Below are 121896 nucleotides of genomic sequence, written 5' to 3' on the forward strand. Positions count from 1 at the left end.
CGGTATTGTCACTGCCTTTGATATGGGAGACCCAGGTTGATATTTGCTCGACTGTTTGGGGTTGCATTGTGCTGAGAGCAATGAGCCACAGTAACTTGCAAAAGAAACTTACTCAAGTCAAGAAAAGGATATATATGTATGTAAGGGCCTCTCCTTGCATTCCTTACATGTGGTTGTCTCAGTATTGTGCAGAAGTCTGGACAGTGGGATACGGTGGCAAGAGAGTCTCTCACAAAAAAAATGGCTAAAGATTAGTTCAATCATATAAGATACTGTGGAGAAATGTGTTATGGTCTGACAAGATGACAGTTAAACCATTTGACCTTAATTCTAAACATTATGTTTGGCATAAAACCATTAGAGCATCATCCTATTTGCACCATACAGGCAGTGAAGCATGGTGGAGGTAGGATAATGCATTGGAGATGCTTCTCTTTTGCTGGGCCGTGGGCCGTGGTCAAGATAGATATGGGGGAAACAATAGCTCAAAATACCAAGATATTTTGGCAGAAAAACCTTTCCCTGTGCCGAAAAGTTGAAACCAAAAGGACATTTCACATTCACAAAGTCCTAGTGTAACAGTCAGAATCCAGAACTCAATCCCATCAAAAACCTCTGGAATGACCAAAAACGAGTGGCACACAAGAGATTATGCTACAGTCTGAAGGAACTTGATGTGTGAAGTTAATAAAGACTTATTTGCAAAACACTGATGGTGTAATAAAGGCAAAACTGCTTCCTTAGAGTATTAGCTGTGAGGGGTGTTCTGACTTATGCAATCATGGTGTTGTAGCTGTTTTGTTTACACACACACACACACACACACACACACACACACACACACACACACACACACACACACACACACACACACACACACACACACACACACACACACACACACACACACACACACACACACACACACACACACACACACACACACACACACACACACACACACACACACACACACACACACACACACACACACACACACAATAAGCATATGTACTTTTTATATCCATTGTATCATAATATAGGTTTTTCACATTAATGATATCGATAAAAAGGATTTTTAAATACATTATCGACATTCTGAGGAAGAGTGCTGTACTTCTTCATCCACTGTGTGTAACATCTATTACCGTAAGTTGTGTAATATGTATATCACCATTATCACTTGCATAGTGACAACAGTGTCATCTGAAACACAAACTAGGTATGGATCAAGACAGATACGCTTCCATAAAACAAAAGAATGATTTGTCACTGCTGTCAACAAAGAAGAATGGGTTTCCTTCCTGGAAGAAGGATGACATCTGAAGCGAGCTGGAAACTGTTGTCTAATTACACTTCAAGCTTCAAAAGTTCAAAACAAGTAATGAGTTTTTCAATGATCCCGTTTCATCTTATCTTGAGAATTTATTATTGTGACAATCATAAATACCATGTTCGTGACCCTTCACTGCCTCTGCCAGTCCAATCTGCCATGTGTATACACAAAGTCTGGTGATAAGATGGCCTCACTCAGACTACACTGATGAGTCTGGATAACAAATCCAACATCCAACTGGGTTTGTGGATTATGTGTTTTAAAAGGCAAGCAAATACAGATATTATTGACAGGATGAGCTAAAGAAAATAAATAAGGAACAGCAATACTAAATGGTCAGTTTCATGGTCCAGTCCAGCTTGCTGTGGACTAAATTAGCTAATCACAAAGCAGTTGGTCTCCACTATTACTTTTTGGTTAGATGTAGCAGGTTCTGGATACCAGAGCCCGGGTCAAGCCATATGTTAGACAGCTGACCTACTAAACTTTTTGTAAGAACAGCTCCAGAGCACACTCAGTATGTACTTGTCAACTATTTATTCTCTCCCAAGTGTGAATTGGGAGCCAGGGACACAGGGTTGAGATCGCGTTTTACTGCTGACATAGACCCCATTGGCATTAAAACACCGAGGCGACCAGACCAGGAAACACACAGGTATCTCAGATCCAAGTAGTAGTTCAGTTCAGTTCAGTTCAGATTTATTTCGAGCAATACAACATAACATAAGTGACCTGCGTGCAACAGAAAATTAAACAAATACCTTTAACAGTAGATGTGCAGGTTCAAAATACAAATTAATTCGTTAACACTCGAAAGGCAGTGGGAAGAAGAAAACTTATTTAATCCCACCCCTGTTTCTTATCAACAACTTTACAGATTTTTTAAAGGCTTCCTCCTGTCTCAACATTTAAACTAAAACAATGAACGAAAGACCTATATCTACAGTTCACCTCACCTAAATTTACACACATTGTGGCCATGAAAAGCAGATGCATTTCACAACCACAAAACAATGCGTGCAAATCCAGGAGCAATGTAGGAAAATGTAGGAAAATGTTCCTTGTGTTAATCATTGGTATTAAAGGTAATGTTTCACAATTCTGCTGTCCATTAAGCTACAAAAGACCTAATTGCTTTCGAGGGGTTAAATCAAAGATCACTTTATAAAGTAGCATTCCTATACAGGACTGTCTCAGAAAATTAGAATATTGTGATAAAATTCTTTATTTTCTGTAATGCAATTAAAAAAACAAAAATGTCATACATTCTGGATTCATTACAAATCAACTGAAATATTGCAAGCCTTTTATTATTTTAATATAGCTGATTATGGCTTACAGTTTAAGATTAAGATTCCCAGAATATTCTAATTTTTTGAGATAGGATATTTGAGTTTTCTTAAACTGTAAGCCATGATCAGCAATATTAAAATAATAAAAGGCTTGCAACACTTCAGTTGATTTGTAATGAATCCAGAATGTATGACATTTTTGTTTTTGTAATTACATTACAGAAAATCACAATATTCTAATTTTCTGAGACAGTCCTGTATACATAAATTACACACTTTGTTGAAGGAAAAGTGTAGCAGTAGTAGTAACTTAGTCGACAATCATTACAGTATCAAAACACACACAACTGAATCATCCAGGAGCAAAAACAAACAACAAAAACAATCGGATGTAAGTCATTGCAAATCTCAGCAATTAAGACAAAACATATTCACCTTAATGAATTTATCTGCGTTGTTGTCTTCTGACATCTTCTGCTGCGGTCAGACCCAGTCCGGCACCAGTCTCAGAGGGGAAGAAACAAAACCTTTTTCTTTACCCTGACCTTTTACTAAAGTTTGGGTGGTGGTGCTGGATCAGGTGTTGTTATGCTATGACTACTGGACACCGGTCAAGGCCATCGCAGTAAGGGAACACCGGGGCCAGGCTCCTCCGCGGATCACAGCCTCGTGGTCCCTGCTCTTCCAGTCGCTCAGGCTCACTGGAGCGACCATGTAGAGAGACAAGCTCCGAGCAAGCTGACCAAAAAACCCTAACAGCCCACCACTTTCTGGGGGGAGCAGAAGTGTTTATTTTTAGCCAGCAAAATGCTGCAATTAAAACATCAGCCCTCTGCGTGTCACGGTCTTTGTAAAGCGATTAACGCGATCAAGACAGTGAAGTCAGAGCAGGTGGAGATGAAGCCGCTGTTGACACGGAGCTGTGCAGATGTGAGTCCCGGCGAGCTGCTTTACGGCCAAATAACTCAGTGGCCCAGTCCCAGAACGATGGTACCACGACTACCGACACCTGTAAGGAGTAATAACAGTATCTCGGGAGTTGGAGAGGTTTTACAGACACTGTTTTTCGTTAATGACCAGCCACAACCCCGCATCACTGCACTATTGTGCTAATCCCGCAGCCAGCAGCCAGCTACTCGTCAGCAGCGACGCAGTAGCGGTTCGAGCAGATCGCCTGATCAAAATCCTCAATATGTTTAATAAATTCAGACTTGGCGTGAGGGTACATTTTTTATATGTTTTTAGAAAACGTATTTAGTCAAATTAACATGTATTGGTTTAAACATTTTCGAAATTAAGTCACTATAATTGCTTTTGCCACATACATTTTTAGAAAGGTCAGACTCTGACGACTCCTAAACATCACACGGTTTAGAGGTTTATACTGAAGTCTCAAAGGTTACAGGGTTTAGGGGTTTAATGAACAGCTACTAAAAACTATCAACTAAGGCGTTTTTTGTACAGTCTATGCAATTAACTATCACTACAGTATTCAATACTAAGCCATATTGTTATTATGTTGTGGTGCCCTTTTTATGTGTAATTTAGTATTGTGCATAAATTGTACATATTTATTAAATATCAATTTGAAATCAATGTGGCATGATATAACCCAAACAGGAAGTGAAACATGACCATTTATTATTGGAGAAAAGGTTCTTTAAATAAGCTATTATAATTATTACTTACTTACTTTTTTTTTTCTTTATGTGGTGGAATGCCCACCTGTATTTGTTTCTCTTATCTTTTTTTCTTGTTTTTTTTAATACATGTTCGAAATAAATAAAAACGAACGAACGAAAAGTGATATTCATTAGTTCATTTTGTGAAACGTGCATTCTGGGTCAAGTTTCATGTATCATGGGGGGGAGTTGGTCTACTGTGAGAGCAGAGCTGGTTGTAGAGTCTGACAGCAGAGGAGAGGAATGACCTGCGATACCTTCCTGTAATACTCCTTCAGCGAGCCTTCATATCATTATCATTATTATTGATTGGGATCATTTATGTTACAGTCTCATGTAATGGGTGGGAGACATTGTCTGTGATTGACATTGTCCTCCTGTCCCCACCACCTCTTCAGGATCGAGGATACAGCCCAGGACAGAGTCAGCTTTCTTTACCAGCTTGTTTTGAGTCTCTTCCTCTGTCGGGCCTGATTCTGCTGCTCCAGCAGACCACCTAAAAGAAAAAGGCTGATGCAACCACAGAGTCATAAAAGGTTTTCAGGAGGGCTCCTTGTAGTCCATAGTACCTACTGTAAGTGTTTCCACAGTAGTTGGAGTCGGCTCTGGTCCTTCTCTAATACGGCCTGATTGTTGTCAGTCCAGTCCAGGTTCTTATTAAGGTGAACACCCAGGTACTTGTAAGAGCCCACACACAATGTTTATTCTCTTGATGTGCACTGGTGAGGGAGGGGGGGCCTTGCACTGGTGAAAGTCCACTGCCAGCTCTTTGTTTTTTTAGGCATTAATACGAAGGAGGTTCTGTTGGCACCAGGACACAATTTCTAATTCAGTTCTTGGTGCTCCTTTTCATCTCCATTGTTGATGAGACCAATGGCCAGTGGCTGAGTCATCGGAGAACTTCTGCAGCTGATAGTTTGCTGTGTAGTGTGCAAAGTCAGCTGTGTACAAGGTGAAGAGGAGAGGTACGAGGACAGTCCCCTGAGGTGCTCCCATGCTGCACACCACAATGTCAGACACACAGCCTCTCAACCTCACAAACTGTGGCCTGTTTGTCAGGAAGTCCAAGAGCACCTGGTACTAGTTGGTGGCACACTCCTCCTCGGTCCAGCTTATTCCTCAGGGGTACTGGCTGAACGGTGTTGTAAGCACTGGAGAAGTCATAAAACATAATTCTCACAGTGCTTCCGGGCCTCTCCAGATGAGACAGGGACCTCTGCATGAGGAAGTGACAGCGTCCTAAACCCCGGTGTTCGGCTGGTAGGCGAACTGGAGGCGGTGGACTGATGATCTCACCAGGGGGCGCAGGTGGTGAAGGAATAACCTCTCCAAGGTCTTTGCCAGGTGGGCTGTCAGAGCCACTGGTCGGTAATGGTTGAGGTCGCTGGGTCGAGATCAGAGGTGTCAAGTACTGGTAACAAAGTACAAATACTTCGTTACCTTACTTAAGTAGAAATTTTGGTTATCTATACTTCACTGGAGTAATTATTTTTCAGATGACTTTTTACTTTTACTCCTTACATTTTCACGCAATTATCTGTACTTTTTATTCCTTACATTTAAAAAAAAGCCTCGTTACTCTATTTCATTTCGGCCTTTAAAAATAACTATCCAGTTAAATTGCTCCATCATTGCTAGGGATAGAGTGAATTTGGTTATGGTTGTGGCACAGATGTTCTTGTCCAGTTTTGTTCTTACATCCGTTCCCTCAGATTCCTGCAACTAAACTTGGATGTACATTCCAATAAAGGTTAGGATAAATGATAACATGCCTCTGAAGTTTGACTTTTTGCACCATTACAATACTTATAGGCAACTAGTCATCATATATTCTGCTCTCTGAAACACATGTTAATGCTCAATAGTACACATATGGTTCTTTAATATATTTGCATTATACTAAGATGCATTCATTTTCAATGGCTTTTGTCCTTAATGGCTTTTTTTTCCCTTACATTACTTTTACTTTTATACTTTAAGTAGTTTTGAAACCAGTACTTTTATACTTTTACTTGAGTAAAAACTTGAGTTGATACTTCAACTTCTACAGGAGTATTTTTAAACTCTAGTATCTATACTTCTACCTGAGTAATGAATGTGAATACTTTTGACACCTGTGGTCGAGATGACATGGGCACTGGTACCTAGCAGGATTTCTTGCATAGCCGTGCTCCTTCTGCAACCTGAGGCTCATATTGAACATGTGCTCCAGAATTCTGCTGGGTTTGAGGTGTTCCAGGCATGTCCCACCCGGAGGAGACCCCATGGGAAGACCGAGGACACGCTGGAGAGACCATGTCCCTCAGCTGGCCAGGAATCCCTCCCAGAAGAGCTGGAGGAAGTGTCTGCGGGGAGGGGAGTTGGAACATTTCTGCTTAGACTGCTGCCCATGCGATTCAGTCATGGATCAAGCCCATGAAAATGGATGGATATAATAAATGAATGCACATACGATTCAAAATGTAATCAAAATTGCTGATGGCGAAAGAGCTGAGAAACTGAAAACAGATGTTTGCATTAGAATTATTTGATTAAGTTATATGTTATAATGAATTTGTAAGACCAACACTGTGCTTTTACGTAAATGCTTAGTGGTTAAAACTTGCATTGAGACTCTTCCTGCAGATATTTACTTGCAATTAAGGGCTTTTACATTGTTGTACCAATATTTTCAGACTTTCATCAGGCAAACTTTTATCGAGCTATATAAAGAGGAAAAAAAAGCATTATTATAATATATATTTATATATAATCATAATCAATAATCATCTTTATCATAATTATTATTATCAATTCTTAAGTACACACATGCGCGCACACATATGTATACCTGTATATATTTTTTCCTATGTTGTGCATATACACACAAATCATGTTTTCGCGGGTTAACATCTTATGATCAGAAAATATAAATTGACACATAATGATGACATTAAAAATAACTCATCAGAAACTATTTATAGCTATTTTTGTAATAACATGGGCCTCATGGGAAATGTTAAAATATCAATGCAATGTTCATAATATTATTATATATACGTAATATATACAATTGGCAGTGTGAATGGGTCTTTAAGGTGTTTATTGTGATTACATTTTTAGAGAATAGCAACAAAAATAAAAGAAACAACATAGCACAACATTTTTGATAATGTTTTTCAAATAGCAGTTGCCTTCATATTATGATTATTATTATTGTTAATATTCAATTCAATTTTTAATTCACACTTTATTAGAGACACATCTCGAGAAGAGGTCCATAGTACCATAAATATAAATATAACATACACGATATAAAAGACAACAAAAACCACAATACAGAAGACTTAAAAACAACAGTGACACAAAAAGAAGAAAACAGTGTCAGGCGCAAGGGTAGAGACATGAACGCCAGTGGTTCCACAACATAGATGTGAACCTGACTGAGCTAAGTGCAGGATTCATTAAGCAGCTAATAATGCTATTTAAATAGTTAGATACTCTACATATAAATGTATACATCAAATTCCATAGCACAGCAGCACAGGTTGGTACTCCAACACTAACAAACAGGTGACTGGCACTACAGCTCCTTGGGACTGAAGCAGCCTCATACAGTCATTATAATATAATTGGGATCATTTATGTTGTAATCAGTACTCGAGTTGAGGGGGGATGAGGGGGGGTGGCATCCCCCCTGAAATAAAAACGGTCAATATCATCCCCCCGTAAAACTGCCATCCCCCCTTTCCATCCCTTATGTCATTTCATCAATGAATGTGGTTTTACTGCTATTTCAACATTTAGAGTCATCACCAGAAAAATAACACCAGAAAAATGTGACAATTTTCACCTGTTCTGGGTAAATTTTCACTTGAAATAAGTAGGAAAATCTGCCAGTGGGACAAGATTTATCTTCTTACAAGCAAAAAAATCTTGTTCCACTGGCAGATTTTTCTACTTATTTCAAGTGAAAATCTACTTGAAACAGATGAAAATTGTTGTTTTTGCCAGTGATGAGTCTTGTTTTAAGTGTAATGAGATTTTTTGTACTAAAATGAGACATTTTAACAAGAAATAAGACAAATATTCTTGTTAAGATTTTGAGTTTTTGCAGTGATCCATTTTACTTATCCTGTGAAGGACAGAGGCATATTGATAAGTTAAGAAAAGTGTTTTTTATTTTTGTGTTTTGATGTATTAGATGTAAGCCCAGTGGATATTTAAAGCTTACAGAAGGCTGCATTTAACTGCTGCTATGTCATTCCTGCAGTATTTCTGCAGGTGTTTTGGTCAGTGCTATTATTTGTAATATATCATATTATTTGTAATCAGCACAAATTATCTGTCCCCATATGATAAAATCCACCATCCCCCCTGATTTGATTTTTTTTTTTTACAACTCGAGTACTGGTTGTAATCCTTGGTTGCTAAAAGTGATCAGTGTAACTACTTTGTTTTTACGCCAATGTGTGTATGTCGGCCGGCTACGTGGATGCCAGTAAACAGCCTTTTAAAATTCAGGGACTTCCTGAAAATAGTGCCAACGTGTAGGTGCATTCTTTCAAACGAATGTAAATTCCTGCCTCCCTGCTGTCATCTTAAATTAAAAAATATTCACATTTTTCTATTTATCCCACCGGATCACGTAAGACGGAGTCAACTTTTTTTTTAGTTTAGTTTAGTTTAGTTTATTTCGGTCATGACATCACTAAAAAAAAAAAAAGAATAAAATTTACAACAAAAAAAACGAATAAACTGTTCAAAGAAAACATTAACTTATGAATATTAAGCAGGTAATAATGCTATTTAAAGAGTTAGATACTCTACATATAAATGTATACATCAAATTCCATAGCACAGCAGCACAGGTTGGTACTCCAACACTAACAAACAGATGACTGGCACTACAGCTCCTTGGGACTTTAAGAAGCAGCCTCATACAGTCATTATAATAATATGATTATTAATTGGGATCATTTATGTTGTAATCCTTGGTTGCTAAAAGTGATCAGTGTAACTACTGTGTTTTTACGCCAATGTGTGTAGTGTGTCGGCCGGCTCACGTGGATGCCATTAAACAGCCTTTTAAAATTCAGGGACTTCCTGAAAATAGTGCCAACGTGTAGGTGCATTCTTTCAAACGAATGTAAATTCCTGCCTCCCTGCTGTCATCTTAAATTAAAAAATATTCACGTTTCCCTATTTACCCCACCGGGATCACGTAAGACGGAGAGTCAACTTATGAATATTAAGTAACATTTTACGCTGCTCCAGTCCGCACTTGTCATATCCCTCCGCGGGTTTTTGTCCCTCAGACTGTTTTGGTCTTTTCGCTGTTAGCAACGGAAAGAAGCCGAGCTAGCCGCAAAACCTACTTTCAGATTCATCGACATTTTATTTCGCTACGATTACACAAAAAAAATTGACAAGAAGCAAGAAGCGCACATGTGTATCTCCTACTAGCCGGTGCCGCAGCAGCAGCGTAGTAGTTTAATGAGAACAGTTTCCCGGTAGTGTGAGTTAGCGCTGCTCGGTAGCAGCACGTTGACGTTAGCTCGGAGCTAGCGGACTGTCACACAACCACACCACGCCTCGCTGCCAACACGACGCGCTGCCACACTTGTCATTTTAAGACGCCGTCTTTTATGGGATCGCCATGTCAATGAAGGCCGGTGGAAATCGCAGCAAGCCCGGCGGCGGCGGCAGCAGCGGCGGCAGCGGGGCCGCCGGAGGGAGCGGAGGGAGCGGCGGGGGACGGCCGAGCCTGGGCAGGTCTGTGACAGCACCCATGGGGGGGGGGAGAGGGGGCCAGGAGCATGCAATTCAGCTTAGTCCCGTCTAACTGTGGCGGTTTGGAGAGATGACATCCATGTGAGGCGTGCACAGCCGTGTGTGTGTGTGTGTGTGCGGCCCGCTAGCGGAGCAGCACAGCCGGCCAGGCTGCAGCTGCAGCTGCTGCAGGTTTGAGCGACGCAGAGCCTACGGCGTAGGGTACGCGGCGACGCGCAACGTACCGCGTACCTTACGCCATAGGCTCTGCGTCGGTGTAACGCAGAACCTTAAATCAGCCTTAAACCTCAACCTCAAACATCATAATTCATCTCGCATAGGCTTTCCCTCCCCCTTCCCTCCCCCTTGCACGTGTTTTGAAATGACGGTGCCGACTTATTAGTGTGCTAATATCAATTCCCTATCAACCACAAGTGATTGTGGCTGGTGTTAATTAGCTCACACTTGTAATTCAGTGCACTTGTATTCCGTATTCTGGCAAAACAGCACCTTTTTTTTCCTTGTTTTTATTCGACCCCCCCTGTAGCCGGTGTGCTGCTGCAATGGCATGGATGTGAAGGGAGTCAGTCGGGAGGGTGTGGAGAAGAAAGGGGGAAACAGCGACTGACCGGCTTCAACCTTGCCGTCGCTTCTCCTCTCAAATAGTGCCCTTGAAGCATGACTTTCTTTGCACATGTCGCCCTGAAATAAACCCCGATGCCGTCTGCTAAATAAATAACGCGCCTATTGTGGTTTTTGGTGGCCTTGATTTTGGGGAAGACATCTTTTTTTATGTATCGGTCAGTGGGAGAGTGTGCTACATCCATTGCGGAGGTTTCATCTGTAAAGGCCCCAGTGAAGGTTCAGATAGACCGGGCTGGGCCGGTGGGAGACTCTCACTAATCTGGCATTTTTACTGCGTTCATTTATCATTCCTTGTGTTTCTGTACAGGAATAAATACAGAAATAAATAGTCAGGTTGCAGGTTGTTAAACCCAGTGTGAATGGTTGGCCATATGCCAGCTGCCGGTGCATTTTAGGACATGGTTGTAAAAAAAAAAAAAAAAAATTGTGGGCTGCAAACAAATGTCCTTAAACATTCCCTAAAATTACTGTGGAATTCATAGCGAATTATACCAACTACATTTACATGTAATTTTGTTTTGCATCAATTCACACAAACAAACACCGCAAAAATGTTGGTACTTGAACCTTCTTGATTTCATTTTTGTTGATCAACTTGTTATTAACTAATCCTAGTTGATGATGCTTTGGTCGCATGCACCAACAGATCCAAACGTCAAAATGGAATAGGTGCTGGACATCTGTTAAACAGAGTCTTGACAAAATCACCTGTTCTCTAATGGTGATTTATCTCCTCATTCATTAAAAAAAAAAAAAAAAATCTGTCTGCATTCAAACAAATAGCAGCCAAGAGGTCCAGGCACAGGCATATTTCAATATGTACTTGCTACACCAAGGATCACTCAAAATTGAACATTGCTCTCAGAGGTACACAAAGTCGTCAAACAACAGTGACGGCTTCAAAGTTTGGGTTTTGATTAAAGTAATTATGCCGATGAAACATTTTTTTTTTAGTTCCCCTTTAAAATGTGAAATATCTTTTGGCTTAAGTCTGCAAGGAAGAACTTTTTGTCAGCAATACCATTTTCTTCTTTTCTTTCAGGGGAAGACACAGTGGTAAAGCTCCCGCTGCTGTAAGTTACGTGTTAACTGTCACAAGCCAGTATTGATTTTTTTTTTTAAGCATATTTGATGAGTAGTTGCTTTTATTTATTGCCATGTATCGTAAATACGGTAGTTTGATTTTGAAAATAGTTTTATTCTGTGCAGTAATTTTGATGACTAATAAATTGTTTTCATTCAGAAAACTAGTGTAATTGTTTTCAAAGTTGGAAAGAATGGACAGAGGATGGGCAAAGCCCATTGTTTTGATAACTGTTTGTTGTTTTCATTAATTCTTAAAGAATCATGGTCAGTAGGTGTCACAATTGTGAGATACTTCTCAGCATAATGTTTGTTTCTGCATTGGGGACATTAAAAGTTATTTGCATTTTCTCTCTAGGTCATTTTCAGTGGTGTATATGCAAATATGAGGATGGTCCATGTTTTGACTTCAGTGGTGGTATGTTTACTTTGTACCTTTTCTTATTTTTTAATATTTATTTTTTTATACATGTTCCCTTTTCTAATAGGTTGTGTGAACTTAAAAATGTATGTGAACAGATGAAGCATTGGTTAAAAAACTCCTTGGATGAAAGAGCCATGCAAAAATTGCCTTATTGTGAATTACATTGTAATAACAGCACTGCAGTTTGACTTTGAGCACATACTGTGTTTTCACAACATCTTTACCAAAGTAAATCAAGCTTCTTTGTATGAACAGCTGGTTGCATGAAAATAAAAGATTGATCAATAATTTGTCTTCGTTGCAGATGGGTTTTCTGAAAGTGTTTTTTGAATGTGTACATTTCATTTTGCTTTTCATGGAATGAGGGATGGTTTTAAACAGAGAATAACAGAAGGCTTGTTTGTTAACAGGGGACCAAGTGTGAGCTGAAAGTAAAAAATGGAGCAGTATATGAAGGAGTATTTAAGACGTATGGTCCAGAGGTAAGGAAATGCATAGTGTGGTACCAGTGTGGAGGTAAATTTTATACTGTATTAGTAGTAACACAAATGATTTAGCTCAACTCTGCCAGCATCCCGCCAGTATGAAATAGCAGCTTCACCCTTGAGGTGGTTTGGGCAGTGCTTGTCTATTCTATCATTCCTTTTATGGAAGTGATTTATTTGCCCCTTCGTCTTCCCTTTTTGGGTGAAGTATTCTCCAATCTGTCATCAGTGTGGAAAATAAAGTGTACAAATGAACAGTGCAACCTAAGTGGTGAAACTAAGTTAATTTGGTAAAATATAGCTTTAACTTCAATTGTTGATGAGAAACAATGATAACTTGCGTATTCTCACCATTATGTATTTATATTTTGTATCTCCTATCCCTATTTTTATAAGATTGCATGTCTGAAATATGAGCAAGGCTGGCAAAAATAAATTGTATTTGAAATTCTTTCAGCAGCGAACAGCACTTTTGATTTGGGACAAAAATGTGGCCTTACATTTTGCTTTTATTTCCTCAGGGTTTCCAATCTGGATTGTCAAACATGTAGATATATGGGCAAAAGTTGTAAAGGAGGTTATGGCCAAAACTCTGAACTTTTGCTTGTGTGTCATATACATCAAAGCCTTAGTAATCCAGCACTCGCGTTCACCCACTCCCCTTTGAACACAGACACGACTCCCCAGTTGAAACAGTCACTTTTGTTGTTATGGTGCATCATCATTTTAGTTTTTGAAAAAATCACAACACATTATCAATATAAAAACAGCTGTATTTTTAGTAAAAGCACTGTTAAATTCGTGAATAGAAACTTCTTATTTATTATTTGTTTTCTTTAGAGACTGTGAAATATGGCTTTTAGTAGATGGGTTAAGGTTTTTCAGATTTCCTTCTAAGTTTAGAAGACTGTTGTTAGATTATAATAGGATATAAATGAAGATTTGACCAGCAACAGTACATTCACATAACATAGATTTGCATTTTTAAAATGTTTTGGTTTGTCAAAAATGCAATACCTTGACAGCACTAGTTTTATTGTTTAATCAAGTCTAGTGCTCTTTCAGGGTTAATTTTGTTCCTTAATAAACCCTTTATTTTACATTCTGTGTTGTTTTATTGTGAAGCACTTTGTGATTTTCATCTTGAAAGGTGCTATATTAATAAGATTTTACTTATTCACATACTTATTTTTGGTTGATCCTTTATTGGACCAAAACATTAGACATTGCAGCAGGTCAGTCTGCACTTCAGGTTATATTGTTTCTGTGACACTTAATAATAAATAGATGTTAATTCATGCCAAATTGATAGCAAATCCCTCTTGTGAGGCCAGCCTAGGTATGTTTGGAGGTTTGGCTTAATCTTCCCTTAAAAGATGAATCCTGTTTTTGACTTTTGCTGTCTACATTTGTTAGTTACTGTGTATTGTGTCTGTCGAAAATGACTCAGACAACACTACTAGTCTACCATATGTTTGGTGACTCATATCTTCTGTAGGAGGCTTATGTTTTTTACTGTATTTCAGTTTTTGCTTTAATCCAGTTCAACATGATTGTCTTCCCCAGTGTGACCTGGTGTTAGATGCAGCCCACAGAAAGAGCCCAGAGTTGAGCATAGGTCCCAGGAAAGAAGATATTGTCGAGAGCATCATTTTCAAAGCATCCGACGTCGTCGTGGTGACCTTCAAAGATGTGGACCTGAATTTCGCCAGGAAAGGTATTAGAAGTAATTATATTGGCAAATATATTGTCTGGCCTAGAAAGGGACACACCTTTAAGATTTTTTTGGACCACCTTTAGCTTTGATTATGGCTCACATCCGTGGCATCATTTCAGTAAGCGTCTGCAGTGTCATAAGATTCATTTCTGTCAATTGTAATTTTCTGTTTTTTTGACAATAAATATTGATGATGCAATAGTCACACTGCTGTGTAGTCTTCTCCAGCGGATCCCAAAGATAGTCAGCTGCGTTAGGATCCTGATTCTGTGGTGGCTAGACCAATGTAGAAATGATGTCTCATGCCTCCTAAAACGCTCCTACAGTTTGAGCCACAAGTAATCTTGAAATATACTTGTTTCGCCAACAAAAGATCTGCTAATGGAAAATACTGATCATTCATATTACACTGCCTGTCCAAAAAAAAAGTCACACTAATATTTTGCCAGACCGACCACCTTTAACTTTTACTATGGCCTGCATTCGTTGTGACATCAGTCCAATACGATTCTGCAATGTCAACATATATTTCCGTCCATAGCTGAATTCATTTTACACCAAGATCCTGTATTGATAATGGGAGTCTTCTCCAGGACATCCCAAAGACTCAAGGTCTGCATTCTGTAGTGACCAATCCATGTGTAAGAATAATCTTCTGCTCCCTGAAACACTCTTTCACAATTTGAGACTGATGAATCCTGGAATATGTCCGTGCCATCAGGGAAGAAAGGAAATCCATTGATGACATGGTCCCGGTCATTCAGTATATATACTGTAGGTAGTTGGCTGACCTCATTCTTTGGGCACATAATGTTGCTGAACCCAGACCTGACTAACTGCAGCCACTCCTGATCATAGCACTGCCCCCACAGGCTTGTACATTCAGCACTAGGCATGATGGGTGCATCTCTTTATCCGCCTCTCTCCGTACCCTGGTGTGTCCATCACTCTGGAGCAAGGGAAATCTGGCCTCATCAGACCACATGGCCTTTTTCCATTACTCCAATCTTTATGCTCCATCGCAAATTGAAGCCTGAATAAGTGGTTTTTGCTACACAGCTGTTTAGTCCCAATCCCTTGAGTTCCCTTGTCACCATGTGTGTGGAAATGCTGTTACTTTCACTGTTAAACATAGCCATGAGTTCCTCGTTGTTTTCTATGATTTGATTTCACCAAACGTTTAAGTGATCCCCGATCAGGATCATTCAAGATTTTTTTTCCAACCACATTTCTCATCCAAGATAATGGTGGGTTATGTTGGACGTTTTTAGACCCAATTTTAGTAGTTTCAGCAAACTTCTGACATGTTTTCTTTGCTTGATACATACCAACAATTTGACCCTTCTGAAACAGATTAACATATTGTCCATGATCATGGATTGGTCTCGTAACATGTTTGTTTAAGAAATGAGAAGCTACTTACTGCATCAGTTAGGGTTAAATAAGTTGTTGCCAGCTGAAACATAATCATTAATGCAGTAATTATCCAATGCGAGGATCTTTCTTACTTGCTGAGTTAAATCCAGGTGGAGACTTTTTGTGGATAGGCAGCGCTCAAGTAGTCACCTGACTTCATGGTTTTAGGCACATAACTGATGAACCGAGACCTGACCAACTTCAGCAATGCAAGATCATAATGCAGTGTCCACAGTCTTGCATGGTATTATAGGCATGAGGTATCTTGGTTTGAGCATTAAATCTACAGCATTTTTTACCCTGATGCCCCCATCACTCGGAACCAGGGTACATAATGACTCATCAAACCGAAAGCCTTTTTCCACCGCTAGCAAATGTTGAGCCAGTGGACCATATTTGATCTGGTTCATAAGGATTGCAACTCCTGGTTCTGGACGCACAGGATTTGTGTGTCTGTTGAACTATGGGTAACCGTTGAGCCTCAAAGGCAGATGAGCCAGTGACTGTTGAGAATCATTTGCACAGAGACCAAAGGTCAATCATCTGAACCTTTCAGCTCCACAGAAAAACATTGAAATATACTGACCTCATCTGTTTTAAGGCGTTTATGTAAAAAATTAAAAAAGAAGAAAAAGGAACAATTAAGACAGTGTCTGGGGTACTTGTAATAAGACTTCTAGGTATTCTGAGAAATCATGGTTCTCCATCATTCTTGTAGGTTTTAATAACTGTCATAAATCAACCAGTAATTGTGGCCACGCTGGTAGTGCAGCCGCCTCACAGGTAGAAGGTCCTGGGTTGAATTCCCCCCATGACTTCAGCACAGGTGTGGTTGGCGAAAGGGCCTTTCTGTGTGGAGTTTGCATGTTCTCCCCGTATTCCCCCCCCCGTGCTCACATTAGCTACCCTTCACAAAAACATGCAGCAGTCCTGGGCTATACATGCCCCCTCTGGCCAGCCGGGGCACCCGATGGGGTGGGGAGGATCTGGCCGGAATAACGTGATCCTTCCACGCGCTACGTCCCGCCAGGGAAGCCCCACCTTTACCACTTAATTGTTTAAGGAACAAAAAGCTTTTATTTAATTTGGGATTAAATAACTTTCTGCCAGATGAAACATTTTGATATTTACAGTACTTTCCCAGCGGCATGCTCTTGCCTATCTGCGTAAGTAAATCCTGGTGGTGCCTATATTTCTTTGGACAGACAGTGTATTATCCATGTATATAACTGGGTGATTTATTCACTTGGTATTTATTGCATGCACGCAAAAAATAAACACATGCCAAGTGAGTGCTCTCCCTCTGCCTTGAGCAGTGCATACACACAATGTATTGACTGTTTTCTGTCTTCACCACCCTGATGTCACAGGTGCTTTGCCATGAGTTCAGTCTTGTGTGTCTGCTCTGAGTGGCCAGTCACTGAAGACTAATTTTATATATTGATTGATCTGAAGATTGGCCCAGCAGAGCAAAAACACTCAATAAAGGTTGAGGGAGTCTTTTTCATGCACTTGATTTTGACCCTACATCAAGATCAATATACCTTGTGAAAGGGTCTTATTGTTAAACAAAAAAAAAAATGGACAGGTGAAAATGTTTGAGACATTGATCTGCACTGGTACTAGCTGTGAAATCACATGGAAGAGTTTGTCAGTGGATATTTTACTGCGGTTTTCCGAGAAGTTAACTAAGTAATTTCATATTTTTTAACATGGCAGTTAACTTGAGTGTTTTCTAAAACAGATTCTTACTTATACCTTTCATTTTCAGAATTAGAACATTTAAGGATAATGTGAAAAAAGCAGACAATATGAACCAAAGACTTTCTCTTTTCTTGTCAACTTCCATTTAATTTGTTAACATAAATAAAACTTAAAAAAACATTCCTGCAACATTTTCTGGGGAGAAAAAAAAAGTTGGTACAATAAAGCTTTTACCACGTTGTGGTAGGGCAGCTGTGGCTCAGTGGTTAGAGTTGGTTGTCCTTTTAGATGGAGCATTAGCAGGTTGATCCCTTGACTCATCACATGTCAGTATCTTTGGGTGGGACACTGAATCCTGCCCCAGGGAAAAAATATGAAACAAATATCTGTTAAAATCACCCGTTTGAAGTAACACATTTTAAATCTCCTTACTAGCACAAAATTGTCCCTGTACCAACTTTTTTACATCCCTGAAAAGCTAAATTGATGTATATCAACAAATTAAATTAATGAGAAAATATGAAATATCTTCTATTCATACTGTCTGCAAAGAAAAGTAAATGTAAGAATCAACAAAAGTAAATTTAAGAATTTTTTTTCTTTTCTTTTTTTGTGATTTTCCATTTCTTATCTTATTTATTTTCCATCAAATGTATTGTTAATATAAGGTGATGTGGTGTGTCTGGCAAATAAATACAGATTCACTTTATGAAAACTGCACTGAAGTTGTTAAAAAGATAGAAAAAGAAGACTTTTCTTTTCTTTAAAATGTTAAACATGCTGATGAATATTCCAAGTCATGGTCAGATAGTCATCTTTTTTGTGTGCTCATCAGTCATTTTAACTTTGGCTCCATCTTCTGACTCTTTGTCATCTGTGTGTCTCTTCTCTCCAATGTTCTAGTCTCATCTGACACAGGTAATATATGACTGTTTTTTCCTCTGACAAATAATTGTATGCACTTTCACCTCTTACACACTGAATGCCTACATAAACAAGAGATTAAGCTTGAAGGTGAAGGAATGATATGTCACCATGCTAGTCATTCATAATCGTTGTTTTTATTTTATCTAAGAATAAGGATCCAGTATCTAATGTAGGTTGGTTTTGCTCCAGCTTTTCACCAGATCTTCACTTAAGGTCCCATAACACCTTGACGAATTAGCCAGCATGTGCTAACGCCTTAAAATTTCTCTAAAACACTAGTATATGCTGAACTATTGAATTTTGGGTGTGGACGTGGTGTATTCGTAACGAGTTTGACGTATACATAATGTATTGGTTACTTGTATAGAACAGTGACAATGATTTATAGAGGACTTGTAACCAATTAATGCTTTGCAGATGTTCACAACGTATGCCTAATGAAAGTCTAAATGATCTTTAGTGCATGGCAGCATATTGCAGATCCGTCGTAGCCTGTAAAGATGGAGCTGCTCGAAGCGGCACTAGACATCGCAGAAGCTGCAGTGTCAACATCAACACTACTGTCATGCCAAAAACATTGAGGAAAGCTGCCAAAAAGTCTCATGGCGTGTGCATGGACTCGAGGGGTAGCCCTCACACTCACTCTCCGATGGAGATGACGTAGTTTCAGCCTTGCTGGATCCTCCATCTCTCGGATGGACATCTGCTCACCGTACTCTTCAGGAGTGGTGACAAGTTCCTCCTATGAACAGTATTTTTATAAACCAATTCGCCTAAATGTTGCCAATACACCATTATACAGTAGCTGTAAGATGGAAACGTGTTCAGTAAGTTCTTTGGTTGTTCGGAAGACACACGACACACTTCTACATACGTGAATATGGGTGGGATATAAGTTTGATGTAAGTTGCACATTCAAAGTGTGTTACTTATCGGTTAGATATCATTTCTGGGTAGGCTAGACTTTATGTAGATGTATTTCAACTTATGAGTAACTTCCAAGTAACGTAGGAACGTGTCAACGATCACATGACTGTATATGTATGCTGCATACGGCAAATATTGAGCATGCACAAAAAATGTTCAACGACCTTGCATTACTACAAAGTACGTCGGCGTGCTTCATCGTGTTCTTAACTTAGGCAAAACATACCCACGACTCATTCAACTTACACCCGTGCATTAAACCAAATTTTTCATACGCAAGCCTACGCTGGCTAAATCGTAAAGGTGTGACAGGGCTTTAATGTCTTGAATAAATGTTGCTTTCAGTGGAAGAATAGTCACTTGTCTGTTGTAAAGCTGAAGTTCAATATGCACATCATACAGTATATTTGTTTTAACAAGCAAATCTGAGGATGTTTAAGAGTTAATTTCGCAGTAGCATACATTTGAAACTTTAGCTTTAAGTTGACTTTGAAAGTCGTATTTTTAAAATGAAGTGCAGTTTTATTTTTGTTTTGGATTTGGTTATTTTTGATTAATCAGGAGGATTCCTGTTTCCAAAAGTGGGGCTTTTCTTCTGCACTGAATTTCAGCCTAAGTAGTCCAGAGCTGTGGTTGAAGACCATTAAAGTTGAAATGTTTGGTCATAAGAGTGCAATTCCATTGAAAGCAACAGATTGGAAATTTAATACCTATTCATTTTCTAAACATTTTATTTAAAATTAAGTAATTTCAGGATCCTTGATTTATGTATAATTTCTTTGATGTGCACTGTGCATATAGCATGCCAACCAGCTCTTGATCTGTAATGCAGGCCGGTTAGCTCAGTGAATGTATGATTACAAACTACTGATTCTGAACGTGCCTTTCCCTAAAAAGCTATTAAATACAACTTGTGCTGTGGGATCAGCTTGACGTCTAGGCTTTAAATACACAAACTCTTCCCTGCGTAAAGAGTGATAAAACAGCCATGTGATTGTTTACTGTCAAGACTTTGTGAAAGTGTGCTGTACATGTGTAAGCGTGGGATTTTTTTTTTCCTCTTTTCTTTTCTTTCCCTTTTTTTTTTTTTTTCCTTGTCTGTTTCAGAAAACTTCACAGATGCAGCAGTGAGTGGTAGGATCAATGGTGAGCACAAAGAGAAAGATCTAGAGCCCTGGGATGGAGGAGAAACCCATAACTCTGACAGCCTCGAGTCTCTTGATACAGATGTGGTGAGAGAAAGAACACTAACGCAGTAAACATATTTATGCCACTCATGTGCCACATGGGATGCCATCCATACAAGCCTTCATACGATGGTAGTAAATGGGTCGCTTCCTGTGTTGAAAAGCACTGATAAAATTGTGTTTCTGCTGCTCTCTCTTTATATCAGTCAAATGGGTGGGATCCCAATGACATGTTCAAGTACAATGAGGAGAAATATGGAGTCTTGTCTACATATGACAGCAGCCTTTCCACATATACGTAAGCTTCTGCGTGTCTTCCACTCATGTTTCTCTCTGTAACTCTTCTTCAGTCTTTACACTCAAATTGGCATGCCATGTGCCTAGCAAAAAGGAAGCAGTAACTAGAACTATATCTTATATTTTTTTAACATTACTATTTGTTCTGCCATTATTTTGAATCTTGTTTTGTGTTGTCAGGTGTCACAAGGCCAAGCTTGAACTTAAGCCCTCTGTTGTAAATCCTTGTCTGACACAAGTTTGTCTCCCAGGGTCCCCTTGGAGCGTGACAACTCTGAAGAGTTCCTGAAGAGAGAAGCGCGTGCTGCCCAGCTGGCAGAGGAGATTGAGGCCAGTGCCACATACAAGGCTCGTGTGGCCCTGGAGAACGATGAACGCACTGAGGAGGAGAAATATACCGCTGTGGTGCGAGGAGAGAGAGAGACTCATGCAGTCGGCAGGTGAGACCAGCCTGCACATCAACACTTTAAACCTTTTATATAGGCTGCGTCCAAAATTGCATACTTCCACCCTAATGAGTATGCAAAATGAATGTGCGAGATTTTTTAGTGCGTCCGAAACATTAGAACGTACTCAATAGTAGCTCTATCCATACTCATTCCGGATACATTTTTTAGTGTGGATTGATGGACACTAGCTGAGCAGAAACTTCCTACAATGCAATGCAGCAGCGTTTGGTTGCTAAGTGATACGTATATGTCATAAGTATAATATTAAGTATAATAATATTATAATATTCATATATAATAATATTATATAATCTCATCTTGTTTCGGCCAGAATAAATGGGAAATAGCGGAGCGGTGCTGCTACTGCTGCTGTGACACGTCACTTCCTCTCAACGGCAGGAAGTGACGTGTGCGCTCCGAATAGTACGTCCGAATTAATGCACACTACGGATATTTACTCAAAAGTGTGCCGAACTTAAGTATACTTTTTAGTATGGCATTTCGGACGCACCGATAGTCATCTTATTGTGAGTTTGTAGTAGAATGCGCCTTCCAGTTAGGAACGATTTCTGGTCAGGAGAGCTGATTAATTCCCCCTTGGTCCATGACTAGGTATTTTCTGCAGTGTCATTTCCTTTAAAACACAGGAGCTCAACACAGAATTATTTGGTTTAATTTTGTAGGATTTTGTTATTCTTGATACTAAAGGTTATATGATGCATCATTCATGATTTACTCTGTCCACTGTGCACAGTAAATGCTAAAACAGTCGTTTTTCACTGAGGGAGCGCACATTTTCTCTTTAAGATTCTGTGTTTTATGTCTTACTGAGGAAAGTTACAGTTCTTTGGTAAACCATGGTATGTTCATCCTTATAACAGCAAATCGTATACCACATACTATTAGGTGCACGTTGTCAATCAGAGAAGGCAATAGTGGAAATACTTTGAGCACTGAATTGAGAGGAATATTTATTATAATTTGAATATTGAATCAAATCAAATCAGATCATGACCTTGTGGATAGGATCGAATTGATTCAGGAGATCAGCAACGATGCCCATCCCTACTGTTGCTCTGATTGGTCATACCACTAACCAGCTGCAAAGGCACTTTGATAAGGGATGGGCAGGCCCTATGTGTTCACCCACATCTAGAAAGTTGTAGGGTTTGATTTATCAGGCTATATATTTGAGAATCTGAAGTGAGGAATCAAAAACTATATCATAACTCATCCGTGTCACTTTGTTTAGGCTGAATTGAATCAGTTATAGATTCAGATTTCAAGGTTCTTTTATATTGCACACCCATTAGAGTAAAACTGTTTAAGCCCCCCTGTCTTCACCAAAAGTGCATAGTTTAAAGCTTTAATACTAGTCTCCGAAGAGGCTCATTCCCTGAGTATGTGCTGTGTGAGATTTTAATCTTGGTAGGTCTTCGTGTGCATGGTTTGTGTGTCATCCTTGCACCTTTTATGGATGTTCTCTGGGTTTGGAGACTACCAGCCAAAGTCCATTATTATTATTATTATTAGTAGTAGTAGTATTCACTGAATTGAGCACTCTGAATTTGACCTTTTGATGGAAGTTTGACCACAATAGATTAAGTATGTTGTGGAAAATGAATAAATATTATTGTATTAATTCTCCCCCCCCCCTGTTTTGTGTGTTTTTGCGCGTGTGTGTGTGTGTGTGTGTGTGTGTGTGTGTGTGTGTGTGTGTGTGTGTGTGTGTGTGTGTGTGTGTGTGTGTGTGTGTGTGTGTGTGTGTGTGTGTGTGTGTGTGTGTGTGTGTGTGTGTGTGTGTGTGTGTGTGTGTGTGTGTGTGTGTGTGTGTGTGTGTGTGTGTGTGTGTGTGTGTGTGTGTGTATGATGTGTTTAGGGAGAATAAGTACGTTCCTCCAGGTCAGAGGAACAGGGAGGGGATGTCATGGGGGCCAGGACGTCAGAATTCCCCTCGCCTCGGTCAGAACTCGGGCGGACCCTCCGGTCCCCGACCAGGACCTCATGACTACAGTCCCAGCTCTGGGGCCGACCAGCGGGTGGTTAATGGAGGTATGTTTATTAAATCACTCACAAACCAGTGGTTTGTTTCAACTCATTTCCTAAATGTGTGCAGTTCTTGAGTTTTGGTTCCTTCTCTCGTCTTGTATTCATTGATGGATGTCGGCCTAGAGTATCAAGGATGTTTGTATTTGTTAATTTAAGTCTTTGTTCTTTTGCGTTTATTGCAACATTTTTGCCATTCTCTTTCTTATTTATTCACCCCATGCCTGTGCCGTCTGTCCCTGCTTGTACCTTGGTTTTTCTCACACTTTTAGTGGTTTATCATCTTTGATCATTTGTCCTTGCCTCTTTTAGGTTCATCCCATTGGCCCTCACCCTGTCCATCTCCTTCCTCTCGTCCCCCCTCTCGTTACCAGTCTGGTCCCTCCTCCCTGCCTCCTCGGGCGACCACGCCCACCAGGCCACCCTCCAGACCCCCTTCTCGACCTTCCAGACCTTCCTCTCATTCAACCCATCCCTCCTATCCCTCCTCTTCATCCTCCTTTTCTCACCATGGGCCCACGTCGCCAGCCTCCACTCTTCCAAAACGCATGTCTTCAGAAGGTATCCACATGATTGTGGAGCAAACCTGGGCAAAGGCACATTGAAGGTGGAGGGATTGAACTTGGAGTGGAAACTAAATTTTCAAGCTAATTATAAAATCAATTCTAAAAGTCCAAAAAAAGGAAACTACTTTCAAAAATAAATTTGCCCAGGTCTAGTGTGGATCAACAAAAATAGGTGAAATTGCTTCTTTAGACTGATTTGGGGTCAGATTTGGAGATTTCAGTCAAATGAGGAGAGAAAAAGTGTATAGTTTATAAAACTGACCCTTTGTCAGCTGATCAGGCAGTTTCGCCTTGGCATGTGGGTGCACCAAGGTGTCTGTGCTGTGCTTCTGTGTGTTCAGCTTAACAAGTGTTCTGTCACCAAAACAAAATCAGCAGCGTCACACACTTACTTGTAGTGAAACATTGAAAGGAAGAACATCTTGCCCTTAAAAAACAAAAAAACAAAACAAAAACAAACAACTTGCTTAGCAGCACTAATCTACTGTCTATGAAAACTCATAACTAAACGGCTTCAACAATATCTAATTGACCAAATTTGTCTTGCCATCAAGTTGTGCACACATTTTTTAATGGCCCATTCTGACAGCGAGGTGTGTTGGAACGGGGAACTATCTTAAACATGCCCACACTAGGCAGAAAAAACAGGAGTAAAACATTTAAACATACACAGCAGGGCTCCTGCCTGTTCACTTGTAGCTTTTTTAACTAAGCATTTGGTTAGCAGTAGGTTCCCACATTCAGTTTGCTGTTGTTTGTTTAATATTTGTGCACTGGACTTGAAACATCAGTTTAGCTCAGTTTAGCACCAATCTTTGAGCTTTGATGCGACATTTCTTCATTCATATTGGATGCGGAGTTTAGGAATGTAGCTCTGCTTATGGCTCCCCACTTTCACATGCTACAAAAACAATAACTTTTAATACAAACAAATTTCTAATACATTTAGTACCTGTAATAATTTCAAGCATTTCAGCAAGATCCATCAACCACTGTAGGACAAGAAAAACAAAATGTTAAGTCCATAACATCTATTCTCTGGTGGAGAAGGAAGAACAAAACATAGTATTAATCTTTAAAGTACATTATAGTTGATATTTCATACAACGAAAATAGCACTTTTGGTACAGCCATCTGTGCTTACAAAATGAACCGATTAAGTCAGCTGAAAGGTAACCGAAGTAACAATCTGCTTTTCTTAATGCTGTAAGGTTTCCCACACAACGTTAATACTTGGGACGGCTGCCCAGGTCTTTTTAACAGTCAAACAAATTACTCAGCAATCCTCTTGTGTGCTGTTATCTCGAGTATTGAAATCTGTTAGAGTGAGGCTGCATGAAGAGCTTTGATTTATCCCACCCATTTCATTCTTACACTCACACACACATGCATTACATATTGTGTATTGATCTTTATTGAATGATCAATATGCTGTCATGCACAGGAGGAACATTTATTGGGCTTCACTGTCACTAACCGAGTTGGTGCTCAAACTTTTGTCCCAGAACCTTTTACCAACCCTTCAAAGATGCATCCAAGAAAGGGAGGAGAAAGGAGAGAATAATCTTTTAAGTGAAATGTCAGTACAGTGGTCTGCAGGCCATCAGCTGTTTTCTACACAACTATGTGGTGTAAACATGTGCTGAATGGAAGGGGGGTTAATTGGAGCAATACGATTATTAAATCCAGTTGGCATTAAGCATTATAATCAATATACAATCAAAACCCATCTATGAAGACTTCTGGTAAACCATGGATTGATTTTTTTACCTAACAAAACTAGTCTCGCGTGGACTAAATTGTTAGCGTTATTGACAAAAGCACCTACAATCCAGTTGAAGTTAAAATTCTTTAGTGTTTTCTCAAAGACTGCGGTCACATATTTCGCATTAGCCGGCAGCTTTGCCTAATCCTCTACATATTTACTCTCAACAAACCATAATTACTGCATGATGCTGACAAGAACATGGATGAGACTGGGGGAACTGAGGCCTTCTGCTCTTTCTAATGTAGCGGTAACAAGACACGTAAATGTATGAAAGCAATCACATACAGGGATAGTGCAGGTGCTTTAAATCCTTGAAAAAGCTTGACATTTAATATTGTTTTCAAGGTTTGTAAAGTGCTTAAAATTTGGATAAAGTGCTTGAAATTTTACAATTTTTTTTCTTTTGCAATAAATAACAGTTTTATTGAATAGTAATTGAAGGCTGGCGTCCTTGTGTGCTTCTGCCTGATCTGCAGGTGTGTTTTCACGCGTGACTGACTCACCAAACACACAGTTGGAGACAATATCTCGAACTTGACATGAGGTGGGCGTTTTAATGACTGTCGGCTAGAAAATGACACTAGTAGAAAACATGGATAAAACAAGGACTAGATCTACAAGCGGCTTCCTGCAAAATGTACAAAAAGGATTTGTGGCTTCTCACGTTAGTCTGAGTCTGCTCTCTGCAGTCGCTCTGCAGTCACATAAAAGGGAAATTCTAGTAGGGCGTAGGGTTTGCGAACATGACGCATTACAATGTTTTCTTTCTGCTCAAATCTAGCTGGTGACTTTTAATGCTAAAGGATTCAGAGGATATAATGTGGCGGTGCTGCTTTTGCATGTAGATTATGGCACGCTAATTTGTGGGGTCTGCAGTGAAAACGGCCACTGTAACGTGACAGTAACAGTATTGTTAGTTATTTTCCACAATTAAGAAATAGCAAACGTCAGCCAAGCGCATCAGGCCAAAATGAAAGGTTGACCTTCACTTTATCATTTCATATGTTTGTCATGTGCAGTTTCCTCCAGCTCTAACTTTAATTGAAAACAATAGGTGTAGTGTCAAAGTTGTTTTCCCGAAAGGAAGTGTGTCTTCAGCTGCAGGAACATGTTCGTCTTATCCAAATACGTGGATACAGCAAGGAAATATTCACCTTTGATTAATGGTATGGGTGTTGTTTCTCCCTCAGTGTGAATTGGCAAAGTAACTTGTGGGTCATTTCTAAATAAATACCGTAATCATACTAATGATTATTAATGTAGTGTGTTTAAGTTCTACCGGGGAGAACATGGAGTACTGTGCAAAAGTCTAGATGCCCCAGGTCTTGTTTTTTTTAATCAACGTTTTAAACATATCCATATTTATTTCCAATATTACACTTAAACCTAACTAGACTGGAATTCTTATTAATATCTTGTGAACATCTGAGTGAGACAGTCTCTTTAGAAAGAAATCAGTCTGTGCTGGTTTTGAGGGCGCTCACACCAAGTATTGACTTTGGTTTGTAAGATCATTTTGTTCTAACTATTGTGTGACATTATCTAGAGTTCAAACCAAAAGGGTTTTTATGTGGATGATTACTATTATTAAAAGACTGGGCAATAATCAGACAACCAAAGACGTTTGCACAGTATTTTCTGACAGAAAATCTGTATGTACAAGTACTCAGGATGCCCTACAATTTATTTTATTAGTTTTACATATGTTTGAGATTAAGATACAAACAACCTAAATATATAAGAAAAAAAAACTTTAAATATGATTGAAACATGATTTAAAAAAAAAATAAAAAAATTTTGAGCACATATATTGATATAAATATATAATTTACCACAGCTCAAGTAAAGTGTTTTCATATTTTTAATAATGAACCTTGAAAAGTGCTTGAATTTGACCTGCGAAAACATGTATGAACCTTAACCGTTGGAGCTCAAGCAGCACAGTTACTGTCTGGAAGCCTACACTCTGTGAATTGCTGTGGAAATAAGACAACTCCTTATATGGACATTATGGGGGTTGTTTATAGATTGTCTTCCTGCTTTTTCATCTTTTTATTTGATATCTTGTTAAAATTGTGATTGATTTTATAATGCATATATTTCTTAAACTGGAAGTTGCAATAATTGCAAAGATAACTAAAAAAATAGACAATTTCTCCATAGTTTTTTTATTTTTATTCATAAAAGCGAACTATGAACCGTGACGTACAGTATTTTGTCAATGATAGATAAAAAATACAATCCAATTTTGAAACCCTGTGTTCCACATGACGTTTTAACATAGGAATGGTAAAAAGTAGCCCAAATGCTCTAATTTCCAAGGATTAAATTTAGGCGATATGTATATCGTTAATGCACCGCTCCAACCCCACTATCCTACCTCAACATACACGCAAACTCTTCTGGTTCTTGTCATTGTTTCACGCTTAAATATGTGAATGAGCCCTAATATATTTTTGTTAAATCTAATAAGCTGAAGAGGTCAATCTAAAACAAAACAAAACAAAAACAACTGTCAGACAGCAAATTCACGAAATGCCATCTTCTGCCTCACACATTGCTTCTCCTTTTTTCATTGCTCATTTATAACTTCACTTTGTTGTGGTTGAAGTTTGCAGTGGTGTCTGATCACTCGACATGGTCATGCACAGTTTCTCCACTAACATACGTTTCACAACTGTTTGATGTGATGAGTTTTATCTAGTATACACGCAGCCCTGTCTGATGTCAGATCTTCAACAAATCAGAAGTACATTAGAAGTGTGGAGTGTGATTAGTTGTGTGCATGTAGCCATCGCAGAGAATTAAGTTCTCCAAAATATTTTAAAAACTGATTCATTCATAAAGGAGAAGCTGGACGTTAGAAGACTGTTGAATTCACTGCTGTGGTCAGTTGATGGAGTCACTCCTGTCTTCCCCCACAGGTCCTCCGAGGATGTCTCCAAAATCCCAACGGACACCTCGTGCTCACAGGGTGGCCCCCTCCAGAATCAGTGGAGTCCCCCCTGGGGTGGACATGATTTCCCACAATACATCTGGAGAGGTGCCGGTCGCTCCTCAGAGCAGGAGTAACTCCTCCGGAGGGACTTGGTCCTCAGTGGTCAGTGGAGGTAAAACGTGCACTTTGTTTTTTAAATTAGAGATTTCATTTGGATGCCATATATTAAATTACCTTTCTTTCACCCTTTGTATACTTATGTTTAGGGTTGTCCCGATCAGGATTTTTTAACTCCCGATCCGATCCCGATCACTTGAGTTTGAGTATCTGCCGATCCCGATTTTCCCCCGATCCGATCACTTTTTTTGGCTCCCGATACATTTCCGATATTTTTTCCCGATCAGATACATTTTGGCAATGAATTAAAAAAAAAAAAGAAAAAAAAGAAAAGAGGACTAAAACTCAAAAAGTTTCTTTTATTGTCTATTGGAGAACAACATGAACATATATTTCAACAAAGCTTATCAGCACTGGTGCCACAAAATGTAAAAACATGAAATTGTAAACTAAAACAAAAAGTGCATAATAGTGCAATAAAAAAAATAAATAAATTTAACTACTAAGGTAGTTGAATGACATCCAGTCAAACTCACAAACACAAGAAAATTTAAATTATTTTTGGCTTAACCTTATTGCAACATTCTGAATGGCATGAAATGAATAGCAGCAGCTTAATGCAACATGAACATATAAAATTTCACAATTCAAACATGTAAACCATGTTAGTTTCGCTTACTTCGTCACTTCCGGTCGGTGGCCGGAAGTGACGTTAAATGCAACGATATATAAAACGATTTAATATATATTAAAAACATTAATAACTAGGTATGTCCCGATACTTTTTTGGCCGATACCGATTGTTTTGAAAATGCCGTGATCGGCCGCCCGATAGATCGGGACAACACTACTAAAAATGACAGGTTAATCAAGATGAGGGACGTGCGGTTTGAGTAATGACCAATACCGTAATATGAATGATTTGAATATATTTTTTCTCTTCCCCCTCTAAGCTCACAGACCTCGCTCCCCCCGACAGAACAGCCTGGGAGGGGCGTCCCCCGGCTCTTCCTCCCTCCCGTCTCCCCAGACAGGAACAGCTCCTGTGGAAAGTGTCACCACGCTGACATTAGCTTCCTCTCCCACTGCTGCTAGTCCTGCCCCCAACATGGTCACTTCCCCATCAGGAGATGGTAAGAAACAAGTTCACTCATAGTAATAATAATAATTGATGATAAACTTTGCTGGAAATGATATCTTCTGTCAAAGAGCACAGTTTTTGATGTATAACTCACTCATAGTTCCATACATGACTTATTGTGTGGAGGTATGGGGTAACGCCTATAAAACAAATATAAACCCTATTTTCTTATTACAGAAAAGAGCTTTAAGGATAGTTAATAGATCTAACTATTATGAACCAACAAATAATCTCTTTATTAAATATAATACTCTAAAATCCATGATATAGTAGAGCAGAAAACTGTTTTATTTGCCTTTAAAGCCCAGCACAAACTGCTTCCAAACTGCATTCAGGATTTGTTCCAAATAAAAGAAACCGCTATGACCTGAGGGGGAAACCCATGTTTGAGATGACGACAGCAAGAACTAATATTAAAAAGAGATGAACATCAATTAAGGCAAGAGAAATATGGAATAGTTGTGACAACGACCTAAAAATGTGCAGTTTTATCTACAAGTTTAAGAAAATTTTTAAAGAAAATATTGTAAATAAATATAAAACACTATAACTATAAAGTATATTATCAAAAACATTCTAGAATGTGAAACGTCACTTTTATATTTTGTCTTATTTATTTTTTGTCTTCTTTATGCATTGGTTGTTTCCACGGATTAATGCTAATGTTTCTGATTTAAGCTGATCACAAGAGAAAAAGGGCATAAGCTACGGCTTCAGCGTACACTTTTTCTGCAAAAGCAATGTTTATTTTACTTTTTTCATTTTCTTTTTTAAAATAACTTGTACAATGACCGAAATAAAGACAATTCATAGTCTCAAGTAGAGTGACTGAGGAATAAAGGAAATGCAAATTATACGGTAGAATTTGTCGTGGTGTTGGTTTTGTTCCATCAAAGGAAATGTCGGCATGCCCTTACTCTTTTTTGGGGTTGAAGTACACTTTTTTTTAATTTTTTTATTTTCCCCTTCTCCCTTTGTTTAGGAAAAGAGTGTCGTGTCCAGGAGGCCAGGCAAACACCTCCCTCAGCAAACAAAGAGGTCATCAAGCCTTTAGAAAGTTCGTCTAGTATTACCAGACCAGTCTGTAAAGGTACTTGCACACTAGACATTATTATTGGCTTCATGCACATCCCTGGTTTACACTTGATTTTTATATGTTTATTATGTAAATGAATTCATTTCTGCTTACAGGACCCACTTCGATGGCACCAGACCACAGAAAACAAATAGATAATTTGAAAAAATTTAGTGTAGATTTTAGAGTAAGTATTTGTCATATAGTAAAGAAAACCAAAGAATTTACATGGCAAGGTGGTTAATTAATTCAATTCATTGCACACCTTCCAGTTGCAGCCTAGTTCAAATCAAGACCCTACTTTTGACCAGATGATGACCAAACCAGTAAGAGATCCAGCAGACAAGCCAAAAGACCTTCCCCTAGAAAAAGCAGCTACAGCTGGACGGGATGGCACTGAAGACGGCGCTGCAGTGATTGCTGCTAGCACCCCGGGAGCTGCCTCTGCTGCAGCCACGACCACCACAAACACCAGTAAGCCTGGCAGCCCCGCTGCTCTGTCTCCATCTCCTTCAGCCACGGACCAGAAGAGGACAGGCATGGATGTGATATCGCAAGGAGTTCAAACAACTGCAGCGTCTACGTTCAGCGGAGCCAAGCACGAGGACAAGGAGGAGAAAAAGGAAGCAGTGCAAGAGTGAGTAGAGAGGAGACTGAAGGAAAACTTCATGCAGCCATGTGCCTATTCTTGTTGAATTAACACTGAACACAAGTATTATTTTGGCCATATTTCTCTTTTGGTAGTACAGATCCATTGATATAGAAATCTATACAAAAACACTTTTTAATCCAGCTGGAATAAAGTATGCTACAAACAGAAACTACAATACAGGACTGTCTCAGAAAATTAGAATATTGTGATCAAGTTCTTTATTTTCTGCAATGCAATTTAAAAAAAAAAACAAAAATGTCATACATTCTGGATTCAATACAAATCAACTGAAATATTGCAAGCCTTTTATTATTTTAATATTGCTGATTATGGCTTACAGTTTAAGATTAAGATTCCCAGAATATTCTAATTTTTTGAGATAGGATACTTGAGTTTTCTTAAGCTGTAAGCCATGATCAGCAATATTAAAATAATAAAAGGCTTGCAATATTTCAGTTGATTTGTAATGAATCCAGAATGTATGACATTTTTGCATTACAGAAAATAAAGGACTTTATCACAATATTCAAATTTTCTGAGACAGTCCTGTACTCAGCAGTTGTTTTTTTTTTTTAAAGGATTTAAGCTATTTTAATATAATAACTAAGAAACATATAATGTTTCCAGATACATAAAATACTCATTTCTGATTAGGGATGTTAATAATTAATCGATTTTCGATTAATTGCCGTTATGAAATTACCCGATTAAAATTAACGATTACAATTAATCTTTAAAAAAAAAAAAAAAAAAAAATTTTTTTTTTTTTTTTTTTTTTTTTTTTTTTTAATTTTTTTATCCCGGTTTTTTCCCCATTTTATCACCCAGTGCTCCTACCTAACAGTCCTGTGCATTGCCATCCTCTACCAACCCCGGGAGTTCCTGCACTGAGCTCAGGTCTCCTCCTTAACCTGAGGAGTGAGCAGCATCTTTTCACCAGACAGGGTGGGGTTTCTCCGGCCGAACGTAGCGCGTGGAAGGATGACGTTATTCCGGCCGGATCCTCCCCACCCCATCTGTTCCCCGGTTGGCCAGAGGGGGCATGTATAGCCCAGGACTGTGTGCATGTTTTTGTGAGGGTAGCTCCCATTAGCTACCCAAGGGAACACGGGGAGACTAGAACTTAAAATTTGCTTGACACAAATGACACTATTATGGCTGCTGCTACTACTAATAGCCTTGAAGTGCACTTTATATTATATTCCTTGTGGTACAAAAATGTCTTTTTGTTACTTTTGTATCAAATAAATATTTGATTAAGGAATACATAAAAATGTCCTTTGTATTTTATATAAGCAAAAAAAATTATGTTTGTATCTCAGATGGGGGAAAAACGCCGCTTATCAACTAATCGATGATCGATCGATAAGGTTATCAACTGTCAATTAATGAAATAATCGATAATTTGCATCCCTATTTCTGATACATTCTTCTGCAGTCAAGTAAAAAAATCAACCCTGAACCCAAATGCAAATGAGTTCAAGCCCAGGTTTAACGCGCAGGTCAGTATGTCTTCCCATGCTGCAAGTTTACAAAAATAAATGTCAAAAATTGAAATGGCTGTTTTTAATTCTTCTCATATCGTTGTCCTTATTCGTAATTCTCCTCATAAGCCGAAACCAGCGAACACGCCGACACCTCCCCGGCCTCAGGGCCAGCCCAGCCCCTCCATTGTGGTCCAGCAACCCCCAGCTCTATATGGCCAAACCGTTTGCTTCCCCCAGATGTATCCGCTCACGCCAGTCAGCCCTGGAGTGCAGGTAAGCCGCACACCTGCCTGCTGAAATGTGCAGCATGAAGACGATTGGTTTAGTGCAGATGGCTGTGAGCATAAGACTGTGCTGGGATGAAATGCAGTTTCTGTAAAGTAATCTCCAACAAGCTCTCAAATCTGTGTGCACTTCAATGTATGTGTTTATCTTTTGCTATCACTTTGTCATCTTCTATAAACTTGAACATATTTCTTTCTGGGAAAAATAGTTTTTAAGAATATGGTCATGGAAATATTTGTATAATCAAAAGCATATAAGTATATACCGTATTTTCTGGACTATAAGCCGCTATTTTTTTCATAGGTTTGGAACCATGCGGTTTATACAAAGGTGCGGCTATTCTGTGGATTTTTCTTCCACCGCTAGGGGCGCTCTAACTGGAATTAGAATCAAAACTAAGACAAGATAAATGCAAAGAAGAATACGCTACTTCTTCTTTAGCAGATAGAAGTAGGTAGAAGCAGATTTCAAACAGATAAATAGATAAATAAATACTGGTTATTTTTTCTTGGTTCTATCCCGTTTTAATCAGCAAAGTTGCTGCCGTGCTAAAAGACACTGTTAGGAAAGGATCTATTTAGGTACAAACATGTATCATTTACAGTTCAAAATCATTCTGTACATGTAGTAAATATCTAATCTAACAACATAAATATCTGCGGCGTGCATGTCTTTTTTTTATTTTTTAAATAGAGTGGTTGCGGCTTGTATGCAGGTGCGGCTTATAGTCCAGAAAATACAGTACATACAGTTTTTGACACTAACCTCAGAATAATATTTTTAAGCATGCTCATGGCAATTTTCCAGGTTTTCCACATATTTTTTATGAAAGCTTTTAGATTTGTGGAAGTAAATCTATATTTCCTGTGTTGCTTTAAGAAAAACTTGGTGATCCAACATCAGACGCATAGAAACGATAACTAAAGAGTGGTTCTTTTTCCCCTTTTCTCCCCCTCCTCCTCTCTCTCTTGCTTCATTAGAAAAGCATAATATGGAAGGTTTGTGAATTTTTCTAAGATTTCTATTTTCTTTTCATTTTTCTCCTTTTGTCAATCAGTACAGATATTTTATTTAATTATTTATTTTTGAATTTCTTAGTTTTTCTTTTGCTTGCTTGTGGAATTAATGCCATCAGATGTTGGTTTGCCAACTTCTTATTGCAATTCATCTTAGGCTGCCGTCACAGATGGACATATAACCTCATCTTATTCCTATTGGCTTCTTCTGCTGTCCAAACAAGTGGCTTTAAGCTAAAAGGATATTAAGTTATTTTTACTTTTTGTGATAGAAATGCATGGTGAATAATGTTATGAAGAATTTATGGAATGAAAGAGTCGAGCAAAGTTATTATCAGTCTTGTAACAACATTTTTTACTCAGTGATAGACAAAAAGGTAAGGCAAGACTCCACGTGTTTGTGTTTCGACTATATTTATATGTTAGGTGAGCGCTTAGCTGAATAGGTGCTGTGCATTAAGATGGGTTATAATAATCAAACCCAAATTGGCATAAATTCACCACTTTTTCGTACAGAGATATTAAGGTTTTAGATTTTAAGTCGATGATACAATTCACTAAAAAAGATTGAGTACACACTTTTTTTTGCCCCCCCCCCCCCCCATCCTCTGCCTTCCTGACTGTCCTTTTCCCTCCAGTCTCCAGCCATGTACCAAGTTCAGATGCCTCATATGACAGTGAGCCAGTCTAAACCCTACAGACCAGGTAAAGGTGAGAAGAATGTCCCTTCCTTTCCTTTCTGTTCTCTGATTACGTTCTTGTTTTTTAATTTGTATTTATTTATCAGATAGACTGCTAGCCTCTTTTAAATTAGGTTTATGCAGATTCATTAATATGAATTGGAGTCCTTATTTAATTTTAGAGATGTAACTAGGTCATCGTGTGGTAGTAATGTCCCAATCCCATCACGTGAATATCAGGGCATCATCTGTGAATGATCAGGTGGAAATTATCTGATTATTATTATTTTATTTATTTATTTATTTATTTATTTATTTATTTATTTATTATTTTTTATTTTTTTTTAATTTATATTTCACTTAATTACTTTTATTCGTTTATATATTGTCTTGTCTTATATTAATGTAACAATTAAAGAAATATTCAGAGGTGCTGCATTCAGGACAAAGGTGGAGGTTTGGAATGGTGATGTAAAAAATATAAAAGAATCAACAAAATAAGAAAGTTTGTTTGTAGTATTCAGCATATTTTGAGTTTTTTTTTTATAAATCCCTTATGATCACTCCCATGACTATTCCTCTCTCTTACAGCATCCATTACAGTCGTATACAAATTGTGAATCCAATAGCTACTTTCTTCACTGAGGAGTTGACAACACTGGCTGATGTAAACGTAGAGCAAACTTGAAATGGGCTCCTCTGCATTTTAGAAAGGTCTACAATTTGGAAATGCTTTTAATGCACATATTGCTACTTCTGATAAATACATTCAGTACAGTTTATTCAGGTTTGGCCTTTAAAGTCAGCTGATGCTTCACATGTCCTCAAATCACAGCTCTGTTTACACTGCTGACTTTCACTTCCTCTGCTCTTCAGGGTATAAACCCCATGAAGTCAACGGGGGGGAGGCAAAAGAAAAGATCTTTATGATTACTTATCTGTTTAATCTTTCAATTTCCTCTGGAGTTTTTTCCCCAGATCTGGAAATCGGCTCATGTAGTCCCAATTCAAATGAATAGTGTTACAACAAATCTGAATTACTAATCAATATCTAAACTGCCCTGCAAAGCTAAAGTTCTAAAAATCTGGAGTCCATAATGACCTGAAATTATTCATTGTAGAAAAACCTGTATTTATGTCCTTTCCCATCCAAACGTAGTGCTATTACCTCCATTAACTCATTTAGAAATGTTATTATAAATGCAGTGGACAAAGAGAAATTGTACTGCTCTCTCAAACACACTTTGAATTTGGTATAGTTGATTAGACAATGTTGACAATGACATCTATTGTAAAAAAAATTGCATGTGTCAACTTTACACTGATACGGTAAAAACCACCGAAATCCTCCGGTGATGATCTTTTGAAAAAAACAAACAAAAAAAAAAACAAAACTCTAATATAAGTTCTTAAAGCAGATGATCTTAAGCGCTGGAGATATGCCAGATGATAGTTTATATACCACCACTGTAATAGGACACAGTATTGAAAGGGTCACAGAGTACACAAATCTGGGCATGAGCAAAACACAAACTTTAATTTTATATTGACAGATTTGCAAATGAATTAAAACAAAAAACTTGGTGCTGTATAGAAATATATCAGGTTTTTCCTTGGCCTGCAGGAAGCTGATTATTGAGGCTGAAACACTAGAAAATAATCCTCCACGTAAGCATCTCTCAGCAGCAGCAACACTATATGGTGTTATGTCAAGCAAACAGAAGGAAGTACAACAATAAACTCTGTATAGATAAATCCCAACCTGTAAATGTTTGATCCAATAAATACTGTACTTGTCTCATATTTGTACAAAATGTGGCTCATATCATTATATTTATATATACGGTACACTACAGACCAAAAGTTTGGACACAGTTCCCCATTTGTTTGAATGAGAAGGTGTGTCCAAACTTTTGGTCTGTACTGTATCTATATTTGTACTCCACTTTTATTTTGTACACTTCTAAATGAAAATTCTGTTCTGCTGTAAGGGATGACGGTCTTTTTCTCTCATGTGAACCTCCACCATGACTCTCAGTGCCCAACATGCCCCAGCAGAGGTCAGATCAACACCACCCCCCCGGCACGCCCACCATGATGCACCCGGCGACGGCAGCAGGACCACCGATTGTAGCACCCAACCCTGCCTACTCTACGCAGTACTTCACCTGTAGCCCACAGCAGTTCACCAGTCAGCCGCTCGTCCAGCAGATGACACACTATCAGTCACAGGTACCATTCCCTGCTGCCTCCAGTATCAGAGAAATACAAACCGAGTTTCAGACCAGGAAGCACCACAGTTATTGATGTTTAGTTAAGTCGTGCTGGCATCATACACTAACACCATCATCTCTCCCAGTTGTTCACCGTTCACTGATTTGTTTGGTAAATGCCAGATGCTTGACGATATTCCAACATGAGAGCTTTATCCAATCAACTTAGTGGAGCTGACTGAGTCCTCGGTCTGGCACCTGATGTTTTGTTACCTGGATTAAACTCTTGATCAGAGCTCTAATGCTGATGCTGTTCTACTTATGCCCTTCAGGCGCAGCACGTGTTCAGTCCAGTGATGCAGGGAAATGCTCGGATGATGGCGCCCCCGACTCACGGCCAGCCCACCCTCGTCTCTTCTTCAACGACACAATACCCTGACCAGGCACACACCATGTATGGTAGGTTAGCCCTCTGCCCGTCGTCGTTGATGTAAACATGTAGTGGTCCAGAGAGAGCCGGTTACGTGTATCAAGTCAGTATTATTATTATTAGTAACACTGATTCTTGTGTCAGTGTCTCCAGGACCAATGCCTCAGCAGTACCCCCACCCTAGTGCCACCTTACACCCTCACCCACAGCACCCTCAGCCTTCTGCCACTCCTACAGGCCAAGCTCAGCAAGGTGGTCCCCCACAACACGGCGGTCCCCCCAACCACCCGGCCGCCAGCCCGGTCCAGCACCCTCAGCACCCGCAGGCAGCAGCAGGTAATTAGGGCCCAAGCACTTGTTACTGTTTTATTTTGTTTTATTCCTTAAGTTGATGTATGAGATAATTATTTCTGTTTCATTTTATTTATTTATTATTGGGTAGTATTTTTTTTTCTTGTTGCTTCTGTTTTGTAATTTTACTTAATTGTTATCATAGTTTTAATTATTGCTGCAATGGTTGCTGTCATCATTAGTGTAAGTTTTTCCTTATCACTATAATTTGTATTTTAGTTGAACTTTTTCATTACTCTATGTGAATTTACGGGTGGACCCCAGGAAGATTAGTAGCTGCTGTGCAGCTGCTAATGGGGATCCAATCAAATAAACAAATAAACAAGCGCTGACAGTGCCATGGCCCTATTGTATCTGTAGGACTTCTCATTCTCATTCTCGTTGTTTTTATTTTTTTTCCAACGAAATGAAGGCCTTTTTGCCCCCCTAAACGTGCCCCAAAATTCACCAAATTTTACACGCAAGCCAATCCTGGTGAAAAATGTGATATTTAATGCATTAATGGGCGTGGCCTAATGGCTCAACAGTGCCCCCTAGAAACCTTTGTGCCTTAAGCCCCACGATACGGTTTGACGTACATGCACGGAAATCGGTACACACCTGTATCATGTCTCAACTTAAAGAAAAGTCTCTTGGAGCCATGGCCGAAACCGAACAGGAAGTCGGCCATTTTGAATTAATCGTGTAATTTTGGCGCAATTTATGCCATTTCTTCGCAAGTTAATACGGCCCGAACCGTAACGTGCACCGAGGTGTGTTATACATCAAAATGTGCGTCTCCATCCTGCGACGATGGGCATTACTTTTCTCAGTCAAAAGCGTTACCGTGGCGACGATAGACACCAAAAAGCGCGCCTACCCTTCATCTGATTGGTCCATATTTGATAGTTCCTATTTTCTGCTATAACTTTTGAATGGTTTGATATAGAGACTCGTGGGTGGTGTCATCGGACTCGGTTTTGAGTCCTTGACCATAATTGGTGCAAATTAGCCCCGCCCCTCCTTCTGATTGGTCGATATGTGATCGTTTTCTGCCATAACTTTTTGAATGGTTTGACATAAAGAGTCATCAGACTTAGTTTTGAGTCCTTGACCCTTTATTGGTGAAAATTGCACGCTCGAGGGCTCATTCATCGCTGCTTGCAGCTTTAATTATTTATTTCTTCCTGTTGTCATGGTAACTGTATTCCCTCTTGTTGAGCTGAATCATTTTAAAGTGAGAACTGTGTTTGTGTGTGGCTACAGCAGCTGCAGCAGCGGCCCAAGCCCTCCACCTGGCCAACCAGCCCCCGCAGCAGCAGATGTACTCGGCCCTGGCCCCCACTCCCCCCTCCATGACCCCGGGGCCCAACCCTCAGTCCCCCCAGGCATCATTCCCCTCTGCCCAGCAGACCGTCTATATCCACCCGCAGCAGGTGCAGCACGGCTACAACCACAATCACATGGCACACGTGCAGCAGGTACGTCAAAGCCTCACGTCTCTGTTAGATTGAAATGTGAGAGGATGTTGTCATTTCCAATGGTATTTAAGTTTATTACAGGGTTTTAGTGGAAATAATGCTGAAAATCCCTGCAGATGTGTTATTTTTAGCAGTTTGACCTGATTTAAAAATAGGATCTCTACTTGTAGATGCATTTGGATGCTGCAGTTTAGGAACTGAACTAAAACCAGAGTAAATCTCCACCACTGCCGGGGAGACAGTCCAACCTTGTTCAACTACCAGTGCGACACATTCAGGGCAGTTTGTTGGCAGCAGTAGAGCAAAGCATTCTCAACAGTGTAGAAGTTTTATAAAATAAGAATCACAATCTCAAAACCGCAGAAAGAAATGGTTTACAGTCAGAAATGCTGCTGGACACACTGTTTCTGTTTTACTACAGCAGTCAAGAAGAGACAAACCTAACATGATAAAGTGGGTCTTCAGCATCTTTTTTTTTTTTCTGCATCCAAATTGATTTGTGATTAGTTTGGCTTTGTTGACTTTTGCATTGTTTTAAAGCAACTTAAGGATTGCTCTCCTTTCGTTTGCCAACCTTTGCAATGGTGAGGCTACATCTTACAGCCTGGACCTTTTAAATCTTTTTAAATGGGGAACATCATTTCCAAACGTTCCGTCACCAGAGAAATTAGAAGTTCCTATAACCCCTCGATGCGACCTGGCACTGACGTGTTTTATTCTGGTTGCATCGTGGCAGCAGGAGCTGATGGCTGTCGCTCTGGCCTCTGCTTTTTAAGTAACTCTTGTTGATACTGGGTTGAACCCCTTTTTGCATTAGAAGTGCGGTGACACAAGAGTTAGTTCAGACAGGAATCGTCTTGACCAGATGCACATTTTGCCTCCACATGGTTAATTTCTATTACACATTGGTTTAATTATTTAACCCTTGTGCTGTCTTTGGGTCAAGGGAGAAAAGATGGAAGGAAGGAAAGAAGGAAGTAAAGATGGAAGGAAGGAAGGAAGGAAGTAGGAAAGGGAGTAAGGAAGGGAGAAAAGATGGAAGGGAGAAAGGAGAAAAGAAGGAAGGAATTAGGAAAGGAAGGAAGGGAGGGAGAAAAGATGGAAGGAAGGAAAGAAGGAAGTAAAGATGGAAGGAAGGAAGGAAAGAAGGAAGTAAAGATGGAAGGAAGGGAGAAAAGATTGAAGGAAGGAAAGGAGGAAGTAAGGCAGAAAGGAGAAAAGAAGGAAAGAAGGAAGGAAGTAGGAAAGGGAGTAAGGAAGGGAAAAAAGATGGAAGGGAGAAAGGAGAAAAGAAGGAAGGAATTAGGAAAGGAAGGAAGGGAGGGAGAAAAGATGGAAGGAAGGAAAGAAGGAAGTAAAGATGGAAGGAAGGAAGGAAAGAAGGGAGAAAAGGAAAGAAGGGAGGGAGGAAGGAATGAAGAATAGGAAAGAAAGAAGGGAGGGAAGAATGAAGGAATGGGGAAAATATGGAAAGAAGGAAGGAAAAGCAAATACGGTAATAAAGGAACAAATGATGAAAGGGAGGTAGGAAGAAAAAGGAGTAAAGGAGGAAAGGAAGAAGGAAGGAGAGAGCATGGCAGGAGGAAAGAAAGATAGAAGAATTGGGTCATTTTGACCCAAAGACAGTACAAGGGTTAAAGGAGTAAGTGATGCATCTCTGCCTTGCCAATGGTGCACTATTGCCAAGCTACTACTGCTAAAGATAAATAAATAAAAAACACATAAAACAAAGTCATGTGTGACACAAAGACGAGGACGGTCTACTGCATCTCCCCACAGCTCTGGTCCCTTCAGGACTTCACAGGGTGCTCTGCACCTGAAACAAACCAGTATAATCCAGATCTAACAGAAAGAGCTTTTCAGTCAGACCTGGATCCACATCAATGACACCGAAACGCTGCTCACTTCACTCAAATCTTTTCTTTTCATACCATTGTTTCCTCTGGCATTGGGCTGAACGGGCCCACAAGCCCTTTGAGAGCTGTTAAGTTGTTGTTAACACTGAAATATTGGGAGTGATAATCATCTGTGGAGAGTATTGATGTTGAATGATGGTTGGTTGATATTAAGCACAAATCAATACTCCTCAGACTAGCAAGTGGTTTTTCACTCTCGTCGTCCAGTCATGGTGAGGCTGAGCTCATTACAGCCAGCTCTCTGGTCAAGAGCTGACAGGAATAGCAGCTGGTGGCTCCTCCTGCTGTCCCCTCTGCCTCCATGCTCGATGCACTGAATGCATGAATGAGAAATACAGCGACAACTGATTGGTAGAATCATAAACCAGGTTAATTTGGGCTGCAAGTGTGGACCATTTACCATTATTGCATTGTTTGTGCCCCTCCCCCACCGTGTTAGACTGTAGATGTAGTTGGACTCAGACTGAAATTATCTACCAATGTATGTCATTTTCCACTGCAAAAACTCAAAATCTTACCAGGAATATTTGTCTTATTTCTAGTTAAAATGTCTCATTTTTAGTCAAAAAATCTCATTACACTTAAAACAAGAATCATTACCAGAAAAATGTATTTGACAATTTTTACCTGTTTCAAGTAAATTTTCACTTGAAATAAGTAGAAAAATCTGCCTGTGGGACAAAATTTATCTTCGCATTACAAGCCAAAAAATCTGGCAGATTTTTCTACTTATTTTAAGTGAAAATCTACTGGAAACAGGTGAAAATTGTTGTTTTTTCCAGGGATGAGTCTTGTTTTAAGTGTAATGAGCTATTTTTTGACTAAAAATTAGACATTTTAACTAGAAATAAGACAAATATTCTTGTTAGGATTTTGAGTTTTTGCAGTGTGCAGCTTCGTACAGACTTGGGCTCTGTTACATAAAATGAGAAATCAGTGCTAAAACAAAGCTCCTTCTTTTAAAAGCAGGCTGTAAATGTTGTGGCCCAGATGTTTCAATATTTTGACCAAGTCTCTTATCGGCCCGCCGGCTGACGGTTCTCCTCGTCTCACTGTCTCACATTTGTTTTCAGTGTCATTCGTTTGCCTTACAGGCCCATATGCAGTCCGGTATGGTGCCGTCCCACCACCCGGCGCCCACCCACCCCACCATGATGCTGATGGCCACCCAGGGTCCTCCCGGCGGCCCGCAGCCCCCCATGGCCCAGACCGCCCTCAACCCCATCCCCGTCTCCTCCACCACACATTTCTCCTACCTGGCACATCCACAAGGTACATTTCTGAGTCAGCACAGTCCTGCAGGGCAGAGCCCAAATATTTACATATTGTTTTGTTTTCCCTCTAAAGCAGGGACATGATTAGCATGTACTTTAATGCTGGTGTTTATGCTCCTGCTCACTCAAATGAGCAGCATTTGATACACCTGGTTTCATAATGTTAGTTTATCCAGATATTTGTTTCTGCAGACATGCTCTCAGGTGATCATGATTGCAGAAACAAATCTGAATATAGCACAAGGAGCAAACTCGGAGGAAAAAGAAGTTCACTCAGGGATGCAAACACTTCCTTTTAGATCCTGAGTTTAATAAATCATTTAATTCTCATCTTTCAGCAAATGGTGGGAGGATTGATCACGTCTCAAGGTTAGGTGTCTTCAGCTTTGTTGTTGTAGGTCACCTTCTGTCAGATCCTTTGTTTCTTAAAGCATATTTTTCTAAATTATGGGTATTTTACTCTTATCAGAAACCTTGACAGTTTATTAAGCATAACAGCAATTTCAGTTGACCTCAGTGTGACTTTGTTGATGAAACTTGCCAACCACAAATGATTTAACACGTCTTATTTGCATATGTAAAGCAGATTTGTTCACAGCTCATAATTGAACTTAATACTCCTGCAAAATACTGAACTTGCAAAGTAATATTTGCTGTTTAACACTTCTCACTTGTTTGAGTACGTTAACTACAGGTTTTTATTGAGTTACAAATGTTGTAAAGATGAGCTAAACTAATCTAATCATTAAAGATGTATTTACATCAGAATGTGCAGGGGAAGCTGCATATTTGCCCACAGCCAACAGTTGCTAAAAACATTATGTCTGACAGCAAACACGGACACGGTTTAAAATGCAACTACAAATCTTGAGTCTTGAAATCCTTGGGAATTTGTAAATAGGATGTAAATTTGGAGTAAAGTCTGAAGTGCATTGATTTAAGTCAGAGATGACGTTACTGAGCCGAACACTCACCTGGTGAGAAGTCACGGTGCATTCCTGGATACTAAAACATCAACATCCAGTACGAGAGCAACAACAATTCAATTCAATTTTATTTATATAGCGTCTAAAACAACAAAAGTTGTCTCTAGACGTTTTCCAGAGACCCATACCCAGAACATGACCCCCTAGCAGTTATTACATAAACAATGGCAGGTAAAAACTCCCATAGTGGGAGAAAAACCTTAAGCCAAACAGTGGCAAGGAAAAACTCCCTTTTATGAGGGAAGAAACCTTGAGCAGGACCAGGCTCATAAGGGGGGACCCTCCTGCCGAGGGCCAGACTGGTGGGTCGGGGACGTCAGCAGAACACCGCAGGCAGGTGGAAGCAGCAACGGGATGACCAGGGGTGGGGACCGCAGGCCAGCACGCAGCTCCCGAAGCTCCGGCCCAATCAGCAAGCCCCAGGTTGGGGTGCAGGGTCGGGGAAAGGTTGAGAAGGGGAGAACAACACCACACAAAACAAAAATACTGAAGTTTCTTTTGGCATCAGGCTGCGTGTGTTTGCATCCCTGATCTTTAATGAGGGAATCCTGAGCAAAATAAGAATTTTGATCATGTCCATCAGTCTGAGGGATATTAGAGGATGACTTAAGGTTTAGTTGTTTTCAGAAGAGTTCTAACAAGGCACTCTTGGTTCTTTCTTCATATTATTTCATGTGTCTGTGATTATTTGTTGTTGTTATTCTTACCTAACTGTGGCCAGGTTGTTTTTTGTAATCTTTACATTGGACTGGTTTTGTCCCCGCAGTGCAAACCCATCATCATCAGCAGCAGCTGTAGATAGAGGGCGCCAGTGAGTGGAGGGACCTGCTCTGCATCATGCTTTTCAACCAGAGCCTCCATAACCAGGCCATGAAGAGAATGAGAGTCCTCTCTCTCCTCATCCTCACGAGATACGCTTCACATCAGCTTTTCTCTTCCCTCCCTCCTTCCTTCCTTCCCGACTAGGCAATAAGAGAATGTTAACAGGTTGATGCAGTGACATGTTTTAACAAGATAGTTTTAATGGACAAAACTGCTTCTGTTGACCCAGCTCTCTCTTTCTTTCTCCCTCTTTCTCTCTTTCTTTCTCTCTCTCCCTCTATCTTTTTCTCTCTCCCTCTTTCTTTTTTTCTCTCTCTCTCTTTCTCACATATATACGCAAACACACACACACACATACACACACAAGAATCTCACCCACACACACATCCACGGGTCACAGATTGCAACTTATGTCAGTTTGCCAAGTAGGATGTGAAAGAGAGTAACTAATTGGTAAGGGTGAAGAAGATTCAACTGGAACTTGTACTTTGTCTGCACCTTGTTATGAAAAGAAAAAAAAAATCTTCCAACTTTTAGACAGTATTAATCTTACTGTTTATTGCTGCTGCTATGTGCTGCGTTTGTTTCCAGACTACATGACAAGTTTCTAACCAAACTAAAAACGAAATATGACCAGAAACTTCCTGTGAAATGAACTTGTTTTAGCAGCCAAGAGGAAAGGAGAAATGTTATTTATGAAATTATAATGGCTGAGGTGATCAAATCCCACTTCTCACCTGCCCCTTATGTAACTTTTAAGTTAAAACTTTTACTTTGTAGATAATATAAATAATTTAAAAATCAGCAAAAAAATTTAAAAACAATAAAAAAGTTTTAAAAACTGGATGGTTTTCTGTGTTTGAATATCACTACGGGTTCTCATTACTGGAAATGTGGCAGCACATTCTGCCGTCGGGATTACTGAGACACATCTAGTTTAGTGGACGCTTACTTTCATCAGAATCCACATGTTAGTTAATCAAATGCCTGCAAAGATCACAACAAGCTACTAGAGGGACCAGAGGGAATCTCACACACACATGTCAGAAATGTTCAGTAGGAGGAGGCCGGAGGAGGAGACGGACTGGAGTTGGAAATCTCATCAGTACAGATGGATTTGGGTCCTTATGTAGCTTTTTTAGAGAGAAACGTCGATTCAAATCATCTCAGGTATTCCAAGTAATCTTTATCCTAGAAATCCTGATGGGAGTAATCTTTTTGCTCCCATCTGTAAAGTAAGAGGAAACCTTTATTCTGATAATAAAACTGAATCTGAGAAATTGAACTTGAATCATATTTTTGATGCTAACGTATTGACATGCTGATTTTGGAGGCCTGTCGTTCAGCCGTACTTTATTATAGAGACATCATTCAAACGTTCACAGATTCAAGACACTTTGGACTACAACATATTGAAGCCTCACTATGGTAATACAGTTTGAGAATTTGAACTTAAACTTTTATAATTTTGGAAATTTTACTTGTCTTTTCACTGCCTTTACACACTAAGTACATGGCATAAATATGAACATTTTTGAACAAATGTCTCCTACAGCACCGACCTTCCTGCTCTACTTTTGTGACATTACAAGGGCGTTAGAATTCATTGGTGCCCCTTCAAAATCTCTTCAGAAATGTTCTAGTTACTCTTTAAAGTAACTAAGTAAAAAGGAAAAAAAGGTTCCTGTTTAAAATGGTAATAAAAATGGAACGCCATGATATAAAAACATAATTTAAATCCTGATGAAAATTAATACAAAGATGACATTAAATGCTGGATGTGAGCAACATGTTTCATAAAAGTGGAGGCATATTTACATTTAGGTTGTATCACCTTCTGAAAAGTTTTTGTGAACTGATATTAGCTGTAGACATAATACTGAAATGCTGTTTTTAAGGCAGCAAATATCAGTCTGTTCTTATGAAGATGCAGTGTGACAAAACAAAAATAAGACAATGGGTAACTCCTTTTTTGGTTAGGTTTATTTAAGAAAAGTCACATATACAGTTGATACATACACATTTTAATATATATACACACATATATACATATATATATGTATGTATATAATAATTTAGATGCTTATAACTGAAAGGGATGCAGACCTCATACATTTCAAAAGCTGATGTGATTTAGCTGTCGAGGGGGATGTTGGGCTGAACTGGAATGTTTACAGTGCGAGTTAAACAGGATGAACAGTATTGAGAACACATTACATTCACCAAATTGACTTTTTTTTCCTTCAAAATAAACACATGGGGGGGGGAGGGGTTGAGGGTTCAACACCTGAGGTGTTTAACCCTCTCTTGCTCGTATAAAATGTGTGGCACTCTTCATTAAGTCTAGGAGCAGAATATTGAATTTATCAGGAGAATTTGTAGAAAGGTGTGAAGCACTGGGTGTCTTATTTATTGCACTACACAATCACACCCTGAGCTTTTGAAAAAGGGGAATGGCAACAGCAGCTTTCTGGCAAAGGCACAGTCACTCTCCCATGGGGGAGAGAGGGGACCAGCAAAGTGAGGAGATGGATGCTCAAAATAGTTTTTGTTACCGTTGCTCTGCCTTCGCAGAAATGAAACAGGTGGTGAAGGATCTGTTTAAACTCAGGCCACATAAAGGCAGGAAGACCAACCGTACGTTTGCCAAAAACATCCTTGTTTATGTTCCCCTTAAGAAAAAAAAAAAAAAAAAAGTCAGTCTTGGTCATGATGCATTAAAAAAAGGACGACGCAACCATTATAAAATGTTACAGACAAAGCTGACATTGCATAACAAGAGTAATTGCAGCAGATTACTCTGGTCATATTCAGGAGGAAATTGAGTTGCAGTTATGCATTTCTCTTACAATACATGTATATATATCTATATATATTTTTAAAAATAAAAAAAACGGGACTGTAATGTCCAAAAAGCAAGGTGGGAATCATGTCGAAACCATACATGAAGCACAAGTTTACCAAGAGTAAATGTTATTATAATCTGCCGAGGTTAGTGTTAAAGCAAGGTTAGAAGATAGACAAACAAAAGTAGGAAAACTATTTCCCCAAAACATCCCGCTGCTAATGGAAGTGAAGCTTCAGTTATTGTAAAGTTGGAAAAAAAAAAAAAAAAAAGAGTGAGAGACGAGGGTCACGTTATCATACCAGATACATTTTGGGATAAAAATCAACTCTTCAGTTTGCTTTGCTTTTTTTTTGGATTAGAGGAACCACAACAAACGGAACAAAAATTCAGCACTTTGGTAAAGGTTTACATTTTGGATGTGTTCATGTGAAGCTGTATTAGGTAGCTGTCTTTCTGAATTAAAATGCACACCTGAGTTTGCTGTAGTCAGTGCAGCTTCAAAGAGTAGATCAAAAAGGCACAAAAGGCACCTTTAATTATGAATGAAGTCCAGATAAAAGACGCGGACGCACAGCTGCAGTCACTGGTGCGTTCACGTCCCATATCACACTCACACATTTAAAGCTTTAAAGCTTATCATTTATATATATATTTATATATATATTTATATATATATATATATATATATATATATATATATAAATGTTCTCCACTTACATTAAAAATACAGGATTAACGACATAGTGTAAAAACATCATCTTAAATAAATCCTTGTTTTTAGCTGCTGTGGTAAAGTCAGAAAAATACTTAATAGAATTAATGCTATCCGAGTAGGTTATAGCTGGAAACAACGAGGAGTTGCCCTGAAGGTTGTGACAAAATAAATGTATCTTAATATCAACAGAGGCACTTTGTACGGCTGTCGTTGCTGTTTTATAGTCCTTTCAAGGGTTTAATGATAACCGATGAAGCCATGGCAAAACTGATTTGAAAAAGCCTCCGAACCTCAACTTCAGCAGAGAATCTGCACAGCTTTTCCTTTTTTACTCTCTGTCGCCCTCTCATCTACTCCACATTTGTTCCTGTATGTTGAGCGTTTCAAGCCCTCTCGTTTTCTTTTCTCTCCAAGTTAACAACTTCTATTCGGGGGTGTTTTATTTCCGTTTAATTGCACCTGGTCCTCATTTTCGGAATTATTTTAATGCCACAAAATCAATGAAATGGAGTGAAATTCTTTGAACTTTTTTTATATCGTCAATTTTTACTATGTGTAAAGAGTGTTCCTCGTCGGAGAAGTTCAGCTGTTTTCAGGCGACCTGGGAGACGTGGTCTGTCCAGAAGGCCCTGGGGCTTAAATCAGGGCGTTGATAGTGTTATCGTTTTGTACTTCATGCAACACTGGTATGCATCTGTTAACGGTCTCAATCAACGTAGCAGTGGGGAGATGTTCACGACTCCAGCCAAACACTGTTGTCTTCTTTCTTTCTTTAAAAAAAAAAAATAGTTTAGCTTTAACTAGGTCTAAGTTAGAAAGTTCATTCAGACTCAAATATAGCCTTTCAAAACCTTGTTAAAGCATCACTAATGCAATATTCCACTGTGACGGGAAGACGGAGGCGTGACTGACTCAGAAACAACCAGAGGACATGACCTTAAATCATCACTCCATTTTATTTGATTTTGAGGAATTTATTTTGATTCTGTGAGACTGGTTTATTTGTCATTTCTTATTTTTTATGAGTTTGGTGCTGGAAAAAGAGAAACTCTATGCTTTCTTATAGCTTACAAACACTTCAACAGACACATCCAGACTCGCACCACAAACTCAGCTTTAGGGGACAACGGCTCTGGCGATAAGCTGGTCCCGAATGGTGTCTGCGGTTCTTTATAATAAGGTCTAGATGGAGCGGCAGAGGAGGCATGAACCCTAAAAAAGTGTCCCAACTGACTGAAGAAAACTCTTCTCCTTTTTATTTTTTAATTTCTTTTTCTACAAAAGATTCTGTGTATAGAAAAAATACACAATGTGCACAAAGTGCCCTGAAAGCAATGTGCACTTAAATATATATATATAATAATGCACAAAAAGAAGGATTATGTCATAACCCCACTCAAAAAGAGTGTTGCTTGTTTGTGTAAAAAGGTGCAAGTTTTGCTTCACGCTGCGCGTGTGCGAAAAGTTCACGTCGAAAGTATTTTGAATGTCTTCAGACAGTGCTTTCTCATCAGTTCAGGTCAAGTGCCAAAGGAATATCAAATGCACCTCTGTAAAAATCATCAAAATAGAAATATTTTGTCATATTTAGAAAAAAAAAAAAAAAACCCAATTGGCATGGGTTCAAGGACAACTGGTCAATGTGACTCTCACAGAATCTCAAAATCATAACAAAGAAGAATTTATCGTCAACACTGTTCAAAAATACCAAAAATACATTCACTGTGGACACTCTGATGGAGGTTGTGAGGGTCTGATGTGCATGCGCGGCTCGTGTGCGGAGGCTGTGAGATACACAGTGGTGCTTTCATCAGACAAAAACTTGTTTCTACAAGTTCATCGGTCTGTTATCACCAGGTTACCACCCTGCACTCAGAGTCTGACGAAAGTGTTTGTCTGCGTGAGCGCGTGTTCGCTCATCGGGCGGAGGACGTGGATGGACGCGTTGTCACAGCAACGTGTACTGGTTGTCTATGGCCCGCTTGCGGCCCCGTTCGGGCTCCAGCTCGTAGTCCGAGTCCCGGTGGGGGAAGATGGGAGCGTTGGGGTTACGGAGCAGGGGCCTCCTCCCCACCGACTCGCTCCGCCGTAGAGGTGGCGGCCCCGGGGGAGCGGGCTCGGGAGCGGGGGCCGAGCGCGGGAGCTGCTGGGGATTTCCTGGATGGGAGACGGAGCTGGGGCTGGATGAAGACGTGCTGGTGCTGGTGGGAGAGGAGAAGGGCGGACTGCAGCTGCGAGCCAGGCTGCACTGGGCCAGGCTGGGCTCAGAACTCCAGCGGTGGAGGGAGAACGGGACGAGGACGGCACCTGAAAGATGACCTGAGGACCAGACAGAGGAAGCAAGACGTGAGGACTACGGGGAAGAGAAGCTCAAGCTCACCAAGCCTGCAGCTTGTTATCACATCAGAGGAGGAAACAGAGTCTGGGACGTCCACCAGCTCCACACTTCAGCCACTCACTGACTCCAAAAGATCTTCATCAAAGTCAGAACAATTATATTTACAATTACTGTCAGTGTGCCTTAGATGACAATCAAATCACATTTTATGCTAAATTTAAAAGGGGACCTATTATGAAAAACACGTTTTCTCTTGCTTTAACATATATAAAGTGGTCTCCCCTTAGCCTGACAACTCAGAGAAGGAGGAAAGCAACCAAATTCTGCAGTGTCTGTACAGCCGCCCGGATGATCCGTCCAGTCTGAAGTGGCTTCTACGAGCCGTTCAGATTCTGCTCCCGTCGTTACGCAACGACGGGAGCGATTTACATAGTTTGGCCTCCGATGCGTGAAATCACGCCCACAACTAACTCCGCCGGCCGGAGCTTCCGCCATTTTTTCATAGCGGTGTATCGCGTCATTCAGGCAGCCAATCAGCACAAAGCCTCATTATCATAGCCCCGCCCACTCAGAATCCCACATAGATAATGAGGTGAGAGAATGGGAAGATAAAGACATGGATCAGAGGCTGAATTTCTAATTTATTTAGCAAAAACAATCAAAAGCTTGTTTTTAAAGACATTCAAGGCCTGTTTAAAATAGGTATTAGATGCCATAATAGGTCCCATTTAAAGCTGAACACCGTTTTTTTCTCCCCAAAAAAACTCCAACTTCTTCAAATGATGTAAAATAACAAGAAAAAAGGTGGGAAAACATTCACGCTTGCTGTATTTGGACTTTGTTGTAGAAAGTTTATGTAAAACATATACATGTGTGTCTGACTAACAGTCTGGGGTCTGAAGGTAAGAGTCTCACCCTGCGACGGCGGGCTGGAGCCGGCCACCACGAAGCTGGACAGCGTGACGGCTCCGGCAGAGCCGCACTCCAGCGGGATGGGGAAGAGGCGGAAATGGCTGAGCATGTCCATGACGGAGGGGAAGCGCAGGTGCTGCACCCTGCACTGACCCCATTCTGTTAGCGAGAGACGCAGGTGCTGCAGGGAAACACACGGTGACACATAAACACACATTCACTCAGAACCTGGGCAGGCTTGTTCCCAGCAGCACCGTGTTTCTGGAACACACACACACACACACACTCTCAGGGCAGGGCAGACCTGTACCTTTGCTTTTCCCTGATAGTTAAACGTGAGGACGTAGTCTCCCCTCCGTGTCTCGCTCTGCCGGACCAGAAACACCCCGTGACCCTCCGGTCCCGAGCTCTGCACCAGATGTGCAGCCTTGACGCGGGAGATGGGCCCGTGGAACCAGGGGTACGAGAACAGGAAGTGGTCCGTCTTCTGGACCCCCTGCTCCGGCAGGGTGAAGGTGACGGGATCTGGAGAGACAAACACAAGGATGACATGTTTTTAACGTCACACATGCGGCCGGTGAGTGATTTGACAGCTTTCCTTTGATAATTTTCAACTACATTTATCCAGATAGCAGTTTTCATTCTGTGTTTGCTTCTTACTTCGCTGATGAATGCACCCAAAATGAAGAAAAGTCAGATTAATGTTTGAATAAAGTTTGTGGAACCGGCCTTCGTCAGAAAAGCTTTCCAGCAGATTAAAGTAACCATTTCTGACCAGCGAACATCGCCGCGCGGGTCAACGTCTTTGAGCCGAACCGTAAACCCGACAGCTTTAGAAAGAAGACTGAAATGGACCCTGATCCGGATACTCACTTTGACTCCCTGACTCTGAACTTCTGTGGATGACGGGAGCGGAGCTGTCAGCCGGGGAGAGGGGGGGCTCCAGATCCATGCTGCTGGACCTGCGGGACGACAACACCATTCACCATTAGTTTCTCATTTACGTTCAGCCATCTGTTACTGAAAAAGGCCTTCAGCTCTGCTTGTGGTCAGGTATCAGATCATTACTTTTCTTTATGTGACAATGAGCTGCTGCAGCTGCAAGTGAAATGCCTCGCAAATTATTCATTTGGTGACATTTTTATGATGAGAAAACAATTTTTTTTATCTCATATTTTTAAGTATTCTTTCTTTTTTTAGGACTGTATTTGAATGCAGGTGTGTTTTTTTTTAGCACTTTACTACAGTTATAATTCCGTTAAGACCTCCATGTGTTTATGATTAATTATTAACTATCAATCTATGCAAAGATCAAACTGACAACCATTTACACACGGCGTGTATGTATCGTGCCACCAACTGTTGATTTATGAGGCATTGTATAAAATTGGTGATGCAGAGTTCACCTCTCCTTATGAAGGTGGATCTATGTTTTTACTGCTTGTCTTGGGAATTCATCTCGCCAGCAAGGACCTTTGCAAAGCCAGACATAGATGTATGCTCGAGTGTGTGTGTGTGTGTGTGTGTGTGTGTGTGTGTGTGTGTGTGTGTGTGTGTGTGTGTGTGTGGTCGGTCCTAGAGGAAACAGCAGGCCGAGGAGCAACAAAAGCACGGAGCACAGACAGGAAGCCAGTGCAGTTCACCAGTTCAGATCTGAACGAAGACTTTGTGTTTTTCTGTTTCGCTGCTTGCACACACACACACACACACACACACACACACACACACACACACACACACACACACACACACACACACACACACACACACACACACACACACACACACACACACACACACACACACACACACACACACACACACACACACACACACACACACACACACACACACACACACACACACACACACACACACACACACACACACACACACACACACATTCTGATGTGGTGTGTGTAATTACGCAGATGAGAATGGGAAGGTTAAAGAGGGAAGTCGGAGAAAATCCTGCGTAAATGCTGACTTGACTTTGTTGTGCTCTGAATAACAGGATGCCAAGTCTCCTTTTCTCTCTACTGTGTGTGTGTGTTAACATTCTTGTTCTTTTATCTCCGGGAGATTATTTGCATCTGTGCCCACGATGTTACCCTCTTACACTTTTAAACACCAACAAGTGGTCACGATTTTATACTTACTTTTGACTCTGGAAAGGTATAGAAAATAAATAAATGTCTGTTTACCTCTGGGTTTCAGATGCATTTAGAGCCAAAACAAGCCTGTATGAAAGAAGCTCTATCTAGGACGAGTGGTGCAGATCCAGACGGCAACCAAAAACCAAGGAAGAGGCCTAAGCTGCCTGTAGATATGATTAACAACTCTTATTTTACAAGTGACTCTACGCTGCTTTTCATTGCATTTGTACAAATTGATGCCTCTAAGGTGTTTACGATGCAGCTTTAGAACAACACCTTTGTTCATGGGAGTGTTGTCCACCAGAGTAACACACCTGAGCCAGATGCTGAACGCTGCGTAATACTGACAAGCTTTCACAACTCTAGAAAGATAACCATCTTATAGCTAGTTTGTGACCGCAGGTTTTCTGTAGAAATCTGGTGGTTATATGACGGGGATGTTTGGTCAGCGCAGCACCTCGTACCAGGCGTTGCAGCAAGCAGCGAGCAAAAGTTTGCAACTGTTTTGACGTCATACTAAAAAGGATGAATGAGTTGCATTTTTCCATTAAGGGAACCTGCTGCAGCCTTTTTCTCTGGAGTTCAGTTTGGACCAATATCTTTTTAAAAACAACCATTTTCAACCGATATCCCACTACATTCGACCCAATTTTATTTTCAGGCGTCTTTGTACTTTCAGACATCTGCAGAAATGAGAAAAGCCCTGAGATTCTTCGATTTTCAGACCTCCTCCACACTTCCTCTCATGTGCTTTGACACATGCACTGATATGAAACTTGTAATGCTGAAACGTTGAGACCGAAAACTCGTCTAACACTGGAAAGTATAAATGTTGCCTCTCCTTTTTGTGGCTTTTCTAGCCTCTTTTCATACCTCTTTCATAGCCTTTCTAGCTTGTTTTGCTATTCTTTGCAATACTTTGGATTAAAAGACAGCGTTACAAAGCTGCTGTCAACTATTTTAAGTGCAAACTTTTTATTATTTTGTTAATGCAAGTCATAATGTTGCTGTTGTTGATAGATACTTTTTCATTGAATCCAATCTGCAAATGTTTTGTGAATTAAACAACTTTATTATAAATTCACAATTTGATTGTGATCGATTGCCCTCCTGATTTAACTCTGCTCAGTCTTAAAAAGACCAAAGTTAAGCTGCTCTCGCAAGCCCCAACACTCGTTCCTGCACGACAGATAAGTCCCCTCTCAAAGGTTTAGTGTAAATACTGAACTTGACTGATGGATGTGATGACGGATAATGTCCAGGAATATTATACATATAAAAGTCTGAGCGTGCCCTGGGCTGCACGGCCAGAAATACGAGCAAACGCAGGGTCAAAGTTATAAAAGACCAAACTCAAATGGTCGCACACAAACAAGCGCACACATGCACTGGTCGGTCCATACCTTCAGAAACTCTCGGGCTAGTATTTGCAAACACATACCTTCCTAAAAGTAAACATCCAGCAAACAGCAAAAACAGCCAAGTGTTAAATATTTCCACTCAGGATCTCAGACGGTAAGAGCTGTGGGAGGGGAGGCGGACATGGACGATGAGGGCTGCAGTCAGGAACATTTTTGTTCCCCCTCAGAAGAAAAATCCTGCATTTAACAACCCACTTATGTCAAACATGAATGTAGTTTCAGCAGTGAAGTGCCTACTGGGAGGGATTCATGTCAACAGATGTAGACATTTGTTGATTAGGTTACAGTTCACGGAAACAATATTTTAAACCTCCTTCTATACCTGCATGCCTTCAGTGTGTGATGGAGTGAACCAATAAATTAATGAAAACATACAATCTACTAGTTATTTTACAAGAATAATCAATAATACTGTGTATAAATGTGTTCGGAGCCATAAAAGAGATATTTATAAATCATTACATTATAGTCTTATTTCAAACTCACTGTTTAACCTTAATTTGCATTCTTCGTGTCTTTAATTCAGTCCATTTAAAGTAAGAAAAAAAAAACACGCCACTGTGTATAATGTGCAAACGCAGAGAGCTGAATTTGCTCAAATACGTGCTGTTAAGCCACAATGTTTCTGGGAAACTGGAACTTTTGAGCAAGTTACATCAGTTATAAGAAAAAAAAGAAGCTTTCAAAGAAAAATAAATACCACACCTCCTGTAAAACACGTAGTAAGTTCAGTAACTTTTCGGGTCTGCTTCCCCACACCTCACAGAGGGGACCTCAATCTGTGCGGAGGAGGAAGACTATGATGGCGCTCTGGCGTCAAACGTCCTGCCCAGCACCAGGAAGAACATCATGGGTCTTCCAGAGCAGACAGCTAAAAGCTCCCAGAAATGAGTGATATAAAAAGAAGATGGACCGTTCCGGAACAGCCTTCTATGAGGCTGGTGAACATCTACGGAGAAGGGATCCTCGTAAAACGTGGAAACACTAGGAAGAGTGGGCGGAGATTCCTGCTGGCAGACGTGACAGGTGCACCTCATTTTCTCCAGGTTGTTATAGCCACCATCATTTTTGTCCACGCTGTTTTTGACCCCATTTGTTTTCTTTTGCAAATTACTCAGTTGAAATAAAAATCAAAACCATGGCAGGTTTGTGTTAAATATGGAATAAACAACGATGGAGGTATTTCACTTTGGTCAGTTTCAAATGATTCCAAAGATAGCTGTGAGATCTTTGACATTTCAAGTCTGGATAATCTGCTTTTCTTTTAATACTTTAACGGAGATAACATGAGTGAACGGAGGCGCTCCGTTCTGAATCGTACAGCCGTGGAGGAAAACGGCAGAACGTCAACATGTGTGTGGTGTTTGGGTGAATCTCACCTGTTGTTTATACATTCCTTTAACTCTGTGGTCCAGGAGCTGACCTGCTGGTCGTTGTCGGTCTCAAATATCAGACTACCTCGATTAACCTGCAGAAACAAAGACGCTGCGCATGTTATACATTAAACAGGTGGCAAAGTGAACGTTGCCAAGCTCCAACAGAGCCTGGAGCTGGGTTTTAATGTCTTTCTACATTTTACAGCACACAAAAGAAAAAGCAGCCGTGTGGATATTAACACAAGTGCGGCCAGAACCTGCAGCAGCAATTTTGAATCAAAAAAAGTTCAGCATTTGTCCGAGGTGGCATGTTTGAATTCATATTTAGCTGAAGCCCACCACAGTATGCACCTTCTCCTTTTGTCTACATATACAGGACTGTCTCAGAAAATTAGAATATTGTGATTTTCTGTAATGCAATTACAAAAACAAAAATGTCATACATTCTGGATTAATTACAAATCAACTGAAATATTGCAAGCCTTTTATTATTTTAATATTGCTGATCATGGCTTACAGCTTAAGAAAACTCAAATATCCTATCTCAAAAAATTTAATATTCTGGGAATCTTAATCTTAAGCTGTAAGCCATAATCAGCAATATTAAAATAATAAAAGGCTTGCAATATTTCAGTTGATTTGTAATGAATCCAGAATATAATGACATTTTTGTTTTTTTAAATTGCATTACAGAAAATAAAGAACTTTATCACAATATTATAATTTTCTGAGACAGTCCTGTATATCTATGGTTAGTACCTTAAAAATGGTAACAATGTTCTTGAGAGTATATATGCATTTTAATCGTGCAGCAGATGTTGGTTGTTTTTTTTTTTTTGCGTAGGTGTGCGAAAGTGAATGTGTCACAGTACGAACCTTTAAAACAAATGTGTTTAAGTTGTCGGGCATCTCCAGCCGATTGCAGCGACGGACTTCTTGGATATCTGAGCAGTGAGTCGTCAGTTTGGGACTGGAGGCCTAAAAGCACAAACACAAACACAAATGAGGACATTCAAATTGCCCAACAGATGAGATATTAACGTCATCACGTTTTACGGACAAAGATAAAGAAACACAGAATGAAGAGTCATCCCCCGTCACGACCTCGGAGTTCTGCAGGAATCGAGCTCACATAAGGTTGAAAATTCATGAAGGGTGTGAAGAAACGCGTCTTATGTCCCCTACTTTCCAAACACAAGTGGCGTTGCCAAAATAAAGTTTCAAAATAAAGAGTGGCGAGCAGCTGTGATGTATATTACTTTAAAGGTTAATGAATTGAGCTACAGATGCCACAGAACACAGTTTATCCATGTGTGCAACAAAGATACTGTTAACTGTTTTTAGACGTGATTAATGAGAAGCAGATGGCCTGAGAAGCAGAGGCTGCTTCTCTCTGATGTGCTTATTGGAGCGTGTGTGTGAATGTGCCATATCCGTGCATGTGTGCGTGGGTGCGTGTGCAGCATGAGAGTATGAATCCTCTAAAGCCTGCCTGAGTGAAAGAAAAAGTAAGTGAGTGTTGAGGATGACTGGCGCTCTGATGGCGGGGCTCCAAGGCCAAACTGTGCATATGAATAAAGCCAGACGAGAGATGTATCGTGGTGGCTGTTGGACTTCAAGCCAAAAAAAAGGGTGAAAAGTCGATCGACAAAACCAACAGTGGCCCAGTCTTTCATACATTAATATCAGTGGAGAATGGATGCTCTTTAAAGTCACGGCCCACAGAGTTAAACACGAAACCCAGCTGGATGGAACGACAAACACGTGCACTCAACCTAATCAACAACACAACCATGGAGGGCGTCCAAAACCCAGATACAACCAACCAGAGCTCTAAGCATGAACACACACACACACACACACCCACCCACACCCACACACACACACACACACACACACACACACACGGATGATTCGACCATGTGCAGCAGCCTGTGGCGCGGAGGGTCAGAAATCCCCACTGAAACCAAGCCCGGGCGACGGCTGATAGAAACGCGTGGAGACAGAGAGTCAGCCGCTATTACTAAAGTTTAACAACTACTGTGTGTATGTGTGTGTCATATGTGTCAACAGCATGTTTGTACAAACATTGACCATTATTCAGTTTGACAGCAGAGGTGTCAAGTAACGAAGTACAAATACTTCGTTACCTTACTTAAGTAGAAATTTTGGTTATCTGTACTTCACTGGAGTAATTATTTTTCAGACGACTTTTTACTTTTACTCCTTACATTTTCACGCAATAATCTGTACTTTTTACTCCTTACATTTTAAAAACAGCCTCGTTACTCTATTTCATTTTGGCCTTTAAAAAAAAACTATCCAGTTAAATTGCTCCATCCGGATAGAGTGAATTTGGTTGTGGTTGTTTCAGATGTTCTTGTCCAGTTTTGTTCTTACATCCGTTCCCTCAGATTCCTGCAACTAAACTTGGATGTACATTCCAATAAAGGTTAGGATAAATGATAACATGCCTCTGAAGTTTGACTTTTTGCACCATTACAATACTTATAGGGAACTAGTCATCATATCTGCTGCTCTCTGAAACACATGTTAATGCTCAATAGTACACATATATGGTTCTTTAATATATTTGCATTATACTAAGATCATTCATTTTCAATGGCTTTTGTCCTTAATGGATTTTTTCCCCCCTTTCCCTACTTTTATACTTTTACTTGAGTAAAAAACTTGAGTTGATACTTCAACTTCTACAGGAGTATTTTTAAACTTTAGTATCTAAACTTCTACCTGAGTAATGAATGTGAATACTTTTGACACCTCTGAGCATTTTTCCAAAACAGTGTGTGTGTGTGTGTGTGTGTGTGTGTGTGTGTGTGTGTGTGTGTGTGTGTGTGTGTGTGTGTGTGTGTGTGTGTGTGTGTGTGTGTGTGTGTGTGTGTGTGAATGTGGGTCTTTGATGCTTTTTTTTTTTTTTTGGCGTAAAAAATAAGTTTGGGTCCGGACTTTTGGATCCACAAAAAGGTGTTGCTTGTCTTTCAATCCAAAGCTGTTATATTTATATTCTGGCTTCATTGAGAAAAATGTGACCCAAGCTAAAATGGCATGATGTAATACAAGTTGTCTGAAAGGAAATTTGACGTTGCGTCTCTCCTTGGCTCTGAATTCAGGCTGCAAGCTCATTTAAAGTGGACCGAAGCAACGGGAAAACTGTCCATCTTTATGCTAAATATGAAAGCTCCATTTCTTTCTTGGAAATCATGGACAGAGACGACATACATTTCCAGGTTTCTCTATAAATACAGAATTTAAAAGCCCCTGTCAGAGCTGCATTAATACCAGGAGGGGGGGACTTGGGTGTCAAATAACAGCATCTCAACATTTTGCATAAATGGAATTGTATGAGAACACAATATATGGAATGAAAATGATCTTATAAAATGAAAAAAACATCAGCAGATGCAACAGTTGCTGGAGTTTGTGTAATGTGTTAAATTCCCCTGAAATGAATGATGAAATAAAGCTATGTTTTTGTAGCCTGGCAAACAATTCCTTCATTTCATTTCTTCATTTCAAAGAGTTACTCAGCTTTTTCTGTGTTTTCTAGGCAACAGTACCAACACTCAGAAGAGACTGCCCGTGGATGAACACAACCATAAACACAGGAGTGCACATAACTGGTAATCGAGGTCTACTGCATGTTTTAGACGTTTCCCTGTTCGAACACACCTGATTCTAATTACGTGTCACCATCAGCGTGTCACCAAGGTCTAAGCATGTTGGGTAATGACACAGCCTTGTCTATCAGGGCGTGTTGAAGCAGGAAACCTCTAAAACATGCAGTAGACCGGCCCTCGAGTACCAGTTATGGGCACCCCTGCCTACACAGCCAATCAGAGAAGGATGTGATGGAGCTACAGGACTGTCTCAGAAGATTTGAATATTGTGATAAAGTTCTTTATTTTCTGTAATGCAATTAAAAAAACAAAAATGTCATACATTCTGGATTCATTACAAATCAACTGAAATATTGCAAGCCTTTTATTGTTTTAATATTGCTGATTATGGCTTACAGTTTAAAATTAAGATTCCCAGAATATTCTATTTTTTTGAGATAGGATATTTGAGTTTTCTTAAGCTGTAAACCATGATCAGTAATATTAAAATAATAAAAGGCTTGCAATATTTCAGTTGATTTGTAATGAATCCAGAAAGTATGACATTTTTGCATTACAGAAAATAAAGGACTTTATCACAATATTCTAATTTTCTGAGACAGACCTGTATATTGGTTCTTTTGAATAGTGGCTTGAATAGTGTGTAGCCAACCCCCACCCCACTGCGATTGGTTCGGTACATCCTGTACCAATGAAAACATCTGAGAGTGGAAAAAGGTGCCACATCCATTTCATGAAAGAGAATTTTCTACACAGTGAATGGGCAATGTTTAAGAGGAATATAACGCAATAGTCATCATTGTAATATAACCATTTAGTTGAAGAATGTGGCATCTAATGACATTGCTATATTTAACCAATAAATGATTAATGTGACACCCCACTAACCCTCCAAACAAACACGGCACACAGTGGAAGCTGACAAGCTGAAACCCTGTGGGTCAAACAAATGCAAGAGAGCAGAACAGAGGGAAAAAAATAAAATAAAGCAAGTGTTGGGGGCAAGGAGGATGACAGGGCGGCAAAAGGAAACAGACGAGACAGTGAAAGACGGCGTTGGGTGGGAGAGATGGAGAGCAGAAGAAAGAGCAGGGAGGAGAGATTCCAGGGCTTTGTGCACAGGATGAGTTTGAGTCTTTGTGACAGTATGTGAGCCTGAGGAATGTCTGTGAAAACCCTACACACCCACACACATGAAAACAGACAAGGACACACACACACACATGCACGCGCACACATACATCAAAATACGACATGTGTCCTGCTTCAAATCTCTTAATGGTCTGTTTTTCAACCACGGTGTCTAAAATTATCAATTAGAAACACGATTATGCAAAAAGAAGAGGGATGTGACTCATTTAGTGACATCTGATTCACTGAGTGAGGAACTGATCAGAAGTCGTACTAAACTGCTGCCGCAGCTGAATTTTAGACCAGGATGTTCAGAGAACACTATGTTTGCTGTTTCAGATTCACAGAAGAACCTTCTTATAACTTTGGAAAAAAAAAAAAAAAAGACGGAGATTGGTGAAGCCTTAAAGATTGAATCAACAAGATATTCTAAGAAGGAAGGTGCATACTTGTAGGAAAAGCCCCCAAAAAATACTAATAAAAAACACACTAGGAGCCCAAAAATACTTGCCACTCCTCCCAGAGGCAAAAGTCATCAGACTTCAACTGATGGGTTCACAGACTGGGTCAGCCTTAATCTTTTTATTTACTTTTTTCACTTTGCTTTGAGCAGCAGCCTTTTTCCAATTATCTTAATCTAGTTTTACTGTTTTGATGGGTGATCTTGCTTTCTGTTATTTCTCATTATTGTTCTGACTCAACTTACCTGAAATCTGCTCTTTCTACAGCATTTTTGCCTGACTTGGTTGCACCTGAGCCCGTCTATTCAGATAAAGGGTCTGGGACAGCCCTGATAGTTACTTGACTGCACAAGAAGATGCAAATCTCGGGCTGCATGGACGATCTGTGTTGTACACTGTGTGTTTCTGGTCCGAAAACTAACTATTAAATCATCTTTTGTGTTTTACACAAAGTCACCTTTACATTTTGGACTATATTCCCACTCAGTGCAGCCAGAGACATAACAAGGGTTTGGGAGCCGACACACTGTAATAAACCTTTTTATTGCTTTGTTAAATTTTTTAGGTCAAGAGGTTAATCAGTCAAGTGAGATAACCAGCAGGGGATAACCATAACTTCAGTCGAATTCACAAGTGTCGAGTTATAACTTCATGGTCATAACAACACCGGATGTGCGACAGCTACTCTCCCTCTGTGTGTGCGAATATCTGAGTTGAGTGACTCATTGAGAGGATTTTTTTTGTTTGTGTGCGAATGTGAATGAGTTTCTGACTAGAAGGAGAGTCTTGGAGGAAGCGTTCAAGTCTGTGGAGGGGGGGGGAAAAAAAAACCTAAAAAAAAAGGAAAACCTTCAGCAGATGTCTGACTCGTTGAGCAACAACACAACAGACCTGATTTCTGTGAATCAGCTTCATCAGGGGATCGTGCTCAAGCTCCCATTACATTTGCAATTACTGCACACTGTGGTCTGCAGTACTCCCTCCAGGAGACGCATGCAAACCCACCGTCGACACACTTTTACAGTGTTCCCTTTACAAAACCTGTGTGTACGCGTCGGCATTTATGAAATGAAATGTTCAGGGTAATAGTGTTTAAAGAGCAGCCCTCCTCAGTTCTCATCTGTTCTCTTATCAATCAGTCTCATGAGTAAAAGAAGACCAGACCCCGAGATGAAACGGTTGGGATTTATTGCTGAGAAGCAAACAAAGTACACACCTGTTAGTAGTGGTAACAGCACAGTCTGATGTTGCACATCAGAGACGGAGCAGACCCGACACGTCCTTGCCGGCGCTGCCTGCCGTCATCCTACATGTACAGTACCTTCTGGGCTTTTATACAAAGCTTTGAGTGGAGCGATAGGGTACTAATGCCAATAGTTGCTGTTGTGCTGCAAAGATCATGGTCTAGGGTGCGGTATTCTTATATTTTACTGAAATGTTATAACATCTTTCCCCAAAATTCAGTCTTCAGACACCTTGGCATGTAATTCTGATGATATTTAGTTGTATTTAAAGTATTTGGCTTTGTATCAGTGTGGAGTAAATTCACGTATGAGTGGTGTAATACATTATATTGGAGATCTGCGCATTATTTTGACTTCTGAGACTAAACAGATCCCTAATAAGGATTAATGTGATGATGATAACGGCAGGATAATGATGATAAGTTGCAGGCTTTTAAGGACACCCTACTACAAGTTATTCCAAACACTAAAACCCCATCATCATCATCGTCGTCATCCTCTTCATCACGATCATCTGTAAAGTATTTAGCTGATGTGATCTGCTCACTAATACTGTGACTCCACACTGTCTTATGATTTTACTCCAACATCTTTTCATACTGACTCAACTTTCACTTCTTTGTTTCTACTTCAAACACACGCAGACCAATATCATGAATGTGAAACATAAACACGCAACTGAGACAATACAACCTACATCCTGGCTTATGAATCTCTGAATCCGAACAGCTTTTCAAATGAGATTTAGCATAAAATCACTCAAAAATCTGTCATATAGTCTTCAGTCAGTCAGTAACCCCGATTGTTGTAGATTTGATTTTTTTCCCCTTGCATACTTATGGGCTGTACTTGACTTCCATACGAATTACTTCATGACACTATCTTTGGCAAATTGTTGGCAAAAGTCCTGTTTTTCAAGTGCCCTTTTAACACCAGGTCAGATATTCAGTACTATGCAGAAGTGTTTGTTACCCCTAGCCTTTAAAACCATCTATAGTTATTTTTCAATCTCTATATTAAGATACAGAGAATAAATTACATTAATTGGGATTTCATTATTCGGCTTGGAAGACAGGTTCCTGTACGTTCTGTTTGCATCTTAAAGAGACTAGATGGTAAATATGGAGATCCTGAGTTTGAAAAGTACTTTCAAACATCAACATTTTACACCAAACCCGGGGGATTTGATTCACTGTAACCACTTTTACTGGGATCTTTGATTCAAAAGGAAAGGTACCCCTGCATCAGCCTTTTTACTTTTTGATTAATTTCACAATTAACCTTCAGAATATTTTGTTGATAAACATAATAATAAAATAAAAACCAAACAACCTTGAGGTTATGCATGTTGATTGCGGCAAATTCCTCACACGAGTTTATGTAGAAGGCAGCAGAAGGAGTGAACACTTGATGTCAACAGAGCACAGAGAGACACGTCCACAGATGCAACCATGCAACTTCTCACCCACACAGTCACAAAGACATCTACAGCTTAAGCACACACACACACATGCACACACGCACGCACACGGGTGACACACAGGATGTTTGGAGTCCAAAACGATCTTCTCAGGGTCCCTTTTTTTAAGGCCGTCGCCACGGCAACTGACTGACATTCCTCTATCCCTCTGAGGGTCACCAAAGCCAACACTGTCCGGGGTGTGTGTGTGTGTGTGTGTGTGTGTGCATGTGCTGGACTGACATAAGACTCTGTAAGGTTACCAAACTGATCTCTAGATGGATTTTGGAATGTGTGAACCTCCACCCCACAGTCTCACACACACACACAGAGACAATTTAAAGACTCGGAGCAGCCCTCATGAGAGGAGGACATGACCTCGATCACAGCAACATACTGACATCTGTCTGTACTTCCCCGGGTTTTAAGTTGGGATCATTGATGCTTTTGTTTGCTTTTATTTTTTTGGTGAATATTTCAGGGATACGCCTCATCATTATTATGTTCTTTTTCTTATTTCTAGCGCCCAAAAACAATAAAATGCTCATTCATAAGTAATTTTTGTCCAGGCAAAGCCTTATTATTATTATCATCATTATTAATATTGCCGAAATCTGTAACATTCTCAAAAACCATATTAGCCAAGTTTCAAGTCAAATTCTGCTAAAATATACCATAAAAATAAGCAACATACAATGCAAACAAACTTCCTTTATTTACAGCTGATGCTGCTATTTTTCCACTAGACCAGTGCAATAGAAACTATACTTGATGGTGCAGTAATAAATGTAAAACAGTTGGAAAAGGCACAAATTTTAAAAATTGAGGAAGATAATAGTGTTGCAATCATTTGTACAAAAGTCTCTTTTTTATTTACATCATTATTTATTTGTTAAATCTGCTTGCTTTGACTCCATATCGCAGCTTTCCTTTGTTGAAACTTTTTGGACCGACTGCAAAAACTTTCCAACTCAGCATTTTCACCATTTTTCATATACCATCATTTCTGCTTTTTTCTTTTGCACAAACATAAAATGCTTAACAGGATGCAACAATTGCATGATTTATTCCAGCTGGATTTACATTTGTTAAGAAATTCAGTTCTCACAGTTGCTGGGAAGAGTAATTATATATATAAATATATATATATATATAAAAAAACACATTCCTGAAGTTTTATACAATCATCAATGAAAGAAGGAAATGGGGCAATGAAGAAATTATCCAAACACAGATTTCACACTTTTGGGTGTGGTTTAAATTATATCAGTTGACAACAATTAAACAAACCGGCCCTTTAACCGTTTGACTTTGCGCATATCACTGGATAGGTTTTACAGATCTAAATAAAGCTTGGCTTGAAACTCTTGATATGAAAAAAAAAGTGTCTCTGTTGAGATGTTTTTACAACATCTGCACATGCAGTTAACAGCAATGATCTGCTGCAGCTGCCATTGTTTTCACCTTTCCACTCGGCTGCTAGACCCCACCACCTGTTGTTTGTGTCGAGCAGATAAACACGACTGCGGTCCTGCTTCATAGCTGGTAGGACCAAAATAAATACTCTAATCCTAACTCGCTCCAACTGTAGTGTGGGGAGAATTTTATTCAGAAAGCAGGAAAATAAAATTATAAATATTAAGAAAAGAAGAAGAAGAAGAAAAGAAGCTGAAAACCCCCACATAACAGCAGCTCCGGCAACCAAATAAAATATCTAAAATGGACTAAAATGGAAACGTATCTAAAATCAGCTTCTGCATTTTGGGTCTTGGCTGGTCTTTTCAAATAGGTTAAAGATTGACTGCCATTACTCAACATAAACATTCTTTTAGGGTTATTTGATGCACTTCATCCTTCAGGTGAGTTATTTTACACCAAATGCAAGATTAAAAAAAAAAAACAAGAAAAACTCTACTTTTCTAGCTTATTCTACGTGTACACAGAGTATGCAACCAGAAGATCACTAGAACTGATCACATTCAAAATAAGCTCTATCTGTGGCATCATGGAGGATGTGGGGAACACACACACGCAAACATGCACGCACACAAACACACACACACACGCGGAGAGCAGTAGTCATGGGGTTAACAACACTGATAGAGATGACTGTGTTCTTGGAAACCCGTCAGAAGCTGTCACTGACAAAGCCTATGAATAAATGTGTCACTTATTGCGCTGCCCTCCTTCCATACTTCTCAGAAATACTGATATATAAGCCAAATATGAAAACGTTAAGACAGTACACACAAATTCATAGAACTGGAAACAGTTCCTCGTAAATGAATTAGCTGCGGCTTTGCACGCAAGAACGGACCAATTAGCAAACCTGACAGAGAAGAAAATTAAAAAAAAAAAAAAAAAAAGAGTATGGAAAGAGTGTGAAAAAAGGATCAAGTTATGTACTGTATTATGAAAGGATGATAGAAATAAAGACCTTAAGGTGAAGAGTAACCTCAGAATTGAAAAAGGGTGTACATTTATTGCTTCATTCAACAACAGAGGCACAATTACAAGTTAGTTATGAAGCATATACATTTGTTACATACAGTATTTTACTATCTCAGTCAGTGGGTTAGGAAACCATAGAAGAGCCACGTAAAACTGTATACTTCTGCAGGAAAAAAAACAACCTTATCTAAGCCACAGAGAAGCCTTCTGCCATCATCTTTCCTCATGCAAATATGCAAATGCAAGTATACATGAAAGCCACTGACATCAAGGTCCGTGAAATAGTTTTATTAAGGGCTAGTATCTACTGAAACAACTGTTTTCTTTGTAATTAAAATGAAATGTTTTAAACATGATGCACCCTAGACTCAATGTTCAACTCCACTCTAGCACTGAGATAATAACATTGTAGTAATGACACCCGGAGGTGCCTTGTGGAACTGTCACAGTCTTCATGATTCCAGGGTGCTCTGATATACAGTATGGTGTGAAATGTCACAATGGTCCTGACTAGCAACGCAGAAAATCAGACAAACTTATAAGCACAGGTTTAACTCTCTGTGGAGGGACATCTGTTTTTATGAAAGACATAATTTTACAATTTCATAGAGATAAAATAGTCAGCTTTTGGGTCTTACAACTGATGCAATATTCTGAATAATTCCTTCCTCTCATGCACCTCTCATATCCGAGTCTGAAACCCACAGAAACAGATCTGCTTACACAAAAAGAGAGGAGAAATAAAGATTGTGCGATATAGAAGCTTGCATGTCTGTCTGTGTACCACAAATCCTCAGCACATACAGTAAGTGCACATGCAAGACAAAGCATGTGTCAGTTATGGGTGGGTGGGTGTGTGTGATGGTCAGTTAAGGGTGTGTTATGTGTCCAGTAACTGTGCACAAGTGGAAAACGCTAATAAACGTATTCTCACTGGCAATTAACACATTTCTACTTAGATACAGTCCAGGCATTATAATTGTGCTCTGTTCTTTGTGTTAATTATCTTTCTCTGTTCAAAGTTCCTGAACAAAAGCTTGAAACTGGACTTCAACCCTTACATTGACCACATGGAGAGAAAACTCTTGTTATAACACAGGGGAAAGGAAAAAAAAAGAGTCACTAATTGTTTCGAAGCAAAACGCAGAGCACAGATAATGGATGAATGCTAGCTGTGCCTAGCTCTGTAATGGAAACCAGCCTGAAAAGCTGCCCAGGAAGAATGGAGGGAGGGGGTTGTGAGTCACACTGAAACTGGCTAGAAAAGCTAAGACTGATGGAGAGTAGAGAAGCAGATATTCCTAGCATTTACATCAGTTCAAGGTTTTTAAAGAGCATGCAGTATTAAAGCGTCAAACTATGCCAGCAGAGAAATAAATGACTACTAATAAGCATAAATAAATCAATCTTTAGTGTTTAGTCTATATAATTGTCAAAAACATTGAAAACCTGGCATCAAGAATCTCCTGAAGGCCTCGCTAGTTTGTTAAGTATGTTTTTGTACTTGGTGTACAAAAACAAGATTAAGAAATTTGCTTTGCTTTTTACAGGAAAAAAGAACAATCCAAATCTGAATGAACAAGCTTGACTCCTGTTTAAAAATGATTCCATGATTTATATAGTTTCTAACAAGAACAACATCTTCAAACAAAGTGACATGTCATTCATGTTCTAACATACACACATTCATCGCAATTCATTCAGATTTTGGTCACTGCATCACAGCTCCAGGTGAAACATACAAGGAAACTGATTAACCGACTGTTGATGGTTGAGTCCACAAGAGCAGACAAGAGCTCGATAAAGAGCTGAAGAGCTGATCCGTTCATTTGAATCAGGTGTGTTGAAGCAGGGAAAGATCTAGAACATACAGAGCAGTGGTTGCAGTGGTTAAATAACGTTTTGCCAACGTTTTGCTCCGTTTAATCCAAAAGATGACTTTTTATGGTCAAGCAGCGTAAGACTTGAGATATACTTGCAGTTCAGACCGCGTATGCATCATGGCCGCCACGCGTTTCCAGCATTCATTTGACGCGTCGACGTGCACTTTCTCAAAAAGACACTGAATGCGTATGCGACCTGCAGTTATCACTCTGGTCCCGGTCAGATACCAGCTGGCCACAAGTGACGACGCGGAGGTCGCTGGCGCCGTTTCCTTTGCCGAGATTGCAACCAAAGCAATGTTATAATCTCCTACATCATCCAATGGTGTCATGTAAACTTGTTTGTTGTTCTAATCTGCTACAGCTACTACCGCTACTACTACCTCTACTACTAAATATTTAATCACTTTTCCAACTGTTGCTCTGCTTACTGCCCCCTATCGGTCACCGCCGGTACGACGCGTTCTCCTCGCGTGCTACGCGAGCGACGTTGCGGTTGGTCGTGCACGCGAACGGATGTGAACGGACGCGAACGCAAGCACCAACAGCAAATATATCTGGGCTCTAAGTGTTGCAGGTATTAACGAGACATCCTTTGATAATGCTCACACCTGCGCCAGTTGTGCTTACTCAAACCATGACATAGTGATGCTTGGTAACGTAATGTTTGCAGGTATGCGCATGTGTCGCGAAATAGGTGTGAGTGTGTTACTTTGTTCGAATGCTGATGAAGAAGAAAAAAGAGGCCGAGAGAAGACGGTTAGACCTGGGTGTTGCACTGCCAAGGGGCTTTCCATGCGCTACTCAGCAAGTCATGTGCACTGGCACTGTGGTTGTAGGTGGCTTGCACACACACACACACGCACAAACACAAACAGAGGCTAGAGACCCGCAAAGAGGTGATGACGGAGATAAAAGCACACATGCGATGCATGAATAATCAAATATTAGTAATCACCAAAGAAAACCAATGAAGCCACATGATGGCCACTTCGTCTGATTTTTATTTAATGTCAGCAGAAAAGAGAAAAACAGCGTTACAAATTCTTCTGCAAAAGAAGACACTGAAGGGAAAAAGATCTGACAAACATCTTGACCACATGACTCTAACCACTCCACTTCCTTTAGATGTTTCTCTTGATTTTTGTCACACTGAAACACTCACAAGCAAGCACACATGCATTTTAGACTGTGTATGATAAGTTTTTCCACTCTGTCTGAGAATGTTTCCTGAAGACTTGATTCAAACAAATACATACAAATTTGACAAATGGCGTGTAAATGTAAATGTTCTACTAGATTTCCTGTCTACTGCGTCGACTTAAACTCCTCTGCTTTTCAGTCCATAATCTTTTTCATTTTTTGCCATTAGCAAGCATTCAGTCCATTTTGACACCACATCTGTATCTTTAATCCATGTTAGGGCTGGGCGATATATCGAGATATTTATATATATCGATATATTTTCAAAAGCGATATGGTACAAGACAATATCGTTTATATCGATTTTTAATTTTTTTTTTTTTTTTTTTTTTCTTTTTTACATTTTTTTTTTTTTTGATTTTGATATAGCTTATTTTGTGACAAATTGACTTGAATGTTTTATTTGAGATTTGCACAAATGTTTTGTTATTTGCACAACTGTCAACCTCAGTGGAAAAGTCTGCCTGTTACTGTCTACATTGTATTAATTGCACAGTGTATTTTAATGTAATTGTTATGCAGGAAAGGGATATTTGTTTTATTTTATTCAAGAAGCATTTTTATTCTATATATGCAGGCAGTTTATTTTTATTTCATTTGTTTTATACATTTTGATATTGTGCAGACCACTGTTAACAAAGGAACCTGTGTGACATTTGGCACGAGGCTTTGTATTAAAACTGACTGTTTTTTTAAGGGTTTGCCTCAGAAAAAAATGAAGCTAACAGAGATGCTATGCTATAATGCTTTGGGGGAAACTCCAATTATGGCACAGAAAAAATATCGAGATATATATCGAGTATCGCCATTTAGCTAGAAAATATCGAGATATGACTTTTGGTCCATATCGCCCAGCCCTAATCCATGTATTCTCTTTTTCTCCCCTCCATCATCCTTGATGAAGCATCAACCTATGAAAGGTAACCATAATTTCTTTATTAACTCTGAGATCTCAGGTTTTTTTTTTTTTTTTGTTTTTCAATGTATTTACCCTTCATTTATCCAGGAAATGTCCCATTGACATACAAGATCTCTTCTTCCAGATTCCTGGTCAAGACAGCACACTTATGTTTCATATATAAGACAGGGTGGTTCCCATGCCTCATTTTCCTCCACAACTTTATATTTCCTTGACAAAAATCACCCAGAGGGCATTCAGACGGAGACCAGAGACACCTTACTGGCATCCTTAGGATTCAAATTCCAAAACTGTCCCCCTGGGCTATGTCTTGATGCCACAACAGCTTGGGAGAAATGTCACTCCTGCAATATAAGCTCCCAGCTCCATGTTCCTGCTTGTACAATTCTTTCCCTGTGTGACTTTACCCATAATAAAAGCACGTCTGACTAAAATAAAACATTCTGACAGTGTATTATGGAACCAGGCTCGACAGTAATGGCTCTCCTCCCTCCAACATGTTATGCTCTGCTCTGTCCCTGTTTTTTCCCCAAAAGAATAACACAACACCAGGTGAAAAACAAGAAAAGCAAAGGAAATATCCTGATCTGTAACTCCATTGTTACTTTTTTGTGTCCAAAGGTTACAGGACAAAACCTGGGCCAATCCTCCACAGGTTGGAGAGAAGAGACAAAACTCTAGTATGGTCTGTTAGTAGGCCTGTGTTGAAAAAAATCGATTGCCCAATTCTAAATCGATTCTCATATTAATTCCTAAAAATCGATTCATTTATTTATGTTTTTTTTTTTTCATCATTACATTACAACTTTTGGTTATTTTTTTGTTTACCCCCAAAAAAGGAATGTTTTGTTGGACACGAGAATAACTGGTGCCATGTTTTTGCCTTTAAATATATGTTTAAAGGTATGAAAACATTAAAGTTTTAGGTTATAATTGCATAAATTGTCTATATTTCATTACTTTATACAGTATATGTCTTGGGGTTACATTTGCAAAAAATGCTGAAAACCGAATGCTCAAAAATTAAAAACCCAAATAGACCGAAAATGGAACAAATAAAAACGGAATGTGGGAAAAAATAAAACCGATTTCATCCGTCTCTGTTTCCTCCCTGTATCTGTTTGGTAATTCTGACCCACACGATGTTTCTGAAAGCAGTTCTATCAGCATTCTGGGAGCTGATTGGTCCTTACAGCATCATTAGCTGCCAATACTTGCTGTTTAATCTCAATATAATACTAGTAGTAATATTTTGCATAACTACAGTCATATAATTCATGCAACAGCTCAAAAAATAGTTTTAATAACACTAACCCAAATCAATATCGGAATCGAATCGAATCTTGATAAATCGATTCTGAATCTTAAGAATCGGAATCGAATCTTGACATTTGAATCGATCCCCAGCCCTATCTGTTAGTATGTTGGTCAAACACATCATCGTACTTATACCTAAGGCAGCTCTCAGTTAGTTTTTAGCTGTGGCCATTCATCAAGTTTGGCTAAACAATGCAGTGTGAACACTTTCAATTATTACGGGTGATCAGTAGCATACATACAGACACACACTATTGGTAGTTATTAGAAAATATGTACCATTCAGAAGTAAAAGCCTTATAATACACATCTTTGCCATCATAGGCGGCCTCCCTAGACTGCCTTTCCTTTCATCACAGTAAGAATCCACCACCGAAGCATCACCACTTCAGGCTGATCTCTCTAACTCGGCAACGTCAAGGAAAGAACAAACACAAAATGTCACAAACGGTGGAAAAATGGGTTTTAAAATATCCTCAATTTTTAATCACACTGTGTACTTTAGCTGACCAGCAAACCAAAACCCAAAGATGATACATTTTCAAGTAGTTTCGTCCTTGAAAGCTTTTGACAAGATTTGGAGAGTATTTATCAACTACTGACAAAGTTGGGGGTGTTTGGTGGTGCAGTGGGTTAAGCAAGCGGCTCATAAACTGAGGCTACAGCCCTGCAGTGGTCGCAGGTTCGAATCCCGGCCTGCTCACCTTTGCTGCATGTCATCCCCATTCTCTCTCTCTACCCCCTTCCTGTCTGCAACTTGAATAAAGGGCCACTAGAGCCCAAAAAAATCTTTAAACAAAAAAACAAAACTACTGACAAATTCTATGACACACTGATCGTTGCCCTGATTTAGTTCCTTCAGTCTAGACGTTTCCATCCAACTAATTCTAGTAGCGTAGTTGGTCATTACATAACAGCATTTAAATGGAAAACCAGCCCTTATTCCTACCATACCCAATTGCAGATGTCATTTAGGCGACATTTACACTTGTACATTTGTGAGTGTGAGTGCATGCAAATGTTTCTAAAGGCTTTTTTTGTGTGTCCACACTAGACTACAACACCAATGTCTACAAATTGAAACAATTGCAGCAGAACGATCATTTTTGTATTACTTATTAAACTATTCTAGTACAGAAGTTGCCTGATTCTCTCCAACTGAGAATTTTGTTTTTAAATTTGATCAGATTGATATAATCTGTAATATTGGGGGTTGAACTTGTAATATTGGCTTTTCTGCTTATAACCAAGAATAGCTGAGATAAGTTCAAAAACAGTGACAGACCCGTTGATGTACAAAGGGTTTACAATACCTGAGGCATAATGTTCTTTGAAGCCTTTAATACAGTTAACAACCAATGTGTTCCTTTGAACTTTGTGGTTTTTACCTTTGGAGAATCTCTATGACTCAGTATTCCTGACAAGAGTCATTACTGCTGATTTCGCCTTCATACTGACAATGTAATCGGTCTTAATCCTCCAAATCCTCTTTTCATTCAAGTATGGTGTGTGAAAGCTTTTAATTAGGGAGAAAAAAGGGGGACAGAATATGGGATCAAACTTTATGAAGAGTGAACTTTCTAAAAATCCACCACTGACTCAAGCTTTATCATTTATGAGCCCTTGAATTAATTATGCCAGTAAGATCAAGAGCAAGTAAAATAGGCAAATTACACATTATAGCAAATACAATCCTGGCGTGAACACCAGAAACCTGAGTAAAGTTGTTTTTTTTTAGGGCAAGTAATAAAAATCTTTGCAGTTTAGTCATATTCTCTCAATGTTTTCACAGTGTCTCTGAGTTTTTAGATCCTTCCTTTGTGCCCACTTGCGCAGGAAATCTCTTGCCTGCTTTTGTCCAAAAAGCCTCGCTGTGCTTTCCCATGACTGTAAATGTTTTCATTCAACACCGGTGAACTCAGCTGTAACTCAACACCCTCCCTTGGCAGCTTTAGTTTTACATGCAGTTTACTATGTTAAGAAGGTACCGTGAAGAAACCCATTTCACAGAGTACAGCACGAGCCGTCCAGGTTATGGGTCTCGATGAGCCTTTGTCAATGTTTGCAATGATCCAGTTTGGACATATGGTGGAAGATCCATCAGGGGTTCGTATTAGCAATGGTTTGCTGTTTAATGTAAATGCCAGGGGCCAGAGACATAAATGATGGAGGCTGTGTGCACCTCAAGATTTCCTAAGACAAAGTGCACACAGGTTTTTGAAGCATTTGGATGTGATGAAAAGTAAACGCGAACAAGCTGACATAATGCAAAACAGCCAACTTCAATAGAAATGTGGTAATTTATTTATTTATTTTCTTAAATCTGATTTTGTTTCTTTTCATTTCTCTAGTTAGTTATTTGTGTTTGTGAAAAAAGCAGCTTGCAATATATCAAGCAACATCTTGGGGAAACAGTAGACAGTCCCCTATCTACAAAAATAGGGTACGTCTCTCTCACAGGAGGTTGCACGTTTCTCTGCCGCTGTACGTGTTTGAGAGCAGTGAGTAACAGCGCGGGTGAATGAGCTTTTTGCACATGTGTTGTCCTTGTGGTGACTCAGATGAAACATGTGAGGCAAAAAAAATTGTGATGTGACATTATAGCAATCTGATTAAAATAATGTCACAGTTATCTCATGTTCTGTATGTTATCATGTGAGAACTATACAAAATAAAACAAAAAAAAAAAATCAGCATAAACCATGCCATGAAATATCAGCACACCTTTATTCTCTTATTTAAAACTAAAAATACTCTTCATATATGTCCTGTTTTTTTTTCCACCTGGCCCAAACACAGAAGAAAGCATGTTAAGTAAGCTGATGAAGCAGCAGGGACGCCCAGTGACTTTATTTTATCTTTATCTGTATCTTAATTTTGTTTTTTTTTCATCTTCTCGTTTTTCCGTGTCTTGAAACTAAACACCAACCGCTCAGTGTTTAAGCATTCCTTGAACAGAGATGGATGAAATTTGTTGTTTAGACGACAAAGGCTTGCAGAATTAATCGATGGAGATAGCGAGCTTGCATTGCCACTATGTTGACAGAGGGGAATGTAGCAGAAATTTGAGTCCACTTCGTTGTAAAGTTGCCATTCGTGACGATCAGAGCTGAATAGGATCAATTTTTTGGCACACGGGTAGAGGGGTAACTCTTTCCTACTTGATACTAGTAATATCAACTAACTGTTTGTCCTGTGGCACGGAGGCTTTAGTTGCTCTTCTAATCTTCAAACATGACCCCCCTCCCCTCCCCCCTGCAGACCGCTGTTTCCTTGAAGCCAGGGCGAATTTAAGCAAAGAACAGGACCATTGTGATTTTTGGGGGATCAAAGAATCAAAGAATCATGCCATTCAACAAAAGATATTTGCAAAGTTTCTAAAAACCTAAATCATTATTACAAAATGTACCAGAGAGTTCTATGGGTTTAAATAATCACGTGATGCTAAATGGGCAGACTACTTTGGGCAGATCAGCTGAGAGAAACTGAAAAGCAGAACCTTTGTGGTGGGCACACTTAGTTTGGGAAATACTATTCATTGAACCAAAGCAGACAAAGACGGTCATTAGCACACTTGGTTTCATGCTTTATCCGTCTAGTCGAAACAAAAGCATTTGTCACATGATATCTGCAGCATACATACATGCGGTGAACACACGCTCGGTGAATACACTGCTGAAGAATGCATGTGCACCCACACACAGTAATGACTCAGTCACTTCAAGGCAGAATTTCAGAATTTCATGAAACACTATCCCTGGAAAGAGGAAAAGATTTGGCTTTGTGGGTGAGATATGAAGACTGCTGTGATATAAAATGAAACTGTCTCTGAAGAAACAATCTGTGCTCTGATTGTCGATGTCAGCAGTATGGTCATAACGATACAAATGCTTGCTATTACCAGGATGTCCACTGGGGGTTCACCTGGCCTTGCACATCAGATTGTTGCAGACAAAAAAAAAAAAAATGAAAAAAAAAAAAAAAAAAACTGAACTGACCGTCAGCCTGGGAGCAACTGTCTCCGCCTCTTTTTATTAAGGGACTATATTTCCATGAGGCATAAATCAGTAATTGGGTTTCAGGTTTAACTAATGAACTAAAGGATCTGAAAAATCCTAATTTATTTCAATAATATTTTTTCAGCCAAGCTTAATACCATAAAACGTTGTTTTCAACAATACATTAAAAAGGGGGGGAAAAATCTAATATCATAATTATCCAGAAGGATCAAGTTTTTTATTTTTTTATTTATTTATTTAACCTTTATTTAACCAGGCAAGCAATTTAAGAACAAATTTCTTATTTAAAAGTGCAGCCTAGGGGGGTAAGGGGAGGGGGCTAAGATGGAAAAAAAACAAAGTTATATAAATACACAAAAATACATTAAAACACAATACAAAAGATATTTAAGTTAATAATAAGTTAATTTTCGCCATAGCCATTAACATCTTAAATGATTAATTACTGAAACCGAGGTTTAAATTAAGTCAATGAAAGTCGCTTAAAATGATGTCCTTTTCATCGTTTCTGACTAAATATTTGAGTGCTAAACTCTTCAGTGGTGCAATATAATACAGAAATGTCAACATAATGAAAATAATATTCTAACCATGTTAGTCCAGGATATACTTAGCGGAAAAAAATAAAAGCTTTCGAAAAGGGAAATGGATTACAAATTTATGCAGTTTATTGCATATTATCCTCTGGAACTTGGAAATTTATGGAAAGTCATGCTGATCTTGAGATTTTAAAATGTAATTTTTCTTCACTTAGAGCAGCCATATGAAATTTGACCCTCCTCAATGCTGCTGGCTCAGCAGTACAACTCATAGGGGCAGATATCTAAAAATGTGTAGCACTTCATGTGACAAATTATGTATTTTAATTAATTTGATGTAGATAAACTGAACCTAAATGGTTATAGAGGCCTACTGCATTCATGCGAGTTCAACCAGGGAATAAAGGGTAAAAAAGAAAAGAAAAGATTTTGAAAATGTTCCTATTTTTTAAGAGTTTGTAAGACATCATAGGCTCCACCTGTCGCGCTTTTTCTTGTAAAATCTAGTGCCAGCCTGTCTTTTTCATGTTCCCTGCTGTTGTGCTTCCTATGTCAGCTTCATCATGTTTCTCGTTCAGCTGACTGGGGCCCATGTGCTCCGAGGTTTAGTTGTGGTATGCAGCAAGAGCCAAATTAACGCTGCATGTTACCATAAGAGACCCTGAAGTACAACAAGTAACACAGAACAGATGGACACCAAGGTTTAGTTGTTGGAAAAGTATTTTCCACTGATGTTGCAAACGCCTCGTACTGTCAGAGAGAGGGAGAGAGAGAAAAAGTGTGCACCAAAGGAAAAACAGCATTTTTTACACAGACGTAAATACAGTCTGTCTCAATCATACTGTTACCAATGATACAGTTACTGCATATTCTCGCATTTTATTGTACTAAAGGCTCAGAATGCAAAACTTTTATCATATCAACATACAAAAAAAAATATGTGAGAGTATAACAGGAGTACAAACACATACAGACACAGAAGGACGAACTTCAAGAGCAACATGACACAGTGTAGGCACATGCACACACAGGCATGAAATGAAACCATGTGGGAAAGATTAAGGCTGAAAGAGCTGGAACAAACACATGCAGAGGCACAAACACTCACATACACACAGTTGAAATGAGATGAGAGGGGTATGATTAAGATGAAGGCTACAGGAGGTCTGAGGAAGCGTATCAGACTGTAGAAGTCTGTGGGAACACACTCTAGAAGAGAGAATACCAAGATTTTCCTGGCAGGATTCTAGCCTCGTCTATAACCCTGACTACTGGATGTCAAATGAGAGGAAAAGTAGGGCTTACAGTTGAAGAAACAGCTTCTCTGGTTGTATTACTGAAGAGGGTAAAAGATACAGAGAAATAAAGAAAACTGCACAATAAACTACAAAAGAATAGTCAAAGTCAATTACACATCAACAGGACTAATTTGTGTAACGGTATGAGTTGTCCACAGCAGGTTAGTGTTAAAGATTGAGACAAGACTGAAAATGTTAGGGTGAAGTCTCAGACAAAACTGAGCAGACTGTGGAGACGTCTGCTCTTTTCGGCTGACGAGACGAGATTCACTTCTGCAACAAAACCTCCACTTTTGTCATTCCATCTTAAAAACTACACAAGGACATAAAACCTGTCTATGAAAGACAGTATCATGGCGCTATTCTCCTACAGAAATTAAATAAATGCATAACCTATGGAGAAGAATTCAAAATTAATTTTTCAACCCAATGAAGTTCAATAAACATTGTAGAGTCTTACTGTATATTATCACTCTGATATCAAAGATCTATCAGGATGAAGAGTGTTTATTACAGTCTGTTTTGAGTTAACGTTAACATTTACAGTAACTGCCAAACTTGTTTGTCTGCAGTTTGGCCCGAGACTGCAAAGAAAAAAGGTTATTAAAAAAAGAACTGACTGGGAACATTTGATGGTGAGACTATTCTTGTAGTGCCACTTCTGTTCTCCTGGAAAGCAGGAAGCAGATATTCATTGTATGTTTTAGGTCACCAATTCAGTTTCACCTTCCTATTTCATTTTTAATTAAGTAACTCAAATATGCATTAAAGCTGACTTTACTTCCAAAACAAAATCTTTGCTTGAATTTTCAATGGAATTTAGTCTAGTCAAATTTGAGAAAATATAGGTTATACAATCAACAATGATGCAGATGCAGCAACTAATATTACCATTTTTAATAATGCAGACATAAAATTGCAGGACAAATTGTTCTTAATTAGCTTGACATTTAAAAAAAAAAACAAATCCACTGATAATCAGATAACCAGCTCCTACAGAATCATGACAGGACAGGAGATTATCTTGTATCACGCTTTCATGCTAATAGTAGGGAACTTACAGCTGCTCTTTGGTTGCAGCTTTCTCACGCAAAATATTATCAGTTTCTATGCAGCTAAATTAGCTCACTGCTTTTACTATGGTTTCTCATATATAAAGATAGACACAGACACACACACACACACATTAACAGTTATAAATAAAAACACACAAACACTCCCAGTGGATTCATATTCTATGCACAGCGCAGATATGTGCACAGTCTTGCAACGCACGCCCATATACCAACACATACACACAAAGAAGTCAACAAAGGTAAATCCATTTTGAAATTCATGAAAAAGTAGCATTGACAGAATATATAAACAGGAACAACAACTCACAACGGGCTGGTGTGTGAATAATTTCTTTCAGGGTGTGAATTGCCTTTTCTTGTGTGTGTGTTAAAAAGCGAGCATGCAGCTCCGCCACTCTCCTTCCTTTTAAGGCCATTCTCAGGACCTTATCTATCTGTCCTGCCAAGATTACACACACACACACACAGACGTCTGTATGTGTGCACACACATATACACACAAAAAAGCATCAGTGCAGTTGGCTAACTAAAGCTGAACTGCAATGAGTCTTGTGAATCCTGCCAATGCCTTCCTATTCTGTACAAACATACATCCACAAACACAAACACACACACAAAACTCAAGCTCCATCATCAAGTGAATTACCTCACACGCAGATAAGGCTGCAGCTGCTCGACGAGTTGAGGGCTGCTAAATATAATACACTCAAAACACACACCCTAAGACACACACAAGCATGCAGCAGCTTTTTCACTGACCTTTTGTTGAGCTTGACTAAACACTTAAACCACGAGAACACTGAACTCACAAGACAGTATTCAAACTTGCTGCACTGATACTTGTTTTTTTTCCTCTCTTTTTTGGGGGAGTGGGGGGTGCAGTTTTGCAGCTGGCCCTGTCTGGAAATCCTGCAGGGTTTAATGCCCTGAGCTCTTATTTGCAGGGATGCATTTTAGCACGAGCTGTGGTGTAATGAAATGTCAACAAGCAAAGTCAGAAGAAGGAAATTTGATGTTACTATTCCTAATTATAAAAAAATGCAAGTTGTTCAAAAATATATATATATTTTTAAATGTGGTAGAATTAGATTTGAGAATAGTTTAGTGGATGTATTATTATGAGGTAAAAAGGAGACAAGTTGTGACTGGCTGAAGCAAACCCAAAACAAACAGGAAATAGAGTGGGAGGTTTTAACAGTTACACTGCCAGTTTGCATGCAATACAAAACGCTCCGATTAGTTTTCATCACAAAAATCTTATACACCAGACTAACTTTATACTAACTAGACCATATCATATTCTACCACTGGAGAAATATGTATTTTTTTTTAACTGCAATGTCAGAGGTGTCATGAAAACCAAATCAGTATTCTGAGGTGAAGCTGAATGTAATTACAGCTTTTGTTTTGTTTTCTCATGTGGCAAACTGCACCAAAAGGAGCTTGTGAGATGCACTAAAATACAATTCTTGAAAACAAACAAACACCAGCAGAGAAAAGGGGTGATTTTAAAAAGGAGGGGGGAAAACCCCTGAGACTAAAACAGCTGGAAACAGGAAATTACATTTGAGTCTTTTTGTGTGTGCTTGTGTGTTTGTGTTCATTTAGACTATGTCGCATTGTTAATGTACGTTTGCCAAGCAAACCCTTGAAAGGTTTTCTGCGGGTTCCTGGCTTATTGACACAAACAGATCTGCAGACTTATCTTGTACAGATATGAAACACAAGATGAGGAACCTTCCAGATGTAAAATGGCTTAGTGTTGTGCACATTTCTGAGAAGTTTATAAAAAGCATTTTGTGAATTGCACATATAAAATCCTACGAAGCAAAGTGCTGTCACAGCAGGCAACATCTGATGAGCACCAACAGTGAAAACTGTCAGATATCGATGACAAAACCCAAGCAGGGTGGTGTTACACCTTCCTCCACCAGTGACACAGCTTAAAGGAAACATATTGTGACGTTTTACCATCACACCCTTTGGTAAAAACAGAGATAAAATGCAAAAGCTCCTTTTTCAACCATGTTTTTGAAGCACTGTCCATAGCAGCAGGTTTTAGAGGCGAAGTAAGCCAGCTTTGCCCCACCCACTTCGTACAGCAAATGCAGCAAGATGTTAAGTTTGCTGGAGATAAAGATGGATGATCCTTCTCAGATCTGGGCAATGTTACAGCATCGTGCAAATCTAAACGGCTCACTGAATTACACACTCTTGGAGAGAGTAATAGATTTTGTATGCACTGACTGTGGAAATCCTAAGAAACATGCAGAATTCAATTAAACTCATATACAATTCAAACCTGTTCATCCATCATCTTTTACCTCTAAAAAGCACATAGACAAAGTTATACACTACTGTAAATATTGATGGGAAAAGCTGTCTGAAGGGACAAAAATCATCAGTTTAACATTATAGTGTCCACTGAAACTGGTATGAAGACGCACAAACCTCGTTTCTCAAGCCAGAATCACTAAGCTTATTTAGATGCATTTGGAGTTGTAAGTATAACCCAAAAATAAAAGTTAGCCACTGATAGTTAAATTGTAATAAATGTAAAATTAAAATATTATGAAGAGTCTATTGTACAAATGTAAATGTGCACATGAGCATGTGTTTCTACCTTGGGAGGATCGTAGAGCTCCAACTGGTACCTCTCGCTTCCTCCTCTTCCCCCTCCACTTTGAGCGTCTCTGATCTTCCTGACCAGCAGGCGGCAGCGTTGCCAGTGGGGCTGAAAGTCTGAGATAGTGTCATCCACCAGCAAGTACTTGAGTTGGTCCTCTTTACAGCAGCCGCTCACGTCTGACCTCCTTGGCCTAAAGCTCCTGCTGCGTAGCCAACGGAAACTATTAAGGAGGTTAGAGACCACGCCTCGCCGTTGTAAATTGGGTATGGCTTCAGAGTTTTGACAAGAGGAGTGTGAGGAAGTGGTTGAGGATGACCCATCCTCATTGGTGGAGGAAATTCCAGCCACTCTGTCACCATTATTTGGGGGATTATTGGTGGTGGTGGTGGTGGTGGAGGTGGTGGTGGTAGGGTTGGGGGTGATGAGAGTCAGGTCCTGGGATGTGCGAGGGCTGGTTTGGGGCCATCTCCTGAACAGCCGTTTTACCGTCTGCTGTATTTGGTTGACGGAGAAATGTGTGACGTCAACATGTCCAGGACTTGACGCCAAGGAGTCAGAGGAGTACTGCTCCGTTAGCTGATGACGATCAGCGCCAGAGATCTCTTCGTTGCTATGGCTACGAATCAGTGGTGACGCACTGCCAAAACTTCGCGATCCTGAAAAAGAGTTCCCTGAAGCACATCTCAATGGCTGCTCTTGTTCCCGGTTTACCACCACCGACTCCACCTTTGGTGCCAAAGATAACAGACCCGCTCCTCCATTTGGCCTGCCCGCCTCCCGATAGTCCTGCGTCCCAGACAACGACGCGATCCGCAGTTGATTAATGACAGCATGTGATTGGAGAGCCGAGGGTAGTGACGATGTGGAAGAGGTGTTAACGGAAGCGGAAGAGCACTGTGTGTTCGGGTGGACTGGAGCGCCGTCTTTGTCAACTTCGCAGCAGAAGTGCTGTCGGAAGAGGTCGGAGAACTGTTTAGAAAAAGCTTCCGGTGGGAGCGCGTCGTGTTGTGGATGCTCTCTAGCAAAATTCCGATAATGTCCGGCCAGCTGCCGGGCTGCGGCAATGGCATGCAGCTCACAGAACTCCCTCCAGCCTCTTGGGGGCACTGCTACACTCTGACCTCCTCCTGCTGAAGCGGTGTTGGCTGGATGGATAGTGTTACCATTCATTGCAGTAACCAGGCTGGCTGAGAATCACTGCTGCAGGACAAATAAAGTTGAAAAGAAAAAGAAAGAAAGAGGAAAAGACATGGGTTACTGGAAAGAAGACAAGGGTCAATTCCAAGACTAGGGTGCAGGGACAGACAGTTGATAAAAAGACAGAAGGAAGGATGCAACTAGGTCAATATAATGTGGAGCCTTGTGCAAGAACTGGAGCACTAAAAATAAAACTGGCAAAACAGTCAGCTTCTTTTCTCTGTACTTGAAAGTTGGAAACATTAGGAGAGCACAGGCAATAAGTCAGATTTAATCAGTGCTCATTTTTTAATGGACCAAATTGATTTACTGGGCCATCTTTGGCAAATCAACATTTCCTAGAGTATCCTCATAGATAAGGATGCTTACAGATCACTCTAAGAACCAAACAGTCACCAGTTTGTGGAAAACCTGTCAACTGAATCAAGCAAAAACACTACACACGTATAATGAAATCCTGTCTTCCAGATGAGACGACTAAAGACAGAAAATTAGTGTGGCATGGAGTCAAAAAAAGGTTATTGAATCAATTCAGTATTGCACTGTACTGATACTATGGATTATTCCAAATAACTGACAACAGTAATTATTCAGTTAGGCAGTGAATGACATCCCGATTGAGGAAGTATGGTAAAAAAAATTCTCAATCACAGTGCATGAATGGCCATCTGTGTTCCTGTATTTACAAGTAACCGTATTTGCTTTTCTTTCCTCTCCAGATGTCAATGAAGGCTTAAGGCAGAAATAATCGCCAAACAAATTTAGACCATTTATACACCCAGTGGGCTTCAAAACATTAGGTTGTTGGTTTTCTTCATCTTTTTTTATCTGTTTTTTCAAGTAGAACGTATATTTGAAAGTAGACCAAGTACTACTTGGCATATCGGATTAAAAAAAAGAAAAGGGGCACTGAGAAAGATTTAGTGTCTAACCACTTGACATTTGGATTGATCATATATTTTGGAAGCTTTTGCGTGCGACTCTCCTTGCATACTCTGAGATTGTGGTATGGCAGTCTGGCCTACTACAGCAGCTCCACTTACTATTCTCTTTCCTGCACTTTGTTTCACTTCCTTACTGCTGATGCACCGTATAAAGTGTAGGATGATTAGTAAGGCTGAATAAAACTCTGTGATCAACTGAATTTCATGACCAAATAAATGACAATAGCTGGCTTGCCATGGATCCCTCCAGGCTTCTGTACCGGTGACATTTCAATGTTGTTGAGGAAGCTCCAGGATGAAAGTTAAATGTTAACATTAGCCAGAAACAAGGTTGAGAAAATGTTGGTCTCTCAGACCGTAAACGGTAGATATATGTAGGATCCTTGAGTTTGCTCACCGAGTTCGTAATCAGTATGGAGCAGCAAGATTTCAACAGGAGATACACACAGTCCCATTTTAGTCAAGAAACGTGTTTGAGTGCTACACAGAAAGAGATATTTAAGTCAACTACCTCAGGAACATCACAAATGTATTTGCCCAAACTATCTGTTATCACCAGGAGCTTGAAGGAGAGGAACGAGTTAAATGTCCATTAGGCAAAATGCAAAATGCAATTTGCACCATGTTACCAAACTTCCAGCAAATTCTGAGCATCCAGAAATAAGAAATGCATCAGTCACCATACATCCGTTTTGACAGTGACCATTTAGATTTTTGATACTGAAAAGACGAGAGCCAAAATATGTCATATTATTGCATCAATGTTATGGCAAAAGCTCTGTCGTATTTAAGCAAAAGATAAGTTAAAGGCTGAAAAGGCCTTGGTCAAAAGTTCTGACTGTAATTGCCAAAGATAAAAGGCTGAACATTCATGCTAGAAATTATATCAGATGTTGCAACACTTGGCGTGACTGTCTCACACACATTTTTAAGAAATATGCAGCACATGACCCACAGATCAGATACTTTGTTTAATAATGACACAATCTTTATACAAATGTCTGGTTCGTATTATGGTTTCTAGTTACTTGTGCAGGTGTAGCATCAACCAAGTGAAATAAAAAAATTAAAAAAAACGCAACAAAACAAACAAAAAAACGTATTAAGGTAATAACAAAAACCTAACTTTTGAAACAATAAATAAACAGAATCTGACTTGGATAAGCCCCCTACCTTGGATACTAGAAAAAAACGAATTTGTCATTACTCAAAGTTGACTGACTTTTAAAAAGAAACTGAGATTCAGCAAACTGAAATCTTAAATTGTCAAGCTTTTTTCTGAAGGTTTTTTTTCCCCTCTCTTTTTAATTTAACATCATATGAATACAAACTGTAGAATTCAGTCAACTGCACTGGTAATATGGGATGATTAAATAGTACATACAGATTTTTGTCATTCAAACAATGACCATAGGTAGAATTATCTGATAATGTGAGACTTATTAGAAGTGAAACATTGATGTCTAAAGAGCGTATATAAATGAGAGAAATGCATTATAACTAAAGGTTTTTATTTTTACTAGCGCCTCCAATAATGAGCTGCTGAACATCAGAATACATTCACGGCTAAACTCAGGTATTAAGAAGGACTTATCCTATACGTATTTGCCTAGAGTACATACCATCTACTTCCAGTGCAGCAGAGAAGAGTCTATTCTAAATACAGGAAGTATTGTGTGCGTGCGTGTGGAATAGTGGGGAGGGGGAGTCCAAGACTGTGCTCCAACAGATCACAAAAAAACTGCAACAGACAGGAGGGTCGTTGTGGTCAGGCAAAAAGAGCAGAAACATGTCTCGTTATCTGGTGGCTAACATTGCTCTCCATGCTCTGAGCAACGACGTTCAGAGATGAAAAAGTTGTAAAAACTTGGGATCATGTCTCGTAATAAGCCCACACATTTTTCTTGAGTGTTGTCAAACATACCAGGGGAGACGTACGTCAACAAGGCTGTGAAAACTTGGCATCGTGAAATATTGCGTCACTACAGTTCCTGGATGTGTCCTGTCACAACAACCAATTCTCTTCCGGTACGTTTCAGAGCGCGCTTAGTGCATGCCCCCTTGTGCCCCTCCAGCTGGCCCCCCCCAGAAGCCTGTTTCTATCTTCCTGGCCAGCCCAGCCATGACTCAGCACTGACTAACTACAGAGCATGTACGTACACACACACGCACATATATATAGATACAGACACACACACACTTCCTCTCGCTGCATCCCTCTGGGGGCTTGGTCGTCTCTGTTCCCAGGGTTTTCCTTTTCTTTTCATCTTCTCCGTCCTCTGGTATGAGGATCCCCAAATGTGTGCGGATTTATTCTTCCTTTACTTTCACCATGAAAGAGGGGCACAGGGAAAACAAGACCAGAAAAGTTTTGTCTCTTTTTCTATCCTCTCATCCAGGACCTCCAACCTCAGCTTGGCACAATGTTAGTATATAATTGCGTGACTAGAAAGACAAATAAAAAAAAACCTTCACCCCAAGCTGAAAATGGAGATCAATCCTGCACACAAAAAAAAGCCAACACTCGTACATTTGTTTCTCCTTCACCTTACTCGGAGTCATCATTTCCTTCTTTCTCACAATCTACAATACTCACATTCTTTACTGTGACACACTCGCTCTAGCACACTGAATACTTTCTTCGTCTCTTTCACTGGAAATCTGGCACCACAAGCAGCCAGAGAAACTGCTGCACTGAGCAACTTTTGGACAAGTTGCGAATGTTCACATTAGCTGCAGTTCTTTAGACAAGAGGGAAGAAACTGCTACTATTCACATGACGATGAAACTGCTGATGCTGCGGCTCAAACTCAACCACCGTTGTCTTAACAAACCTGTGTTTGTTAAGAAGAATTAATCCGAAGAAGGAATTTTATGCTTGGGCCTGCGATTTCTAATAACAAGTTGTTGAAAAGCAAGTAACATGAGGAGTACACCTTTATCCCTTTCTCATGACTTTGTTGCAACCAGAGGTGGAATTCCTTTCTCTCTCTTTTTTTTTCATACTGTGAATGACCTAAATTTTGTTTTCATCGAGCAGGAAGGAAATGGGATGTGTAAAATACACTTGAATACCGTTGACACACATCAGCTCACCGAGTTGATGTGCGACACCAGTTGGAGTCAACCTCAGGAGACATTAGGGTAATGAATGTATGATGCTGAGGTATGTCATTCACTCTGAATGCCCAGACACCAAAATGAGAGAGTAGCAGTATGCCAGCAGTAATCCGGCTGCAGCAGGAGCAGAGCCAAATGCAATTTCCTTGCAACCAGCCTTGCTTGTTAAATGCAAATGCTGCTCACTAAAGACACTACCACTAAGTAAAAAAGATTTAAAAGAGAAAAAAGAACAAAGTTTTAGTGCAAAACCAGTAGATTAAAATCTACAAAGACTGGGGCTTATAGAACATGCAGATATTTATCAAAGCTGCTGGTGGAAGCCCAACTGCAGGGAGGTCCTATTTATATCTTGAGAGACCGGTATCAGCTCTCACACACCACTATGTGCTCTCTGGTGTCCACTGTTCCAAAATATTTTTGTATTGTTGCGCGCACACACGCACGCACACACACGCACGCACACATTCATGAAAGTGGTTATTCTTTCATAAAACTTTCTTCTGATTTATTCTTGATTAAAACAAATCCATTATGAATGTTATCAAAATTAACAACCCTAAAAAATATCTGTACCTGTTTGATTACAACAAGTCATCATGTTTAAAAATTAGCAAAAGGGTGAGACTGTGAGACAGTTGTTTTGCATTGTGACTATGAACTATTCCTTTGTCTGGTAACCACAGGGTCCTGGTTTGCTACAGAAATAGAGGCAGGCGTTCTTCTCAACCACCTACCTGGGAGCTTAAACAACAGCTTTACTGTACTGCCTGAACTTCAAGGCACCTCTCTGAGCACACACAATGGTAATCCTGAAGCTGCCTTTATTATCATCATAGACATTCACGTAAGAGCAGGGGACTGGGCCAAGTAAGGGATGATGTCTGCAATTTTCTTTAAAGTACAATAGGTCCCTTCTAATCTAAAGGTCCCAACATATGCAAACTGCATTTATCCCAGCTGCTCAGTTTAAATATCTGTTTAGCAACCAACCAAAGTGGTTGATTTGTAACAATCTCTGCTCAGTGTTTATCCTTTAACACGTGCACTTTAAATTCTCCAAAGGTTCTATTAACCACAATGTCCTTAAACACACTAGTACAATTGTACGTCACCATCAAAAAACTACGAGACTGCCACATTTAAAGTCAGGGCACTATGGACTCACCTACCGAGTCAAACCTGTTCAAGCCAGGACTCTCATTGAACACTAAAAATTGTAAGTTAAGTATTTTCACCAGTTTGGTTTGTTGTAATGCGAGTATGGTTTACCTTGTGTGCGCATTTTAGCTATTATGCAAGGTACTGCATGCTCTTTTGCACATAACAAAATGTGCCCCAAGAGTTGTGTTAAAATTTGTATTCGCAAGGAAGTGCAAAACTGTAAACAAGCTTCTAAAGAGGTTCAACCTGTCGAAGAGTGGGTGGTGTTGAATCGAATGGATCACTCTAGATTACACAAGTTCAATCAAGATACATTTTTAATGGCCGTGCATTCAAACGTTAACAAATGAATCATAGTCAAAGGGATTTGTGAGCCCAGGGAGAATGTCCACCTCTAGTAAATGTCAATGATTCCATTAATGCAGTAAAAGCCAAGTCATCAACAAACACAAAGAAATTAAACGATTTGTTGTTCGACCACAGAACCGAAAAGTGAAACTTTCCCAACAAATAGCTTATTTCCTATACCTAGATTACAAAAAAATTGTCTAAATCGACAATTGATAGACCACCTCTGTCAGAGTTTTTGAACTGATGAAAATGTGTGGAGGAAAAAGTAGTAATCTGCTCTCTTTCCGAAAGACTTGAAGGTGCTAATATACACGAGCAGGCCTGAACATGCATTTATGTCCGCCCCCGCCACTGCAATCCCCACCAAACAAAGAGGTCCTAAGCAGTAATTGTAAGGCAGGTACACAGACACAGACTGCGCAATCTGAAAATGTATATACATCTTTACATGGATAAAAATATAAAAATGTTGCATAGTAGTTCTTTAAAACAACGTGTTACGTGTGTGTGCCAGAAAACACTCTTCAGAATTAACAACAACTCTATCTGCTACCAGAATTTGGTTTGGCAGACAGAAAAACAAAAAAGGAAAGAAAAAGCAAGACAACTTTCTAATAATCTTTTCTATGGATTTTTTTTTTTACTTGCTAAAACATTTAGAAAAAAAATGTTATAAAAGGAAGAGGCCTATATTTTAAGTTTAAGTGAAGCAACAACTTCAACAATTGTAATCATGCATTCTAACTTTGGTAGCTTAAGAAGGCCAAAAATAAATGTTTAACAAGTATCTTCTACTTTCAGATTTTGGGGGCACATCCACTGAGGACACCGACTAAAATCACCTTAAATAAGTCCAACTAACAGGTCACATGGACCTAAACTTGTTATAACTTACCCAAACTGTTTAGAAGTTAAATCTCAACTGCAAACTATTTTCATTACCTTACACCTTTTGCATATTCTGCCAATTACAAAAAAATATTTAAGATGTGCTACAAAAGTCCTTAACAAAAACTATTTCACTAACCCCATAACTCAGCATAATACTCTTCCATCTTTTTTTTAAAAAAAACTATTGTCTATTACATATAACATTTTCATCCAAATGTCTGATTTGCTTTATTCCGACTTGAACACCCACGCACCACTACTGTCTGAGACATACTCCATTATTCATTTACTTTTTTGGGACATGTTGTTGCAGGCATCAACCAAGCTTTCCCAAACAACATAATTATATTCAAGGACAACCAAATATATTTGCAAACTTGGGCTGCACTACAGCGATTTGTTGACATAAACAACACAACTAATTAAGAAAATGTGCCCATGTGGAATTATTTGTCTTGCTTTGTAGTGATGTAGTACAGTGATGCTTTATATAAAACCACAGAGATGTTTCTGAAAAACAGGTGTTTGTTGCTCAGAGGAGAATGTGCATTTGTTATTGTAATACACTACAGGAAATGCAGGGGGCAGCGTAGTTTTAATGTAGCTCACTAATAAAGGAGAACAATGTATCAAAGGAAGAAGGGGGAAATAAGTCCAGTCAAATAGCAGATGTCGTGCTGCTTTGCAATTACCCATGTGATGCTAGTGATGCCGCTGAAGGCTAGCGGTGCCCGGATATGTCAGCCATTTTCATATCTTCCACGATCTGAGTGCGAATGGTTAGTTGCATGTGTGAGGTGTGATAAAACGCTGAATTTTGCATTTATGGTGAGAAACACGGAGAGCATTACAAAAATCATTGCTGACAAGTTGATTCATTAAAAAAAAATTTTTTTTATAGAAATGTACAGATTAGTCTGCCAAAATAATCCTACATATTTAATTTGACTTAATTTACCTTTAATTGTCCCAAGGGGAAATTATTCTCTGCTTTTAACCAATAGACTAAAAGTGGGAGGCCATTTTTACAACCTGGGTGCTCCATACCCAAGCCCCCACTTTGTAAGAAGTTTTTAGTTTTGTCCTCACTTAGCCTTTTGAAACATTACCTTTCTATAAACATTCTGGTTGCAAGTTTACTTCTGTTTTCTTTGTACACAGTTGGCTTGGATAGATACTGAAATTAGTCCTCTTCTGTAACAAAATAAGACCGCGTTTCATAATGGAATCATGCTATACAGTACCTAAAAAGGTACAAATCTTTCTCAAATAATGAACGGTACAATAAGGAGTTTAATTGCACTTTAATTGAACCTCCTGCCGCTCTCTCTCTTTTACATTAATATACAATCTGTGACATGGGCACATGTATGGTTCAAGGTAAGGATTTGACCTTACGATATAAAAAGCGTGAGACTGCCATGAGATGGCTTTCTGTGTTTTATGATTTGAGGGTGTAAAAATATTATTTAAGAGAATGAAAAATTTCAGCAGCCCTGATGCGATTTTAAGTTGAACTATATTTTCTCTTTCATTAAACTTAATCAACTTATAGATTTGTAAAGGTCTTTGATTTACAAATGTGCATTAACAGTGGTATAAATTAATATAGACTATTAAATATAGAATATTAAATAACCAGAAATATAATACTTCCCTTTAGGGATTAATAAAAGTATTATTGAATTTAACTTGACATAAACAAATGTATTTATATACTAGGGTCTTTCTCCTATAACATTCTCTCTGCACTCCAACCAAATTTGGACTTTTTTGCTACAAAAACTGGCATAGTGCCAGCAGACTTCAAGTCTCCCTATATCCCATAAAGCAGGGTTCACACTTATTTCACTTAATTCATCACATAAAAAGAGGCATGAGCGTTTCATCTCACTGTAATCACACACACCTCCATCCACTGTTTGGTGGTTCATTACTGCCAAAATAGGACATGCTGCTAATTGAGATTACTCGTTAGGTAAAATGCAATTTACAACAAACCACATCCGTCTAGCCTTTTTATAGCTATAGCCTTGTTGTAGAGATCAGCCAAATATATTCTATCGCATGTGACGCAATTAATCTGCATGGCATTAAGGCTCACTGAAACATCAAACACTCCAGCTTTTCCATAAAAACTGGAGTGGGGAAACAAAAATGAATGAAAAAATTGCAACAACATGCGCACGATAAAGCTACAGAGCAAGAAGAGTCAGTGATTGTGTCGACCTGGGAGTTGTTAAGGGAAAGAAACAGTCAGGAAGGAGTGAGGGGTATTAAACAAGAATAGGAAGAGGAGGAGACAGAGAAAAAAGAATCATGACTACAGAGAGAATGCGAGATAATGAGAGGGTAGGCAGGAGGTAAGAATAACAGGCAGGAGAGGAGGCGAGAGAAGAGGAGATGGGGCCGGGTTTGTGCATGAAGGTCCAGGTGGCAGAGCATGAGAGGAACAGAGACCAAAGGATCTGCGCTCGGCTCTGCCTGGGAAGCAATCACAGCAACAGGAAGCCCTGCCCTGCCCTGGCAAGCACCGACCACAGCTTATGAGCAAAGACACCCTAAACACACACTCCTTCAAAGTACACCAGCATACATGCCGTCTCTGGGGTACAGAGCTGTTGTGGAAAATGCAATAGTCCTGAATACTATGAATAGTATTGCTTGTGAAAACTTCTTCTGTTTCTTGTGTTCATATAGTCATAAGAAAACTCTGGTAAGATCTGTCATATGAACAGATTTATCTCATTGTAGTCTAGAACTCAGTTTGGGACACTGACACAACTGAACTCTTGAGATTAAATATCTAGCAATGGATTTGCTTGAGAACAGAAATGCTTACAGAAATTGGGAATATCTTTCAACATTCTCAAAATCTTCTTTGCAAAGTAAAATTTTGTTTGTTTGCATTCTTCCATTTTTGCAGATGGTTAGCCTAATACTGTCAAAGGTTTGGACCAGATGTTGCACACCTGCTAAGATGTGCGCAAGATGCCCTGGAGCAATCAGGGAGGGGTAGCTTAAATATATAAAATGTAGATACTGGTGATGTAAGATTAAAGTTTACCCCAGCTGTCATCACATGGAGTACACCACTGTTGTGGTTTCCAGTCCATCACAGAAGTTAGACATCCAAATATTAGAGGATGAAATACTAAATAACAGCAGCCACAACAGCCCTGCCCCACTAGTGGCCAATAGGCCAGTTAACATGAAGTGACACGACTGACCTTTACCCATCCCTTTCACTTCATGTTTTATACTTGAGTGCAACATGCTACTGCGCACTAAGCAAAAGTGGAACAACCTGACATGACACATGCATAATTATGTGTTGGTTTTAAACCTTTGTGTGATTGATCAGATAGATAAAAGAGGGGTCCAACATGAAAAAGACCTAGACTTGCAGGGTCGGGATTGGCTGATGCTCAGTGCTCCTGTTTGTGTGAAGTGAGACATGAAAGAGCTTTGATAACAAAGAGTAGAAAGCGAGACCCACACAGCTAACAAAATTAAAGAACATATTGTAAAGGAGGAAGTGGTGCTGAAACATGAGATAACTTTGGCATTAAATTCCCGTAGCCTGAGGAAAGTATCAGCTGATTCAGCCTGAAAAAAAGAGGGGGGATGCTGTAGCTACACTATGTGATAATATAAACCCTCAGTAAGTGGTACAGTGTTCTGACTGCACAGGTACTTTCTTAAAAATGTTTTATTTGTGTAAACCCAGTTTAACAAATTGAAGTACTTTTAATCATTGATTAAAGAGAAAAATCTGTTAAAAAATCTTTTGTGTAACGCATTAAAAAAAATACAGCAAAGCTATCAGCTGAGAGCACCTTTTATTCCTATGCGTTTTGTATTTATCCGTCGCTGACTAATAAGAACAGCTTTGTGAATTAACAACATAAAGCATATAGAGCTACTTTTTTTTCAACAAAAAGAATCACTTCAGAAACATGAATTAGCATTTTGTTTTTAGAAGGCCTGCATCTTAATCGTGCAACTAGCCTTTGACAAAAAAAGAAAAAAGAAACAAAACGCTGCAACACTTGTCAACACTTACCTTTTGTGTTGCACATGTTTTTTGCTGTATGAACAGGAAAAATTCCTTTGGGTACGTTTTTTGTTTTGGTTAGAATATTGCCTTGCTCAGTCCTATATTCCCACAACAATAACACAATGCTGCTATTCTTAAGACATACAAATAAAGTCCAGCCACTTTCTCGCCATTTCCTGTGGTCTGGGAAAAGAGAGAGAGAGGAGCAGGTTGGGAAAGTAGCAAAAGTAAAAGGCTGAATATGTGATAATAAGAATTGGAAACTTATGCTGCAGCAACAAGTCCAATTTTAATACTAGGATGAAAAAAGAATATTGGGTTTGCCTCAACAGAAAAACAGTATAAAGTTTTAAATTTGGGTCCAGTATTTTTCCAATAACTAAGTGAAATCCTCATTAATAACAATCCTTCCAGCTGCCCGGCATCCTACCAATGAGTAATGCAAAACGTCTGTGTACAGTGTGCAGTCTATCATTATCGTACAAGGACAGACCTTGGCTTGTCAAGGAAATACTAAATAAGGGCTCACATAATGCCAGGCAAAACTGAAAAGCAAAGATTAGTTTTGGCGTTGGCTGCATCGATGTTATGTGTGAGGAGCAAAGACAAAGAGAATGAGGTCAGGGATCAGCAACACTTTCAGACCTCAAAGCTGACAAATTGCAGTTCAAAATGAGATCAGTATTAGAAGTTATACACATATTATTTTAATTACGGCGGGCAGAAGTTTTAGTTGTGGTCAAACGTCACGTAAACAAACAGAAACATGTCATTTGATGCCTTTATTTCTAGCCATATTTCATTCTGTAGCCACACCAAAAGAAAAGTTAAGGGTTGAGCCATATGGACAAAAGGCTAAATTATAAAGAATAGTAGAATAGTAAATATCATAAAGTTAAAGGTTATGCTGATGCTGTGAAATTAATTCAAACTATTCACTAGTATTTTACAGCCCCTTTCATGACCCAAAATAAACATTTCAGCATTTTATCACAGCAAATAAGTCTAAAAAAATCACGAATAGTGAATCCAACCCAAGTGAATACAAACTTGAAGTCGGAGGAGAGGGTATCCCTCAGTATATATGACTGGCCTGTGGGTTACTTTCCGAGTCTCATCTTATTCCCTTTTCATCCTGTTCATAGTTGCAGGAGATTGCAGCCTATCCCTGTTAAACATTGAGCGAAAGGCAGGGTACACCTTAGACAATGGATGAACCAATTCGACTTTTTCAGTCTTAATACCAATACTGATGCCTAGGGTTCACGTAAGTTAAATAATATGTAGCAGCTGCAACTGAACATTTGTAGAAGCTGTTTTTCTTATACGTCAGCAATGCATTTAAAATGAAAGGATCCATTCAAGGATTGGTTTAATTTTCTGATAACCAAGACACATTTTTTGTCAATATTGGGACCAAAATTCAATCATAACATTGAGTTAGTGCATCCTTATCCTCGAAAGGTCACGAGTCCAACACACTAACCTGACCAGCCACACCGTTTAACTTTGTGAAAATAATCTCTTTAGAAATGGGCTTGATTCAAACAACTAAGATGGCAACAGAATTAAAATCAACGCCTTGTATCAACAACTTTTTCCTGCAAAACTGGCAACAGTCATTCTCTGGCACTCCAATTTGTGTCAGTCTGATGTCTTGATGATATTGGTATGGGTGTCGCTCTACGTACGCACACGCATCATTTCTGACTGGTGGTATGGAAATCCAATGTCCTCCGGAGGGAATTTCCTCTGAGTTAAGTGATACTGCCCCTTGGAAATCAAAGTTATTACTACAGATGAAAGCTGAATCCAAAGGAAGCAGACTAATTATTTCTCAGAGAAAAAGGAACAATGATCATTGGCGAGACTACCATCACATGGCCACACAGAGACAGTCTAGATGGAGTCATATGGACTAAAACTCACTTCTACTGTAGGTCAAGTTGAGATCACCTATCAATCTTATGATATTAAGCAGTGACGTGATGCAAGTAGGGCATCAAACTTATAGGTTTACAAATCCATCCCCAACTCAGCTGTGTGTCATGGAGTCCTAAGTCAGTACAATGAATCCCACACTGCTCATCGGGTATGATTGTACAAACAAAAGCACAACTGTACATAGAGTGGATAATGAGATACACTGTGTGCTTGTGTGAATGAGAAACGCATTGTAATACGGACTTTCAGAGGAAGCTGAACTACCCAAAGAAAATATGCAGAAATCCAAACAGAAAGCCCCCTCTGAGATTCAAGTCTTTGAGGTAGCTGCACCATCCACAACATTACATTTCACTTTCTGGATTCATTTTTTTGTATGCAAAATGTGAAAAATAAACACTGCAGAGAAGAGTTGGAGGTCCTTACATTTGTGATTTTCTTTGATCAACAGTCCAAACCCCAAAAAGGATTCGCCTATCCATCATTTACACGTGCTAATTCCTGTTTAGGATCACGTGGATCTGCTGGAGTCTATCCCCAGCTCTCCTCGGGTGAAAGACAGGGGTGCACTTCACTTACACTGACAATAGTATAAGAATATAAAAACTGTAACTCCTCACCTAGGATGAACTACTTTTTTGCCTGTTGCAACTATTACACAATATAAAAATAAATTAGAATGAACAATAATTGTCATAATTACTTTTGTTGACATTAAAACAACATACATCACCCTAATTCAAAAGGAAAAAATAATAATAATAATTTGTACTAAGAACAGCTGAACATGTCCACAGAAACTTTTTTCTGGACTCAAGCTTTGACCTTGCAAGATTAAAACTGAATGACTGAACATTTAATATGGACACAATGAAAAGCCAGACAGCTTAAGTCAGTTTTTCAGCTACAAAGTCACCAAAGGCTGAACATTTTTTTGTTTTGTTTTTTTTCCCCACTGGAACCATTAAACTGAGGCCAAAACCAACAATCCATTGCTCACAAGCTGGTTGAGTCAAATCTATACAATTCAGACAATTCAAGCATTTAAGACTCAGACATAAAGAATATGACCGACATCTCTGTTTGAAATCCAGCACTTTTTGAATGAGTCATCTCCTCTCACGATGCGTTTCTGATTCACTGTGAATTGTGAAGATGGTAATATTAAGCATCTGCAATATTATAGTGTGTCTGTGCGTAACTGTGTGTGGGGTTGTTCAGGGGATTTGGCTGTGAAATAATCCTTCAGTCACTTAGATCTGCTGTGAATCATCTGCAGCCATCTGACTTCCTGGAAGGCTATTTCAGGAGTTATAAACTTTTCCACATTGGGACTAATGAGGAGTCATTTCAGTTTCAGTCCAAAGCTCTTACAAAATACCTCTTTTTGAAACATGACCATTACTCGAGAGTCACGTTTATGTGAAGCGATGGCAAATTCGGTGTTTGCGTTGAGCATAAACTTTTGTGAAATGATGGGGCGGGGGGGGGGGGGATTTTTGCATGACAATTAGATCCCACTTTCACTTCAGCTGAGACGTGACTGTCATTTCTGCTAAACACACAAACAATACAATGTTTGGTCCAAGTATGTATGCGCTGCTCAAACTAGTATCTTGTTTATTAACAGATGACCAGATATTTCGATCTTGCGTAATTTCAAGTTCAGTTAATGAAACATTTTAAAAAATACATGTCAGAACTTTTTTTTAAATGTGACATACATTTAAAAACATACAGTTAAAAACCCAAAAGTATCTGGCATTTCTGCTTAAAAACATAGTTTTAATTGTATGTATGATGATTTAATTGTATGGACTCACTGTTGTGGCACTGTAAAATGGAGTTGTGAAACCTGGAGAAATGTCATTAAAGCCTGTGTTTTGTTTTTGTTCTTTTCTTAAATGTGATAGTACAACTTAATGGGAAAAAAGGCAGGCTACAAGCACACTCAGATTTTCTACAACGTGCTCACCATACCGCAGTTACCGTAAATCAAGGCTATAATCAAGATTTTTTCAAAAACAACTCCAAGAGTGCATTGAGATATACATATACAAATAAATGCGTGGTCTCTAATTATCACTTCTTTCCAAAAACACAGCGTGTGCACCCCCCCACCCCTAACAAAAACATGCACAATCTTTTCATGATTAGGAATTTAACCTTATATTTCCTCTTGTGTACAGTATGTATTTATGTTGTGAATCTTCACATAAAAGCTGAGACTTCACACAATGGTGGCAAAATACCTCACAATTCAGATAAACACACTACTCAACAACAGAGTAGGGGGTCTCCACAATCACCAGTGAAGAAACCTTCCTTTCCATTCATTTTTCTTCCCCGATATTGTATTTTCCTCCCTCCACTTTTTTTTTTCTTCAGTGTCCAACCCCATCTGTTATCTCCCACGGCTCCTCTATTTCTCCTTGCCTCCTTCTTCCTCCCCTGCCCTCCCGAGAGACCATCTCTGGGTCAGACCTCTCTCGTGGTCTCGTCAGTTGATTTCTTAAAAGCCCTGAGGGAAGCCGAAGGGCTGATGTCCGATAACATCTCAGTTAGGAACACCGAGTCATGACATCGTCTGATCTGTATCTGATAGTCGAGGCTACAGAGTTCATTACTTCTCATTTTTAATTTTGCAAAGAGAAAAAAAATGCAACCATATGAACCAGCATTCCAAGAAGTTGCACTCTTGTCTTTTAAGGAAATATATCAAGGCATAAAAAAATGTAAAAATGTTGCAGACAATAAACTGTCTAAACAATTAATCATTTAAGCAGAAAATCTTGCTATAATCACATTGGTCCAAGTGTCATGCCCCTGTCTGGGGGGGAATCCAAGATTTTGTTCATGGTAGTGAAAACCTACAACAGAGTTACTGTTATAAACAACCATATTTAAAGGGGAATTAATTCAAAAGAATCAATTTGATCAACTATAGTAATTGCATTATGAAGGTTTTACTGCATGTTTAGTGTGTTTCTTGTAAAACAGCCATGCGTCAGAAATCTAGGAGGTATGCAGGGAAGTCAACACTTTACAGAAAATGATCGGATTAACTTGTGACTGGAAAAAAAAAATGGAAATATGTAAGTCATAGAAAAAAAAAAACAGTAAAATTGCAGACAGTCCTTTGTTTTTGGGTGACTGAAGGTAAACCTGAAATGTATATTTGCAGGAGTTACTTCCCAACCTGGAGGCATGTCTTTCTGTCTCCTGTGGTTCACTGACTCAAAGGGTGACAGCTGCTGTATCTAAATGACAGAATCACCAAAGAATGCAAACCTCAGCTGGGTGCTGGGATTGCTGCAGATGGTAAATATGTCTCTCAGGGTATTTCTGAAAAGGACCTAGGAATATGAAAGTTAATATGATGATAAATGAGAAACAAGATGCAGTGGCATCATAAAATATGTCAACCATGAAGAGAATGAAGTTTCGTTTATGGTTGCCATAGTCTCTGTCATGCAAACGTTTTGATGATCCATTCAATAGGAAAGTAGCACTAAGAAATGTAAAAATCGTGAATATGAATGAATCCTTCTTGACTGTTTTGGGGCATGTTTACCCCACAAGGGGATTTCATTTGTGACATGAAAAGTTTCAAAGAGGGACTGTAGCCATGTAGATTTGTTTCAATCCGGGTGGAAATTTTACCAACCTAAAACTGTAACAGAACACATTTCTCTCACTGGTCTTTGCAGGGGTTCATTCACTAGATCCTGGTATTTGACAGAGGAAGGGGCAGCAGCATGCTACACTGTGACATACTTTCACATCCTATTTACCATTCCTTAGGGGCGGTTATGGTCTGTATGCAGGGGAAGTGCTCTTGAGATTGCTGAGCAATTATACTAAAGAGCTGAAATGCAAATATTGCTACCAGGAGACAATCTGGGTTCATCTTGGTCATCATGCTTTATTAAATTAATTCAAAGCTGGTAAATCTCCTTCTTCTGTTCTATTTCTAGCAGAACCGCGTTGTGCAAACCACTTTATTTAACATCCATTATGTTAAATTCTCTAATCTGAATTATTTCAGTCAAACAAAATTAACCCTTGTCTAGCACAGCTATGTGACATTAATTGCATGAGCATGGGCTAAGATTATAATTCAAACTACAATAAAGCCACAGTATTACAATCTACAAGTTGGAGCTAAATTAATCTTTTTTTTTTTTAAATGCAGTGAAACATGTTTTTCTCTTTTTATTTTGTACAGATAAACTACATGGCGCCACACACCTGTTGATTCAGAGTCTATAAAACCACAAAAAGGGCGACCTTTGATTTGAAAAAAAAAAAAAAAAATCCCCTCATACACCAACATATATTTACTCACAAATGTGTGCCATAACTCTATGACAACCTGCATTAGTGTTGACAGGTCTGTATACAGCATCTTAGACCAGACTATCACATCAAAATGCAAACTTTAAACAGGTAGGCCAAGATCTTAGAAGAACCACAACCTGCCAAATAGTAATATAAACACAGCTTGGAGCTACAACTGGAAATGAGACCCCTACAGAAACACACACACATGAGTATTGCTTTGGTTTCCTGACACTGAGACTTTTAAGTGGCTGCTTCCCACATGTTGCTCCCCTCTGTCTTGCAGTCGTGAAGGGAGAGCAACAAAAAAACCCACCCTGTACTTTCATAAACTGGTATTTGTCGGTGGAGATGTGAGTTTCTCATGTTAATGCTTTGGCGCGAGTGACCGCGATGTTGCTATGGTTTTATTAATGTTGCGTCATTACCATGGTGACCACCAGAGTTTTGCGCCAAATAGCCGCTTGTTAAAATGTCCAATAATGTACACATTTCAACTTAACCGATATGCAAAAGTGCATATACTTGCTGACTACTGTGTTTTACACGTAATATTTCTAACAAAAGGTTCACTTCTTGCACAAAACGCACATTACAACAAGACAAGAGACGGACTGAAAGACCCTTTAAACTCCACATTTTCGATGATTAATGATAAAGGAAGAAAATACCCGTAGCTGTAAATTAGAAAAACATTGTTGTTTTCTCTTTATCGTTTTTTGGGATTATTATACTTGTGTTTACAGTTTTAAAATGTATACTGTAGTGCACTTTAAAGGGAAAAAAGCCGTGTAATGTGCACGGCATACTCACGCTCTCCGTTATCTCGGACGGGCACCCACCGCAGCACGACGACCAACCACCAAGTTGGACTTTGCATAACGGAAATGTGTTTTGAAGCATCAAAAGTTAAGACTTGAGCGAGGTTCGCGTGGAGCAGAGGGAGCTGGAACTTCAGACAAAAAGCTGCATCTTTAAAAGAAAAGCCCGTCTTTTTCTCTCACATTTTGACTGCACGCGACTGATCCTCCGCGGGGGGAAAAGGAAAGAAAACTCAGCCACGAAAAAAAGAGGCGAAAAAAGAGGCTACGCTCATTTCCGCTGTCAAAAAAAGTGTCGCGGTCCGAGCAAGTCGGAGCAGACGACGTCAAGACGGAGGAAATGCAGGACGGGGAGGATTTTCAGAATAAGAGAACCTTTATGCAACAGGAGACGAGCACCGGGTTGAACTGCTCGTTATTCTCTGAAGCACCCATGGGTGCAGATCCCGGGGGGGACGGGGGGGACATGCCCCTGAAAAACATGAAATGTCCCCCCCAATAAAAATACCCTAAATTATTCAAAATTGAACAAATGTATTTTCAGACTTAAAGGTTGAATATGTAGAATATTTATTAAAAATATATTTCTAAAAAATCAATACATCCACGGTGCATTTTGAGGTGTACAGAATGAAAGTATTGCTACTCCATAAATTTTTTTTTTAGTCTGAATTAATATTTTTAAAATTTTTGACAGGCTCGACAATTACTTTTTGTTAGTTTAAACAATTTGTTTAGGGCTCCATATTTCATCCATATATCAATTGATCGTGCATAAAGTAGTCCCATAGGATAAAAGGAAGATGGTGAGAAGAATTTGAGATGAGTAGACACTAAATGCCCAAAACCCTTAAAATTATGATTTACGAATATAACAGTTAAGTAAGCAGTGACACACACTGTTGGCTGTTTAGGACAAATAAACAAGAAAGGTAAGCACAATAAATGATTCCCTGTGCAGTATTTTTTGGCGAGCCTTTACCAATGGTATGAGTTGCATATTGGCAAAAAATTTAAAATTAAAATCACGTTGGTGTCCCCCCCAATCCTGACATCGGATCTGCACCCCTGTCTGAACCACCTCACATAGAAACACACCTTTAAGTTTAATGTCACCGACATGTTTTTTTTTTAATGAAAATATTCTTTAACTTTATGAAATTGTTTCATTACGAGATGTTGCGCATCCGCAGCTATAAATAGTTATCTTAAAAATAATTACCAGAGTCCATAAATAATGCACTGTGGCATCAGACTGCGTCGTTTCTGGTCTGGTGTTTAAAACTGAAGTTGTGTGTTAAAGGATTTCGTTGTGAGAGATCGAAGTTTAAACTTTTGTGCTTTTATGATGAAGTTCCGGACAGGAAGTAGCTCCTCCGGACTTGGAGGATTATGGTTTTCTGTTGCAGGTACGGAATGTGCAACACATGTAAAAACTGACAAAACACAATACTTTTGTTTGGTCACTATTTTTAACAGATGTCTGTAACTGATCACCGGGAGATTCATAATAATACGAGTATTTTAAAGCATTAGCACCTTTTAATCGTCTTTTCCATTGGGAGGACAAAAAAAACACACGTCTCTATCCGTTCAAGCTTAAGAACTGTCGAGTTATATAAACTAAAAATATGTTCGCACCTACTGCAAGATTGATCAAGCAACATTAGAACAATAGGAAGAATAAAAAAAAAACACATTTTATGCATGCCTACATTGGTGATTTCCCCTTCTTAATTCCTGTGTTTGTTTTGCCAGATTGCTAAAAATAAGGGACGTCTAACACGTCTTGTCCTGGTGTGAATTGGTAGAAACCCCTAAAGTCAAGAGACCACAATCTCAAAATTGTTGCACAGTGACACCTGGTGAGAGTCCGGCTGCAGAGCACTGGGAATATGTGGACAAAGAGCTGCGCAACTTGTCTCATCCACATGATGGGGGGGGGGAGACAGAAAAGGCACAAAAAGACCATACATTTGACTATAAACTTACTGTGCAACTTAAAATGTTATAGATGCAAAAACTGCACCACAAATCAGCAATATTTACAGTATATAAACACAGGTTTGAAAAATGAAAACTGTTTATTGAGTGGTTAACACAAAACTGTCAGGGCACCATGATATAACATTTTGATTAATCAGTACAATACTGTCACTTTATGCTGTAATATTGAAATATGCTACTAAAATCAAAGAAGTTCATTTAAAAAAATGGTTATTGCAAATTCTTCGCTCTTAATTTTCATATAGTTAAATTTGACACAGTCACATATTCCTTTAGTGTATAATTACAGTAATACATATCTGTAAAGTTAGCGCTAATGTAGTAGAAATAGTACCTTGGCACATGACTAGGCTGGGAATCAATCTGGGAACCTACCAGTCGGAGGTTCACTGACTATCCACCACATCACAGCCAACCCATTTAGAGAATATATAACAAAAATCGAAATACCAAGGATTAAAAAATAATAAAAACCCACACCGTACCACTTCTTTCCTCACTGTTATTTTTGCACAAGCCACATGTATAACAGTAATGATAGCATTGTGCACTGATGCTGAATGAAATAAATGAGCCTTTGTCAAAAAAACGATTGCACCAAGATGAGCCTTTGGCAAGAAAGACAAAAATGGATAGTCAATAAGGAAGAAAACCACTATTGTCATGTGATACCAATGGTTGCAAGTGGAATAACACAGTTCTAGATAAAAAAAAAAAAAAAAAAATTAAAGGCACATACAAAACAAAGAAAGAAAGCAGCTTTTATGATCAGATAGAAAAACAGAACTAAAGATACCATTTTAAAATGCTGATTCTGAACACCGTAAAAGTTTTTCCAATGCAGAATACGGTAGTAATATCCAAACATTAATCAAGAGGTAAGATGTTCATACACAGTATATACCATCAAGAGCCTTACTCATTTAGTAGTAATAAAACAATCCAAATATCTGATGTAATTAATGATTTGATTGCATATAATTAAAATATGAAACCACTACAATGGCAGGAGTTGAGTCCTACACGTTTGAAGATAATACACCTCCTTTCATGGAGCACAAGATTCCAAAGAGAACTAAGTGACGAGCACTCTTATGACACTGCATCATCTGGCTACTGGCTAACAAGAGCTAAAAATAAAAGGGAGTGAGAGCTCAGAGCACAACATCCTGCTCCCACCATGATCCCTGGTGACTGTCAAGAGGATGCTCAGATATTAGCGACTATAAGGCCTCCAGGGTGACAAGTACCCCATTGGGAGAATGAAGGAGAAACTGGTTAAGTTTTCTGCAGCATCTCTTATTTCCAGAGTGTCCTCACGTAACTATAGTAAGGGAATTGTGGGGTTAAGGTGGCTTTCAGTTGTAGGAAACAAATTCCAACTGCCCTGATTGTGAATCTTTGCTGATCCTGCATTTAAATATCTGATTCAAACAATTAGTTATTGAATAGTTTCATCACCAATATGGCAAAACATGTCATGATGACCTGGGCTATGTGAATTTGTCTTGTGGAACATTTTCAGATCATTATGGTTGTCCTTTTCACAGATCTATGTGGGGATATTGTAGCAGGTACTTATTATTTTTCTCCCTTGCTCCAGTCATTTTCCATGTACATCTCAGAGCTTTAACTCTCCAAAAACAATCATATATCTAGAAGGTAATATGTCAGAAATGGTTGGACACAATAGTAGAAATATTAGCAACAGAGCAACAAACTTTTTTTTAGGAATGCTGATAATAACTACATTTTAAGTGTGAGAAGCAAGTTTACCCCCCAAAATGGTAGAAAAGATAACATTTTGTGCTTCTTGTATTGTAGAATTGTAGATAGAATAGTGTTAAAGTCGTTAAAATTTAAGACAAATTGATTCCCTTGTTCCAGACAAGATTTGGAATCGAGTCTTGCAATCAAAGCTAAGTTGGTCTCCTCTTTTGGTCAAGAAAGTTCAATAAGGTGGCCACTGCAAAATGATCAATAAGGAATGATTTATCTGTGGAAGAAAAAAAAAAAGATGATCCACTTTCATAAGTTTACTGACTCTGGAGCCACTGCACTCTCAGTTCCTCCACTTCTCTGCCATACCAGTCATGTAGCTTGGAGAAGCAGCCGGTGCCGGGGGAGACTGGGCTTTCCAGGGATGCTCCTCTCCTCCGGGGCGGCACTGGTGGAGCCTTCACTCCATCGGCCCCATAACCAATCCCATTCCCAGAGTCTGCGCTGCCCTCCCAGGCCACACAGGACGCGCCCTCAACAAAGCCGTTTGCAGCTGGTGGTTTAGTCCATGCAACCCCATTTTCCCTGGAGCACCCAGAGATGAGCGGCACCTCATCCTGGGAGCTCTTCTGTGCACTGCAGGGGACTGTCATGGAAGGGGCACTTGATGACGATGATGAGGAGGAGGAGGATGATGAAGAAGAGGATGCTCCAGACCTGGAGCGTGCCACCTGACTGCGCCGGGAAGACTTAGGCCTACCTTGCTGGCCTCCAAGTCCAACAAAGGCACCGCCCGTAGCCTCCTGGATCTCCTCCAGCTGCCGCTCCAGCTCCTTCACAACCAGCCTCATGTAGTCGAAGCTGGCCCTCGACAACGCCTTCACCCACGACTCCATGGCCGCCTGGTTCTCAGCAGACATCTTGTACACTCGTGCTTTGGCACAATCAAACTTGATGGCGAAGGCAAACTCCTCGGCGGACTCGCAGAGCTCCACTGTGCATCCCTCCAGAACGATGACACCGATGGGCTCTCGGCTGTCGCGCTCCTCGAAGTAGAAGAGCATGTTGCCCTTGAGGACGAACCAGCGCCGGTGATAAGCCGTGTTGCGCTCACCTTTTTTGAACAAGAAGCCTGTCTTGTCCGGCGGTGAGTCACAGGTGGCATAGTGCGCCACGCTACGTTCATTCAGCTTCATCTTCTCTCAGATTGTTAATTTGCCTTAAAAAACATAGAAAAACAAAACAAAAAATAATTACTTCATTCTTATGACGTGTCAAAAAAGTTGTGTCTGTGCTGATTGGTCTTTGTTCTATAGTTTGCAAGTTTGTGGGTCAGCATATTTGATAAAGTATTAAAAAAAAGAGGTGGATTCAGTGTTCCAGTCCTATGCTGATGTTTCCACAATTATTTTACTGACATCCTTTGCTCTCACAGGTATCAAGCCAGTGGGAATTGCGATTTTATTTTCACTCAACTGTTAGAGGGAAAATATTTACTCATGATGTGGCCTGTTTGATTGATTGTTTTGTTTCAGAAAGGAGGGGCACAGTGTGAGACATTATTCCGAGAAACTGCAAAATTAGGTTCAAAGTCCAATCATATGTTGAATAGTAATCTAGACTCAAACTTTAACGGAGCGTACACACATCTATTAATCAAATATGACTCTATTTGATACTAAAAGGTATAAAACACTTCAGGACTACGGAGTAACGTTATTATTACAACATTTTGTGTAACTCATAGGCTATGCATCGCTGTTTTTAAATCTGCTGCCACAAGTAATACAACCTGAGTGGACGAGATGTGCTCAGTGATCCACAACTAAAGCGACTTGACACTTACGTGTTTATCTCCTATGCAGACTGACATCCATCCCAGTCCTCCACATCTGGATCCCTCAGCTCATCCCAGCTCCAGCTCCTCTGGTCTCCTCAGTCAAACATCTGTCAACGACACTGCTGATCAGTGCAGGCTCACGTGAGACACTATAGTCTCCCACATTGGCTGTCTTTTTCCACGTTAGCAGCTTGTGATTCACCAGCGCGGTCACGAGCTTTGCACACATCAGCACTTTAACAGGAATACATGCAGGGCCTGGAAAACAGTTTCAGTAAAGGCTGATTTATGGTTCCGCGTTACACCGACGCAGCGCCTACGGCGTGGGTTACGCGGCGACGTGCACCGTACGGCGTAAGCGCTGCGTCGATTTAACGCAGAACCATAAATCAGGCTTAAGTCACACAGAACCGCCACATCGTCAAAAACTGACACATCTTCCTGCCTTCATCGTCAGCATTCCCGATTAATGACTCCACTACACTTACCCGAGACGAGTGTAACTGCGTAGTACCTGTAGATTGAGATGCCTAAAATGCCTCATTCTCCGGAGCTGATAAAACGAGACGCTGCTTATTTTATCCTCATCTCCCATTTCCTCCTTTTTTCCTCCTCGCCTCCCTCTCACGTGACCTGCAGCGGGGATACGTGTTGTGTGCTCCGCGACCAGCCTGGCCGGGCGGCGTTGGCCGGAGGACTGCAAAGAGTCCACTGCCTGGATACCCCGTGACATAAAATAAACGTACCCCACTTTTTTCCTAGAAAAGTGGCACTTTAGGTAAAACTGCCTGCTGTTTCACCTGCACGCATGGACAGCCAGGGAATGAATATTTATTATGAAACTGTGGTCTTACACAGCCCTTAGTGCCTTGGAGTTATCAAAGTTTTAATATAGTGTTTTGTTCTGTTGTTCTGGACCATGTTTAAGTAGGCAAATGCGAACTGAAACAACCCCCCCACCCTCCCAACTTCTTTTCCTCACAAACTTGGATAAAATATTCACAAATCTGAAACTGTGTCTGTAAAGTTTTCCCTCTCCCTGTTCGGCTAGCCCAGATTCGACAAGAGCCTGGTGGTTAGACTAACATATTTCATTCATTATAAAGTAATTAATATTTTAATGAGATACTGTGAGAATCCTGTCTCAATTGAATGGCTCCCCAATTACATGCATTAAGCCTTTCTTCTTTCATTTGTTTCCTTGCATTTGACTTGATTTCCAAATGATTAAAAACTACTTCTGCATGTATAATGTGATTCAGCGAGATCAATCTTGGCAGGGAAAACATTGACATATCTTGGGTAAGTTTTAGAAGTAAAAACAGAAATAACTGGCAGAAATGCAGATCTGTCTTTTTCTCACAGAAGAAAATACATTATATTGACTTGTTATGGTTGCTCAAGGGTATTTTCAAGGGCCGATCTCCCAGGTAAATAGCAACTTTTGCTGATGAAAGGTGTAAAGCAGTAAAAGTGGCAAAAAGTATTCAGGTACTCAAGTAAAGAGATTTGCATTTCTGTAATTATTCCCAGTCCATTGGTTTGTTGCTCATTCTTGTACTGGAATCATATATCTTTAGTATCCGTAATGCATTCATTCGGTTATTTTCGTAAACCAATACGTTTATTCTCTAGAATGTTTAAATTGCATGTTTACAGATATGATCAGAGGTGTCAAGTAACGAAGTACAAATACTTCGTTACCTTACTTAAGTAGAAATTTTGGTTATCTATACTTCACTGGACTTTTTACTTTTACTCCTTACATTTTCACGCAATTATCTGTACTTTTTACTCCTTACATTTTAAAAACAGCCTTGTTACCCTATTTCATTTCTGCCTTTAAAACAAACTATCCAGTTAAATTGCTCCATCCGGATAGAGTGAATTTGGTTGTGGTTGTTTCAGATGTTCTTGTCCAGTTTTGTTCTTACATCCGTTCCCTCAGATTCCTGCAAGGGCAGCCTGCAAGTTTAGTTGCAGGCTGCAACTAAACTTGGATGTACATTCCAATAAAGGTTAGGATAAATGATAACATGCCTCTGAAGTTTGACTTTTTGCACCATTACAATACTTATAGGCAACTAGTCATCATATCTTCTGCTCTCTGAAACACATGTTAATGCTCAATAGTACACATATATGGTTCTTTAATATATTTGCATTATACTAAGATGCATTCATTTTCAATGGCTTTTGTCCTTAATGGCTTTTTTCCCCCTTACATTACTTTTACTTTTATACTTTAAGTAGTTTTGAAACCGGTACTTTTATACTTTTACTTGAGTAAAAAACTTGAGTTGATACTTCAACTTCTACAGGAGTATTTTTAAACTTTAGTATCTATACTTCTACCTGAGTAATGAATGTGAATACTTTTGACACCTCTGGATATGATCATAATGAACTCTGAAATAAAAAAACAGTATTGTTTTTTTCATGGTTTGTAATGACCTGATTTTCCTTTACAACAGCTGCACAGTGCGGCAACAGTCCTCTTAATGGATTTGAATTTAGCATTAGCATTTCAGTCCCAACACAGTGTCATTGTCCTTTAGCCCATTCCTGCACCATCCCTGTACTCCTGTCTGTCATCATTATGGTGTTAAACTACTGGCTGCAGCATGTGTCATAGTCGATACGCCCATAACAAACTAAAACGGCTTCATTAGAATATCTTCTGCAGACAGTTCATGGCCTTTAGCACTGCCAGCCTGCTATTTCATCACACTAATCTTCAACTAAAAGATGTAGCTGCTGATGCCATTTTCTGTATTTCTCCATTCGCTCACACCGCCTTCTGGTGACTTTGATCAAGTGTGATGCTCTTGCGGTCGGTTTAATTTCCTCTATTTGGCACTCAGTTCACAGAGTCATGACACTGGAAAAAGATTGCTCTACAAGAAAAAAAAACAGACACTAAAATTAACACAAAAATCATTGATAACTATTAATAAATACGAACAAATGATTGATGAAAGTATACGGACACAGCAACAACGGGTGCAAAGTGTTTACTTCTCACATGTTATTTCCAAACAGTTTGTGAACATAACAATATGTCACTGACAGTTTTCAAGATGTCCCATTAGTCTTTTGATCTGGTTCTTTTTGGATCCAGGGATTGGCCATGAATTCAGTCTGTGTCCAACAGGAACAAAAACGTGGACTTTACAAGTGTGGTGTCTCTGATCTGAATCTGGTGAAAGGTTTGTTTGCTAAAAAATAAAAATGCTACTCACCAGCACACAATTCCCAGCCCATTAAAGCATTAGTGGATAATAGTAAGCAGGAGTATTGTTCTTACTTTATATTTTGATTTGGATCCTGGTTGTCAATAATGAACACCAGCGCACCAACTAAGAACATTTCCAGGTTACCAGTGATTGCAGGATTAGCCTGATTGACATCATATGAGGAAATGAGTAAGAAGAGCTCTGTGCTGCGGAGAGCAGAGCACCCTGCACGTTGGACCCACCAACTGACAACCTCTCTAGAAAAATGCATAGAAAAACACAGTGATGGCTGGACAAAGTGAAGAGTCAGTAATGCATTCATTCAACCCTCCTAGAACATTTTTGTTCGCCTTCTTACTTTTTAAGTAACAAAGCAGCCCATTTAGTCAAGTTTCCTGAAGTGATAACACTCAAGTATTTCATTCCCGAAGACACTATCCTCTACATATAAATAACTCTTTTTCTTGTGCCCTGCTTAAAAAAACATGTACCTTGAGGAATGTCAACTTTTGGGAAACTCCCCCCCCCCCAAACAAAAAAAAAACAAAATACCTTTCAGTCGTCCACCACAATATCAAAAATATCATCTCTTTAAATGTTAAAGTCTCTGTAGAAAAATGCCTGAAATATATTTATCAAAAATGCTTATGTATATTTGTATACAAATAAAATTTGATGCAAATCAGTACTTCATCATTAATCCATTAAAGCTGCAACTATATCCCGTACCACAGAACTGAATCTCTGCATGTTAGTGTGTAATAATCATGGATGCATGGCACCGTTTGAGCAAACAGATGAAGGTCTGGACACAGATCAGTAAGTACGTTATCATTCATTTCAGAACATTGGTTTCTACAAAAACACTCTGCGGTTGAAATATGGCACATACTGACACTATATTATTCTTTCCTTATCTACAGTCCAGCAGAGCAGTATTTTGCTCATAGGCAGACCTATTGGGCTCCGCACACGCAAACAATTACAATTCTTAAAAGGCAAATTCCATCGGCTGAGTGGAGCTATTGATTTCCATCTGAGTATGTACAGAGCAACGTCTGTGTAGACATCAATCAAATACTGGCTGACACCGTTTCTCTCCGTCTTGAACGGCTCTATCTCAACTCACCTTGTAAGTCGTTGATAAGGTTTCAGCAGGACTATTTCATCCATTTATATGGATACACGTATCACCACAACTATACAATTCATTATCTGCTTGTTTTGGCTCCTTGTTTTGGCTTTTGCACAGCAACATTGCCCCTACATATGTGTCTGGAGGTTGTTCAGCATTTTAATGTCAAAGTATACATTTTTTTTTCAAGAGGATATTGTCTCCTGTCAGTTGAACGCCAGCAGCACTTTATGGAAAAGAAGGTTTATGTTTCGGCTCAGCTCCGGCTCCTCCTTCGCTGATCAACCAGGTTGATCAGTCTATGATGCAAACGTCCCCTTTTCTCTTAGCTCCAGTTTCTCAATGGGTCCTGCAGAGGAAAAAGAGGAAATACATTAATGTGAATATCTGACAGCCACTTCACAGTCACAACACCAACTAAATGAAAGGTATCATCACCCAGACAAAAGCCTGGCGACACATACTCAAATCATCAAAGTGAATATGACTGAACAGTGTCACATGCGTTCCCATGTGGATTTAGAAGCCTTTTCTTTTCTGAAATGCTTTCTTGTCTCACTTTTTGTCACTTTTTAAATAGCTGTCATTCTTTTAACGTTTCTTATTCAAGTCTGAAGTGGTTAAACAAAGTAAGGGAGTCCATCTGCGTCACTCTGGCCTTCACAAATCTGATTCAGTTGTTATACATGAAATATTGTTTACCTCTCTAGAGTACAGTGCAGCTGATGCTTCTAAATTTTAACAATCTCCAAAGGGGCGTGAAATCCTCAGATTAAGTTTGCTTCACCACCAAAGCTTCTTAAGTTGCACCGAACCGTCTCATGCCCTTTGACTCCTTCTAACACACATCAGCGCATGAGTGCACATTGATGTCTTTTGCACTCATACAACTCCAAACACATGCACATGCATCCTTTAATATCACAATTTATCTTAACATTCTAATGTATGCATATTATTGGGCACAAGTGATTTAATAACACCCACCCGCTTATTTTCTCACATTATGACTTTGTCTGAGTCATTGATAGAGGCACCAAGATCAGCCAGTTTTCATTCCTAATGAGCACCAGATTTACTTCTAGGCTCTGGTGTTGGCCAATGTAGGTCATATCTATTTTATTTTTATAATTCCCATTACATAAAGTATCTCCAATATAGTTATATTGGCATACAGCACCCGCGTTATTAGTTTAATCTAGTTTAATGTTTCCTTAAAACATTTTTATTTTCAGTGATCACAATGAAATGTAGCTTATTGAGAAAAAAAATCAAAGTAAATGATCCATGCTGAACACGGCTGAGCAAACAGACAAGTGCGTCTCTTAGCAGACTATCACCACCAACAATCAGGCAGAAAAACAACAGTTAATTAATATTCCTTGGCAGGATGTGCATCTTACTCCGACACATTTATTGAGTCTTATTACATGGTGTGCACTTCCCAGGTTCAAATTTCAGATGAAGACAATGCAAGCACTATAACCACGTATATGATTTTGGTGTTTACTGTTACAATGTCTAAGAGATCTTGAATTAGTGATAGATGCAGCTCATAAAATCAGGTTTCAGACTAGTAACATCAACAGAATGTGATGTTGGGTTGTAAAAAACAAAAGCTGTAAATGTAAGAGCCCCTATATTCAAAATAATAATTTATAAGTGGATACTAACAGTCAGAAATATACATTTTCAATTACAGAAGTTAATTTGTATTTCAAAGGTAAAGAGGCAGCTGCAGCTCTGCAAAGACAGATAATGCATGCTGAAATTCTACCAATGATGTTTACTGTTTTCAAAGTTATTTTTTTACTTTAATAACAGCAACCTCTTTGTGCACATGTTTATAGATATGCATGTGCACAAAGAGGTGGTTCTGCATACAGATGCTGCTGAGTGGGAGTGAAGCACCGGCCATGGGGAAAGGAAGAAAGAAATAAAGGAATAGTGAGAGAGCGCGAGACATTTAGAAAGGGAGAGATCTGCACAAAGAAGTAGAGCGGTGAGCTGTAGGGAGTAGGTCAGTGGTGTTGAGTCAGTCCTGACTCATGATGGAGGCGGTGAAGATCCACCTCCTCCCTGCCCATTACAACTTCATTCTGAAGCCTGGAGCACGGGACCTTAAATATGCTACACAAAAACTCCCTGGTCCTGTTCAGAAGAGCAGTGGCTTCTGTTTCACAGGAGCAATCTCATTATAGCTCCTGGGCATATTTAAGAAAATTTGAAAAACTGCTATATAAACTTCAGTTGAAAAGAAGACACATTTGTGTTTCAAAAAAGGGGACACTTCTACTTATTCTTCAGGATATTGAAACACTTCACACCTGTAAATCTATTGATAAAAAACAAAGCATATTCTCTTTTGCATTTTCAATTGTCAAAAGTCCACTCTGACAATGCCCTTGGTTCAATGAGTTGTGTATTACACTTAAAGGTATAGTCAGTAATGTTGGAGAGCTAGCAAGATTTGAAAGTGGCACCTCCTCTAAGCCCCGCCCCCTCCTCCCCCTCCCGTCAGCGCTCCGTCCAAAGCCACGCCCCCACAAACTTTGGGGAACGCACATTTGCAGGAGTCGAGTTTTCCAGGACATTTTGGACAGCACATTTTCAACAAAACTACCCAAAAAAATATCACAGAATATCTGTATCGTTTCTGATTGGGTGGGCACTGCGCATCAAGGCTGATTTATGGTTCCGCGTTACACCAACGCAGAATGGTGCGCGTCGCCGCGTACCCTACGCCGTAGGCTACGGCATAGCCCTACGGCGTAGCCGTGGCAACAGAGCCTGCACAGCAGCGCACCGCCAGCCACACCGCCAGCCGCACCGGCGCTCTCCGCCCTCGCCGGGATGGAGACGCCTCCATCCCCACGGACCCCCATACTGGGGACCCCCATACGGACCCGCAGAATCGCACTTTGGCTTTCTTTTTTTAGCCTTTTTAGCAGGGCGAGCCGTTACATTCGACGTGACCGCCTGACCGCGAGCCGGCGGTGAAGCCGGGAGCAGCGGGGGCCCTCCGATGTCAGGCCGCGGTTGCCAGTCTGGAGGAGTGGGGGGGGGGGTTACACTGGGACACTCTGAGCCGAGGACGACCTGTGGGAAGTGGACACGGGGGCCGGAAGCAGAGTGCGCGCATGGGACAGAGGAGGGCGTGGGCGGGACTTAAAATGGATCTGATTGGTTCTTTCCCCCCCTGCCAAGCCTGTGGTTCTCTGACCCATCCGTGCCATTCCGGCCGCAAAAAACAGATTGGTCTTGGAGTTTTTACAGGATTAAAGCTGTCAGAGAGGTCAGATTTTTTTCTTTCCTTTTTCTGAACACATTATTCACTGGCTACTCTCAGGATGGAAGGACCATTTCACCCAGTATAACAATAAATGTTTTTGAATACGATCACAGACTATACCTTTAAGGGAAGCATCGCTGTAGTAAAAACCCATATGAGCAGCACGTATTGATAGTGGTTGCAGTCCATTCTGTTCAGCACTCATGTGTATGCATGTGCATGCTTGCTGCTTCCAGACTCAGTAGGATCCCCTGGTACAAAGGAAATAGTGGCAAAGGTTTCACACTTAGAGCAACCATTAAGAGGACAAACACACACACACACCACAGCAAACACAGCTGAAACAGCATCAACCTACATCGCATCAGGTTCTTTCTTTCTCTCAGTCCGAACACACACTCTCCTGTTCTGTCTCATTTTTCTCATGGCTGAATATCCACAGATCCCTAATCCAGTTGGGGATTTTAAATTGTAAGGTCAGTGCGGACATTGTGTTTAGTCATCAGTGCATGCGGTTTTCTCAGGGTGCTCCCTGCCAGAGCTTCCCACCCATCCTAGCACAAACCTGTGATGTATTAACTGTACTGTTTCTAACTGAACTGCCCCCAACATGTCTTTGCCTTTTATTATTTCACGGCTAATGTCGGTACGAAAGCTGTCTGAGGCAGCAGTTATCTTCTGGGGTCTAAGCCAGCTAATTAAGGGCATTGCTGGGAGGAACGTGCTACCATGCCCATCCAACTCGAGGGTATGCTGTCTCCCCAAGTCTTGGATGACATGCAGTTTTACAAACATCTATAGAAATGCCAATGTGTGCCCATACGCACACTCAAACACGCACACAAGTGGGACTCCTTAACACTCAATTTAAAAACAATTATCTGAGTTCGCACACATGGGGATCTCTAGCTTTATTACTTTTTTATAGAGGCTGATAAAATGGAGACTCCCAAGTGTTCAATATACTGTAGATTGGGATGGTATATTAATGTTCATTTATTTTACTTAATGGAAATAAAGTGCAGCATTTATTCTGTTAGATTATTTGTAGTTAAGAGAAGAACAACTGATTAGTTTATTGTCCATTTAGACTCACCTATCATCTATATGGAGGGTTGGTGTCTACAAAAACATAAATGCAGTACTTACACTTGTTTGCTCACATCTTTGTTTTGAATTTCCGTATATTGCAGGCAACACAAACCCAAGATCTCATTATTTTGTCCTGTCAGGCGTCATCTCATTTGCTGATACACGTCACTTTCTGCATTTCAGGCAGTTGGGATAGTAAACCTTTTACAACTTTGTAACAATGACATTTATTCTCAGAACACACAAAAAGAAATTGATCTGGCATCAACAAAGGAGTGTTGCAGGTATTATGTTATCTTCCAGCAGTTATGTCTTGTGCAACAGGACTGGGTCGTCCTGGGCACATTTCCAATGTCAATATTCCCTACACACTCTCTAAAGGTGAGCGTTTAGGACCGAGGACACAGCATTTTAGTACCCACACCCCCTTCTTCCTCAGATATGCCTTTCTAATGTCTGTAGAATGTGGTGGGGCATGCTCTTACTGAAAAATGCACTGATGCACTGATGGAACCTGGAAAGGATGTCCTGTAGTCAGCATACGTTGGTCTAAAATCTGAAAGTACTTATTCGTTTTGCTTCTGCCATCACAAAAGTGCAATTAACCTTAGTCAAGGGCACCCGCAGCCATCACATGCCCAGGCTTTTGCACTTGTTGCTGATAATATTCTGGATCATCATTTTATTTTTGGCCCAGAGCCCACAATGACCATTTCTCAGGGGTGGGGGGTAGGCAATACCAGTTCACCTGACAACATTAAAAGTGCCTGTGTGATTATACCAGCTTTTGATGAAAGGCGACTCGATGCATTGTCATCTGGGGGATTGGAAAAGACTGGTGTCCAGCCTAGGCTAGCACCCTTGTCCTTTAACTGCTAAAATCCCTTCACATTCCTGAAACTATTAAACTATATTAAACTCTGTCGAAGGAGAAATATGCAAATCCCTTCAAAACTTTCCTTGGAGGAATATAGTTCTTACAGTTCAATGATTTTCTTATGCTGACAAAATGAAACTTTTCTGCCCAACTTTGCGACTTGAAGACTGCCTTTTTGTGAGCATTGCTTTTGTCCCAGAGTCACCGATTAACAGCACGTTTTAAATGACATCCTTATATTCGCCTGGCTCCTTATTTGCCCTGCATTTCTCCTTTCCAAATTTTTTTTGGAACGTGTTGCAGGCCTGAAATGCAGAAATAGATGTATATTACCAAATGAAATAAAGCTGACGAGACAAACCATAAAATGCTTACGGCTGATGTCTGCACGGAAATAGCAGCCGTAACTGAAAACTCTGAAGGCCTGTTTTTTTTTTTTTTAAGTAATTGTTATTCCAATACTGTGCCAACTTTTTTTGACTTTAAGATTTGAAAATTAAGAGATCCAGTCTCACAAATCCAGGAGTTGATGTGCCATCAAATGCCTCTCTCTCTCTCTCTTCACTCAATGTCACTTTCTTCTCATTATCTTTCTCTTTTCAATCCTTCAGTTTTATACATCAGCAAAATGCCACGTCAACTGGGAGGTGAGGAAGGAAGAGTTAGTATCAATGCATATGTCTCTTATTTTTAGTTTAGGGAGGTGTGTGCATGAAGACACAAATAACTCCCTGCATAAGGTATGTAATGTAATTCATCTATATTTCCTCAACAGCTTGTATTCATATACAGTGTAGCCATTTGTGTATACATCGGTGTCAGAAGATCTTTTAGGCTTTGGATGAAATCTAAAGGAAGCAGCTTTTCTTGTTTTATCCAGAAGGATATACATTAATCACACTCCACTCAAAAGAAACAAGTACCTCAGTTCCAGACTCATTAGTACCAAAGGCCTCCACAGACACATAGATACAATTTAGCTCTAGTATTGTCAGTCACCCTTTATGACATTCACAACATTCCTTTTAGTAAGCAATCACTCCCAATTAAAAAAACACTAGCCATATAATGTATGCATTCACAAACATGTACACAGATGAATAAAAATAAACCTGAAAGTAGATATGCATCAGTGCTCACATGCAATTGTTTTCTTTCTTCCTCCCTTTTCTTTTCCTGACAAATGCAATCATACATGCACAAACACTCACCGCCTCTTCCTGATCCCTCTGTTTACGTCGTAGCGCCCCTCGGCAATGCCTTTCTCTCCATTCCAGTCACTTTATCCATCCCTTTGTGTTTGTTTCTCAACCTCGCCCCTTTCTCTGGATAATCCAAAATTGAACTGGAGTAGAAAGCGCTCGTAAAGTAGAAAACAGTATCAATTATTCAAGAATGTTTAGGTTAAGACATAACAGGGGTGTTTGGTGTCAAACTGTGGTGGTGGTTGATTTGCGTAGGATTGTTTTATGGGGTTTTAGGGAAGGCGTGTGAGGAGGCACACAAGGTGGAGGAGTGTTTGTTGTTGGTGGGAAACTCCGGCTGACAGGGAGCCCTCCGTTTTCCAACATTAATTCATGAGAAAGAGGATGAGAGGGAGGAGGGGAGGATGAAGAGCAGTAATGCACAGGGCTGAGCCTCAAGTCATTTAACTCAGCCTGTAAATGTAGTTCTGTGTCATCTACATCATATTGGAGGTCACAGTCGGGGCAGTAACCGTGATACTGGACCTTCTCACTGAAACGGACGCGCTCTTTCTCACGTGGCTCTCTGCTGTTCGCTTTGGGGCATTTGTTCTTTTCATGCCGAAGAAGCGGCATCGGTTTGGGCAACGTAGGAACAAGCCCTGATTCAGGGATCCCGCTCTCACCAGCAATGAAACATGGAGCGGATGAGAAAAAATCCTTGTTTGGTTTGGGTGGGAAAACCCCGCCATTCCTAAACAAAGACCCGTTTGCCTTGGATATATTCCCTGATAAGACCAATGTCGGATGAGGCAGATTTTTTATGTTGTGGTCCTCAGCTTTCAGCGGGGTGAGTCTTGGCGGGGGAAGAGGCGGACGCGGTTTCTTCAGTACAGTCAAGACTGCAGGAAGATTGACCGGGACTGGATTGTGGGGCACCTGGGTTTTAAAGAAGCAGTCATCGGGGAAGATCTTCATCTTCTCCAGGCTCGAAGCAGTCGTAGTCGTGGTGGTGGAGCTTGAACTGGAATTGAGTGTGTCTGTCTTTGAGCTGTCCGTTAGTCCTTCCTCCTCCAGTTGCAGGTCACAAGTCAGAGTGTCAATCTCATGAACCACCTGGTGACAAGCAGAGTAAATGTCACTGTGACAACGAGGTCAGGAATGATAAACTATATGATAAGTGGCATGAGAGGATGAAATATCATTACCAACAAGGACAGTAATTGGAGGCTGCAACAGAAATGAATATAGGATTTCATCAGGACTTAACATGCTCGTCTAAGGGGACATCTGTTTTTGAATCGTGGATAATTAAATGACTGAGATGGGATTAATAGGCTGCGAAGGACTGGCGACCTGTCCAGGGTGTAACCCCTGCCTTTCGCCTGAAAATGAGCTGGGATAGGCTCCAGCAGACCCCCGTGACCCTGCAAAGGATAAAGCGGGTATAGAAAATGGATGGATGGATGGTATTAATAGGAGATGTGAAAGTACATACAGTACGTACATAAATAATAAAAAGTACCTTCTAATACTCTACCTATCCACTCATCCATTTAGTATTCTCACTTTATTCAGTTCAGGGTCACAAGGAACTGGAATCTATCCAAACTGAAATTTGGTAAAAGGAAAGATATGCCGCTATCCTACAACTTTAACAAGCCAATGCAAGGCCAACAAAGGACGGACAAAACGATGATCTACAGTCCAGTCTTAAACATATTACATCATCTCATTTTTTTTTTAAAGACTCAGTTATTCTGCCCACCCAGAAAGTGAGGACTGATATGCTCAGACAATAGATGCAGATGGTAAAGTTTTAAACTACATACATACTACGATAAATATTGTCCCAGAATGAATTTACATGATGGTGTTTAATGTTGGTGCCAGAAATTAAAAATGTCTCGCACCATCAGGCACCATTTGCATTAGTCCAAACAACACCTTTGGAAAAGAGATCCTACATGGTTCTCCTGTCTCTGGGCATTTTATTAATGGCTGCTTGGCTATTAAAGACCCAGAAAGTCTAATATAACTTGAGCTGAAAATGCCAAACTTCATACTTTCACATCCAAGAAAAGAAATCCTTACAAGAGTACAGTTAATGCATTTCCCTTTACAGCATTCATACTGACAACAGTGACAAGCTGTATGTTTATTTTTTGATGTATAGCTCAAGATGTCCGGCACATTAGCCTATTTTAATACATGATTGCTTATGGATTTGAAGTGCTTGTCTAAACAGTGACTTGGTAAGAGGCCGGGAGAGAAATGACGTGAGTAACGAGTAGAGAGAGGAAAACAGGCAAGTGGCTGAAGAGAAAGATAGTCCTGGATAGTGCAGAGAAGGCAGAGAGCTTAACTCTCCATCCAGTCTTTAAATGGATAATTTGTTGGGACACACAGAAGAGGTAATACCAGTATCCCAATGTGCAGCCCCAGCTGTAGGCCAGGCAGCGTGTGCTGCGGTGCCAAGCATCTGGGAAGGGTCTCTCCTCAGAGGCAGGCTCGGCTCCAGCCCTGTCTGTGAGTTATAACAGATAACTGCAATTCAAATGGATTATGCCCCAAACACTGGCTTTGATAGTGGCACCCCCTTGAGGTATGTATTCAATGTGTGTGCAGTGTCAGAATAACTGATCCTCTACACAATTTCCTGTGAGGGGGGAAAAAAGAACAAAAAAGAAAGAAAAAGAAAGAGGGCACATCAGAAAAAGATCACAATAGACAGATTACAATGCCCTCTTTTTTTTAAAGTGTGATGCCTGCTGTGATATATTTGAAACTGCTGAAAAAAGGAAAAACAAAGTCTTGTTGAACTCAAGTTGAAAAAAGAAAGAAAGAGAGAGAGAGTGAGTGAGTGAAAATATAAGCGAAGCGGAGATGCAGAGGGAGACAGATGCTGTCTCAAGTGCCCATCCATTATGTAGGAAGCAAAGACTGTATGCAAGGTTTTATTAGAATGGCAGCTTGTCATGTCAAGGTGAAAGGTTTGGACCATCACCCTGGATGCCTGGTGTGTAGCCTGCAGAGGAGCGTAAACATAGGAGCTTGTAAGCACTGTCGGTTATTCCTGCTGAAGCGAATGAATGGGAAGAAGCACTGATCTGATGCAAGCACTGTGTATAAAGATATGTCACAGAAGGACTCCCTCAGAACAGCTCACTGTGTACGGTTCTTAATATCAGTTTAAACATGTCTCCCAAACATGCATCTGCATCTAAGCTGATTGTCAATCAGCACCCGTTTATATATGAAGCACTGAGATTTAAAATAGCCATGCAGATTTGAGAGTTTTGCTGTTTGAGAAGGAAAAAGACCACAAACAAAACATTTTGATGGGATGCAGACGACTGGCCGTGTAAAGCATAATGAAAAACAAAAAGAGAAAGAAATATAGCACCACATTAAGAATGACAACTGAAACTAATACAATACCTCTCAATTATTTTGAAGTATATAATTTGCAGCAAACAACCGTCTGCATTTAGATGATGAAATGCAATGCAAAACCGCATTCATGCTTGAACCAACTTGTTCATTAAATATTAATTGTGATTATATATATTTTTTTTCACTTTCATCATAGCTAGTGAGTCAGGGCGAAGGAAGCTGTCCTGCCATTTCACACCCCACATCCTCCTGTGCCAAATGTCTTTCATGTAGGAGATAATGATCACATATATTAGTGGGCAGGGGGAGGAGCGCAGGCTGTGCATGTGAGAGAGTGTGAGAAGGCGTGTGCCATTTCCAGGCCACAGTATAAGGTGGATGTCAGACTCCCATCTGGATGCTTAGAAACCAGCACACTCACACCAAGACTGTAAAGAAAAACACAAAGAAAGGCAGACATTCCACAAGAAACTCTCTCATCATGTTGATTTACCTCTTTCATCTCTTTGGCTAAATCCTTAAGGTCTCCCAGTATGGTTTCCAAATTCTCCACGATTGTCTTGATCTCCTTCTTCACTTGTACTTTGGAGACTACTCCTTCAGCCTCCGCATTTGGTGTCCCTGACATTCTTCAGTTTGTAGCACAATCTATTTCGTGCAAGGATCTCAAGTCAAATCCTTTTGGTATTTTCGAAGCCACTTTGTCGACGCATTTTATTCAGTCCTCCGCTCTTTCTACTTTTGTCCATACATCACGACCAGGACGGACCACAGTGGCGTCGGGCGGCATTCTCGATCCGTCACTGGGCATGCGCAGTGGAGCCGAACGCACCGAAAAATAAGGGTCATCATATCAAAATATTGTATCATACCGTCTGAGAAGCGGCGCATGGCCACAGGTTAGTCAACACATAACGCGTCTGCGTGCAGCAAAAAACAACACAAAAGCACGCCGGGAACATCTCCCACGCCGGTATTAGGTTGAATTCCACACGTTGGAAGAAAATACCCAACGCGACTGTAATCTAAAACATGTGTCGGCCACCGCAGGAGAACAGAGCTGTCCAAACCTTCACGCAGTCCGGCGCTGTTGTGATGGTCCATAATCCTCCGGCATCGAGAATATGGCGAAACACTCCCCCCCTTCTTTCCCGAAATAGGAGGTTTCTGACAATGACACCCCGGAGGCACTTTCAGCATCAGTTCACTCGGCTCATCCCGTCTCCATCCAGCCTCCTTGGAGAGTGCGAGCAGAGCATCCCTGTACGAGCCCTCCTCTCCTCCTCCACTCCTCCTCCTCTCCTCCTGCCCTCCTGCCCTCCCTCGCGCTCTGTGACTGCTGCTGTCTTATGTTCACATGTAATAATCATTATAACAACACATAAGTTTCATATAGCGCTTTTCGGGGTACCCAAAGACGCCTGAATTATGGTTCCGCGTTAAATCGACGCAGAACCTACGCCGTAGTTTACGCGCACCGTGCACCGTAGGGTCTGCGTTGATGTAACGCGGAACCATAAATCCGCCTATAATGTCATATTAGGCAGTTGTAGTGTTGTGGTGAAATAGCCTAACTTATGTCCACCCATAGCAGTCCTGTCCCAAATACAGTCAAATAGGAAATAATCTGGGATACTACCACTTGCATGTTTCACATGTTGAATATATAGATACAGGACTGTCTCAGAAAATTAGAATATTGTGATA

At 39.8% G+C, this 121896-nt stretch overlaps 5 protein-coding genes across 17 annotated transcripts in view; 1 reads left to right on the forward strand and 4 right to left on the reverse strand.

The window, feature by feature from the left end:
* The window catches only part of mapkapk5 (MAPK activated protein kinase 5), a 17827-nt gene extending 14081 nt beyond the window's left edge, over nt 1-3746 (reverse strand). Inside the window, exon 1 of the mRNA XM_061729397.1 lies at nt 3064-3746. Within this exon, the coding sequence (XP_061585381.1) occupies nt 3064-3099 (36 nt within the window). The 5' untranslated portion in view covers nt 3100-3746. The remainder of the gene's footprint in view (nt 1-3063) is intronic.
* Nucleotides 3747-9620: 5874 nt separating this feature from the next.
* atxn2 (ataxin 2) lies at nt 9621-45389 on the forward strand. 9 transcript variants are annotated; one of them, XM_061729398.1, is made up of 26 exons: nt 9621-10064; nt 11749-11779; nt 12148-12207; nt 12624-12695; nt 14265-14415; nt 18439-18453; nt 20497-20621; nt 20783-20874; nt 21125-21313; nt 23202-23374; nt 23681-23929; nt 28627-28812; nt 29711-29890; nt 30881-30988; nt 31090-31160; nt 31246-31610; nt 33064-33127; nt 33239-33385; nt 34378-34395; nt 35052-35124; nt 37132-37325; nt 37639-37765; nt 37881-38072; nt 39333-39547; nt 42537-42735; nt 44490-45389. In XM_061729398.1, exons 1-26 carry the CDS (start codon nt 9949-9951, stop codon nt 44519-44521), a joined length of 3444 nt encoding a protein of 1147 aa, XP_061585382.1. In that variant the 5' UTR covers nt 9621-9948; the 3' UTR covers nt 44522-45389. The 9 variants fall into 9 exon arrangements, with proteins under 9 accessions (XP_061585382.1, XP_061585387.1, XP_061585384.1 ...); XM_061729403.1 differs by having other exon boundaries at nt 42558-42735; XM_061729400.1 differs by having other exon boundaries at nt 37890-38072.
* Nucleotides 45390-48884: 3495 nt separating this feature from the next.
* On the reverse strand, nt 48885-100707 carry sh2b3 (SH2B adaptor protein 3). 3 transcript variants are annotated; one of them, XM_061729409.1, is made up of 8 exons: nt 100404-100707; nt 81573-82775; nt 57188-57289; nt 56315-56403; nt 52232-52320; nt 51669-51883; nt 51362-51539; nt 48885-50427 (listed from the first exon to the last, which is right to left on the reverse strand). In XM_061729409.1, exons 2-8 carry the CDS (start codon nt 82746-82748, stop codon nt 50057-50059), a joined length of 2220 nt encoding a protein of 739 aa, XP_061585393.1. In that variant the 5' UTR covers nt 82749-82775; nt 100404-100707; the 3' UTR covers nt 48885-50056. The 3 variants fall into 3 exon arrangements, with proteins under 3 accessions (XP_061585393.1, XP_061585392.1, XP_061585394.1); XM_061729408.1 differs by having other exon boundaries at nt 81573-82778; XM_061729410.1 differs by lacking the exon at nt 100404-100707 and adding an exon at nt 86816-86887 and having other exon boundaries at nt 81573-82778.
* Nucleotides 100708-102476: 1769 nt separating this feature from the next.
* pheta1 (PH domain containing endocytic trafficking adaptor 1) lies at nt 102477-106625 on the reverse strand. Of its 2 annotated transcripts, none has more exons than XM_061729412.1 (3): nt 106492-106625; nt 105984-106084; nt 102477-105356 (listed from the first exon to the last, which is right to left on the reverse strand). In XM_061729412.1, exon 3 carries the CDS (start codon nt 105331-105333, stop codon nt 104455-104457), a length of 879 nt encoding a protein of 292 aa, XP_061585396.1. In that variant the 5' UTR covers nt 105334-105356; nt 105984-106084; nt 106492-106625; the 3' UTR covers nt 102477-104454. The 2 variants fall into 2 exon arrangements, with proteins under 2 accessions (XP_061585396.1, XP_061585395.1); XM_061729411.1 differs by having other exon boundaries at nt 106466-106625.
* A 2377-nt stretch (nt 106626-109002) lies between these two features.
* On the reverse strand, nt 109003-121396 carry prr16 (proline rich 16). 2 transcript variants are annotated; one of them, XM_061730050.1, is made up of 3 exons: nt 120683-121396; nt 116821-117909; nt 109003-110697 (listed from the first exon to the last, which is right to left on the reverse strand). In XM_061730050.1, exons 1-2 carry the CDS (start codon nt 120815-120817, stop codon nt 117040-117042), a joined length of 1005 nt encoding a protein of 334 aa, XP_061586034.1. In that variant the 5' UTR covers nt 120818-121396; the 3' UTR covers nt 109003-110697; nt 116821-117039. The 2 variants fall into 2 exon arrangements, with proteins under 2 accessions (XP_061586034.1, XP_061586035.1); XM_061730051.1 differs by lacking the exon at nt 109003-110697 and adding an exon at nt 113769-113891.
* Between the last annotated feature and the right edge of the window lie 500 nt (nt 121397-121896).

This window comes from Cololabis saira, chromosome 9 (genome assembly GCF_033807715.1).
Source record: "Cololabis saira isolate AMF1-May2022 chromosome 9, fColSai1.1, whole genome shotgun sequence".
Lineage (NCBI taxonomy): Eukaryota > Metazoa > Chordata > Actinopteri > Beloniformes > Belonidae > Cololabis > Cololabis saira.

What these genes read in the sequence shown, in the direction of transcription:
- atxn2 (XM_061729398.1), top strand. Translation starts at nt 9,949, where the DNA reads ATGTCAATGAAGGCCGGTGGAAATCGCAGCAAGCCCGGCGGCGGCGGC. An exon ending in GTGGTAAAGCTCCCGCTGCT is followed by an intron (nt 11,780 to 12,147) that starts GTAAGTTACGTG and finishes TTTTCTCTCTAG; the next exon opens with GTCATTTTCAGTGGTGTATA. An exon ending in GTCCTCAGTGGTCAGTGGAG is followed by an intron (nt 28,813 to 29,710) that starts GTAAAACGTGCA and finishes TCCCCCTCTAAG; the next exon opens with CTCACAGACCTCGCTCCCCC.
- sh2b3 (XM_061729409.1), bottom strand. Translation starts at nt 82,748, where the DNA reads ATGAATGGTAACACTATCCATCCAGCCAACACCGCTTCAGCAGGAGGA. An exon ending in TAAACACATTTGTTTTAAAG is followed by an intron (nt 56,404 to 57,187) that starts GTTCGTACTGTG and finishes TTGTTTCTGCAG; the next exon opens with GTTAATCGAGGTAGTCTGAT. An exon ending in CTCCAGCCCGCCGTCGCAGG is followed by an intron (nt 50,428 to 51,361) that starts GTGAGACTCTTA and finishes TCTGGTCCTCAG; the next exon opens with GTCATCTTTCAGGTGCCGTC.
- pheta1 (XM_061729412.1), bottom strand. Translation starts at nt 105,333, where the DNA reads ATGAAGCTGAATGAACGTAGCGTGGCGCACTATGCCACCTGTGACTCA.
- prr16 (XM_061730050.1), bottom strand. Translation starts at nt 120,817, where the DNA reads ATGTCAGGGACACCAAATGCGGAGGCTGAAGGAGTAGTCTCCAAAGTA. An exon ending in TAGCCAAAGAGATGAAAGAG is followed by an intron (nt 117,910 to 120,682) that starts GTAAATCAACAT and finishes GCTTGTCACCAG; the next exon opens with GTGGTTCATGAGATTGACAC.